This window comes from Hyla sarda, chromosome 1 (assembly GCF_029499605.1).
Source record: "Hyla sarda isolate aHylSar1 chromosome 1, aHylSar1.hap1, whole genome shotgun sequence".
In the NCBI taxonomy this organism is placed as follows: domain Eukaryota; kingdom Metazoa; phylum Chordata; class Amphibia; order Anura; family Hylidae; genus Hyla; species Hyla sarda.
Window position 1 is genome coordinate 301081806 of NC_079189.1, and position 144179 is coordinate 301225984.

A 144179-nucleotide genomic window follows, 5' to 3' on the forward strand; every position below is an offset into this window, starting at 1 on the left:
GCCCTTTAAGTCTCAGGGAGCTGGCGCGCGCGCGCCCTAGAGAGCGGAGCCGCGCGCGCCAGCACATGACAGCAGGGGACGGGAACGGGTAAGTGACCTGGGGTGCGATTCGCGAGCGGGCGCGTCCCGCTGTGCGAATCGCATCCCCAACGGCCATGACAGAGCAGCGCTCCCGGTCAGCGGGACTGACCGGGGAGCTGCAGGGAGAAAGACGCCGTGAGCGCTCCGGGGAGGAGCGGGGACCCGGAGCGCTAGGCGTAACACAAGTGTTCACGGAATCTAACATGGAGCGGGCGAGTAGTGCTTCCTATATAGAACCGTCCGCAATCACATCATACCATAGATTATAAAACTAGTTTTAAAACATATGAATTCCTTCAGATTGATTCTTACATCCCCAACTGTAACACTTTTTCTTGTTTTAATTGGGGGCACCGCTTACAGTTCCCACAACGGTGATTACCGCATATTGTGGTACTTTTTAGCCAGAAAATCCCTCTTAAAAAAACAGCTGTAGAAAAATAAAAAATAAAACCCTAATAAAGAAACCGGTTTTGCTTTGCTTTAAAATATTGCCCTATGGCTGAGGCTATGAAACAAAGCATCCACAAAAACTGGTATTTAATTCAGAGGGACCCTGTCCTGTCTAAGTGCTTTGATAAAAAAAAACTATGATTACCTTTACAAGAGTAGCCAATATAGGAGACCTCCTTACCTGCAGTAAATACTCACCACAAGGAAATGCAGACTGGCTAAAAAGTATCACAATATGTGGTAATCACCGTTGTGGGAACTGTAAGCGGTGCCCCCAATTAAAACAAGGAAAAAAGTGTTACAGTTGGCGATGTAAGAATCAATCTGAAGGAATTCATATGTTGTAAAACCAGTTTTTTAATCTATGGTATGACGTGATTGCGGACGGTTCTATATAGAAAGTACTACTCGCCCGCTCCATGTTAAATTAACCTGCGCTGATGCTACCGAGGGGTGTGGTCTGACGAAGCGGGCTAGTCCCGTTAAACAGTTGTCACACCTGTGAATGTTCCTGGCGTCCTAGCCGACTGCTCTGCACCGTTGTGTTCACCGTCTTCCCCGAATGTTGGACCTCTAGGCTTTGTAGAAGCTGTTGAAATCTATGCTCAATGCTCAAGGGCAGTGGACCCACTAAACCAGTGTAGCAAGTGCAGTAAACCACACAACCAGTGTAGCCACATAATAGTATCATAGTGGATCTATATAGTAGTTTTAAAGAGTAATACTGTTCAGAGGCAGATTAAGTAGATCATACCCCCTGGGTCTTGCCATGTCATGTATATTCAACACTTCCCTTCTGTCCACAGGGGTAAATGTCCACATACCTGGTAGTCTAGGGCAGAGAATTGGTTAATGTTTGCATCCCTGGCGGTCTAGTCCAGTGAGATGGACCTCTTGAGGTCTTTATTAGTAATTTGGTTATTATTTGCTTGCTATTAATTTGAGTATCCAGTGGTGTAAGCCAGAAAGTGGTCTAGGCCAGATATCCAAACCCTTGGTTGTCTAAGGCAGTGAAAGGATTAATCATTTACACCTAGAGAAGGGACAGTACCTTTTATACTTGAGGTTTTGTGGGTTACCCACAGTGGATTACTCTCCAGGCTACAGAAAAATGGGCACCCAGTATACCCACACAGTTCTCATTAGGATTTTCATGAATGTACATTTTCCTTGAGCTGTGAAGAGTCTATATAATGTGTCGGGAGCTGTACAGCCGATCAGCACAAACAGCTCCAATTGTTTCTTTGTCCACCATCCAAATACAGGTGAAACCTTTATTGCATACCCTGTTTCTGCCCAGAATATTTGCAGGTGCATAGCAGAAGGAAATTTTGTGTCACATCGCTCATTATGTGTCCTTGACACCATTTGCTGTGGTGTCCTAAATGGGAAATCTGGACTGCTACAGACTGGAACTGTATTATCTTTAGCAACAAATCCTGGTTCTGCTTGGGGTGGTCGGGTTCAGGTAGGGAGGACTCTGTGTGAGTGCTTCAGTCCTCCCTTCACTGTGGAGCAACACACTGCCCCAACTGCTGGTGTGATGATCTGGTAAGCCATCGCATATGTCATTCAGTCACCACTAACAGTGATACGAGGGACACTAACAGCTCTTTGCGTGACATCCTGTGGCCATGTGCTTCATACTGGCATTTTTCGGCAGCATGATGCTTGCCCACACCCAGCTTGGATCTCCCATGAATGTCTTTGCCAGTTTGCAACATTTCCATGGTCTGCCCAGTCACCGGATTTTTTTTCTGTTTGAGCATTTATCTAGAGGCACAGCTACTACATTTGAAGGCAAATTTGCCGCCGTATGCCATACGGAACCTGTATGCCACAATGCCCAAACGTATCTTATCTTGTATTAAGGCTACATTTATTATCCTATACAGCGTTTCCAAATAAACGTATCTATTTTGCTATAATATTGCAATCACTTACATATATTATCATTACATTCAAATATATAAAAATGAACTCCTTCTTGGTGTGTTACTGTATGTTTGTTCTTTTTGTCAATGAGTGTAATATTGCTGCATTAGTTTGCCCACATATCTCAATATATCTAAAGTTGTTTTTTAAATTCTAGGTCCTACATTCAACCAGTTCCCTCTTTGTTTTATATAAACACACATACAATAGGCAAACATACAATTTGTGCAAATTACACAAATTTTTTTTTTAATCTGAAATTTTTATTAAACATTTTGCAGTATACAAACAAACAACAGACAATACCATAAACCCCAACCCCCCACCCACACAAAACACCCTCCCCCACCTCCAAGTCCCGTGTCTTTCCCCATATAGGAAACGGAGTAAAACTACAAAATGGAACAATAGTGTGATATCTATCTGTAGGTTGCATAGACATAATACAAAATAGCAGAAAATGGAATCGAATAGAGCAAATTACACAATTTATTCAAAGAAATCTAAAAAGTATAGATACAAAGGACCATGTGTTATTAGTACAGAAGAACAAAAACTGTATGCAGGTTATTGTGAACAAACTAAAATATTGAGGGTTAGCAAGATATTAGACCCTGCCTATTAATGAATAACTAAAAAAAAAGCCTCAAATTAGAAACAAAAATAAATAAAAAGGAGATCACTGGGGCACGATAGTCACAATAGACAATGTAGATATGTACCTGGATAACATTTATAGATTCTACTAAGTGTTCGGCGATATGTTCGATATATTTTCAGTAAGTGCAAGTTTATTGATTATTTATTTATTTACAGTTGACGGAATAATTTTTTCCCCCCAAATATTCTTATATTTTTCTGTATCAAACTTGAAATGGACTGGGTTATTATGGCCATACAAAATATTTAATAAAGGACTTAAAAAAAGCATACTTAGCTGCCCTTATTCCCTGCAGCTGCAATTCTGATGGCGCTGGGCCCCCCACTGCTCCCTGCTTCCTCCGATATGTTGTTCCTGCAGGAAATGCCCACTCAATCATAGGCTAAGACAGGTCATAGCTGTGGCTAGTGACTGGCGGGGCAGGCATTTACTATAAGAAGGACATAACAGAGGAAGCAGTGAGCAGTAGAAACCCAGCGCTGTTGGAATAGTAGTGGAATCGGGACAGGTGAATATGCTTTCTTTTTTATTTTGTAAGCTTCTGGAGTTCATTATAAAACACTTTATATGGATGGAAGACCCCTTTGAGGAATAGGAGCCTTTCATAAAATAAATCATGTTACTGACATGTCAGAAGATCGGTGGGAGTCTGTGTGATGTCATTTACAAAACAGTGAGCCTTCAGAAAGTCCAATGAGCCTGATAAGTAATGTCTTCCTAATAATTTGCATACTAATAATTTGCATAGTTACATAAAAAAGCCATTGCAAGAACTAAAACTATACTTATCAATTGATCTATTTAATAAAGGTGATGGGATCCAATATGGAGTAAGTAACACAATAAAAAATGTTTTTATCCCATACTTCCTAACATTTTAGAACCTCGGAGAGGTACAGAAAGGATACAGCTTGTAAATATATAAGTGCATCAAATTTTGCATAAAAAGTTTTAGTTTTTTTTTTAAATGTATTTACATGTACATAATAAATGAAAAAGTAATAAAAGTGTAAAACATTCATAAGCCAGGGCACTCCTGTAGCAAGAAAAGGAGTTTCAGAAATGGACCATAAGATTTCAGGTTATGAGGAGCCAATTTTTAGCCTTAACATATGGTATTGCAAAATGCATGTTAAAGTACTTTTTTGAGATGGAGGACGATTGTCCTTTGAACTGTTAAATGGGATGAAATCTGCACAGTCTCCTGTTGGTCCACATTTTTTTTGTAAAAATTTCCTTAAAAGCCAAAACCCTTAAAGCTGCAGTAACATTCCACATAGGCATTTCATTTAAATTCAGTTGTCTTCTACGTTTATTATACTAACTGTCAGTGTGGGTTGCCCTCTAGTGGATGTTTTTGATATTGCATCTTTGTTCTTTTTATCAACCTCTTCCTTTGTCATAATCACGCACCATCCTTTTGATATGGAACAGTTTGTTCCTAAGTTGTTTAGTTTCAGTCTTCTTTGTTTGGTAATCAGGAGTCTGAAAAAAAGCAAAAGGAAATAAAATACCAGCCTATAGAACACGTTGGAAGCAAATGCACAAAAACGAAAAATATTAGGGGTGTCGCCGCAAGGTAATATTGCAAGGCAATATAATCATCAGAACATATTAGTAAGGTAAGGAATAGATCCATGCCCTAACAAGATATAACGTCACTCCCACATGATACCGGAGTATATTAGGTAGGGGAAACTAGCCTCAAATATGACACACAGAATAACAGATGCCATGGCCCCAATGATGAAATATAGAGAACCATATAGTACTGATAAATGCACCAATCCAAAGATGGACCATTGTCTTAGGTACCAGATTGACATAGGCAGTGAGGGCTTTTTGTTGGACAAGGACTATTTTAAACACACAATTTTGGAGCACACGTATTGAATAACAGAACAATTACACTGATATCAAATATATATTGTTTTTATGTTTAACTAGTAATTTTTTATTTTTCCACTATGTAGCAGTGTAAAGACTTATTTTTCTGTAGTTGTAGTTTTCATTGATCCCATTTTGGGGTAGGACATTGTGATTTATTTTGCCTTTTGGTAGGCGGAGTGAACAAAAACCAGCTCCTTGCAGCAACTACACAGCACCAGTAGCTTAAAGGGGTACTCCGCCCCTAGACATCTTATCCCCAATCCAAAGGATAGGGGATAAGATGTCAGATCGCCGGGGTCCTGCTGCTGGGGACCCCGGGGATCGCAGCTGCAGCACCCAGCTATCATTACTGCGCAGAGCGAGATCGCTCTGCACGTAATGACGGGCAATACGGGGGCCGGAGCATCGTTACGTCACGGCTCCGCACCTCGTGATGTCACGGCACGCCCCCGTCAATACAAGTCTATGGGAGGGGTCGTGGCGGTCATCACACCCCCTGCCATAGACTTGCATTAAGGGGACGGGCCGTGTCGTCATGAGGGGCGGAGCCATGACATCACGCTGCTCCGGCCCCTGTATCGCCCGTCATTACGCACAGAGCGAACACGCTATCCGCGCAGTAATGATGGCGGGGTGCCGCAGTGGCGATCCCCGGGGTCCCCAGCAGCGGGACCGCGGCGATCTAACATCTTATCCCCTATCCTTTGGATAGGGGATAAGATGCCAGGGGCGGAGTACCCCTTTAAATGTGTGGTGGACATCACCAAGGGGTAAGCATAAAGGGTGAGCAATTTAAAGGCCTGAATACATACTGTTCTATGCCTGTTACATACAAGGGAACATGGCATTACCTTCCTGACCCTAGGAAATCATGTATACATATCATATCAGTTTAGAGTAAATATTCCAATAGAGTTTATATAACAATACAGCAAGAGGTTTCCATTACAGCAAAAATAAAAGAGAGAATGGAGGGGAAAAAAGTTAATTTGCAATTACCAAATGCCCATCTGTATGTTTTTATTTTTTTTTAATTTTTTTTTTACATCTCAGCTCTGACTGTATATATGTATTTCTATCCATTTTTTTGTCTGCATCTGTTTACTAGTGTTGAGCGTGAATATTCACAATTTGATTATTTATCGAGAATTTCGCATATTTGCAAATATGGCGAATATAGCGCTATATATTCGCAATAACGAATATTTGTCATTTTTTTCCCCCACAGGACACATCACAGTGATCTCATCCCTCCTTCCTTCCAGCTTGGGGTCTAAAGAAGGCTCCTATACTATTTACTGTATTAGACTTGAGAGCGAATATTCGCAAATATGAGAAAATGAGAATATATGAATATGCGAATATCTTCATATTCGTGAATATTGTCACTATAATTAGATTGGTGGATAGATAGATAATATAGATAGATAGGTAAATAGTTATCCGCATTCGCATATGTACATGCGAATTCACGCAAAGCGAAAATAACTGCAAATATATCGAATATGTGAATTACACAAATATAGGACGAATATTCATCCATATATTCGCGAAATATCGCAAATTCGAATATGGCATATGCCGCTCATCACTACTGTTTACTAAAGATCACCACAATTTCTATTTTTTCTGTGCCTCCTACAGCTGGGGCTGCACACAGACTGTTGTCGCATAACAGCAATAATTTTGGTTGAGCAACACAACTATAACAGTAACTATTTCTAAACTTTCATGAGATTTGTGTGTGACTTTTTTTCTCCCCATTGTTGTGTGATAATCTCATAGAAAGCTGCAACTTGAGGTATTTCTGTGGCTATCCCGTGGCAGAGCCTAAAGCTTGATACAAAATTGTATTCATGGGCCATGTAATATAATTAACTTGTGTATTACACAGCCAAACTAGAGAGGGACTCTCTGCAATATTCTACAAGAGAACATAGTTGCTTGCAAAGGGTTAACCTGCTACAAGAGAACATAGCTGCTTAGACAGGATTAATCTGCTAGGGAAGGGTATAGCTGCTTTTTTGACCCTCACTTTGGTCAGCATTTTTTTTTTCAAAACCAGGAGTGGGTTAAACACACAGCCAAAAAGTACAAATCTTTCCATTATAGTTTTTCTTGGTCAGTTCCACTTCAGGTTTTAGTAACAATACTGACTATAATGAATCTCAAACAAAGCTAAAAAAAATTCCTTAAAATTAGGTGTGAACTTCAATCTGCAAGATGAGGACTCATCTGCTTGTAAATTGTTAAAAAGTTTAATTCTGTTACTGCTACTTTTAGCCTCTTTCTGCTTCTCCATTTGCTCCATAACACACAGGACACACATCTTATGTTGCTGCTAATATAATAACATCCAGCATAAAGAATGAAAGCAGCACAGATGTCTCCTCACATGACAAAACAAATTCCCAGGAGATACCAGGGAAGTAGCATACAAAAATAAACCGACCCCAGCATGAGGAACCCAAACTAAATACCCCCCTATATTAAAACTTTAATTTCATCAGATCCTTTAAAATCAAAAACTATAAATGCACAATGCTTTTTTTAGGTGACACTGTTCTTCAGCACTTCTTTTCCTGATATGTGTGTTCAGTGATCTATTACTGAATTCTATGCAAGGATTAAAATAGATATACTCTACCATTCCGCATATGTGTGTTCTGTGATCTGTTATAGCTTTCATGCCAGGATTAAAATGAAGATACACTATTCTCCTTGATATATCTTTATTTTGAACATAAATTATGGATTTAGAGAGGCTTTATCACCTCTGGACATCAATGACATTGTTATGCCGAGCGCTCCGGGTCCCTTCCCCTCCCCGGAGCGCTCGCGGCGTTCTTCTGCGTGCAACACCCCGGTAAGACCCGCTGACCGGGAGCGCTGCTCTGCTATCAACGGCGGGGATGCGATCCGCGTGGTGGGATGCGCCCGCCCGCAGGTCGCATCCCAATCCTCTCACCTGCCCCGTCCTCCTGCTGTCCTATCCCAGCACGCGCACGCCGGCTCTCTGAAATTTAAAGGGCCAGTGCACCACTAATTGGTGCCTGGCCCAATCAGTGCTATCACTTCCTACACTATATTATCCCACTTCCCCTTCCTGTCCTCGCCGGATCTTGTTGCCTAGTGCCAGAGAAAGCGTTTCTTGTGTCCCTTTGACTATGTATTCAGACCCTTTGCCGTTGCCCCTGACTACGAACCTTGCCGCCTGCCTTGACCTTCTGCTACGTCTGACCGCGCCTTGCCTTGTCCTTGTGTACCGCACCTGTCTCAGCTGTCAGTGAGGTTGAGTCGCTATTGGGTGGAACGACCAGGGGGTTACCTGCCGCAGCAAGTCCATCCCGCTTTGCGGCGGGCTCTGGTGAATACCAGTAACCTCTTAGATTCCGTTCACCTGGTACGGCCCACGCCATCGCCTCACTGACACAGGGGATCCACTCCTGTGTCCTTCCTGCATACCAGTCCGGATCCTGACAGACATCATATACCTCTTGTCCTTGATAAAGCCCGGGAGGCCCGGGAGGTTAAGTGGGACTTTTAATTAGCAGTCAATACAGCAACATAAGATTAAGGAATGCAGTGATCAGTTTAGGCATAATGATAGCCCTGACATTAGGTGCTGGCTAGCACCCAAAAAATTCCCACAAAGGACCAATGGTGATTCAATACCATACTGCTGAGTGGCTATGTCTTTAATCCAACACAGTCACCTAAAGAAGTATTGTACACTTATAGTTTTTGATTTTAAAGGATCTAATAAAATTTAAATTTTAATATAGGGGGGTATTTAGTTTGGGCTACTCCTGCGGGGGTCACCCCATAACAGACTCTTCCAGCTTAGAACCAGAATGTCTCACAGAGCTGTCAAGGTAGCAACCCTTTGCTGCGTGAAATCCCTTTCTTAAAGGGCCAGAGCTTTATTACAAAATTAGAGAGAAAATGTGTTAATATTCCTAATAACATATATTCGAGAAAGCTTTTATATTTTAGTCTTCTGTTCATGTATTAGGATTCACAGGAGGTGATAGATCCTCTCAAAGTCTATCATTGATGTTCAAAATTAAGCTATACCAAGGAGAATAGAGTATCTTCATTTTAATCCTGGCATGAAATCTGTAACAGATCACAGAACACACAAGTAAGGAATGGAAGAGTACATGGTGGGCCATTTATATGGATACACCTTAATAAAATGGGAATGGTTGGTGATATTAACTTCCTGTTTGTGGCACATTAGTACATGTGAGGGGGAAACTTTTCAAGATGGGTGGTGACCATGGCAGCCATTTTGAAGTAGGCCATTTTGAATCCAACTTTAGTTTTTTCAATAGGAAGAGGGTCATGTGACACATCAAACTTATTGGGAATTTCACAAGAAAAACAATGATTTGCTTGGTTTTAACGTAACTTTATTCCTTCATTAGTTATTTACAAGTTTCTGACCACTTATAATATGTGTTCAATGTGCTGCCCATTGTGTTGGATTGTCAATGCAACCCTCTTCTCCCACTCTTCCCACACTGATAGCAAGAAATGCTAGCACAGGCTTCCAGTATCCGTAGTTTCAGTTGCTGCACATCTCGTATCTTCACAGCATAGACAATTGCCTTCAGATGACCCCAAAGATAAAAGTCTAAGGGGGTCAGATCGGGAGACCTTGGGGGCCACTCAATTGGCCCACAACAACCAATCCACTTTCCAGGAAACTGTTCATCTAGGAATGCTTGGACCTCGCACGTTCCCTGAGTTTTTCCAGCAATATGGTGAACCACCACATTATGGGTATCGAGGTGCGAGCATTCCTAGAAACTTGTAAATAACTCATGAAAGAATAAAGTTACATTAAAACCAAGCACATCATTGTTTTTCTTGTGAAATTCCCAATAAGTTTGATGTGTCACATGACCCTCTTCCTATTGAAAAAACAAAAGTTAGATTTAAAATGGCCGACTTCAAAATGACCGCCATGGTCACCACCCATCTTGAAAAGTTTCACCCCTCACATATACTAATGTGCCACAAACAGGAAGTTAATATCACCAACCATTCCCATTTTATTAAGGTATATCCATAGAAATGGCCCACCCTGTATATCTATTTCAAGCCTTGCATAGAAGTCAGTAATAGATCACTGAACACACATATCAGGAATGAAACTGCTGAAAGAAAAGTGAAATATAAAGTAAGATACACCAGGACAGTACGGTGACATGTACAGATGTAGGTACACTTACTCCTTTAATATCCTTCAGTCTGTTGTATTCTTCTGCCACTCCCTGCAATCATAAAATGAGGCAAGAGATAAGTTTTTTTGGCTGTTGCTGAGAAGAGGGGGTTAGGGTTAAATATAGATACTGTCCAGTACCTGGTACTGGGTGGTGCCATCGGTCAGTCCATCCAGTTGCTTGTTCAGTTGCTGGAGCTGGGTGTTGATATCATCCATTTCTGCACACATTTTCTTGTATCGTTTCAGGTCAGAATCAAACTCTCGCTTATAATCCTGGCGTTGGGAGTCTGAAGTGATTGGTGGGTACAAGCTTAAGAATGAAAATAAATTACATTCAGTTTCTAATACTCATTCATTGACTTCTTAGACATTAACTTATCAATATCAGTACAGTGTAAAATCTAGAGGCTCTGCAACCTACACAAATCTGTTAGAGCCCAACGCCCTTCTTACAGCTGATATCTACCCTTGTTTTTTTTTTATCTCAGTCAGATTGAGATGTAGGACATTGTGAGGCCTAGTCAACAGTGTAAGCTCTTTATCATTTCCCGTAACAATTCTAGCAGTGGGCAGGATGCAATGTGTTTCAAAGTAACACAAAAAATTCATATGATTTCCCAGAAGAACATTGCCCAGAACATCACACTGCCCCCGCCAGCTTATCCTTTTCCCATACTGCATTGTGGTACCATCTCTTCCCTAAAAAAACAATGCACACACAGACCTGGCTGATCACTTGATGTAAAAGAGTGCAATATTTATCACATCAGGCCACGTTTTCTCTTATGTCCATTACAGGCAATTTTGGCAGTGGGCAGGATTTTGCATGGGTAATCTAAACAGGCGAGTTTTATATACAATAGGCCGTAATGCCCTGTATATTCTGGCACCTTTCTATCATAGCCAGTATGAACATATTCAGCAATTCATGCTGTTATGTGGTTCTGGTCGTAACTACTCACATACATCATGCCTTGGCACCTGTTGTGGGTTCTCCCTACTTGGACCACTTGCTAGGTGCTAACCAGTGCATACCGTTAACACCTCACAAGGCTTGCTGTTACCTAGTTATCAAAACTTCACAATTTGAACTATGTTAAATGTTGCACAGTGGCACTTGTGAACTTCCTGAATACACCTTTATATCCATATGTGCAATTTCCAAATCACAGGCTGCAGAGAGAACATCTTGGTGTACCTTGTTTTCTTTGCTTCTTTCATGGAATCCTTATGTACATACCTGTCCCAATCCTCCAGATCTTCTTCATCTCCAGATTCAACTGCCGTAGTGTAATCTGTTTCATACTGAGATTCATCCAGCTCTGGGTTTTTTCTCCATCGTCGCCCCCTGCGTAGTGGAGGCCGTCGCCTGCTCTGCTCCGGGGTCTCTCTAACTGATTCAGGTGGGCTGTTACATAGAATCATAATAATTTATTGGTATGATAACTAAATATAGAAAACTTTTCAGCACTTCGACTTCAGCACTACCATGTACCATTTTTTATTCCCATCAGGAAAGTAGATGAATGACATGCTCTTTGTGTGTAAATGTCATTTATTTGCTGGGTAATCAACAGTCTCTGATGTTTTTCTGTATTTAAATAGACAGATTTAAGTCCATGCTTAAAGTGTTCCTGTCGTTAAACAAAACTTTTGACATGTCAGAGACATGTAAAAATTTGGATCGGTCAGGGTCAGGGTCAGGGTTTAGACACATATTGATAACTAGAACTCCCCAGGAGAAACGCATGGCTTTGTGCTTCACTCTTCAAATCAAAGTGATCTCTGCCTACTTGCAGGAGACGTGCTCCATAGACTTACAGTAATGGAGCACATCTCATGCAACTGAATGAAGATTACTGCTGGTCCAAGAGCAAAGTGCACAGCCAAGCCCAAATTCCCACTCGTTCTAAAGATCTGTGGGGTCTGATCACTTAGACCCAACCAATGAAAACTTTTGACATTTATCTGTGACATGTCAAAAACTTTGATAATTGACAGGGACACTTTATGACAGTAGTGGAGTGGCTTGATGTTAACAAAAAATTACCCACCCTGTATTTGTTAAGTCTCAATATCACCAGTGAATTGGTACAGTCATGGAGTATTTTTAAAGCGCCAATGATCAGTTAATCTGTAGCTGGCACCCCACTGTCACAGTTGGAACCAAGGAAACCATATAAAGTTCCTGTACCAATGTATTTGGTGGTATGTCCTTCGGAGTAACCTTCCATGATAACACAATAGGGTTTCAGTCATGTCATTGCAGTGACATCACTGATGTATTTTTGTGAGGTAAACTCCCATGACATCATAAGTGACTTCCAGCCAGATATACTACAGTACTAGATCACAAGTGGGTTTCCACTAGGTAGGCTGCTGTGACACAACAAATGGATTTCAGTTTGTTAGCTGCTGTGGCGTCTCAACTGTTTCAAGTCAGCCATTAAGATATTTTAGTCAAGACAGTCATTGTGATATCCCAAAGGGTTTTAGTCATTGAGTGACATCACTGCTAGTTTTAGTGATACAAATGCTATGGCTTCATAAGGGTGTATTTAGCTAAGCAAAAATAAATTAAGAAGCCCACATACTATTCTTGGTATCCTCTGCCATCTGTCCATGGTGTCTGACCCTATGTCATTAGTTATATATCACATCTTCAATAAATAACTATTTTAATGCTCTCAGTTAAAAATGAATTACCATCTTCATGCAACCTCTCAGGCTTATAACATATGTATATTGGCTCCATGGTGGAAAATTTGACACAATGAAATTATTTATTTTCCTACAAACCCCCTTACATATAAGTCATGGTGTTAGGGAGGGGAGTATGGAGTAAGTGCCGGTTCTGTTATAGATCTAACACCTGCTGGCAATAATTTGGACAAAGACTATGGAATTTAGGCAGTTAGAGGGTGGGAGCAGTCTCCTTGCAATAGGGTGCACAGTTTTTAACATCAGAGCCAGAGACCTAGTAAAGCATAAGATTGCCAACGTAGTACTCCTATTACATCCCGCCAAAAGTATTGCAGTATATTGCACAAGCAATCCCTAGTGAGACTTAAAAAACTATAAAAAAAATGTTTTCCCATTAATCATAGGAAAAAAATAAACCATAAAAGAAAACATATTTGCCACTGAGAAATCCATAAAAAAAAAGTCTGGCCAATCATGGCTGTTGGAACACAATGGTGAAAAATGTATAATGCTCATAGAACAAAAATGGTTGTGTGTTGGGCACCATGGAGGAGACCAAAACCTGTGTAGATGAAGAGTGGTGCAGTTGCCCATAGCAACCAATCAAATAGCTTCTTTCATTTTTCAGAGATCTTTTTAAAAATAAAAGAAGGAATTTCATTGGCTGCTATGGGAAATTGCACCACTCTTCATCTACACAGGTTTGATAAATCTCCTCCTATGACTTTATACATGAAACTTTTTACCTTCCATTTAGCGACTGAGACAGTGACAGTCTGGGTAAGATAGAGGTTTCTAAAGTCTGTGAATAGTTGGAATACATATAAGCATATTTCTTTATATACTCGTATGGCTAAAATATATGGCAAGTAAAAATTTGCAATAAAATTGTGTGATCCCTAAGTTTCCACTTGTTTTTTTCTGGCAGTTTTTGGAGATCTGCCACTGCAGTTTTTGAGCCAAAGTCAGAAATGTATTCAAAAAAAATAGGACATATAAAGGAAGGACTTACACTTCTCCTCCCTTGTGGATCCACTTCTGACTTTGGCTCAAAAACTGCTGTGGCAGATATCCAAAAACTAACAGAAAAAAAACCAAGTGGAAACTTAGCCTAATAAATGCTGCATTTATGACTATGTATACCTTTTCAAAACTGTTGAGGTAGATGTAAAAGAATCTTAAACATAATAAACTTGGTGCTCACAATTAGTGTTGCTCGCGAATATTCGCAATTCGAATATTATTTGCGAATATCGCATATTCGCGAATTCGCGAATTTCGCGAATATAGCGCTATATATTCGTAATTACGAATATTCTTTTTTTTTTTTTTTTTTTTTCTTCACAGTACACATCACAGTGATCATCCCTCTCTGCTTCCAGCTTGTGTGGTGTAAAGAAGGCTGTAATACTACTGTGTGAGACTGACGTGCGAAATTTCGCATATACGAAAATTCGCATATGCGAAAATTAGCATATACTAATTTTCGCATATGCGAATTTACGCGCGTGTTAATTTTGAGTATGCCAATATTCACATATGTTAATTTTCGCATACGCGAATATTCGCATATGCGAAAACAAAGACGAGAATATAACGAATATGCGAATATTCGCGAATATATGACGAATATTCGTCCATATATTCGCGAATATTCGCGAATTCGAATATGGCCTATGCCGCTCAACACTACTCACAATGTGCAAGTTATATTTGCTCTGTTTTTGTGGTGGAATTCTGGCATGGTTTGCTTAGTGTGTTTACTGTTAGGCTATGTTCACACTTTCAGAATTTCCACACGTCTCTGTGCGGACATTCCACAGACTGCAGGCGCCGGCATAACATGCCGGCTCTAGGACCGCACAGGAATGTGCCATCTCATTGACGGCAATGCCTTTTTTTTTGCGGATTCTACTGAAAGAATGGACAGGTTTATTCTTTCTGCAGACACGGAAATTTTGCTGTGTGCACAGCGCAGTAGAATGCCATTGAATACGCATGGAAAATTCGGACGTGTGAACATGGCCTTAAGGTATGTTCACCCGGCGGAGTGTCAATGCAGAATTCTGCTGGAACATTCAATTGGATTCTGCTGCACTTTTCACATGGTGAAATTTCTTTCTGCGGACATTGGAATCAGGATTTCCACAACAAAAACATCTGCTGCGGAAATCCCGATTCCGATGTCCGCAAAAATAATAAAATGATCTATTCTTTATGTGGGTTTCGCTGGGAAATGCATTGCCATCTACAAGATGGCGCATTTCAGACATATCAGGTCCATGTGCAATATGAAACTGATTGGCTACATTTAAAGACCATTTTGAAAGCTACGGTATGTACAGTACCACAATCCATGCCTTCCATGTTTTATACACACCTGCTGGTAAGGGGACTATTCACTCTTTGTTCATATTCTTCTCTGGTTGGTTTGTACATGCTGTTATTACTTAGTGCCTTCACAGGACTTTGTGATTTTTCTGAGTAAATAATGGTAGCAGTTTCATCAGGAGGACCACCTGGAACACTTTTTACCTGTAAAATGGTATAATCCAAAAAAAAGATATCAATACTTAAGGCATACCAAAATTTAAGGCGATCATGTCAGGTAGTTTTGCTGTTATAACTGAGAACAGGAGATTATAGAGGGAGTAGAGCTGAGCTCGGCAATATAAAGGTTTATATGGTTTAGAGTAGGATTTTGAAATACAAAGTAAAACCTGACAGGACTCCTTGGTGAGACATTGAGAGTCCAGTTTCCTCCCCCCACACAGTGACTGACAGCTTTCCCTATATCTGTGCGTGTGTATAGATATCAGCACTAAAGCAGTGCTGAAAATTTTGAAAAATAATCCAAATGACACATAAAATGTGTATACAACAGAAAGTTCTTTGTTTCTTCTTAACCCCTAGAGCACAGGCAACATACATGTACGTTGCTGTGTCTTAATACTTAGCGCACAGCAACGTTCATGTACGATGCAGCGGGTTTACTGGCTATAAAGCAAGCACTGGGGACTCGCTGGTAATGGCAGAAATCAGAGATCATGCTGATGTCTGCCGCAATCCCTTTAGATACTATGATCACGGCATCTAAAGGCTTTGGGACAGGTATATCGATATCGATCTTTCTGCTCAGCCAAACACTAACTGAGGTGGATCACTGAAACAGACACTTCATGTCTGTCAGGAGGAAATACAGAAAGTGGTGAGTAATGGGTATGGCACACTTGGAGGGGGATAGGAGTCACCTGTTGCTACTCTGAACACTGGGTGGTTGTAGTCACTAAGGTTACTGCTCCGACTATAGTCTTGTCTCTCTAAGGTTTATTACATTATAAATGTAATTTTTTGTGTTTCAATATATTGCATTTATACACCGAGACAAATAAAGTGTAAGGGATTAAAGGGGTACTCCGGTGGAAAATTTTTTTTTTAAATCAAATGGTGCCATAAAGTTTAACAGATTTGTAAATTACTTCTTTAAAATCTTAATCCTTCAAGTACTTATTAGCTGCTGAATACTACAGAGGAGATTCTTCTCTTTTTGGAACACAGTGCTCTCTGCTGACATCACAAGCACAGTGCTCTCTGCTGACATCTCTGTCCATTTTAGGAACTGTCCAGAGCAGCATATGTTTGCTATGGGGATTTTCTCCTACTCTGGACAGTTCCTAAAATGGACAGAGATTTAAGCAGAGAGCACTGTGCTCATGATGTCAGCAGAGAGCTCTTTGTTCCAAAAAGAAAATAATTTCTTCTGTAGTATTCAGCAGTTAATAAATACTGGAAGGATTAAGATTTTTAATAGAAGTAATTTACAAATCTGTTTAACTTTCTGGCACCTGTTGATTTAAAAAAAAAAATGTTTTCCACCGGAGTACCCCTTTAACATTTACTATCCAGAAGTCTATTATTACTGTAATAGTTTTGGTAATTTGTCACATCTCCAAATTCTTCAGCTAGTTAAAGGTTACTCCAGTGAAAAACATTATTTTTTAAATCGTCTGGTACCAGAAAGTTAAAGAGATTTATAAATTACTTCTATTAAAAAATCTTAATCCTTCCAGTACATATCAGCTGCTGTATGCTCCAGAGAAAGTTCTTTTCTTTTTTAATTTCTTTTCTGTTTGACCACAGTGCTCTCTGCTAATACCTCTGTCCATATCAGGAACTGTGCAGAGCAGGAGAGGTTTGCTATAGGGATTTGCACCTACTCAGGACAGTTCCTGACATGGACAGAGGTGTAAGCAGAGAGCACTGTGGTCAGACAGAAAATAAATGCAAAAAGAAAAGAACTTCCTGTGGAGTATACAGCAGCTGATAAGTACTGGAAGGATTACGGATTTTTAAATAGAAGTGATTTACAAATCTGTTTAACTTTCTGGCACCAGTTGATTTAAAAAAAAAAAAAAGTTTTCCACCGGAGTACCACTTTAAGGCTATATTCTGTCATGGCTCCAATCCAATCCCAGGGATAGGTGGATGAGCCAAAAAGGCACATGTTAAATTTAGTCTAGCCCTGGCCAGAGAAGAGAGAACACCTGTCCTGCAGCTCTCTTACCTTCAAAGGTAGTCTGCCTACGGGTATGTTCACACTGCGTAGTTGTAGCTAAATCTCTGCTCGCAGAATTCAGTGAGCGGAGATTCAGCCTGGCAGCCGGCGGCGGCGGTAGGACTGCGCGGCACTGCGCCGTCACCATTGACGGCTATGCAGTGCTAGCGGAAACATGTTCTTTCTTTGCGTGGAACATTTTCAGCGGCGGAATTGTGCGCCGCTTAAATTATGCAGTGTGAACAGGTCTCGCGGAAAACCCATTCACACAGATGTTAACGTTCACTGTGCGTAATTTTACTCGTGGAATTCCGCTCACGGAATTCTGCTGGGATTCCGCAGTGTGAACATACCCTACATCTTCAACTTTCCAAGCAAAGGGCATTAAAGCTTAGCCTGCTTAGTGTGTCCCATTACAGAGGCAGTACAACAGATAGCATTCAGGAGAAACGCATATTCTAAAGGTCCTGATTGCAAATTAAGACTATGTGCAACTATTCCTCCAGACCTGGCCTAGGCGGCAACAGACTCACATTTTAGGATTATGGATGCACTTAGGAAAGCTGTGTCTCAGATAACCCAAGGAAACATTAGTGAGGCAAGGAATCCTTGCACAGATCACCACAGTACACACCTGTGAAGGCCTCTGATAGCTTGCTAAGATAAATTGGACATTTAGTAAGTAACAGCCTCAAGCCAAACCTTAAAGGGGTTATCCAGGAAAAAACTTTTGGCTCCAGAAAGTTAAACAGATTTGTAAATTACTTCTATTAAAAAATCTTAATTCTTTCAATACTTATGAGCTTCTGAAGTTGAGTTGTTCTTTTCTGTCTAAGTGCTCTCTGATGACACGTGTCTCGGGAACCACCCAGTTTAGCAGCAAATCCCCATAGCAAACCTCTCATGGTAGACTTAGCCTCTAAGTCTGACACGCACCACAAGTGAGAAAAAAGTCTTAATCTCTGTAGAACTACTAGTCTCAGAACAACCAATTCTTAAAGGAAAACTGATGGTGGATCAATCTCACTAACCTGAATATATAGATGGTTAGAGTCACCGCCCCTTGGGTCCCATTTGTACCGCCCTACTCATCAATATTCATCTCCTTCATCTGCTTGATGAACGGGGCAGCATGAACAGGATACAATGCAGTTAAGAGTTAATTTGCATATTACAAGATTGTTCTCTATCTGGGGAATGGCTGAACGGATTGGGGTAATGAATACATAATTTTACTCAGGATCACCCACACAAACCACCTGTACATTTAGGTTAGGTTAGTGGAGTTTATCCACCTGTCAGTTTCCCTTTAAACCTAAAAATTACTTCTGGACTGGACTATTTTTACCAATTTCTCCTAAACTTCAAAGTGTATCTCAGGTACTGTGTTGGAACTATATAAGTAGTAAAGTACAAGTTTTTTTCTTTAAACCCTGGCTTTATATCCCGGGCCCCCTTTTATATAAATTGAGGGCTTCATTATTCCATTCTACATGCTATACTGTTTACATTCCATGTCATTTGACAAGTGAAATGTTACAGTATCTGTTTGCTTTATAGCAAGTAGAAGGTTATTTACCCCCCCCCCCCCACCCTGATACAAGGTGTGAGTTTTGTGTGCTATTGCTGGCTTCTATTAGAGAAGGCGTTAATGAGTCACTAGACAGAAACTGGTACTATCAATGAGTAAATATGCATTTAGAAAAGAACTGGCAGTAATGTACTGCTCATAGCACCTGCCATTGTGCTTCACACCTGTAGAAAGTAACCTAATTTAGCTACTGCATAATCGTGGTAAAATAGCGCAATTAGTGCATTGATTTATGAAAATAATAGTGGCAAAGACCTGATAAAAACAGGGTAAAACTGCATCATGTGAATGCAGTGTTACTGGTTCAGCAGCAAACTCATAAAGCACGCAGTCTAACACTAAAGAAAATACTGTGGATTTTTTTGATCAGAACCTCACATTCCCCTGTATCTCTTCCCTAGGACAAAACAAGATTATGAGTCTTGGATGGGACAGGAGGTGGATTACATAACACAGGAGATAACTATGCAGCAGTCACTGATCACTCGTGGGCCAATAGTGAAGACAATTAAAGGAAATCTGTTGTGGCAATGGGTGTGATGAGGGCAGATGTTGTTACCCTAGGGGCAGATGGAATTAATCCCTTGTATTCATGATGCCAGGGAGTGGTTTATACTCGATACCACCCGAAGGTATACTGCTAGATCCTGGGCTAGACACAGGGGCAATAATGACTCCAACACCAAGTTACGGATAGCGGTAACTTTACTGAGGGTAGACAGATGGTAAAGTCTATGTAGTTCAGCTAGGGCCCACGGAGGTGCCCAGTGATTTAGAGACCTTAAGGGCTTACTGGGACTTGTAGTAGGACTGGAAAATTTGATGCAGGCCATGCTGACTTGACAGTTACTAACAGGGACTGACTTGACTTGACTGACGATTGACAAAGCTATGACTGTAGCTTACTTACAATTGACTGTGACTTCAGACTTGACTTAAGGCCTCCAATGACTCTGGACACACACACTAGGACTCGACTTGACTGGGCCTCAGCTTAGCAGAACGAGCAGAGCTCAGAAAGATTGAGCTAGCTCCTCCCAGGGCTTATATGGGGGAGACTAGCAGGGAGCCCATAGGTCCCCCTGGGATCACCTGGTCACTGGTACCTCCCGGGTAACAATCACACGTTACATTTCTTAAAGCAACAACAAATAATATATTATAATACATAGCAAAACATATATACAGGGGGGAAACAAGCACAAGGGGCCCAGGGGACACTGAAGGGAGGCTGCCGGACAGGGCAGCAAGGGTACGGGGTAACACCTCACGTACTGGGCCACCACACTGTCATCAGTATCACCTGCACTAACCTGTTACACAGTCTTGTAGTGTGGGTGATAGTGATCAAAATGATACTTACGGCGTCCCGAACTGTCGCTCCTTTCTGCCGTAATCCATATTTTTCGTTGCATACTAATTTGTTGCTTGGGACATCGGTGGAACTACGAACCCTGCTCCAGGCACTGTGACGTCATCTTCGCCAGAAGCTGAACTCAGCCAAACGACGCTTCCGGGTGTACCCAGGAAGCGGCTCATGTGCAGTACAGGCTGAGTGGGCAGGGAGGGGGATTATGAATATGGATGAGCCACGTCACCATGCCCGAAGCAGGGTTACTAGCTCTGCCCATGCCCCAAGCAACTAATTTGCATATACTTAAAGAGATGGATTATGGCAGAACAGAGAGATATCCGTAAGTATAATTTTGATCAGTATCATCCACACTACAAGCCTGTATGACAAGTTAGTGCCGGTGATACTGATGACATATTTCCTTTAAGGCAATAAATGTCAAGTGTTGACCACAAGTAGGGAGTTGCCTATATTTAGGTTAGTTACACTGAAGGAAAAAGACATTTGTGCTCCTGTTGAGTTTGTTCGTTTGCCCTATAACAAAAAAAATAAAAAAATGCAGTCTATAATTTTAAAGGTGGAATTATTTTTACAGTGAAAGACAGAATAACAACAACAACAAGGAAATCCAGAAAATGCATTTCAAATAATACAAATTGATTTGTACTTTATTTAGTGAAATAAGTATTTGATCCCCTATCAATCAGTAAGATTTCTGGCTCCCTGGTGTCTTTTATACAGGTAACAAGCTGAGATCAGGAGCATAAGATTTCTGGCTCCCTGGTGTCTTTTATATAGGTAACAAGCTGAGATCAGGAGCATTCTCTTAAAGGGAGTGCTCCTTATCTCTGCTGTTACCTGTATAAAAGACAGCTGTGCACAAAAGCAATCAATCACATTCCAAACTCTCCACCATGACCAAGACCAAAGAGCTGCCCAAGGATGTCAGGGACGAGACTGTAGACCTACACAAGGCTGGAATGGGCTACAAGACGAAGTTTACAACAGTTGGTGCGATTATTCGCAAATGGAAGAAACACAGAATAACTCTACGCTATGAAGAAGTGAAATCCTGCAACATATGCTCCTAACCCTTTAGGGACTTCCCGCACCAGGACATACATTTACGTCCTGTGTATGACCGCGAGCATCGGAACGGTGCTTGCGTCATACACGGCAGCCGGGGACCCGCCCGTAATGGCCGACATCCGCGATCGTGCGGATGTCCGCCATTAACCTCTCAGATGCCGCGATCAATACAGATCACGGCATCTGCGGCAGTGCGGCACTTTGAATGGATGATCGGATCGCCCGCAGCGCTGCCGCGGCGATCCGATCATCCAGCATGGCGGCCGGAGGTCCCCTCACCTAGCTCCGGCCGTCTCCCGGGGTCTTCTGCTCTGGTCTGCGATCGAGCAGACCAGAGCAGAAGATGACTGATAATACTGAGCAGTGCTGTGTCCTATGCATAGCACTGCACAGTATTAGCAATCAAATGATTGCTATGAATAGTCCCCTATGGGGACATAAAAAGTGTAAAAAAAAAGTTGAAAAATGTAAAAATAAAAAGTTAAAAAAAGTGAAAAATCCCCTCCCCCAATAAAAATAAAAATTTTCAATTTTCCCATTTTACCCCCAAAAAGCATAAAACATTTTTTTTAATAAACATATTTGGTATCACCACGTGTGTAAATGTCCAAACTATCAAAATATAATGTTAATGATCCCATACGGTGAATGGCGTAAACGTAAACAATAAAAAAAGTTATAAAAAATATCTAAAAGTTTTATATAAGCAAAGTACAGATGACAGCGCAAAAAATGAGCCCTCATACCGCCGCTTATACGGAAAAATGAAAAAGTTATAGGTGGTCAAATTCGGGCGATTTTAGATTACTGATTTTGTACAAAAAGTTTTAGATTTTTTTTAAGCGGTACAAAAATATAAAAGTATCTAGCCATGGGTATCATTTTAATTATATTGACCCACAGAATAAAGAACACATATCATTTTTATCGTAAATTGTACAGTGTGAAAACGAACCCCTCCAAAATGTGCAAAATTTTGGTTTTCATTTAAATTTCCTCCCTAAAAATGTTTTTTGGGGGGTTCGCCGTACATTTTATGGTAAAATAAGAGGTTTCATTACAAAGTACAATTGGTCACGCAAAAAACAAGCCCTTATATGGGTCTGTACATGGAAATATAAAAGAATTATGGATTTTAGAAGGTGAGAAGGAAAAAACAAAAACGCTAAAATAAAATTGGCCTGGTCCTTAAGGGGTTAAAAGAGTGCTCCAAATCTCAGCTTGTTACCTGTATAACAAACACCTCAGAGCCAGAAATCTGAGTATAATGCTAATCAATTCATAACTTATTTGAAATGCGTTTGTTATAATTCTGTCTCTTATTGTTTAAATTAACCTATCAATAAAATTATAGACTCATCGTTTCTTTGTCAGGAGGCAAATGTACAAAATCAGCAGATCTAATAGTTTTTTCCTTCCTTTTGGAAATATAGTAATCTCAGTTTTAATGTCCCTGGTTCTATCATATTCTGCCTGTAGGTTGTCCCGTATTTTCAAAATGACAGATTTGCTTTAACCCCTAACGACACAGGACGTATATTTACATCCTGTGTCTGCTCCCATTATGTGAAGCTCCTGAGCGCGCTTCATACCTGACAGGTCCCGGTTGCTATCAGCAACCAGAACTTGCGGCTAATACCGAACATCGGCGATCTGGCTGATGTCCAGTATTAACCCTTTAGAAGCCGTGATCAAAGTTGATCGCAGCATCTAAAACGGGGGAAAAGTGGAGAGGACAGCGGGAGTCTTTTTACCTTTCTCCTGACTGGCGCTTGGCGCATGATTGCTCCAAGCCTGAGATCCAGGCTTGAGCAATTGACCGCCAAAAACACTGAGCAATGCAATGCTGTGGCATAGCATTGATCAGTGTATGCAATCAATGTACTACATATTATAGTCCCCTATGAAGGCTATAATATTGCAAAACAAAAGTATAAAAAAAGAGTTAATAAATGTGATTTAACCCCTTCCCTAATAAAAGTTTTAATCACCCCCTTTTCCCATTTCAAACTATGTAAATAAAATCAAACACAATAATATGTGGTATCGCCGCGTGTGTAAATGTCCAAACTATAAAAATATATAATTAAATAAACCGCATGGTACACGGTGTGCCCATAAAAAATTCCAAAAAAAAAGTCCAAAATAGCGTATTTTTGACCACTTTTTATACCATAAAAAAATGAATAAAAAGTGATCAAGAAGACCAATCAAAACAAAAATGGTACTGATAAAAACTTCAGATCACGGCGCATAAAATGAGCCTCATACCGCCCTGTATGTGGAAAAATAAAAAAGTTATAGGGGCCAGAATAGGACATTTTTAAATGTATTAATTTTCATGCATGTAGTTAGGATTTTTTCCAGAAGTAAGACAAAATCATACCTATATAAGTAGGGTATCATTTTAATCGTATGGACCTATAGAATAAAGAGAAGGTGCCCTTTTTACCGAAAAATGTACTTCGTAGAAACAGAAGCCCCCAAAATTAAAACAATTTCCTTTTTTTTTCAAATTTTGTCCCACAAATATTTTTTTTCCGGTTTTGCCATAGATTGGATGGTAAAATGATTGATGTCATTACAAAGTAAAATTGGTGGCGCAAAAAACAAGCCCTCATATGGGTCTGTAGGTGCAAAATTGTTATGCTTTTAAGAAGGTGATGAGGAAAAAACGAAAGTGCAAAAACGGAAAAACCCTGCGTCCTTAAGGGGTTAATACATGGCCAATATTGTTCCTATATTCAGCTTTGTCTACATTGTGGCTGGGCTACCTTAAAAAGTACCTGCCACCAAATAAACCTTTCTATACTAACTCAGGCTATGTTCCCTAACTACTCCTAACACTCCTCCTACAAAAAGCTCTGTATCATACCTTTATTTTTTCTCCCAGTAGGAGAAAGTGGGTGTTTCTCAGCAGGCATGACATCACTGAAGCCTGCTAGGGTACCACTTCCGCCCTCACATGGTAGCAGTGCTGTGATGAATAGAAGACCTCAGGCTCTTTGCAGCTTTCAGTGAGGCTCTATGCATGTTTCAGCGAGGCTCTGTGCAGCTGTCAGCAAGGCTCTTTGGCTCCTTACAGCTTTCATTGAGGCTCTGTGCAGCTGTCAATCAAGCTCGGTGCAGAGAACCACTTTTTGAGTTTGGTCTCCTGCCAGGCCAGGAGGAGACCAAACTCACTGTATTAATTGCAGCAGGGACCAGAACAGAGCCATCTAGTGGCCATTTTTTCTATTTTTTCTATTACATTTTACACATATTTATGTTGATAATGTTAAAAGCAAGTGAATGGTAAAGTGTCCGCTAATTACACAAGGAACACTATATTAAAAGTTTTATTTGGTGACAGGTACTCATTAAGTAATCCATATATAAATAATAAATATTCACCTATTACAATGAACCAGGAGAAGGCTGACCTCTCTCAAAATGAAAAAAAAAAAATATAATGCATTTTTTTTTTTAGAAAGACAGACATGTCCCCCCCATAATAACCAAGTCTACTGCCCATTCTAACCATCTGAAATCCTAATGCATTAGGGAATATGTTACTACTGCTGTGTCTACTAGGACCAAATACGATACAGCATTTTTACATGTTTGATTTCTCTATTTTTGTATGTGTGATTCCATTTTGCAATATACCTAACTGCTAGAAGCTCTAAAGACTTTCTTGAAATGGGAAATTCTTCCAAACATTATTATGACAGAAGCCCATAGCAAACTTTGGAGTTTGGGCACACTCTACAGTGACACTATCAGCACAAAGAGATGAGTATCAAGACTAGTCCTATGTAAAGCACTATTCTCTTGACAAATATACTGAACTTGTGTACCCGATGTATTTAATTATATGCTATTCAGATTCATACATCCCCCATAAAAAAACAAAAAAAAACAAACAAAAGAGTAACATAAACATAAAAACATATAACACACAGTATACATTATATTTTGGGATGTCTCTATATTCAAAAGCATAGTTTACGCTTTTCAAGACATTTAAAAATAAGTTATGCCAGATATTAGCATATAAAGCATAGAACAACATAAAACAAGCAAACCCAATCCAAACAATGGGAATTAACTGCAATAAAAAGTTAAGAAATCGACAATCATTAATGTTCCACCAATTAAATTCTCCATTAATGGATAAGTTTAAAACATAGCTTTTGCTAATACAAATATTAATTATAGGTGTAGATTAAAATGATCCAAGATCCATGACCGATCGGCGCCGCGCGCTATTAGCGGCGGGTCCCGGCTTCACTATGACGCCGGGCCCGCCGTGATATGATGCGGGGTTACCGTGTAACCCCGCGTTATATCACGGGAGCAGGACCAAGGACGTACCGGTACGTCCTTGGTCCTTAAGGGGTTAATCTTAGGGATTGCGAAGCCCTAGTGTCTACTCATGCTGCGGCCAGCTCCAGGCTGTATCATTCAGCCACTATTTGGTCTCCTCATGCTGACAACATCTCCACGCTGTGTCATTCAGCCAATATATGGTCTCCTCATGCTGCCAACACCTCCAGGCTGTGTCATTCATCCAATATATGGTTTACTGATGCTTCAGCCACCTCCAGGCTGTGCCATTCATCCAATATATGGTTTACAGATGCTTCAGCCACCTCCTGGCTGTGCCATACATCCAATATATGGTTTACAGATGCTTCAGCCACCTCCAGGCTGTGACATTCATCTAATATATGCTTTACTGATGCTTTTGCCAGCTCTAGTCTGTGTCATTCAGCAACTACATGCTTTAGTGATGCTGCTGGGCCTAGGACATTACCTATATATATATATGTTTATGGTAGCACTAGGTACCATACATCTTCAATGGAAATTTCAAAATTCATCTTTTATTCTTAGAGATTGTGAGGCCCTATTGTCTCCTCATCTGTCGCCAACTCCAGGCTGTGCCATTCAGCCACTATATGGTCTCCTCATGCTGCCACAAACTCCAAGCTGTGCCTTTCAGGCAGTATATGCTCTCCTCATGCTGCTCCTCAAGGGTCTGCCATTCAGCAACTACATGGTCTCTCCTAATGCTTCAGCCACCTCCAGGCTGTGCAATTCAACCACTATATGGTCTCCTCATGCTTCAGCTACCTCCAGGCTGTGCCATTCAGCCACTACATGGTCTCCTCATGCTTCAGCCACCTCGAGGCTGTGCCATTCAGGCTCTACAGGGTCTCCTCATTATTCAGCCACCTCCAGGCTGTGTCATTCAGCCAAAATATGGTTTACTGATGCTGCTGGGCCTAAAAAAAATAATGGTTGCACTAGCTACCATAAATCTTCAATTTCAATTTCAAAATTCATCCTTTAATCTTAGGGATTAAGCCCTAGTGTCTACTCATGTCATTCAGCCACTATAATGTCTCCTCATGCTGCCAACACCTCCACACTGTGTCATTCAACCACTATATGGTCTCCTCATGCTTCAGCCACATCCAAGCTGTTTCATTCAGCCACTATATGGTCTCCTCATGCTGCCAACACCTCCAGGCTGTGTCATTCAGCCACTCACTATATGGTCTCCTCATACTGATGCAACTTCCAGGCTCTGTCATTGTGCCACTCTGTGGCAGGGATTCTAATAGCGATGCCTGTAATCTGCATGTCATACTGGATAACAGTATTATTTCACTACCCCAGTACACTCCATATGCGTGTTAGAACAAAGCAATGTGTTCTACATCTCTATTGAGGCTCTCTGTAGGCCAGAAATAGCCGTTTTTAACCCCTTAAGGACTGAGCCCTTTTTCACCTTAAGGACTCGGCCATTTTTTGCAAATCTGACCACTGTCACTTTAAACATTAATAACTCTGGAATGCTTTTAGTTATCATTCTGATTCTGAGATTGTTTTTTCGTGACATATTCTACTTTAACGTAGTGGTAAAATTTTTTGATAACTTGCATCCTTTCTTGGTGAAAAATCCCAAAATTTGATGAAAAATTTAAAAATTTTGCATTTTTCTAACTTTGAAGCTCTCTGCTTGTAAGGAAAATGGATATTTCAAATAATTTTTTTTTAATTCACATATACAATATGTCTATTAATAAAATTGATGAGTTTTTACTTTTGGAAGACACCAGAGGGCTTCAAAGTTCCGCAGCAATTTTCCAATTTTTCTCAAAATTTTGAAACTCGCTTTTTTTCAGGGACCAGTTCAGGTTTGAAGTGGATTTGAAGGGTCTTCATATTAGAAATACCCCATAAATGACCCCATTATAAAAACTGCACCCCCGAAAGTATTCAAAATGACATTCAGTAAGCGTTTTAACCCTTTACGGGTTTCCCAGGAATAGCAGCAAAGTGAAGGAGAAAATTCACAATCTTCATTTTTTACACTCGCATGTTCTTGTAGACCCAATTTTTGAATTTTTGCAAGGGGTAAAAAGGAGAAAATTTTTACTTGTATTTGAAACCCAATTTCTCTCGAGTAAGCACATACCTCATATGTCTATGTAAAGTGTTCGGCGGGCACAGTAGAGGGCTCAGAAGGGAAGGAGCGTCAAATGGTTTTTGGGGGGCATGTCACCTTTAGGAAGCCCCTATGGTGCCAGAACAGCAAAAAACCCCACATGGCATACCATTTTGGAAACTAGACCCCTCGGGGAACGTAACAAGGGGTAATGTGAACCTTAATACCCCACAGGTGATTCACGACTTTTGCATATGTAAAAAAAAAAAAAAAATTTTTACCTAAAATGCTTGGTTTCCCTAAAGTTTTACATTTTTAAAAAGGGTAATAGCAGAAAATACCCCCAAAAATTTGAAGCCTAATTTCTCTCGATTCAGAAAACACCCCATATGGGGGTGAAAAGTGCTCTGCTGGCGCACTACAGGTCTCAGAAGAGAAGGAGTCACATTTGGCTTTTTGAAAGCAAATTTTGCTCTGGGGGCATGCCGCATTTAGGAAGCCCCTATGGTGCCAGGACCACAAAAAAAACCCACATGACATACCATTTTGGAAACTAGAGCCCTCGGGGAATGTAACAAGGGGTTAAGTGAACCTTAATACCCCACAGGCGTTTCACGACTATTGCATATGTAAAAAAAATAAAACATTTTTTACCTAAAATGCTTCTTTTCCCAAAAACTTTACATTTTTAAAAAGGGTAAAAGCAGAAAACACCCCCCAAAATTTGAAGCCCAATTTCTCCCGAGTACGGCGATACCCCATATGTGACCCTTAACTGTTGCCTTGAAATACAACAGGGCTCCAAAGTGAGAGCGCCATGCGCATTTGAGGCCTAAATTAGGGATTGCATAGGGGTGGACATAGGGGTATTCTACGCCAGTGATTCCCAAACAGGGTGCCTCCAGCTGTTGCAAAACTCCCAGCATGCCTGGACAGTCAACGGCTGTCCGACAATACTGGGAGTTGTTGTTTTGCAACAGCTGGAGGCTCCGTTTTGGAAACCGTGGCGTACCAGACGTTTTTCATTTTTATTGGGGAGGGGAGGGGGGCTGTGTAGGGGTATGTGTATATGTAGTGTTTTTTTACTTTTTATTTTATTTTTTGTGTTAGTGTAGTGTAGTGTTTTTAGGGTACAGTCGCACGGGCAGGGGTTCACAGTAGTTTCTCGCTGGCAGTTTGAGCTGTTGCAGAAAATTTGCTGCAGCTCAAACTTGCAGCCAGATACTTACTGTAATACTCCGCCCATGTGAGTGTACCCTGTACATTCACATTGGGGGGGGACATCCAGCTGTTGCAAAACTACAACTCCCAGCATGCGCTGACAGACTGTACATGCTGAGAGTTTTAGTTTTGCAACAGCTGTAGGCACACTGGTTATGTATCACGGAGTTTGTGACCTTACTCAGTGTTTCAAAACCAGTGTGCCTCCAGCTGTTGCAAAACTACAACTCCCAGCATGTACGGTGCATGGTGTAAGGTGACTGCTGAGAGTTGTAGTTTGCAACAGCTGGAGGCACACCGGTCGTGAAACACTGAGTTAGGTAAAAAAAAAAACTCTAAGTTTCACAACCAGTGTGCCTTCAGCTGTTGCAAAACTACAACTCTCAGCAGTCACCAACAGCCAACGGGCATGCTGGGAGTTGTAGTTATGCAACCAGCAGATGCACCACTACAACTCCCAGCATGCACTTTAGCTGTTTGTGCAAGCTGGGAGTTGTAGTTATACAACAGCTGAAGGTACACTACGGCCCCGAACAGCCAGTAATTCCGGGTCACCGGGTCACTGGAGACCCGATTGACCCGGAATCGCCGCAGATCACTGGACTGAATTGTCCAGTGATCTGTGGCGATCGCCGACATGGGGGGGCATAATGACCCCCCTGGGCGATATGCCGGGATGCCTGCTGAACGATTTCAGCAGGCATCCGGCTCCGGTCCCCAACCGGCTAGCGGTGGGGACCGGAATTCCCACGGGCGTATGGATACGCCCTGCGTCCTTAAGGACTCGGATTGCAGGGCGTATCCATACGCCCTGCGTCCTTAAGAGGTTAATATAGATTTGCCGCAAATAAAGTCGACCCGAAATTTTTTTTCTAAATATTCGGTGAATCGGCCGAATGGAATTTTTCTAAAGTTCGCTCTTCTCTATAAGAAACAAAAAATAGCTGTCAATGTCCCATGGTTGAGGGCTGCATGCAAGATCTCACCTTGTAAAGTTTCAATGATCATAAGAATAGTGTGGAACCAACTCTGGGAGGATCTTATCAATTATCTCAAGGCAGCTGGGTCCATAGTCAACAAGAAAACAATTGGTAACACACTTTGCTGTAAAAGAACTGAAATCCTGCAGCGAGTGCTCTTAACCCTTTTAGACAGTGCTTCTAATCTCAGCTTGTCACTAGTATAATAGACACCTGAGAGCCAGAAAACATTGATTGATAGGGGATCAGATACATCTTTTATGAGTAAAATGCAAATCAATGCATACCTTGTTTAAAACAAGTTCTTTGCTCAGTTTTTTTTTACTGTTCAATTAACCCCTTAAGGACCGGGGGTTTTTCCTTTTTTTTCATTTTCGTTTTTTGCTCCTTGCCTTTAAAAAATCATAACTCTTTCAATTTTGCACCTAAAAATCCATATGATGGCTTATTTTTTGCGCCACCAATTCTACTTTGTAATGACGTCAGTCATTTTGCCCAAAAATCTACGTTGAAATGGAAAAAAAAATCATTGCGCGACAAAATTGAAAAAAACGCAGTTTTGTAATTTTTGGGGGCTTCCGTTTCTACGTAGTACATTTTTCGGTAAAAATGACACCTTGTCTTTATTCTGTAGGTCCATACGATTAAAATGATACCCTACTTATATAGGTTTGATTTTGTCGAACTTCTGGAAAAAATCATAACTGCATGCAGGAAAATTAATACGTTTAAAATTGTCATCTTCTGACCCCTATAACTTTTTTATTTTTCCGTGTATGGGGCGGTATGAGGGCTCATTTTTTTCGCCATGATCTGAAGTTTTTAACGGTACCATTTTTGCATTAATAGGACTTATTGATCGCTTTTTATTCATTTTTAAATGATATAAAAAGTGACCAAAAATGCACTATTTTGGACTTTGGAATTTTTTTAATTAATGATATATTTTTATAATTCGGACATTTCCGCACGCGGTGATACCACATATGTTATTTTTATTTTTATTTACACTGTGTTTTTTTTTTATTGGAAAAGGGGGGTGATTCAAACTTTTAATAGGGGAGGAGTTAAATGATCTTTATTCACTTTTTTTTTCACTTTTTTTTTGCAGTGTTATAGGTCCCATAGGCCACTTTCGGTTCCACTTTTAGCCGCTCTGAGCGCGCGGCTAAAGGGTTAATAGCGCGCGGCGCTGCGATCGGTGCTGCACGCTATTAGAGGCGAGTCCCGGCTTCACTATGACGCTGGGCCCGCCGCGATATGACGCGGGATTACTGTGTAACCCCGCGTTATATCAGGAGAGCAGGACCAAGGGCGTACCTGTACGCCCTTGGTCCTTAAGGGGTTAAACCTACAAATAAAATTATAGACTGATAATTTCTTTGTCAGTGGCAATCATGCAAAATCAACAAGAAATGAAACATGTTCTCTTCTTCTTTGTGGTAACATAGTAATCTCAGATTCCCTCTAAGTTTTTCACCACACACACTTGACACCATCTGAACCAAACAAGTTTATCTTGGTTTCATCGGACTACAGGATATGGTTCCAGTAATCCATGTCCTTAGTCTGCTTGTCTTCAGAAAACTGTTTGTGACTTTTTTGTGCATCATCTTTAGAAAGGGCTCCCTTCGGGGACGACAGCCATGCAAACCAGTTCAATGCATTTTGTGGTTTGAGAATTGACAAGCTGTTCCCCCACCCCTTCAACCTCTGCAGCAATGCTGGCAGCACTCATGCTTCTATTTCCAAATTACAACCTCTGGATATGACGCTGATAACCTGCAATCAACATCTTTGGTCGACTATGGCGATGCTTGTTCTGAGTGGAACCTGTCTTGCAAAACCATTGTATGGTCTTGCTCATCATGCTGCAGCTCAGTTTCAAGGTCTTGGCAAAGACATCATTATGTAGAGCAACAATTCTTTTCTGAAGATTCTCAGAGAATTCTTTGCCATGAAGTCCATGTTGACGTTCTAGTGATCAGTATTAGAGAGTGTGAGCGATAACACAAAATTCAAAACACCTGCTCCCTGTTCACGAAAAAATGGCTAATTGGGCCCAATTTGGACATTTCCACTAAGGGGTGTACACCCTTTTGTTGCCAGGGTTTAGACAATAATGACTGTGTGTTGAGTTATTTTGAGGGGACACAACATTAAACACTGTACAGACTGTGCACTCACTACATTGTATCAAAGTGTCATTTCTTCAGTGTTGTCACATAAAAAGATAAAATTTAATATTTACAAAAAAGTAAGTGAGGGGGGGGGGGGGGATACTCACTTATGTTAGACATTGTATATTTTCTCCAAATATAAATACTATGATATTGATAGCATAAGTAGCTATTAGACAAGAGGGTATATTATTAGTTGGCTTCTGGATTATTGCCAACAAAAGGTGTGAATATGTACATACGTATTGCGATTACAAGGTGAACTGCACACAGCAACATATAAATACTTACCCACTCCTCAACATTTGGACCCTCTTGATATGCCTCAAAAGGCTTATCCCAGTAAATGTTGGGCTCTCCATAGCGCCAGATCTTGCTTCTTGTCTTCTGGGCAAAAAAGGATATGACACACAGAAGGATGACTACAATAAAACCACAGACTATAGCAATGGCCTGTGAAAGAGAAATGCAATGCTTTGCTTAGTGCTGATAAAAACCAAAACAATATTTTTCTATCTCATTAGAATTTTCTTACCTCCTGTGGATCCACCATGCAGTAATGATACATATACTGATTTACAAAGCCTGCTCCAGATGACACTGGACTGTACATCTGGTTGCACATTGCCAACATTTGACTGTAGTACAGGCTGCCACCCATTTGTGCTCTTGGATTCACTCCAACAATATAGACAATGGAGGCGATAAGGTCCAATATAGCAAAAATAGCACTCAGAACTACTACAGCTAAAAAGAATTTACGGGATCGTGATCCACTGGCTTTAGTTACACTTGCAATGAAGATTCCTAGCATGGATATGAAGGTTAAAATGCTCATGGCCATCATAAAGCCACTTGCAGCTTGAGGATTGGTCATCCCATAGCCATAGCCATAGCCAGTCCCATAGCCATAGCCAGTCCCATAGCCATAACCTGAGTATCCACCCATTCCGCTCATGTAGCCAAGCCCTCCATAATTGTATTCCCATGCCAATGTTGAGGCCACACAGGCAAAGATAGCCAAACACAGAAAAACAACAATGGCTTGTAAAATCCGGACAATGCCAGGAGGAGACTTCCACTTGTAAAAATGTTGTGGTGGCACGTCTTCCATATAGAAAGAGCCTGGATGGCCAGAGTTCACTTGGTAAGCATATGATCCAGGACCATGGCTATTCTGTTGAATGTAAGTTGGTGGGCTGTAGTCTGGGGGGCTGTCGTATCGTTTTTGACTGTACATGTTGAAGTTGGTATCCTGTGGGAAAACAACAGAAAAGTAAAGATTAAAAATGAAAGATGAGTTATTTAGTTCAGAAAAAAAGACAGCTAAGAGGTGACCTAATAAATATGTATAAATATATCAGGATTCGAAAAAAGAGATCTCTCACATTATTTATTTAAACCCAGAACTGTATCTATAGGAGGACATTCACACCACATTTTGGGATGCCACAATGCAGGATGCCGACGTATGAACTGACATTGACTTTAATAGGCCAAATATATTTTAAGGCCGGGTTCACACTTGAGAAGCTCCGGATGGAAATCTTCAGTCCGCAGTCCCCATAGACAACAATGTCTGCGCAGTTTAAATCCATCAGAATATTGAGCAAGTTCAATGTTCTGGCGGAATTCTTTGAGTGGATTTTCCAGACGGAAAGTCTGCCTCGAAAACTCTGTACAATGTGCAGCGGAATTCCATTACCAGCAATGGGACTCTGCTGCATCGGAATTTCCGAGCTGAATTCCAAAATGAAATTCTGCTTGGAAATTCCCAGTGTGAACCCTGCCTAACTGTAACTACATTCATTCCATTTCTCAAACATATCTGTGCTGGAACTGAAAAACTTAATGTTGGCCAGCACTGGTAAAACCCTTCCATTTTTGAGGGTTGTTATGTTGTTTCCTCTCCAGTACACCCGTTGTTGCCTGCCTCAATGCATGTGAAATTGACTCACAATCGCCTATGCCTCATAACTGGACAGAATAATTGGGGAGATTTATAAAAATCTGTGCAGAGGAAAAGTTTAACACATTTCGAGAAAAAAGGAGTTCACAATATACCGCTTTGAATAAAATATAACTTTCATTAAATACAATTAATTAAAAATAGGGACAGCACTCTCAAAACCTGGACTAAATGAGGGCCACAGTGATTCGACCGGGCGACCAAACAGAAAGCTTATATAGTAAAAAAAGGATTGCATCTGGGAGCACCTGTCTAGTCAAGTCCTTAATGTGTCTAAGGAGGAAGGGATAATTATATAACACCCTATTATTAATTAATTGTATTTAATAAAAGTTATATTTTATTCAAATTGGTATATTGTGAACTCCTTTTTTCTCCAATGTGTTATACTCATTTTTGAGTTTTTCCCGCTAATATTTAGAATCTAGTCAGACACCATGTAGCCATGAGGGCCGTATACAATAGTAGGTGTAAATGTGGATTCTCTTTGTCTGTATTGCAGAGGAAAAGTTGCCTAGTTGCCCATAGCAACAATCAGATCCGTCCTTATATTTTTGACAAGGTCTCTGCAAAATGAAAGAAGCGATCTGATTGGTTACTATGGGCAACTAGGCAACTTTTCCTCTGCACAGGTTTTGATAAATCTCCTCCAATATCCCGGAAGTCTGAGTGACTTGTTGTTAGAGTGTGTTCACATGTCCAGGTTTTTAAAGGGATACTCTGGTGGAAAACTTTTTTTTTTTAAATCAACTGGTGCCAGAAAGTTAAACAGATTTGTAAATTACTTCTATTAATAGGCTACTGTAGGAATGTAGTTGCTATTGACAGGTTTTGATAAATAAATTGATAAACACGCCCATATGGTTTCATGCTTGAAGGTAGGAAACCATATGGCAGATGCACTGCAGACTTTCTGCAGCAGAAAATGTGCCATAGGCAGCAGGGGTTCCAGCTGGAAGGGGGACGTATAACCACTTTCTAGATATTTGCCCTTTCAGTTGGATCTTACATTTGCCTTTGGCACATTTTCTGCAGCTTACTGCAACTTCTGTTCCTACCCTTGGTGTTCCCTTAAAGGGGTATTCCAGGCCAAAACTTTTTTTTACATATCAACTGGCTCCGGAAAGTTAAACAGCTTTGTAAATTTCTTCTATTAAAAAATCTTAATCCTTCCAATAGTTATCAGCTTCTGAAGTTGAGTTGTTGTTTTCTGTCTAACTGCTCTCTGATGACTCACGTCCCGGGAGATGTGCAGTTCCTATGGGGATATTCTCCCATCATGCACAGCTCCCGGGACGTGACATCATCATTGAGCAGTTAGACAGAAAACTTCCAAAGCTAATAACTATTGGAAGGATTAAGATTTTTTAATAGAAGTAATTTACAAATCTGTTTAACTTTCCGGAGCCAGTTGATATATATAAAAAAAAGTTTTACCTGTAATACCCCTTTAAGGCTAAGTTTCCACTTGGTTTTTGTTTCTGGTAGTTTTTGGAATACTGCCACTGCAGTTTTTGAGCCAAAGTCAGAAGTGGATCCATAATGGAGGAGAAGTGTAAGTCCTTCCTTTATATGTCTTATTCCTTTTGAATACATTTCTGGCTTTGGCTCAAAAACTGCAGTGGCAGATATCCAAAAACTGCCAGAAAAAAAACCAAGTGGAAACTTAGCCTAATTTTCATAATTTCATAATTTTCCTCTGTAATATTCCCCTTCTTATCTTAGTCTTGTGTCATACTCCATGTTTATTTTTCTATCACGCCTCCTTCTATTTGCTCTTTTTCATATCTGTCTCCCTTTTGCTTCACTATTATCACTTTTGATTTTGTCTCACCATTTTTAATGTCTGCCCATACTTTGAGAGAGTTACCACCATATGTTTCTAAATATCTTCTTGAAACTATAGGTGTTATTTTACTAAGTTTGATCTGATCTAGTTGTTTAGTTATATGGGTATACATGTGTAGATATCAACATATTCAGGAACACAAGTTCCCACCTATGAAATAATACAATTCATTGGACTGGTGGAATCATTATTAATGCTGGCCTACACCACTAGATCCTTGGGTTTGAAATCAACCAGGGTAGCTTCTTCATAGGGTTAAAGGGGTAGTCCTGTACCCCAGCCTTCTGAACATCCGATTCATAAGGCTTGGAGCAGCGGCTGCAGTCACGACGGTCACGGCCATGCCCCCACGTGACGCCCACCACCTCCATTGGTGACCATCTTTGTTTCTAGTTTAGATATCTTTTTGTTGCCATCCTCAGGATAGGCCATCAATGTCTGGCCATCCTGCCCAAGACAATCCCACTGATCAGCTTTTTGGACAAACCATGTGTCTGACACATACACAAGGAGAAGGGCTGGAAGCCAGTCTCTTACTGCAGCGCATCTCCCACAGATGTGATTAGGAACTGAGCTGCAGTAACCTGGCACTACCACAACACAATGAACGGCGCACAACTTCCGGCCCTGTTCACTGTATGTGTCGGAGCCATGGCTTGCCCAAACAGCTTACTGGTGGGGGTGCCTGGTGCACCTCACTGATCAGACTTTGGTGGCCTATTTTGAGGATAGGCCACCAATATATAATGCTGTGAAAATCCCTATAAATTAAGTTTTTATGACATTTTTAGACTGTAAGAATTAAAAATGGTTATCTGAAATAATAATAATAAAAAATATTGTTTTTATTTTCCAGATAGAGTGGCATACAGTAGTAGGCTTTGAGTAATATCCCATTTCAGCAACATTCAAGTAAAGCAGAGTAAGAGCCCATAAACATGAATGAAATAAAACAGGCCACTTTTCTCATATCAGTCAACTCCTGTAATGGGATTGACTTGTAACCTTAAAACGTTTGAGCATCGGTGTGTAAATTAAAAACACTTTGGTGCCTATTTCCTCATGCTTTATATTTTTGTTTATGGAATTAGGGCCTTTATGAACGTGCAAATATGGCGAATATGTGGCAATCATTACAATACTTACTGAATATACTTCTGTTCTAGTCTTTAGCATATTTACGTATAGCCCTTTCCAGATGCAAATAAGGGATGTAATGAGTTAATTCAATTTGTAGTTGTCCACATTTTTAGATACATGTGCAGAAAATGGTTTAGTATATTGACATAAATGGAATTTCTTATAATAGCCCCTTAAGGACTGAGGGCGTACCTGCTCACGAGCGGAGAATGGGTTAAACCGCGTGGGTCCCGGTTGCTACGGGCAGCCAGGACCCATGGATAATGCCAGGCACCACCGATCGGGCCGATGCCCGGAATTAACCCTTTAGATCACGGCGTCTAAACTGAAAATTAAACTATCCCAGCAGCTCAGCGGAGCTGATCGGGACTATCACGACAGAATCGCGATGTCCCGATCAGCTTACTGGACAACGGGAGGGTCCTCAACTGCTTCCTTGTCGTCCGATCGGCCATATAATCTACTGCTCCATGCCTGCAGGCTACAGCAGCAGAGCGCCGGTAACACTGATCAATGCTATGCTATGACATAGCATTGAACAGTGTTAGCAATCAAAGGATTGCATGGTATAGCCCCCTAAAAAGTAAAAAGTGTAAAAAAAATAACAGAATAAATGTGAATAAGCCCTCCCTTTAATAAAAAAATTTTATTGCCCCCATTTTCCTTTTCCTATTTTATAAATAAAATAATGTAATAAAAAAATCATATGTGGTACCGCTGCGTGCGTAAATGTCCGAACTATTAAAATATAAGGTCCGCTGCGTGCGTAAATGTCTGAACTATTAAAATATAAGGTTAGCAAAATTAGCAAAATGGTGTTTTTTCTTTTCATTTCACTCCACAAATATTTTTATTTTATTTTATGATATAAAATAAGTAATGTCATTACAAAGCCCTTATATGGCTCTCTAGGTGCAAAATTTTATGCGTTATGATTTTTAGAAGATGAAGAGGAAAAAACGAAAGCGCAAAAACAAAGAATCTTTTGAGTCCTTAACCCCTTAAGGACCAAGGGCGTACAGGTACGCCCTTGGACCTGCTCTCCTGATATAACGCGGGGTTACACAGTAACCCCGCGTCATATCACGGCGGGCCCGGCGTCATAGTGAAGCCGGGACCCGCCTCTAATACCGCGCGCTATTAACCCTTTAGCCGCGCGCTCAGAGCTGAGCCGCGCGTCTAAAAGTGAAACCGAAAGTGGCCGGCTAGCTCAGTCGGGCTGTTCAGGATAGCCGCGGCTAATCGCGGCATCCCGAACAGCTTACAGGACAGCGGGAGGGCCCCTACCTGCCTCCTCGCTGTCCGATCGCCGAATGACTGCTCAGTGCCTGAGATCCAGGCATGAGCAGTCATGCGGCAGAATCGTTGATCACTGGTTTCTTATGAGAAACCAGTGATCAATAATGAAGATCAGTGTGAGCAGTGTTATAGGTCCCTATGGGACCTATAACACTGCAAAAAAAAAGTGAAAAAAAAAAGTGAATAAAGATCATTTAACTCCTCCCCTATTAAAAGTTTGAATCACCCCCCTTTTCCAATAAAAAAAAAAACACAGTGTAAATAAAAAGAAAAATGAACATATATGATATCACCGCATGCGGAAATGTCCGAATTATAAAAATAAATCATTAATTAAACCGCTCGGTCAATGGCGTGCGCGCAAAAAAATTCCAAAGTCCAAAATAGTGCATTTTTGGTCACTTTTTATTTCATTTAAAAATGAATAAAAAGCGATCAATAAGTCCTATCAATGCAAAAATTGTACCGTTAAAAACTTCAGATCACGGCGCAAAAAATGAGCCCTCATACCGCCCCATACACGGAAAAATAAAAAAGTTATAGGGGTCAGAAGATGACAATTTTAAACGTATTAATTTTCCTGCATGTAGTTATGATTTTTTCCAGAAGTCCGAAAAAATCAAATCTATATAAGTAGGGTATCATTTTAATCGTATGGACCTACAGAATAAAGATAAGGTGTAATTTTTACCGAAAAATGTACTACGTAGAAACGGCAGCCCCCAAAAGTTACAAAACTGCGTTTTTTTTTCAATTTTGTCGCACAATGATTTTTTTTTCCGTTTCACCGTAGATTTTTGGGCAAAATGACTGACGTCATTACAAATTAGAATTGGTGGCGCAAAAAATAAGCCATCATATGGATTTTTAGGTGCAAAATTGAAAGAGTTATGATTTTTTAAAGGCAAGGAGCAAAAAACGAAAATGCAAAAACGGAAAAACCCCCGGTCCTTAAGGGGTTAAGGTGAAAATCCTTAAGGTGAATGTTTTGAGTCCTTAAGGACTAGACTAGACATTGTTCTTAGAGGGTTAGAAATCTTTTTAAATGTCAACATTTGACATAAAGTACTTTTAAGCTGGGCAAGCTGCCATCTTTATCTGGTATAAGTTAGATGCCAAAATGTTTTAATCAGTGAAAGAATATGATCTAATAGGGTGTGTTTATTCCACGGTTGTGCTTTCTGTGGCACAGATACTTATCAAAATGTTATGCCAACGTATCTGTGTGTGGAGAGACAAGGGCCCCATTGATTTAATTAGCCTGAATATAGTCATCCAAGTGTATCTTAGTATTGCCTCTGACTTAAAACCATGGATTGATGCCTTTTTAAATTTGTGTCAAAACTCAGGTCTACAAATTACCCAAATGAAGCCACTAGCTGACTCCGTCACTGCCATTGAAATCAATGGTGCCTGTGTCTAGCTATATGTTGGCATGCCATTTTGTCCATTTTGTAATTTTGCCTAAATGTATGTGCCTAGGAAGGCATAAAAGTGGTGTAAACCATCAGCATGTGACAAATGAGTATGTTGACCTAATTTTCCTTACCTAAAGTGAGTTTTTACTAACAGATGTAAACTAGTAATGGCATAGGGGTATTATTACATTCCTTCTATGTACTATAGCCATCAACTAGTTCCACTGGTAAAAGTACATTCACTTACTTTGAAAAATCCAAGTGTATGATCCTCAACTTGTGCTTAACCCTTTAAGCACTCAGCCCATTATCACCTTAAGGACGCAGCTAATTTTCGTTTTTGCATTTTTATTCTATCCTCCTTCCCTTCTAAAAATCATAACGCTTTAAATTTTTCACCTACAGACCCATATAAGGGCTTGTTTTTTGCATCACTAATTGTACTTTGTAATGACATAACTTATTTTATAATATAATCTTTTTTAAGGTGTACGCTATTGACAATATATTTTTATAGTTTGGACATTTACGCATGCGGCAATACCACATATGTTTATATTTATTTTATTTACATATTTTTTTTATAAATGGGAATAGGGGGTGATTTGGACTTTTATTAAGGAAGGGGTTAATTTATAGGGGGCTATAACATGCAGTACATTGAAATCAGCCACTGATCAGCGCTATGTTATATGGCATATGGCATAGCACTGATCAGTGTTCTCGGGGCTCTGCTGCTCCTGCCTGCTGGAAAGGCATGGAGCAGCAGATCGCCGAACAGACAACGGAGAGGCAGGTAGGGATCCTCCCATCATCCTCTCAGCTGATCGGGACATCGTGATTATGTTGCGATTGTCCCGATCAGCCCGACTTTGCTGTCGGGACACTTTTAGTTTCATTTTAGAGGCCGCAATCAACTTTGATCGCCGCGTCTAAAGGGTTAATGCTGGGCACAGCCAGATCGCCAGTGCCAGGCATTAGCCTTGGTCCTGGCTGCCCTTAGCAGCCGAGACCCACTGAGTTTAACCCGTTCTCCACTGGGGAGAACGATTTAAACAAGGTAACTGGGACCAGGGCATACAGGTACGCCCTGCGTCCTTAGGGACTCGAGGTGCAGGGTGTAGCGATATGCCCTGCGTCCTGAACAGGTTAACTTCAATGTACAAAAGCTGGCAAAGATTACAGAATTCAACCAGTTTTTTTTTTACTTCATAGCAAATACACAAATCACAGATATGACACAAAAACAATGTTTCTTTAACAGATGAAAATCCTGGCTTCATAAAACAGGCCTCAAACATATAAATGGAATTTATGGCATATGGTTTTCCAGATCACATACAGGGAAAAATTATGGATTTGAGAAAAAAAATCAGTTACATTGTTGCTCCTTGGACATAAATTGTCAACCCAAATGAGATCTGATACCCATGATTACATACTTTTCTATTATTGTTGTGCTTAAAAAAAATTGCAAACTTTTTAACCAAATTAGTATGTTTAAAATCCTCCTATTTTGACGACCTATAACTTTTTCATTTTTCCATATAAGCAGTGGTATGAGGCCTAATTTTTTGCACCTTGATCTTTACTTTTTATTGATACCACATTTGTGTATGTAAAACTTTTATTAATTTTTTATACATTTTTAAAGCAGCAATTTTGCACTCTTTTTTTTTTACGTAAAAATGTTGCACTCTTTTTGTTCACGTAAAAAGTTTTTTTTTTAAACTATGCTACAGGGGCTGTAAAGTTAGAGTAGTTCATAATATATTGCCTGTACCTGTGTGTGATGCCCCAAAGTTTATTTTTAACAGCATACAAAATTACTGTTGTCTCTGGTTTTTCCAGGTTGCAGTGCAGCCTGAGACATGACATCACTAGTCAAGTGATGACAGGGAGCCTGTCTACTTCAATGGGTGGAGCGACCACTGTGTGGTAGAGAGATCATTTTGCAGTGAATTGTAGTTTTGCAACAGCTATAGACACCCTGGTCAGAAAACACTGGTCTATTGCATTGAAGGGATAACAGGTGTGTTTCAATGGGTGGGGTGGCTGATGTGTGTAAGGGAGAAAAGTGAACTTACACTTACGAACAAGGAACTATGGGACTTTTGGTTGACAAAGGAAATCCCAACAGGAAATAGCCAGTTCTCAAAAAGATAGCCTCTGAGTTATAAGAATCTCACAACATAGCCATTTAGCACCAAGACAAGCGCAGATCCTTCCTAAGCATGTCCATTACTGTCTGGCAGGTAATTGCTAAAATCACCTCATGGTGGATAACCCCTTTAAACGGAGACTTCCTATTCTGTACAGACCTTTCAGCAGTTTCCCCCTTATTATCACAGACACAGAATCATTGCCATCTGCAATGTGCGTGTGTGTGGGGGGATGTAAAAATCATGGTTGCAAGGGACAAGAGGAAATTTTTTGTGGTTCTGTCTACAGTATGAGGCTACGGCCAACAGTGCAAACTTGGGTGAGAGCTGGGTACTGACGCAGGTGACATTGATGAGTGATGTTGGTGATATACAAAGGTAGTTGCATGTATGACTTTCAAGTGTTGAAGTTTCTAATATGTTTTTATGTTACTGCTGATAAATTGTTACGCCTAGCGCTCCGGGTCCCCGCTCCTCCCCGGAGCGCTCACGGCGTCTTTCTCCCTGCAGCACCCCGGTCAGTCCCGCTGACCGGGAGCGCTGCACTGTCATGGCCGTCGGGGATGCGATTCGCACAGCGGGACGCGCCCGCTCGCGAATCGCATCCCAGGTCACTTACCCGTCCCGGTCCCCTGCTGTCATGTGCTGGCGCGCGCGGCTCCGCTCTCTAGGGCGCGCGCGCGCCAGCTCTCTGAGACTTAAAGGGCCAGTGCACCAATGATTGGTGCCTGGCCCAATTAGCTTAATTGGCTTCCACCTGCTCCCTGGCTATATCTGCTCACTGCCCCTGCACTCCCTTGCCGGATCTTGTTGCCTTGTGCCAGTGAAAGCGTTTAGTGTGTCCAAAGCCTGTGTACCTGAACTTCTGCTATCCATCCTGACTACGAACCTTGCCGCCTGCCCCCGACCTTCTGCTACGTCTGACCTTGCCTCTGCCTAGTCCTTCTGTCCCACGCCTTCTCAGCAGTCAGCGAGGTTGAGCCGTTGCTAGTGGATACGACCTGGTTGCTACTGCCGCAGCAAGACCATCCCGCTTTGCGGCGGGCTCTGGTGAAAACCAGTAGTCTCTTAGAACCGGTCCACTAGCACGGTCCACGCCAATCCCTCGCTGACACAGAGGATCCACTACCTGTGAGCCGAATCGTGACAGTAGATCCGGCCATGGATCCCGCTGAGGTGCCGCTGCCAAGTCTCGCTGACCTTCCCACGGTGGTCGCTCAGCAATCGCAGCAGATTGCCCAACAAGGACAGCAGCTGTCGCAGTTGACCGCCATGTTACAGCAACTTCTGCCTCTGCTACAGCAGCAACCATCTCCTCCGCCAGCTCCTGCACCTCCTCCGCAGCGAGTGGCCGCTCCTAGCCTCCGCTTGTCCCTGCCGGACAAATTTGATGGGGACTCTAAACTCTGCCGTGGATTTTTATCTCAGTGTTCCCTGCATATGGAGATGTTGTCGGACTTGTTTCCTACAGAACGGTCTAAGGTGGCGTTCATAGTAAGCCTTCTTTCAGGAAAGGCCTTGTCTTGGGCCACACCGCTCTGGGACCGCAATGATCCTGCCACAGCCACAGTCCAGTCCTTCTTCGCTGAAGTCCGGAGTGTCTTCGAGGAGCCAGCCCGAGCTTCTTCTGCCGAGACTGCCCTGTTGAACCTGGTCTAGGGTAATTCTTCAGTGGGCGAGTACGCCATCCAATTTCGTACTCTTGCTTCCGAGTTATCATGGAATAACGAGGCTCTCTGCGCGACCTTTAAAAAAGGCCTATCCAGTCGCATCAAGGATGTGCTGGCCGCACGAGAGATTCCTGCCAACCTCCAAGAACTCATCCATTTGGCTACCCGCATTGACATGCGTTTTTCTGAGTGACACCAAGAGCTCCGCCAGGAAAAAGACTTAGATCTCTGGGCACCTCTCCCACAGTATCCGTTGCAATCTACGCCTGGGCCTCCCGCCGAGGAGGCCATGCAAGTGGATCGGTCTCGCCTGACCCAGGAAGAGAGGAATCGCCGTAGGGAAGAAAATCTCTGTCTTTACTGTGCCAGTACCGAGCATTTCTTGGTGGATTGCCCTATCCGTCCTCCACGTCTGGGTAACGCACGCACGCACCCAGCTCCCGTGGGTGTGGCATCTCTTGGTTCTAGGTCTGCTTCTCCACGTCTCACGGTGCCCGTGCGGATTTCTCCTTCAGCCAACTCCTCCCTCTCAGCCATGGCCTGCTTGGACTCTGGTGCCTCTGGGAATTTTATTTTGGAGTCTTTTGTGAATAAATTCCGCATCCCGGTGACCCGTCTCGTCAAGCCGCTCTACATTTCCGCGGTCAATGGAGTCAGACTGGATTGCACCATGCATTACCGCACTGAACCCCTCCTGATGTGTATTGGACCCCACCACGAAAGGATTGAGCTCTTCGTTCTCCCCAACTGTACCTCTGAGGTCCTCCTCGGTCTGCCATGGCTCCGGCTTCATTCTCCCACCCTTGATTGGACCACCGGGGAGATCAAGAACTGGGACTCTGCCTGCCATAGGAAGTGCCTCTCCCCCCCTCCCAGTCCCGTCAGGCAAGCCTCTGTGCCTCCTCATGGCTCCCGTCCTTGTGTCTCCCTGCCCCGTGCCAAGCTTCACCCTCTGCCCTCCCTCCCCATTCCAACTCCTGCTGTACTGCCTGCCGTTGAGGAAACCCTCCATTTTTTCCCGGTGTCCTCATCCCAGGGGAGGCAGTTACCGGCCAAAAAAAAGGGGAGACCTAAGGGGGGGGGGGGGGGTACTGTTACGCCTAGCGCTCCGGGTCCCCGCTCCTCCCCGGAGCGCTCACGGCGTCTTTCTCCCTGCAGCGCCCCGGTCAGTCCCGCCTACCGGGAGCGCTGCACTGTCATGGCCGTCGGGGATGCGATTCGCACAGCGGGACGCGCCCGCTCGCGAATCGCATCCCAGGTCACTTACCCGTCCCGGTCCCCTGCTGTCATGTGCTGGCGCGCGCGGCTCCGCTCTCTAGGGCGCGCGCGCGCCAGCTCTCTGAGACTTAAAGGGCCAGTGCACCAATGATTGGTGCCTGGCCCAATTAGCTTAATTGGCTTCCACCTGCTCCCTGGCTATATCTGCTCACTGCCCCTGCACTCCCTTGCCGGATCTTGTTGCCTTGTGCCAGTGAAAGCGTTTAGTGTGTCCAAAGCCTGTGTACCTGAACTTCTGCTATCCATCCTGACTACGAACCTTGCCGCCTGCCCCCGACCTTCTGCTACGTCTGACCTTGCCTCTGCCTAGTCCTTCTGTCCCACGCCTTCTCAGCAGTCAGCGAGGTTGAGCCGTTGCTAGTGGATACGACCTGGTTGCTACTGCCGCAGCAAGACCATCCCGCTTTGCGGCGGGCTCTGGTGAAAACCAGTAGTCTCTTAGAACCGGTCCACTAGCACGGTCCACGCCAATCCCTCGCTGACACAGAGGATCCACTACCTGTGAGCCGAATCGTGACATAAATGCACCATAGTAGTAGTAACAATATGGTGCATGCATTTAATATAGTGCAACACTCAAATAGGAAAATGGCAGCTTGATTTTTCTGTTAAGCTTTCACATCACATTTCTCAACCCTTTGCATGTCTGCACGTTATGAGATATTGGCCCAGATAGCTGAAGCTTACAGCTCAGCCTCCCCCTCCCTTAAAAATTACTTCTGGAAAGGTCATAGAACATGACAAGGAAACGTTCCCATTTGGGTGAATTGGTTCTGGGCCAGGCTATTGTTCCTATGTCCATGGGACTTGCTGTACAATCTGTGAAAACAGCTCAGGCAAGATGGCTGCCCCCATAAAAATGCAATAATTAAATTAAAATCAAATTAAAAAAAATTGAGAAATTACAAACAATTACCATGTTTCAGTATGTGTGTCTCTGTGCAGAGACAAACTACAGGAAGAAAGTGGTAGGACAAGCAGGGCTCTTTACACTTAAACTCTGACATGCCCCCGGCTCACACAGCAGGCTGACACAAAGCTTCCTGTGTTTGCTTCCCGTGTTCTGTCTCTGCACAGAGACACACAGGCAATAGCTGCAGGGACAAGACAGCAATTTTTCATCCAAAAAATATTCACATCTTTTAACTAATGTATAATGAAATAAACATATAGTGTTATTATCTGCATTATATAAAACAATTTTTGCAAGTGACAAGTATGATTTAAAGTTTTCTATTCTAGCACGTTGATGTCTTCCTTTAAGGTTTTCTTTTTTAACTTTTCAATTTAGTCAAATGTCAAGTTTTACACACAGCTGACTGGGAACAACTAACATCTTTGCCACACTCTGCGTCTGATTTCCATGTTAAAGAAGTATTATAATCCTTTCCATTGTTTTAACAAATCTTTTTCCTTTATCTGACCAAGTCCAACAGCTATGTAAGGTCTGTAAGCAATCCTGGACAAATTTGCATCTTTAGGTTGAGTTCACATGCTGTAGCTACCAAAAGGTGCTCCCTGATGTGGTTAAAATTGTACCCACCTTGCAACAAAGCCATACCATCTCACACGACAGTGAGGTTTCAGCCACATCATGATCGCACTCAATCTTAAGACAGGCAGGCATGTTTAAAAACTGCCTGCTGAATGACGGTATACATCCCCACTTTCCTAGTCATAGCTATGAAAAGATGAAAGCTGATGGATTTTGAAATTAACTTCATGAAGTCTCTAATCCTTTTCTTCCCATGTTTGACTTAATGTTTGTTACATCAGCATGAAGAAATGCTTGTGTGAACCTTTTACTGCTTGTGGTCAAAGTTTATATAGATTTTTGTTCAGTTTTCATACTTTGAGAATTGAATTTTTTTTGCCCTTCTTCTCTCCCCTCCCCCATTTACTAATGTCCTCCCTCTCCATCAAACCATGCATCCCTTTCTCTTATTACTCAGTTTCACCTCATCTAAGAGTCACGTTCACTTACAATTTCTATGAGCAGCTGTCTATGTCTGTTCTTACCTGTTCCGAATGTTTGTACTGTTTAGTCCTTGTGGCATTAATACATGGATTCACATTCTTTGTTTCCACATGCGTTACCTAGCTTCTCACATCATAACACGTCCATGATCCTGTTTTCGTATCTCACAAGGTGTCTGGTTTCTATTGGCTTCCTGTATCCCCTTGCTCACTTTAGTTTTCACCTTTCTGAGCTCTGGTAATGGCGTTCTTGGATTAATCATTAGAATCCAGCTCTGCCCACATACACCCTGTGAATTCCTCCCCTCAGGGCTGGTCAGCACTTGGAAAACTTTATCTTTCCTAGAGAACAATTGCATGGGCAGGTCTGGCACTCACATACCTTTAACCTGTTACATTCCTGCTGCAGATCCGGCAGTGATAGAGTATGGTGTCTGATCCAAAGGCTCCTTTGCTAGCTGGATATAGATACAGTCATAATATAAATGTAAATAATAGCTGTATGATAACTTCAATCATAATTGCAGAATACTGTAGTAACATCCAAGCACATACGCAGTATCTTACTGTACCCATGAATACATAACTTGTATGATCCAGTCCTCCTATCTCCACCTCCTATGCTGACCTCCTATCTCAACCTCCTATCCCGTCCTCCTATCTCGACCTCCTATTCTGGCCTCCTATCCCGAACTCCTATTCCGGCCTCCTATCTCGACCTCCTATCCCGTCCTCCTATCTCAACCTCCTATCCCGACCTCCTATCCCGTCCTTCTATCCCGTCCTCCTATATCGACCTCCTATCCCGTCTTCCTATCCCGTCCTCCTATCTCGACCTCCTATCCCATCCTCCTATCTCGACCTCCTATCCCATCTTCCTATCTCAACCCCCTATCCCATCCTCCTATCTCCACCTCCTATGCCGACCTCCTATCCTGACCTCCTATCCCATCCTCCTATCTCAACCTCCTATCCCAGCCTCCTATCCCAACCTCCTATCTACACCTCCTAACCCGTCCTCATATCCCATCCTCATATCCCGACCTCCTATCCCGACCATTCTGTCCTCCTATCTTGACCTCCTATCTCGACCTCCTATCCCGACCCGTAATATGTGTACCAGGTATTGAAATATTTCCAGCCGTGCAGAAGTTATGTGAGAACATACATTTCCCATTGATTTGCATGGGACTTTAAACAAAAACCCTGACCCTCACAAATGTGGGTAGTTAAGGGTTAAATTAACTATCCTATATTTTAAGTGGACATATAAGTAACATGGAACCAAGTATTATCGAAATATCTCCAGCCATTTGGAAGTTATGCAGTAACAAATATTTCCCATAGACTTGTATGGGACTTTAAACATAAACCCCGCCCCTGGCAAATGGGGGTGAGTAAGGGTTAAATCACCTATCCTATGTTTGTTGCTGACATATAAGTAACATGTGTGCCAAGTTTCATTTTAATATCTTTAGCCGTTTGGAAGTTTTTGTGGAACATACACACATATATATACACATACATACACACGCACACACACACACACACACACACACACACGTTGAGTTTTATATATATATAGATATATATACACAAATATATATATATATATATATATATATATCCACCAGCCCTCCAATATATACGATGAAGACTCGTTTTTCTACTTTATTCTGATTCAATCCTAACACTCTGAAACATTTGCCCACCCATAAGGGCAACTCATCTTTTTTTCCGAATGGACAATATTTTCTGTCTCCACTTCATGTTTTACATGGGAAATGTGCCTTGAACTGTGCCTACTCTCAATTTAGGGTAAGCACAATATTGTACCTTAGGCTGCTTTAACACTATAAAAATACTTCCGTTATGAACGCCCGTTAGGAAATCGGCAGTTATACGGCCGGTACAAAAATACTAACGGGCATTAGAAAGTCTCATTATAGTCTGTGGGATTTTTCTAATAGCTGTTTTAACCCGATATTGCCCGTTATTAATAATGTCCGTTATTTTGTGATGGGCGATAGAAATGGGAGAATTAGTGCATGAACTATTTATCCCGTTCATTCGCCTGCCACAAAATATTGGCCGTTATTAATAACGAGTGATAACGGGGTAAAAACGGCTATAAGAAAAATCCCATAGACTATAATGAGATTTTCTAACGCCCGTTAGTGATTTTGTACCGGCCGTATAACTGCCGATTTCCTAACGGGCGTTCATAACGGAAGTATTTTTATAGTGTGAAAGCAGCCTTATATTTCTATGTTCTTTCTCTTCTCTTTTAGAATCTTCTGTGCGTCCAGGTCGAGCCACAAATGCATTTGTTTGAATAGATGCATTTACAACATTGACTAAAGGTGTAAAACATGAAGCTCCTAGTGGAGAAGATATTGTCAAATCAGAACCACATTTTACACGTGAGTTGCACATATGGATGGGCAACTTATGTTAGGTATACAGTATGATGGCTTATTTTTCCACTTTTTTTCTGATTGAATCCCAATACCCAACAAAAGTTGCCTACCCATAAGTGCAACTCACATATAAAATTTGGTTCCGATATTACAATATCTTCTCCACTAGGAGCTTCATGTTTTACAGTTTTTGTGAAGATGGCTCAGTGTTGGTGAAGAGGGACTATGTACAGGAAATGTTTTTAGGATATGTTATTTGATAAGGATTTCATGAGGTTATAAGTGTAGATTCTGTATCTAAAACCTGTCACAATCCAGCAGGGATCCTCTGTGCAGCCTGCTCTCTCCAGTTTCAGAGCTAGTAGCATCATCCCTTACTGTGGCAACTAGAGATGAGCGAACTTACAGTAAATTCGATTTGTCACGAACTTCTCGGCTCGGCAGTTGATGACTTATCCTGCATAAATGAGTTCAGCTTTCAGGTGCTCCCGTGGGCTGGAAAAAGTGGATACAGTCCTAGGAGACTCTTTCCTAGGACTGTATCCACCTTTTCCAGTCCCCCGGAGCACATGAAAGCTGAACTAATTTATGCAGGAAAAGTCATCAACTGCCGAGCCGAGAAGTTCGTGATGAATCAAATTTACTGTAAGTTCGCTCATCTCTAGTGGCAACAGCTCTGCAACAGAGCAGTGCAGACTTGATTGACAGCCCCTCCTGTCCTATCATCTGCAGGAGCATGGGCCAGTGTGATTTTTGGGTAAATGTGATTTTGTACTTATTGCTCTTCCCGGTTCTGTCTGACTAAGCTTGCTTGTGTGTTCATCTCTTTGTTCTCAGTTTGCTGGTTATTTGGACTTTGGATTTTCTCTAGTTAACCCTGTGTCTGCTGCTGATTTTGTCCCTGATGTGTCTGACGGTTATTGATCTGGTTTGTTTGACCATTCTGACACCCTGCACTTATTCAGAGTAAGGACTGCCGTCCAGTTGAGGATCCATCGCTTAGTGTGAATATTTAAATAGGCAGGGAAAGTGGCTGTGGGGAAACTCAGGGCTGCACATATCCCTGCCTGACATGTCAAAACCACTTTAAATTTGCTGAGATCTAGGGCAATTGGATTGGAATATGTTATAATAATTGCCCTGTGGATTCTAAAATTGGCAGCATTGAAAAGCCATGGATTAACTGAATGATAATGTCATCCCCTTTTTGTGAAACTTCTCGTTAGTGTCTGTTGGCACTATTGTTGTTTAAAAGCCAAACAGACTTAGACTTCCCCATCCTTAGTGACCCAAAAAGGTATGATAACTGCCTTGGTACCCCCACAGTAATCTGTATGGGGCACCAAGGCGGTCATCATTACTAGACAAAAAAAGCAAGGTCCAGGCGTTAAAGGGCATTGCTGCCGCAGGCAAGATGCATATACAAATGGAAAAGCGTTCCTGGGAGGGAGCTAGAATCCTTCAGCACTCCAAAGACTGCTTCTTAAAACACAACTTTATTAATGTCTACTTAAAAAGGACATTAATAAAGTCATTTGGGGAGATTAATCAAAACCTGTCCAGAGGAAAAGTTGCTCAGTTGCCGATAGCAACCAATCAGATCGCTGCTTTCATTTTTAACAAGGCCTCTGCAAAATGAAAGAAGCGATCTGATTGGTTGCTATGGGCAACTGGGCAACTTTTCCTGTGCATAGGTTTTGTTTTAAGAAGCAGTCTCTGGAGTGCTGAAGGATCCTGCCTCCATTTAAGAAGAGCTTTTCCATTTGGTTATCATTACTGTTTGGGGTCCTAAGGATGGTGAGTCTGTGTAGAGGTAGGGAAACCGTAGGGAAGGTGCCAGAGAAGTAAGCTTAAAGGGGTATTCCAGGCAAAACCTTTTTTTTGTATATATCAACTGGCTCCGGAAAGTTAAAGAGATTTGTAAATTACTTCTATTAAAAAATCTTAATCCTTCCAATAGTTATTAGCTTCTGAAGTTTTCTGTCTAACTGCTCAATGATGATGTCACGTCCCGGGAGCTGTGCATGATGGGAGAATATCCAGGGCCATGTGAAGGAATTTGAGGGCCCCAAGCAAAATGGACAAAAGGCCCCCCCTCTTGATGTTCACGCACGTCACGCTCTAGGGCCGGTAGTAATGCCGGCCCTTGAATGCTGGGAGTGCGAAGTGAGCGAACGTCGATACGAGGCCCCCACATTAGGTGCAGCACAGTTCCCCCACGTTAGGTGCGGCACAGTTCCCCCCATGTTAGGTGAGGCACAGTTCCCCCCACGTTAGGTGCGGCACAGTTCCCCCCACCTTAGGTGTGGCATAGTTCCCCCCACGTTAGGTGTGGCACAGTTCCCCCCCACGTTAGGTGCAGCACAGTTCCCCCCACGTTAGGTGCAGCAGAGTTCCCCCCACATTAGGTGCAGCAGAGTTCCCCCCACATTAGGTGCAGCAGAGTTCTCCCCACATTAGGCTAGCAGTGTTCCCCCACATTAGGTGCAGTATAGTTCCCCACATTAGGTGCAGTATAGTTCTCCACATTAGTATAGTCCTCCACATTAGGTGCAGTATAGTTCTCCACATTAGGTGCGGTATAGTTCTCCACATTAGGTTGGCAGTATAGTTTACCCCACATTAGGTGCAGTATAGTTCTCCACATTAGGTTGGCAGTATAGTTTACCCCACTTTAGGTGCAGTATAGTCCCCCCACATTAGGTGTAGTATGTTCCCCCACAGACATACAGCCTCCAGCCATACAGTGTATGGCTGGAGGCTGTATGCCTGTTTACTGCCCTACTTCAGTGTTCTGACCACTGCTCCTTTTGTCCGGCCACCATAGCAGTAGGTCCTGGGACTGGAGGAGCGGTGGTCGGAGCACTGAAGCTGATGCGCCGCTGGTCACTTATCATGCTGGCCAGCGCATGTCCTGTTCGCTGCTCCACTCCTCCGCGTTGCTTTCCAATGGGCGCACGCATGTGACGGGGCAATTGCCCCATTTCCCCCCCCCCCCCGAATCTGCCACTGCATGCATTATATACACACACAACACACTGTACACATTACATACTGTACATGCATGCTTCATACACACACCATACTGTATACATTACATACTGTACATGCATGCTTCATACACACACAGATACTGTACACATTACATACTGTACATGCATGCTTCACACACACACACAACACACTGTACACATTACATACTGTACATGCATGCTTCATACACACACAACACACTGTACACATTACATACTGTACATGCATCATACACACACATACTGTACACATTACATACTGTACATGCATCATACACACACACACTGTACACATTACATACTGTACATGCATCATACACACACACTGTACACATAACATACTGTACATGCATCACACACACACACTGTACACATTACATACTGTACATGCATCACACACATACACACACTGTACACATTACATACTGTACCTGCATCATACACACAACATACTGTACACATTACATACTGTACATGCATCATACACACACACTACACATTACATACTGTACATGCATCATATACACACACACACTGTACACATTACATACTGTACATGCATCATATACACACACACTGTACACATTACATACTGTACATGCATCATATACACACACACTGTACACATTACATACTGTACATACATCACACACACACACACACACACTGTACACATTACATACTGTACATGCATCATACACACACACTGTACACATTAAATACTGTACATGCTTCATACATACACATACTGTACACATTACATACTGTACATGCATGCTTCTTACACACACAGATACTGTACACATTATATACTGTACATGCATGCTTCATACACACACACACTGTACACATTACATACTGTACATGCTTCATACACACATACTGTACACATTACATACTGTACATGCATCATACACACACACACACACTGTACACATTACATACTGTACATGCTTCATACACACACACTGTTCATATTACATACTGTACATGCTTCATACACACATACTGTACACAGTACATACTGTACATGCATGCTTCATACACACACAGATACTGTACACATTACATACTGTAAATGCATGCTTCATACACACACACACACACTGTACACATTACATACTGTACATGCTTCATACACACATACTGTACACATTACATACTGTACATGCATGCTTCATACACACAGATACTGTACACATTACATACAGTACATGCATCATACACACACACCACATACTGTACACATTACATACTGTACATGTTTCATACACACACATACTGTACCCATTACATACTGTACATGCATGCTTCATACACACACATACACACTGTACACATTACATACTGTACATGCTTCATACTTACACAAATTGAGTAGATCAGTGTTTCCCAACAAGAATGCCTACAGAGGTTGCAAAACTACAACTCCCAGCATGCCCAGACAGCCTTTGGCTGTCTGGGCATGCTGGGAGTTGTAGTTTTGAAACAACTGGAGGCACCCTGGTTGGGAAACACTGGTATAGATACACACATGCACTTTACATATAGTCATCCACAGTAGTAACACACACACACAGGCACAGTACATAGACATACACACATGTACACACACATATATCCACACACACATGCTTATACACACACACACACACACACATATATATATATATATATATATATATATGCAGGGACACCTACTGTAGTCATGCCCCATGTTGTACAGCCTCTGTGGTGCTCTCCTTTCCTCACAGCTCTCTCCTCCCCCCTCCCCCTCCTCCTGCTCAGACAGCTGAAGGCTGAGAGAACAGTGTCACTTTAAGCATTAATAACTCTGGGATGCTTTTACCTTTCATTCTGATTCTGAGATTGTTTTTTCATGACATATTCTACTTTATGTTAGTTGTAAAATTTTTTGATACTTATATAATTTCTTGGTGAAAAATTCCAGAATTTTATGAAAAAATTAAACAATTTGCGTTTTTTTTTTAAATTTGAAGCTCTCTGCTTATAAGGAAAATGAATATTCCAAATAAATTATATATTGATTCACATATACAATATGTCTACTCTATATTTGCATCATTAAGTTGACATGTTCTTACTTTTGGAAGACACCAGATGGCTTCAAAGTTCAGCAGCAATTTTCCAAAATTTTCACAAAATTTTCAAAATCAGAATTTTTCAGGGACTAGTTCAGTTTTGTAGTGGATTTGAGGGGCTTTCATATTAGAAATACCCCACAAATGACCCCATTATAAAACTGCACCCCTCAAAGTATTAAAAATGACATTCAGTAAGTTTATTAACCCTTTAGGTGTTTCACAGGAATAGCAGCAAAGGGAAGGAGAAAATTCAAAATCTTCATTTTTTACACTCGCATGTTCTTGTAGACTCTGTTTATGAATTTTTACAAGGGGTAAAAGGAGAGAAATCTTCCTAAAATGTGTAACCCAATTTCTCTCGAGTGAGGAAATACCTCATATGTGTATGTCAAGTGTTCGGCAGGCACAGTAGAGGGCTCAGAAGGGAAGGAGCGACAATGGGATTTTGAAGAGTGAATTTTTCTGAAATGGTTTTTGGGGGCATGTCACATTTAGGAAGCCACTATAGAGCCAGAACAACAGAAAACCCCCACATGGCAATTTTCCTTAAACTGCTGTGTGGGCATGCTGGGAGTTGTAGTTTTGCGAGATCTAGAGGGTTACAGTTTAGAGACCACTGCACAGTGATCTTCAAACTGTGGCCCTCCAGCTGTTGCAAAACTACATATCCCAGCATGGCCACACAGCAAACAGCTGTCTGGGCATGCTGGGAGTAGCAGTTTTGCAACATCTGCAGGGCTACAGTTTAGAGACCACTCAAACTGTAGCCCTCCAGATGTTGCTAGGCAACTCACCGACTTCCATAGGATCCAGGGAGCCGCTCCGCCGTCCTCTTCTGCCGCCGATCACCGCCGCCGATCGCCGCCCGCTGCCACTGGGTAAGTGGATCTTCGGAGCCGATCCTCGTCGGTTCCCCCGTTCTGCCCCGCCTATTGTGGGTGGGCAGAACGGGGAAACCGAATGTTAACCCCCCGCCCCTGATCTGCTATTGGTCGTTGCTTCTGGATGACCAATAGCAGGGATAGGAGGGGTGGCACCCCTGCCACCTCACTCCTATCCCTTCAGGGGGATCATGGGTGTCTTAGACAACCCCGATCCCCCTTATTTTCTGGGTCACAGGGTCACTGGAGACCCATATGACCCGGATTTGCCACAAATCGCCAGTGAATTCCCCGACATGGGGGGGGGGGAGGGGTCTCAACAGTCACCCCAGTCCAGGTCCAGGTATGCCCTTGGTCCCTAAGTGATTAAACAAAAACCCAGACGCTTGCAAAAGGGGGTGGGTTATTACCTATCCTATGTTTGTTGTTGACATATAAGTAACATGTGTGCAAAGTTTCATGTTAATATCTTTAGCCGTTTGGAAGTGATACTGGAACATACACACACACATGCATACATACACACATATATATATAGATGTGTTATGGTCATGTGAACAAAGTTGTAATTGGTCCAAGTCAGGGGTCAAGTCCTGGAAAAAAAGTGTGGGAACTCACCCAAGATTTCTAATACACCCCCCCCCCCCCCCAGTTTACGCAAAAAAGCAAACGAAAATGTCCAAGCTAAAACTTGTTGTAACGCCGAGCGCTCCGGGTCCCGCTGCCTCCCCGGAGCGCTCACGGCGTTCCTCTGTATGCAGCACTCCGGTCAGCACCGCTGACCGCGAGCGCCGCTCCCCTGTCGCCTGCTTCTTCCCGGCACATGCGGCCCTGCTCCCTAGGGCGAGCTTGTGCCGGCTTACTGAAATTTAAAGGGTCAGTGCACCACTAATTGGGGCCTGGCCCAATAAGTTTAAAAAATATAAAAACCCACTTCCTCTTCCTGTCCTTGCCAGATCTTGTTGCCTTGTGCCCTGTGAAAGTGTTTCTGTGTGTATCCCTAACCTGTGTATCCAGACCCCTTGCCGTTGCCCCTTACTACGAACCTTACAGCCTGCCTTGACCTTCTGCCACGTCTGACCTCGCCTTGCCTTGTCCTTGTGTACCGTGCCTGTCTTAGCTGTCAGTGAGGTTGAGCCGCTATCGGGTGGAACGACCTGGGGGTTACCTGCCGCAGCAAGTCCATCCCGCTTTGCAGCGGGCTCTGGTGAAAACCAGTAACCTCTTAGATTCCGTTCCCCTGGTACGACCCACGCCATCGCCTCACTGACACAGAGGATCCACTCCCGTGTCCTCCCCGCATACCAGTCCGGACCCTGACACTTGTCATCCTGCACAGTTCCAGGATTCTTACAGGCCACAGGCATACAGCTGCCTACGGAGTATAAGATAACACACTGTAACAAACCTTTTCCTCATGTAATCTCCTTGCTACTGGGGTGACCCACTGTAACAAACCTCCTCCTCATGTAATCTCCTTACTACTGGGGTGACATACTGTAACAAACCTCCTCCTCATGTAATCACCTTACTACTGGGGTGACACACTGTAACAAACCTCCTTATGTAATCTCCTTACTACTGGGGTGACACACTGTAACAAACCTCCTCCTAATGTGATCTACTTACTACTGGGGTGACACATTGTAACAAACCGCCTCCTCATGTAATATCCTTGCTACTAGGGTGACACACTGTAACAAACCCCCTCCTTATGTAATCTCCTTGCTACTGGGGTGACACACTGTAACAAACCTCCTCCTCACTTAATTACTTTAGTATAGGGGTGACACACTGTAACAAACCTCCTCCTCATGTAATCTAATTACTACTGGGTGACACACTGTAACAAACCTCCTCCTCATATAATCTCCTTACTACTGTGGTGACACACTGTAACAAACCTCCTCCTCATGTAATCTCCTTATTACTGTGGTGACACACTGTAACAAACCTCCTCCTCATGTAATCTCATTACTACTGGGTGACACACTGTAACAAACCGCCTCCTCATGTAATCTCCTTACTACTGTGCTGACATACTGTAACAAACCTCCTCCTCATGTAATGTCCTTACTACTGGGGTGACACACTGTAACAACCCCCCCCCTCATGTAATCTCCTTGCTACTGGGGTGACCCACTGTAACAAACCTCCTCCTCGTGTAATCTCTTTACTACTGGGGTGACACACTGTAACAAACCTCCTCCTCATGTAATCACCTTACTACTGGGGTGACACACTGTAAGAAATCTCCTCTTCATGTAATCTCATTACTAATGGGGTGACACACTGTAACAAACCCCCTGCTCATGTTATCTCCTTACTACTAGGGTGACACACTGTAGCAATCCTCCTCCACATGTAATTGCCTTACTACTGGGGTGACACACCATAACAAACCCCCTCCTCATGTAATCTCCTTACTACTGGGGTGACACACCATAACAAACCCCCTCCTCATGTAATTACCTTACTACTGGGGTGACACACTATAACAATGCTCCTTCTCATGTAATATCCTTGCTACTAGGGTGACACATTGTAACAAACCACCACCCTTATGTAATCTCCTTGCTACTGGGGTGACACACTGTAACAAACCTCCTCCTCACTTAATTACCTTAGTATAGGGGTGACACACTGTAACAAACCTCCTCCTCATGTAATCTCATTACTACTGGGTGACACACTGTAACAAACCTCCTCCTCATGTAATCTCCTTACTACTGTGGTCACACACTGTAACAAACCTCCTCCTCATGTAATCTCCTTACTACTTGGGTGACACACTGTAACAAACCCCCTCCTCATTTAATCACCTTACTACTGGGGTAACACACTGTAACAAACCTCCTCCTCATGTTATCACCTTACTACTGGGGTGACACACTGTAAGAAACCTCCTCTTCATGTAATCTCATTACTAATGGGGTGACACACTGTAACAAACCCCCTGCTCAGTTTATCTCCTTACTACTGGGGTGAAACACTGTAACAAACCTCCTAAACATGTAATCGCCTTACTACTGGGGTGACACACTGTAACAAACCTCCTCCTCATGTAATCTCCTTACTACTGTGGTCACACACCGTAACAAACCCCCTCCTCATGTAATTACCTTACTACTGGGGTGACACACTGTAACAAATCTCCTCCTCATGTAATCTCCTTACTACTGGGGTGACACACTGTAACAATGCTCCTTCTCATGTAATATCCTTGCTACTAGGGTGACACATTGTAACAAACCACCACCCTTATGTAATCTCCTTGCTACTGGGGTGACACACTGTAACAAACCTCCTCCTCACTTAATTACCTTAGTATAGGGGTGACACACTGTAACAAACCTCCTCCTCATGTAATCTCATTACTACTGGGTGACACACTGTAACAAACCTCCTCCTCATGTAATCTCCTTACTACTGTGGTGACACACTGTAACAAACCTCCTCCTCATGTTATCACCTTACTACTGGGGTGACACACTGTAAGTAACCTCCTCTTCATGTAATCTCATTACTAATGGGGTGACACACTGTAACAAACCCCCTGCTCAGTTTATCTCCTTACTACTGGGGTGAAACACTGTAACAAACCTCCTAAACATGTAATCACCTTACTACTGGGGTGACACACTGTAACAAACCTCCTCCTCATGTAATCTCCTTACTACTGGGGTGAAACACTGTAACAAACCTCCTAAACATGTAATCGCCTTACTACTGGGGTGACACACTGTAACAAACCTCCTCCTCATGTAATCTCCTTACTACTGGGGACACACACCGTAACAAACCCCCTCCTCATGTAAATACCTTACTACTGGGGTGACACACTGTATCAAATCTCCTCCTCATGTAATCTCCTTACTACTGGGGTGACACACTGTAACAATGCTCCTTCTCATGTAATATCCTTGCTACTAGGGTGACACATTGTAACAAACCACCACCCTTATGTAATCTCCTTGCTACTGGGGTGACACACTGTAACAAACCTCCTCCTCACTTAATTACCTTAGTATAGGGGTGACACACTGTAACAAACCTCCTCCTCATGTAATCTCATTACTACTGGGTGACACACTGTAACAAACCTCCTCCTCATGTAATCTCCTTACTACTGTTGTGACACACTGTAACAAACCTCCTCCTCATGTAATCTCCTTACTACTGGGGTGACACACTGTAACAAACCTCCTCCTCATGTAATCTCATTACTACTGGGTGACACACTGTAAAACCTCCTCATGTAATCTCCTTACTACTGTGCTGACATACTGTAACAAACCTCCTCCTCATGTAATCTCCTTACTACTGTTGTGACATACTGTAACAAACCTCCTCCTCATGTAATCTCCTTACTACTGTGGTGACACACTGTAACAAACCTCCTCCTCATGTAATCTCCTTACTACTTGGGTGACACACTGTAACAAACCCCCTCCTCATTTAATCACCTTACTACTGGGGTAACACACTGTAACAAACCTCCTCCTCATGTTATCTCCTTACTACTGGGGTGACACACTGTAAGAAACCTCCTAAACATGGAATCGCCTTACTACTGGAGTGACACACCGTAACAAACCCCCTCCTCATGTAATTCCCTTACTACTGGGGTGACACACTGTAACAAATCTCCTCCTCATGTAATCTCCTTACTAATGGGGTGACACACTGTAACAATGCTCCTCGTGTAATCTCCTTACTACTGTGGTGACACACTGTAACAAATCTCCATCCATGTAATTACCTTCCTAAGGTGACACACTGTAACAAACCCCCTCCTTATGTAATCTCCTTGCTACTGGGGTGACACACTGTAACAAACCTCCTCCTCACTTAATTACCTTAGTATAGGGGTGACACACTGTAACAAACCTCCTCCTCATGTAATCTCATTACTACTGGGTGACACACTGTAACAAACCTCCTCCTCATGTAATCTCCTTACTACTGTGGTGACACACTGTAACAAACCTCCTCCTCATGTTATCACCTTACTACTGGGGTGACACACTGTAAGTAACCTCCTCTTCATGTAATCTCATTACTAATGGGGTGACACACTGTAACAAACCCCCTGCTCAGTTTATCTCCTTACTACTGGGGTGAAACACTGTAACAAACCTCCTAAACATGTAATCACCTTACTACTGGGGTGACACACTGTAACAAACCTCCTCCTCATGTAATCTCCTTACTACTGGGGTGAAACACTGTAACAAACCTCCTAAACATGTAATCGCCTTACTACTGGGGTGACACACTGTAACAAACCTCCTCCTCATGTAATCTCCTTACTACTGGGGACACACACCGTAACAAACCCCCTCCTCATGTAAATACCTTACTACTGGGGTGACACACTGTATCAAATCTCCTCCTCATGTAATCTCCTTACTACTGGGGTGACACACTGTAACAATGCTCCTTCTCATGTAATATCCTTGCTACTAGGGTGACACATTGTAACAAACCACCACCCTTATGTAATCTCCTTGCTACTGGGGTGACACACTGTAACAAACCTCCTCCTCACTTAATTACCTTAGTATAGGGGTGACACACTGTAACAAACCTCCTCCTCATGTAATCTCATTACTACTGGGTGACACACTGTAACAAACCTCCTCCTCATGTAATCTCCTTACTACTGTTGTGACACACTGTAACAAACCTCCTCCTCATGTAATCTCCTTACTACTGGGGTGACACACTGTAACAAACCTCCTCCTCATGTAATCTCATTACTACTGGGTGACACACTGTAAAACCTCCTCATGTAATCTCCTTACTACTGTGCTGACATACTGTAACAAACCTCCTCCTCATGTAATCTCCTTACTACTGTTGTGACATACTGTAACAAACCTCCTCCTCATGTAATCTCCTTACTACTGTGGTGACACACTGTAACAAACCTCCTCCTCATGTAATCTCCTTACTACTTGGGTGACACACTGTAACAAACCCCCTCCTCATTTAATCACCTTACTACTGGGGTAACACACTGTAACAAACCTCCTCCTCATGTTATCTCCTTACTACTGGGGTGACACACTGTAAGAAACCTCCTAAACATGGAATCGCCTTACTACTGGAGTGACACACCGTAACAAACCCCCTCCTCATGTAATTCCCTTACTACTGGGGTGACACACTGTAACAAATCTCCTCCTCATGTAATCTCCTTACTAATGGGGTGACACACTGTAACAATGCTCCTCGTGTAATCTCCTTACTACTGTGGTGACACACTGTAACAAATCTCCATCCATGTAATTACCTTCCTAAGGTGACACACTGTAACAAACCCCCTCCTTATGTAATCTCCTTGCTACTGGGGTGACACACTGTAACAAACCTCCTCCTCTCTTAATTACCTTAGTATAGGGGTGACACACTGTAACAAACCTCCTCCTCATGTAATCTCATTACTACTGGGTGACACACTGTAACAAACCTCCTTCTCATGTAATCTCCTTACTACTGGAGTGACACACTGTAACAAACCTCCTCCTCATGTAATCTCATTACTACTGGGTGACACACTGTAACAAACCTCGTCCTCATGTAATCTCCTTACTACTGTGCTGACATACTGTAACAAACCTCCTCCTCATGTAATCTCCTTACTACTGGGGTGACACACTGTAACAAACCCCCTCCTCATGTAATCTCCTTGCTACTGGGGTGACCCACTGTAACAAACCTCCTCCTCGTGTAATCTCCTTACTACTGGGGTGACACACTGTAACAAACCTCCTCCTCATGTAATCACCTTACTACTGGGGTGACACACTGTAACAAACCTCCTCATGTAATCTCCTTACTACTGGGGTGACACACTCTAGCAAACCTCCTCCTCATGTAATCACCTTACTACTGGGGTGACACTGTAAGAAACCTCCTCTTCATGTAATCTCATTACTAATGGGGTGACACACTGTAACAAACCCCCTGCTCATGTTATCTCTTTACTACTGGGGTGACACACTGTAACAAACCTCCTCCACATGTAATCGCCTTACTACTGGGGTGACACACTGTAACAAACCTCCTTCTCATGTAATCTCCTTACTACTGGGGTGACACACCGTAACAAATCCCCTCCTCCTGTAATTACCTTACTACTGGGGTGACACACTGTAACAATGCTCCTTCTCATGTAATATCCTTGCTACTAGGGTGACACATTGTAACAAACCACCACCCTAATGTAATCTCCTTGCTACTGGGGTGACACACTGTAACAAACCTCCTCCTCATGTAATCTCCTTACTACTGTTGTGACACACTGTAACAAACCTCCTCCTCATGTAATCTCCTTACTACTGGGGTGACACACTATAACAAACCTCCTCCTCATGTAATCTCATTACTACTGGGTGACACACTGTAACAAACCTCCTCATGTAATCTCCTTACTACTGTGCTGACATACTGTAACAAACCTCCTCCTCATGTAATCACCTTACTACTGGGGTGAAACACTGTAACAAACCCCCTCCTCATGTAATCACCTTACTACTGGGGTGACACACTGTAACAAACCTCCTCCTCATGTAATCACCTTACTACTGGGGTGACACACTGTAAGAAACCTCTTCATGTAATGTCATTACTAATGGGGTGCCACACTGTAACAAACCCCCTGCTCATGTTATCTCCTTACTACTGGGGTGACACACTGTAACAAACCTCCTCCTCATGTAATCTTCTTACTACTGGGGTGACACACCGTAACAAACCCCCTCCTCCTGTAATTACCTTACTACTGGGGTGACACACTGTAACAATGCTCCTTCTCATGTAATATCCTTGCTACTAGGGTGACACATTGTAACAAACCACCACCCTTATGTAATCTCCTTGCTACTGGGGTGACACACTGTAACAAACCTCCTCCTCATGTAATCTCCTTACTACTGGGGTGACACACTGTAACAAACCTCCTCCTCATGTAATCTCATTACTACTGGGGTGAAACACTGTAACAAATCCCCTCCTCATGTAATCACCTTACTACTGGGGTGACACACTGTAACAAACCTCCTCCTCATGTAATCACCTTACTACTGGGGTGACACACTGTAAGAAGCCTCTTCATGTAATCTCATTACTAATGGGGTGCCACACTGTAACAAACCCCCTGCTCATGTTATCTCCTTACTACTGCGGTGACACACTGTAACAAACCTCCTCCTCATGTAATCACCTTACTACTGGGGTGACACACTGTAAGAAACCTCTTCATGTAATGTCATTACTAATGGGGTGCCAAACTGTAACAAACCCCCTGCTCATGTTATCTCCTTACTACTGGGGTGACACACTGTAACAAACCTCCTCCTCATGTAATCTTCTTACTACTGGGGTGACACACCGTAACAAACCCCCTCCTCCTGTAATTACCTTACTACTGGGGTGACACACTGTAACAATGCTCCTTCTCATGTAATATCCTTGCTACTAGGGTGACACATTGTAACAAACCACCACCCTTATGTAATCTTCTTGCTACTGGGGTGACACACTGTAACAAACCTCCTCCTCATGTAATCTCCTTACTACTGGGGTGACACACTGTAACAAACCTCCTCCTCATGTAATCTCATTACTACTGGGGTGAAACACTGTAACAAATCCCCTCCTCATGTAATCACCTTACTACTGGGGTGACACACTGTAACAAACCTCCTCCTCATGTAATCACCTTACTACTGGGGTGACACACTGTAAGAAGCCTCTTCATGTAATCTCATTACTAATGGGGTGCCACACTGTAACAAACCCCCTGCTCATGTTATCTCCTTACTACTGGGGTGACACACTGTAACAAACCTCCTCCTCATGTAATCACCTTACTACTGGGGTGACACACTGTAAGAAACCTCTTCATGTAATGTCATTACTAATGGGGTGCCACACTGTAACAAACCCCCTGCTCATGTTATCTCCTTACTACTGGGGTGACACACTGTAACAAACCTCCTCCTCATGTAATCTTCTTACTACTGGGGTGACACACCGTAACAAACCCCCTCCTCCTGTAATTACCTTACTACTGGGGTGACACACTGTAACAATGCTCCTTCTCATGTAATATCCTTGCTACTAGGGTGACACATTGTAACAAACCACCACCCTTATGTAATCTCCTTGCTACTGGGGTGACACACTGTAACAAACCTCCTCCTCATGTAATCTCCTTACTACTGGGGTGACACACTGTAACAAACCTCCTCCTCATGTAATCTCATTACTACTGGGGTGAAACACTGTAACAAATCCCCTCCTCATGTAATCACCTTACTACTGGGGTGACACACTGTAACAAACCTCCTCCTCATGTAATATCCTTGCTACTAGGGTGACACATTGTAACAAACCACCACCCTTATGTAATCTCCTTGCTACTGGGGTGACACACTGTAACAAACCTCCTCCTCATGTAATCTCCTTACTACTGGGGTGACACACTGTAACAAACCTCCTCCTCATGTAATCTCATTACTACTGGGGTGAAACACTGTAACAAATCCCCTCCTCATGTAATCACCTTACTACTGGGGTGACACACTGTAACAAACCTCCTCCTCGTGTAATCACCTTACTACTGGGGTGACACACTGTAAGAAGCCTCTTCATGTAATCTCATTACTAATGGGGTGCCACACTGTAACAAACCCCCTGCTCATGTTCTCTCCTTACTACTGGGGTGACACACTGTAACAAACCTCCTCCTCATGTAATCACCTTACTACTGGGGTGACACACTGTAAGAAACCTCTTCATGTAATGTCATTACTAATGGGGTGCCACACTGTAACAAACCCCCTGCTCATGTTATCTCCTTACAACTGGGGTGACACACTGTAACAAACCTCCTCCTCATATAATCTTCTTACTACTGGGGTGACACACCGTAACAAACCCCCTCCTCCTGTAATTACCTTACTACTGGGGTGACACACTGTAACAATGCTCCTTCTCATGTAATATCCTTGCTACTAGGGTGACACATTGTAACAAACCACCACCCTTATGTAATCTCCTTGCTACTGGGGTGACACACTGTAACAAACCTCCTCCTCATGTAATCTCCTTACTACTGGGGTGACACACTGTAACAAACCTCCTCCTCATGTAATCTCATTACTACTGGGGTGAAACACTGTAACAAATCCCCTCCTCATGTAATCACCTTACTACTGGGGTGACACACTGTAACAAACCTCCTCCTCATGTAATCACCTTACTACTGGGGTGACACATTGTAAGAAGCCTCTTCATGTAATCTCATTACTAATGGGGTGCCACACTGTAACAAACCCCCTGCTCATGTTATCTCCTTACTACTGGGGTGACACACTGTAACAAACCTCCTCCTCATGTAATCTCCTTACTACTGGGGTGACACACCGTAACAAACCCCCTCCTCATGTAATTACCTTACTACTGGGGTGACACACTGTAACAAACCTCCTCCTCATGTAATCTCCTTACTACTGGGGTGACACACTATAACGATGCTCCTCGTGTAACCTCCTTACTACTGTGGTGACACACTGTAACAAATCCCCATCCATGTAATTACCTTACTAAGGTGACACACTGTAACAAACCCCCACATTATGTAATCTCCTCACTACTGTGGTGACACACTGTAACAAATCTCCTCCACATGTAATCTCCTTACTACTGTGATGACACACTGTAACAAATCTCCTTCTCATGTAATTACCTTACTGGGGTGACATGTCTCCTCCAGCTCAGCCCCCACCTACTGCAGAGCATCACACAGGTCCTTCAGCCATGATCTCTCTCCTCTCCTCCACAGCTAAGCTCCGCCCCCAACATGTGATGGTGACATCATCACAGCTCCTATATCTCCAGCATCTAGCAGTCCGAGCCGGTGGAGGAGACGGAGGGAGGGTAAGAATAATTCAGAGGTCCGTCCTGCAGGACTAATGTAATAGGTACGGCGTTCCTCCTCTGGAAAAAGCAAAGGAACGCCGTTCCTGTGCATTCCTGCAGGACTCAAGCCCTAGTCCAAGTACACCATTTCTCCTTATTGTTGGTTTAGGCCAGGGCTCGACAAACCCCAAGTACCAGGTCTCCATGGCAACTGAGAATTTTGTCCTGGTGCTTAGGATTTATCAGCATTTCCATGTACCTTCCTGACCTATGATGTACATTTAGGCCATTGCTAGCTATTAGCTGCAGCTCCTGGATGTCGATTCCAGCCGAGGGGCGTATGGTACAGAGCGGAATGATGTCTCAATGCAGCTCTGATGCCAGTCCCCCCTTCCAAAGGATGCACCCATATGTTCTTTTGTGGGAAGGGGTTAAATTGAACTGTCATTTGTAAAAACATTTTTTATATAATGTAGATAATAATATTATATGTATATTTGTAATATACATTAAAAAGTGTGTATATTTAAAAAGTGTGTATATTTTTGGTGAAAAAATGCTCTCTACTTCTTACCACTAGGGGCTCCTTCACTGTTCTGAACACTGTTTTGCCCCTGCAGCAATTGCCTGTGTGTCTCGCAGCTGTGCAGAGACAAAATACGGGAAGTGTGGGTGGGACAAGCAGGGCTCTGTACATGATTCTGGCTTGTCAACCAGCCTGCTGTGTGAGCCGGGGGCGTGTCACAGAGTCTCAGTGCACAAGGAAGCCGGTTGTCAACTCCGAGGAGTGAGGTAAGAATAAGGCATTGCACACACTTGCTGAGTCTTCCAAAGTCAGAAACTTTTTGAACAAGAAAAGAGTCTTTATGAAAGGAAGTCTTTACACAAACAAAATGTTTAGTATTGCATTCAAATTAAAAGCCAGCCATCCAATAAACACTCCCCCCCCCCCAAAAAAAAAAACAGTCCTTGGTTTAAAAAAGTAAAGCCTCCCCAATCCCTGCTTTTGACAGCTAATATAGGATGCAGAGGAATGCTCGCATTGTCACTCAAGAATCTAGAGATGGAGTTGGGGAGGCTTTACTGATGAAAACCCAGGACCATTCACTGGTAGAGAAATGTCCATTGATTGGCATCTAATTTGCATGTGAAGTGCAAATGAATAATAGTTATTTTCTTTATTATTTTCTCTATTATCCAAGCATGAAGAGCAACAGATATATATTTATACTTGCCTCTATGCCAACAACTTGTCGGTGTTAGCAGTAACATGGGGTAGAAATGCTAAGAGTCACTTACATTTTTCACGTTAGAACATTGTTAAACAGCTGGATTTTTTGATGCTGTTTTCAGACTTTATAATATGTCTTCTGTATTAGTGACATCATAACTGGGCACTTCTTAGTTAGCCACACTTAGATATTATAATGAGCTAATTTGTTTAAATGTGCACTCTCATTAAAACTAATTTTTGCTATTGCACTCCTTATGGTAAATAAAAAAATCTTTCTAATGTACATTGTTTAAAAAAATTACGTTTTCTATATTTTATTTGTATTTAAAAAAGCTGTCACTAGTTATCTCCCTACTTGTCTAAAGCACATTTCCCCTTATCTCTTGCACAGACTTTGGACTCCTGCTGGCCTGACAGAAGTCCAAAATCAGGAAATGCAGCCTGTAGTGCTGAGGGGGATGTGCAGTCTTAGCCAATGAGCTCATCTCACACACTGAACTGCTCTGGGCTGTGTGTAGTAGAGTGAGGGAGGAAGTTCTCCCCTGAATGACTTCAGATGATGTCACGCCGATGGCGAACACCCCCTTCCCAGTCTGTGAATCTGACTGAGCAGAAAATACAGAGCAAGATCAAGGTAGAAAACTGAAAAATAATAATGTAAAAATAATAAAAATAAAGACAGGGGGTGGTTTATCATGATAAATCATGGGGGCAGTGATCTGGCAGGATTATAAAATGTAACAAGATCATGAGAGGTACGCTTTAAGTAGAACTGGCTTAACCTATATATGTAAGTCCTGGTCAGTGACAGAATCTAAAACAAAAACATATATATATATATATATATATATATATATATATATATATATATACCATAAATAAATAGAGTTTATTAAGTAATTTTTTTTATTGTGCACATTAGTAGCATTGTTCACTACTACTATGAAATTAAATAAACATTATAAATGAACTTCTATAAAACCCAATGCAATAAATATACAATACTATATGAAATTTAACCGGATTAAAAGAGGAATTGTTGTCACAAAATCAACAAAGGGTCGATTCTAGCTTTTCTGCTGCTTGTGGACAAAATTGAAATGAAACTTTCCACCCCCTCTGTCTATTGAAAATCATAAATATATCGTGACATCCTAAGCTGCTAGCCAATTTTCCCTTTAAGTAGATGCAGTTTTCCCGTTTTTCTGTAAATGTAGGATCCTGAGGGAAAACAGATAAGAACAATTATGGGGTATCACAGAATTTTATGGGGGACATTTATTAAAACCTGTGTAGAGGAAGATGGGTGCAGTTGCCCATGGCAACCAGTCAGATGGCTTAAAAGAGGAATTGTTGTTACAAAATCAACAAAGGGGGAACTCTAGCTTTTCTGCTGCTTGTGGACAAAATTGAAGTGTAACTTCCTTCCCCCCCTATTAGAAATCATAATTGCATCATGACATCCTAAGCTGCTAGCCAATAGAAGACAGAGGCAATACTGAAGCAGCTATGCCACTGCTGCGTAATATTATGGTGGCTGTCGAGCCAGGGTGAGGAGGAGGAGACAGCTTAGTTACTTACTGTACACTGTCTTCTCTTCTCACAGAAGTGCTGGCAGCATCTGGGGACTGTGACTAAGACACTATTGATCCGATCCCCACCTGCAGTCCACCCTCCACGCAGGTGGTAGTGTACATTGACTGGGACTAAAAGCGCAATGCAATTCAGGAGCTGCTTCTGATGCACTGTGCAAGCCCAGCACCACCCCCTCATGGACTCTGCAATTTGCCACCTGAGGCAAGATGCTCATTTTACCTCATGGTAGATGCAGACTTGTACTGTACTATTAACATCCTAAGGATAAATTCACATAAATTGGCTTTACTGTGAAGAGAAAAGTAATTGTGGTTGTACAACAGATAAAGCTGCTAGATGTGGGGTCTGCAAATATCTCATTGAGCTTTCTGGCTATGTGCGATAAGAAGAAATCTCAGTTTAAATATGATAAAGTTTCATTTGTGAGTTTATTAAAGCTTCAGTTAGTAGAGATTTATGTGATAGTAAAGTCTTTTAGATTTGTAAATCATTAAGCAGATAGGGAAGGTCAATATTTTACAAGCACATGGTTTCAAATAATGCTGTCTAACAGGCCTGTTGAAAAAAATAATTGGATATTTACATTACATCAATATAGAGACATTTATATATACACATCATAACTTAATAACATCATTATTTTCTGAGTCCAACTAAGGGTGCATTCACACTACGTTTGCTGCCTACAGCTGGGAAATTTCAAATCCGGGAGCTCCCGTATCCCAGCTGGAACTGCACAGCTTCTTATTCATTTTAATGAGCCTTTAATGGCCCTCTCATTTTTGCCCGGTATCCGGTTTTGTGAACCGAGTTAACACCGTGGTATACTACGGTTTTAGGTCCGGTCACAAAACCACATGCGAGGTAAAAATGAGCCGACCGGAGTCACTATATGATTCCGGTCGGCTCATTCAAATTTGAATGAGATGGGGGCCAGATCTGTCTGGGATACGAGAGCACCCAGTTTTCCCTTCTCCCAGCTGGATCTGTTCCCCGTATGTAACAAACGTAATGTGAATGCAGCCTAATACTTCTGAATTCCGTTGTTATAGCTTAAAGCAAATTTAAGGCTCCGCTTCCCCTTAAACAGCTAGATTCCTGGTGTCTAGAAGTACACAGAACCTTCTTTTTGATCGTATGCCTGGATCTGCTTCTTGATGTGGCTTAGTTTTCCCTTTAAGTAGATGCAGCGTTCCCGTTTTTCTATAAATGCAGGATCCTGAGGGAAACAGATAAATACAATTATGACACATCACAAAACATTATGGCAGATATTTATCAAAGCCTGTGTAGAGAAAGAGTGGTGCAGGTGCCCATATCAACCAATCAGATTGCTTCTGTAGTCAGATGACTAAACAAATGCCTAGGAATGTTGGGGTGCACCAGAGTTCATTCTTCAATTCTCACATCATCCATTCTAGCATCAATAATGAAACTCGAGATGCCTACAAAGTGATATTGCCTGTGTTAGAATCTACTATAACTTCTTACTCTACATACATATAGCTGTACATTAGTATCAAAGAGCAGACACTGACAGAAAATGGGATTTTTTGACATGAATTTTATCTTCAAATGTTTAAAATAAATTCCATCTTTGGCAAATACTGAAAGACATACAAAGACATATTTCACCCCAAAGGTTGTATGTCTTCCAGTACATGCAAAAGATGGAATTTACTTTAAAGATTTGAAGATAATGGCCCAGATTTATCAAACTGTGTGAGAGAAAAAGTGGAGAGATTTTCCCACAAGAACCAATCACAGCTCAGCTAACAAACTGTGGTAAAGTGAAAGCAGAGCTGTGATTGGTTGCTGTGGAATAATCACCTCTTTCAGGGACGTGCACACATAGGCTTCAAAGGGAGCTCTAGCCCCTGCCCTTTTTTGCCGCTGCCCCTTTAATGCCATTTTTATTTTTTTTTTACACCTACAGCACTGCTCAAGTCCGGGCAGGTTGTCAGCAAAACTCCTGATTCACATAACTCACCAACCCCGAGCCCCCCTCCTTCTCCTCCCCCTCCCCCTCTGGTCTGCTCACTCTCTATTTCCAGTCTGGCCTGCGCAACATGCCCCCTGAACCTATCCTGAGGCTCCCAGCAGTCCTCTTACTCTCAGGATCCGTACATTAGAGCGCAGGGGCTGCCTGGGTAAATGACGTGCGCACGTCTGCTAGGTCACGTGACCCCAGCAGCGTCATTACAGCATAGGAGTCCGCGCTCCTGTTTCCCTCTGCATTCCTGAAGTGTCTCCGGTGATCTGTCTGCCCTCTGCCCCGGTAATAGTTTTAATTTAGTGGTTTTCTTATGTGTGACCTTCAGTATTCAAAGGAACAAAGCACTACAACAATTGTAGTTCCTTGTCCCTTTGCATATTGGGGATTGTAGTGCTTTGTCACTATACATGCTGGGGATTGTAGTGCTTTGTCACTATACATGCTGGGGATTGTAGTGCTTTGTCACTATACATGCTGGGGATTATAGTGCTTTGTCACTATACATGCTGGGGATTGTAGTGCTTTGTCACTATACATGCAGGGGATTGTAGTGCTTTGTCACTATACATGCTGGGGATTGTAGTGCTTTGTCACTATACATGCTGGGGATTGTAGTGCTTTGTCACTATACATGCTGGGGATTGTAGTGCTTTGTCACTATACATGCTGGTGATTGCAGTGCTTTGTCACTATACATGCTGGGGATTGTAGTGCTTTGTCACTATTCATGCAGGGGATTGTAGTGCTTTGTCACTATACATGCTGGGGATTGTAGTGCTTTGTCACTATACATGCTGGGGATTGTAGTGCTTTGTCACTATACATGCTGGGGATTGTAGTGCTTTGTCACTATACATGCTGGGGATTGTAGTGCTTTGTCACTATACATGCTGGGGATTGTAGTGCTTTGTCACTATACATGCTGGGGATTGTAGTGCTTTGTCACTATACATGCTGGGGATTATAGTGCTTTGTCACTATACATGCTGGGGATTGTAGTGCTTTGTCACTATACATGCTGGGGATTGCAGTGCTTTGTCACTATACATGCTGGGGATTGTAGTGCTTTGTCACTATACATGCTGGGGATTGTAGTGCTTTGTCACTATACATGCTGGGGATTGCAGTGCTTTGTCACTATACATGCTGGGGATTGTAGTGCTTTGTCACTATTCATGCAGGGGATTGTAGTGCTTTGTCACTATACATGCTGGGGATTGTAGTGCTTTGTCACTATACATGCTGGGGATTGTAGTGCTTTATCACTATACATGCTGGGGATTGTAGTGCTTTGTCACTATACATGCTGGGGATTGTAGTGCTTTGTCACTATACATGCTGGGGATTGTAGTGCTTTGTCACTATACATGTTGACGTTTGTAGTACAGACTCTAATATGCAAAAGGTTAAAGCAGTACAACCCCTAGCATGGAAAGGGACAATGCACTACCACCCCTAGTATATTAAGTGACAGTGCATTACAAGCTCACAACCTCCAGCACACAAGACAAGGAGGCACTGCACAGTCTGTAGTGCCATCTTGCCTTGTGTCCTGGAGGTTTTGATCTTGAAATGCATTGTCACTTTACATAATGGGAGTTGTAGTTAATTGTTGCCCTGACAAAATAGTGAATAAAATATTTCAAAAAAAGTGTTAATAAATGTGAATAAGCCCCTTACCTAATAAGACTTACCTAATAAAATGTAATAATGTAAACAAAAATGAACATATGTGGTATCGCCACGTGCAGAAATGTCCAAGCTATTAAAATATAATATTAAATCGCACAGTAAATAGCATAAAAGTAAAAAAAATCTAAAGTCCAGAATTGCAGATTTTTGATAACTTCCTGTATGAGAAAAAACTGTATAAGCAGTGAATAAAAATTCCAATAAAAACTACGGATCACGGCGTAAAAATGAGCCCTCATATGGATAATTAGAGGACATCTATAGTGCAAAATAACTTATCCCCTATCCAAAACTTTTTAACCAAATTAGTACGTTTATAATCCTTTTATTTTGATGACCTATAACTTTTTTATTTTTCCATATAAGCGGCGGTATGGGGGCTCATTTTTTGCGCCATGATCTGTACTTTTTTTGATCCCACATTTGCATATAAAAAACTTTTAATACATTTTTTATAATTTTTTTTTTAATAAAATGTATTAAAAAAGTAGGAATTTTTGACTTTTTTTTCCGTTCACGCCGTTAACCGTACGGGATCATTAACATTTTATTTTAATAGTTTGGACATTTACGCACACGGTGATACCAAATATGTCTATAAAAAAAAAAATTACGCTTTTTGGGGGTAAAATAGGAAAAAACGGACGTTTTACTTTTTTATTGGGGGAGGGGATTTTTCACTTTTTTTTAACTTTTACTTTTACATTTTTTTACATTTTTTTTTACACTTGAATAGTCCCCATAGGGGACTATTCATAGCAATACCATGATTGCTAATACTGATCTGTTCTATGTATAGCACATAGAACAGATCAGTGTTTTCGGTCATCTTCTGCTCTGGTCTGCTCGATCACAGACCAGAGCAGGAGACGCCGGGAGCCGCACGGAGGAAGGAGAGGGGACCTCCGTGCGGCGTTCTGAATGATCGGATCCCCGCAGCAGCGCTGCGGGCGATCCGATCATTCATTCAAATCGCGCACTGCCGCAGATACCGGGATCTGTATTGATCCCGGCACCTGAGGGGTTAATGGCGGACGCCCGCGAGATCGCGGGCGTCGGCCATTGCCGGCAGGTCCCTGGCTGCGATCAGCAGCTGGGATCAGCCGCGCATGACACGGGCATCGCTCCGATGCCCGCGGTTATGCTTAGGACGTAAATGTACGTCCTGGTGCGTTAAGTACCACCGCACCAGGACGTACATTTACGTCCTGCGTCCTTAAGGGGTTAAAATTATCATCTTCTGACCCCTATAACTTTTTTATATTTCTGTGTATTTATTTATTGATCTGTAGTTTTTATCAGTAATTTTTGTTTTGATGGGACTTTTTGATTGCCTTTTATACATATTTTTAGGGTATACAAAATGACCAAAAATACCCAATTTTGGACTTTGGAATTTTTTTTAATGGACCGCACAGTTTAATTAATTAACATTATAATTTTATAGTTTGGACATTTACGCACGCAGTTATACCATGTATGTTTAGGTTTATTTTTGTTTACATTTTTTTTAAATGGGAAAAGGGCGGTGATTCAAACTTTTATTAGGGTTAAGTCACATTTATTAACTTAATTTTGTTTAGTATTTTTACACCATTTTTTTTAGTCCCCATAGGGAATTATTATATGCAATATTCTGATTGTATACACTGTTCAATGCTATGCCATAGCATAGCATTGATCAGTGTTATCTGTACTCTGCTGCTTCAGCCACCTGAGCAGGCATGGAACAGCAGATCGCTGATCGGACGGAGTGCTGCAGGTAGGGACATTCATATACAGGGAGAGAGTCTGCTGTCCTAGTGCAGCTGCAGCAGACATTTGGAGGTATCATTCATGACAGTGTAAGCTGTCAAATGTGAAGTAATAGTATTATAGTTTTTAGTCTTTATTTGTAATTCAATTTATATAGTCCATTTTTATTATCGCATACATATAATTTTTGAACATCTAGAGGATGCTAAAAGACTTTAAAGTGAGATATGGAGCTGAACTCGCTTCAAAGCCGGTAAGTAATGGCTGTTATCAGCAGCCAGAACGCAGTTGATGCCAGACCTCGGCGATCACAGCAATGTCCGTAACAAACACTTTAGATGCTGTGATCAAAGTTGATTGCGACATCTAAAAGTGCAAATTACTGGTGCCAGTGGGTTTTAGGGGGGCTGATCGGGACCTATGTGGGGTGATGCAGGGTCCTATTTAGCTGACATGACAACGGAGGCCCCTACCTCAGGAATTGTGTTTTGTTAAAGGGGAACTCTGATACAGAACATATTATTCCCTATCCACAGGGTCCATCCGCAGGGACCCCCCGGGACCCCCCCTCCCCCACTCTCTCGTGCCGTGCACCCTGGCTCTTCTCATGTATGGAGCGACCTCAGCACCATGCATGGATTACTGTCGACCACTGCGCGAAGAGGTGGCTGACACGTCCCTCCGTGTATCTCTATGGGAGAGCCAGAGATACATGAACAGCGTTCATGTTTCTCCGGCTTTCCCATAGAGATACACGGAGGGACATGTCAGCCACCTCTTCGCGCAGTGGTCGACAGTAATCCATGCATGGTGCTGAGGTCACTCCATACATGAGAAAAGCCAGGGTGCACGACAGGAGATAGCAGGGGGTCTCAGCGGTCAGACCCTCTGCAATCAGACAATTATCTCCTATCCTGTGAGTAGGAGAGGATAAGATGTTCTGTTCCAGAGTTCCCCTTTAACATATGTAAGGCTTTTACTAAAAAAAAAAAAATTTATACTTAAGTGCCTTTTTTTTATTTGAGCCCCTGCCCTCCAAAATGTCTGTGCACATCCCTGACTTCTTTTATTCTCTTGCACAGTTTGGTAAATCTGGGCCAAAATGAATAATCACAATACCAAAATGAGGAGTGCAATATAAAACTTAACTTTTAATAGTTAAAAGGTAAAAATAAAGAAAAAGGTGATGGGCCCAAATAACAAAAATAAAGAGGTAAACTTATATACAGTGTTTAGTATATTTCAGTGAGGTATGTTATACCCAAGTGTCAGTGACTAGGGAACGAGCACTGATGTGGGATGTGAGGGGCCGGTCTCAATATGCACCCTACACTAGCTCCTATTGTGCCCTTCTTGGCTAGTGTTGCCTCGCCCTTGTAAGGGCGGCCCCACACTGGAACCTGTCCCTATTGTCAACTAGTACACCCTAAACTCCCTACGTGTTTCAGCTGCCTATGACAGCAGTATCTTCAGGGGGTTACACAGGGTATTATACAATAAAGAATGAATGCCTTATATCAAGCAATATCCTCAAATAGATATTTACTGTATAGGGCCGTATAAAATGGAAATGTTAGATTTCTAATATCAACTATTTTTTTTTTTGTATTTTTACCTTTTAACTATTAAAAGTTAAGTTTTACATTGCACTCCTCATTTTGGTATTGTGATTATGTAAGGCAGAGGATCTAATACAGTTTTCTTTGAAGTGGGATCAGCATTCTCTGTACAATTTTGCTGTTTGTCTTACAAGATAAAATTAAATTGCCCTTTTTGTGTGTTTTTTTTTTTATTGCTGCTGGATAACATAGAGGTGGGATTTAGATAATACACAAACCTAAATATCATTCATAAGAGTGTTGAGAGCTTGCTTAGATGATTTTATACATAGCTGTACATTGTAACAGTATTTGAAGAACATTATTTGTATAGTAAAACAAGGAGCCTTATGAACATTAAGGTTAGGTTTCCACACAGGTTTTTTTCTGGCATTTTTTGGAATATCTACAACTGCAGTTTTTGAGACAAAGCCAGAAGTGTATTCAAAAGGAATGAGAAATATAAAGAAAGTACTTACATAGGGCCGGCTTTGCCTATAGGCAAAACAGGCAGCCGCCTAGAGCGGCCTCTCATGGGGGGTGCAGCTCTGGCTGCCGCAAAACAAACTTGATCAGCCAGACAGTCCTGATAGCACCAACAAACCCCAAAAGCCCCCACCGCCCCCCAGCCGGGCACGCGCGTGGGAATGCGGCATGCAGAGCAACCCCTCCTTCATCATGCGGCGCCCGACTGACAATTTACCCATCCCCCACTAACCCGGCCCCGATCACTGCTCCTCTAGCAGAAAGTAGGGATCGACCGATTATCGGTTTGGCCGATATTATCGGCCGATAATCACGATTTTGGGCATTATTGGTATCGGCAATTACCTTACCGATAATGCCCTGCCCCGCCCTGCCCCCACCGCACTGCGAACGCCCTCCCCCCCCCCCCCGACCCGCCGCACCGCGTCTCACCCCCCACCGCACCACCCTGGCCCCATTGCCTCCCCCATCCCCGGTTTTATAATTACCTGTTCCCAGGGCCCGGTGTCCGCGCTACTTCTAACTCCTGCTGCGTCCTGCGTTACGCTGTGCGCAATGACGAGTGACGTGACGCGACGTGACGTCACCGTCAATGCGCACAGTGACAGCTCAGGAGGATGCCACCGGAGCCAGATGTAGAGTGGACCCCGGGCCCCGAGAACAGGTCATTATAAAACCGGGGATGGGGGAGGCAATGGGGCCGGGGCGGTGGTGGGGGAAGCGGTGCGGTGGTGGGGGGAGCGGTGCGGAGGTGGGGGGAGCGGTGTCGGTGATAGGATTCAGGACCCCCAGACAGGCAAGGGGAGAGAAGCGGGTGGCGGCGGCAGTCTCTGGCACCGCAAAAGCCACTACAGTTCATTGATTTAAAGCGCACGCTTTAAATCAATGATCTGCAGCGGTGTCACGGGGGGTAAATAGCCGATAACTTATACCGGAATATTGGTATAAGTTATCGGCTATCGGCCTTAACCTCCACCGATTATCGGTTACGGCCCTAAAAAACGATATCGGTCGATCCCTAACAGAAAGTCCTCCTCCTCATCCTTGAGGAGCGCTGCTTGTGCTACACTGGCAGAGATCACCAGCACCCCCCTCCTCCCTCCCTCGCTTTGCCCAATTGGAGGAGCGCTGCTTGTGCTCCACTGACCAACACAATCTCCCCCCCGGTGCTCATACTGCGGTGTCTACTCCTCGCTGGGAGAGGTGAAGATGTGGAGGCTGAAGAGGAGTCGACACACTTTAGTTGTGACACCTGCCCTCAGATGGGCTGTGCATCCCCAGCACCTCACCAGCAGAAGGCCCTGACGGTAGGTATGAAGGCCAAGGATGGGGCGTGTATATATTTTAAATGGATGTACATACAGTATGATGTGTGTATGAAGTATGTATGTATGATGTGTGTGTACATATGATGTGTGCCTGTATGAATGATGTATGTATGTATGTATGACGTGCGTATGTTTGATGTGCATATGTATGTGCACATGTATGTATGATGTGTGTAATAAATGTAATAAAATAAATGGCGCACAAAAGTTATATGGACTACTGGCGAAGATAAAAATTGTAATATCAAAATGTATTAAATAAAACCTTACAATACTAGAATCAAATAAAGGACAATCATAAGTCTTCCTTTTGTGAGCCACAGGGCTATTGTGACGCACCTAGGGTTAGAATCATACAACCTAAACAAAAATGTATAAAATATATGTTTTATATAAAATTGGTAAATAAAACATGGTATTAAGACTGCTTAAAAAAAATATATAAATATATATATATTTATTATAATACTAGTAGAGGTGCGGGATCATTAACAGTCGCGATGTAAAAATATGATGGAGCACTGCACCTCTCACCTCTCTGGCGTATTGCTTCGGCCACTAACATGTGGTAACAGTAGTAAGTTGGGCTTAGAGCAAATTGGTAGCGATGTGTGGAGGTAGCAGCTTGCCGCTCACCCCTGTTCAGTGGACTAGTTGGCTCTTATAGATCTTAGGATACAGCAGCAGGTAGCAAAGATGGCAGCAGACAGAAGCAAGAAATAACCGTAACATCCTCATGTGAATCTGGCGTGGATTTTTGATTGACAGTTTGCTGATAGGTAAGAGTTTTGGTATAAAAAATGGATACCAAATTTTTATACCAGAACTCTTACCTATCAGTGGCCAAAGCAATAAGCAGTCTCTTTGCCTCAAAGGAGTACTGCTTTCAGCAGCGGCGCCGTGTTCCTCCGAGGCAGACAGACATGATCGCTCAGGTCCTATGGCTCCTACCTCATGACATCACAACTGCCTCACTGCCACTCCATCACCAGTGTGTCACCCCAAGCTAATTACATAAGGAGGGGGCTTGTTACAGTGTGTCACCCCAGTAGTAAGATGGGGTGTGTCAAAAGGTAGGGCAATGGGCAGAGTCAAGGGGGCGGCAAAATTAGCTTTTGCCTAGGGTGGCAAAAATCCTTGCACCAGCCCTGGACTTACATTTCTCCTTCTGGATCCACTTCTGACTTTGGCTCAAAAACTGCAGTTGCAGTTTTCAAAAAAAAAAAAAAAAAAAAGGCTAGGTTCACACTACAGAATTTCCGCCTGCAATTCCGCTTTGAAATTGCAGGCAGAAATTCCGCTTACTAAAATGTATAGTATAGGGAATGGGTTTCCGTTCACAAATTCACACTTCGGAATTTGTGAAGCGGAATTTGTGAATGGAAAATCTGATCGAAAATCTCCGCCTGAAGAATGGCGTTGCTCATTCTTCAGGCAGAAATACTCGCGGAACACATTGCAGTCTATTGGAGACTGCAGATTCCGCGCGGTCCTAGCACCAACTGATTCAGTCGGTCTTGGCCGCACTCGGAATCTCCGTGTGGAAATTTCCTGCCCAGAGTTTCTGCAGTGTGAACCTAGCCTAAAAGGGTTTTCTGACATTGATGCATGTATGTCAAGAGCACCCGCTTGTATTTTATAAAACAGAGCACCGCTCTTGGGGTTTTCCCCCACCATTATATTTCAGACATGTCTGGTGAAAAAAATGAAAATGTTTTCATGTAGTGGTTATTTTCACTTTAAAGGTAAGGTCACACGTGTTGTATTTTTCTGTGTATTTGCTGCGGCCTATTATCCTACCCATTAAAATCAATGGGTAGGAAATTACGCAGCAGCAAATACACAGCAAAATACACAAAAAAATATGGCACGTGTGACCCTACCCTAAGTGGTACATAAGAGTAATGTTTACAGTCTCTAAAAGTGGTATGCAGCTTATTGGTTTCTCTTAGTGGGCACAGTCTCTTGGTCATCAAAGGAGAAGCACAGTTTCAGAACATTTTATACGATCGCTTGTTGAGGCCTATTGCCCAAACATCACTACTCCTTTCCAGAATCACTTTGACCAACCTCATATACATAAACATAACTATACACTTACATTTTTTTTCCTGTCATATTTTTCAGCGATGGTTTTGATCCTATCCGATGCCTGTAAGTACAAAATATAGTATTAATCTTTGCATTTGTAATTTCACTTTGTCATTTCATCAGTAATCCTATGTTAAACTGGTGATGAGTGGTAGAACGCTATTTTCTGCTTGAGCAGTATTAGGTTAAAGGGGTTTTCCTATATCTATTTATTTGCTATAAGAGCAAATGGATGTCAGTGGTGAGGCTGTCTTCTTAAATGCAGCTGATTACATGGACATTGATTCGAGTGGTAACCGTGTATTGTTAATTCCCAGATATCACTGGTTCTCACTGATGTTATTGAGCCCCTAACAGTTTTTTCTAGGTTACACAACTATTTCACATTCTCTCTACTTTAGGTAACGGAAGAGAGCCCGGCTGTTAGCCAGTAGTACACACACAGAGGTCCTTCCACATGCCAATCACAAAACAGCACATACTGCTCTCTAATAGGTTCTGACATAATGCTGGTGAAAGTGTACTGGACTGAACTGACTGGCACTGTTCTGGGGGATGATTTTTAGTACACTACTGATGCACGTGAAAATAGAAGTAGCTACTGATGCTATCTTTGCAAAATGTGAATGGAAATGAAAGAATCAGCAGAACAGCAAAGAAGGGGTTACACAAATCTTAGAACTTCTGCTGCTGAGATAAGAGGAAAACCTTAATTAACCTTTCAGGGACAGTGTAGATCCTCTGAAGGATGGAGACAGACTAAGGTTTCAAATATACAGCCAAGATTTGCTCTTCTCTTGTACAATGCAGTAGCTAACCCCTATTCCGGTATTTCATACTGGTCTGTCTTTTACAAATATGTTACAGATTACATAGGCTATCAAATAGAGGGAAGCAGTCACCATTTAAAGAAATCATCTTAGTTTTAACAGGGTATCTCTTGTGCGACAACTTCTTAGAAATTACACTGCATCCCATGCTCCATACCCAGTAATGTTTTGCCCTATATTTGGTTTATATGCGTAAGGGATGGGATATCAAGAGAATTTTGGCTCTTGCATATGGTAATGGTTCTGTATATGGCATATCCATGAAAACATTATTTTTTTCATATCCACTGGCTTCAGAAAGTTAAACAGATTTGTATATTACTTTTATTAAAAAACCTAATACTTCCAGTACATATCAGATACTGTATACTACAGAGGAAGTTGAGCTGTTCTTTTCAGTCTGATCACAATGCTCTCTACTGACACCTCTTTCTGTGTCAGGAACTGTCCAGAGCAGTAGAGTTTTGCTATAAGGATTTGCTCCTACTCTGGACAGTTCCTGACCCCTGACAGAAGTGTCAGCAGAGAGCACTGTGGTGAGACAGAAGAACTATACAACTTCCTCTGTAGTATACAGCAACTGATAAGTACTGGAAGGATTAATATTTTTATATCCACTTGGGGACGGAGCCCATTATGACCCTAAGAAATGGAGCATTTTTTTTCAAATCTGACCTCTATCACTTTATGCATTAACGCCTTAAGGACTCAGCGTTTTTCAGTTTTTGCATTTTTGTTTTTTCCTTCTTACCTTTTAAAAATCATAACCCTTTCAACTTTCCACCTAAAAATCCATATTATGGCTTATTTTTTTGTGCCACCAATTCTACTTTGCAGTGACATTAGTCATTTTACCCAAAAATCCAAGGCAAAATGGAAAAAAAAATAATTGTGTGACGAAATTGAAGAAAAAAACGCCATTTTGTAAATTTTGGGGGCTTCCGTTTCTACACAGTGCGTTTTTTGGTAAAAATTACACCTTATCTTTATTCTGTAGGTCCATACGGTTAAAATGATACCCTACTTATATAGGTTTGATTTTGTCGTACTTCTGGAAAAAATCATAACTACACGCAGGAAAATTTCAATGTTTAAAAATGTCCTCCCTGACCTCTATAACTTTTTTTTTTTTTCACATATCAGGTTTTTATCGGTACCATTTTTGTTTTGATCTGACTTTTTGATTGCTTTTTATTAATTTTTTAATGGTATAAAAAGTGACCAAAAATACGCTATTTTGGACTTTGGAAATTTTTTTTGCACGTACGCCATTGACCGTGCGATTTAATTAATGATATATTTTATAGTTCGGACATTTATGCACGCAGCGATACCACATATGTTTACACAGTTTTTTTTTATGGGAAAAGGGGGGTGATTCAAACTTTTATTAGGGGAGGGGTTAAATCACATTTATTAACACTTTTTTTTGAGGGGGCTACAACACTTCACACACTGATCTTTTCCACGGATCCTTGACATGTATTAAAGGAGAACTCCAGAATATAAAAATTGTCCCCCATACTGCCGGCAGTAAAAAACAGACGCCATAGCTGTGCATTCTGCCACTACAGATGCCAGCATCTCGCAGACCGCCACTGTGGGTCACGTGAGTCAATACCCAGGAGCAGGGCTCTGCTCTGGGTCATTAGCACATCGCTACTCCCTGCACTATTACTTGTCTTTGAGGGGTGCCTAAACGGATGGGTTGTGGTTACGGTGTGTTTTATTTTGTTTACTTTATATGGTGCACTTTATTGTAATTGCTGCACCTTTTTGGCCTCGGCTTTCATTTTACACTCTGTGTCACTAAGTTGTAGCGGATATTTGTGACACTGGCTGTTTATGCTCTGTAGCCCCTGACGAACCCAGTGATTTGGGGGAAACGCGTTGGGCGGGCGGGCTGACTATTTCTTAATACAGGGATTGACAAAGGGGTAGACCGGGGCAGGGGTCGTCCTTTCTAGGACGAGTGCCCCGACAGTTCCCTGAGCGAGCAGGGGTAGTGGCACGACATCTCCCTGATAGGGTATACTAGGGCCACAGCCCTACCCACCCTGGTCTCATATTGCTTATCCCCTATCACTCCCTGACCATCACCTTGTCCTTGTGACTGACTCAGATTGCTGTCCACAATCTATGGCCTCTGGGTCCGGTGTGACTACTTTTTCTGTTGTATTGTTGTCAGTGGGGTCCTGTCTTTTAATTAGCACAATAAATGTTAAGTTTTAAGTTGTTATACCCCTTCTGTGAAGCATATTTTGAAACTGGGTATTTACTACAGAATCCTGTGATTTGCAGGTCAGGTAAGGTTGTCTATGTGTATGTCTGGGTGTCTGTGTGTGTGTGTGTGCATGTGTGGTTGTCTGTATGTGTGTGTGTGTGCGCATGTGTGGTTGTCTGTCTGTGTGTGTGTGTGTGTGCGCATGTGTGGTTGTCTGTGTGTGTGTGCATGTGTGGTTGTCTGTGTGTGTGTGCGTATGTGTGGTTGTCTGTCTGTGTGTGTGTGTGTGTGTGTGCGCATGTGTGGTTGTCTGTCTGTGTGTGTGTGCATGTGTGGTTGCCTGTGTGTGTGTGAATCGGTCGGGGGAGGGTGGGAATGGGGGAACGACAATGCTACCGAATTTGGGGAACCTGCTACTACCTAATGTGGGGAAACTGCTTCTTCGTAATGTGGGGCTATACTGCACCTAATGTGGGGAGCTATACTGCACCTAATGTGGGGAGCTATACTGCCAACCTAATGTGGAGAACTATACTGCACCTAATGTGGGGAGCTATACTGCACCTAATATGGGGAGCTATACTGCCAACCTAATGTGGGGGAGCTATACTGCACCTAATGTGGGGAGCTATACTGCACCTAATGTTGGGAACTATAGTGCACCTAATGTGGAGAACTATACCTCACCTAATGTGGGGAGCTATACTGCACCTAATGTGGGGAGCTATACTGCACCTAATGTGGGGGAACTATACTGCACCTAATGTGGGGGAACTATACTGCACCTAATGTGGGGAACTATACTGCACCTAATGTGGGGAACTATACTGCACCTAATGTGGGGAACTATACTGCACTTGATGTGGGGAACTATACTGCCAACCTAATGTGGGGGAGCTATACTGTACCTAATGTGGGAGCTATACTGCACCTAATGTGGGGAGCTATACTGCACCTAATGTTGAGAACTATACTGCACCTAATTTGGGGAACTATACTGCACCTAATGTGGGGGAACATTATACTGCACCTAATGTGGGGGAGCTATACTGCACCTAATGTGGGGGAACTATACTGCACCTAATGTGGGGAGCTATACTGCACCTGATGTGGGGAACTATACTGCCAACCTAATGTGGGGGAGCTATACTGCATCTAATGTGGGGAGCTATACTGCACCTAATGTGGGGAACTATACTGCATCTAATGTGGGGAACTATACTGCACCTAATGTGGGGGAACATTATACTGCACCTAATGTGGGGGAGCTATACTGCACCTAATGTGGGGAGCTATACTGCACCTAATGAGGGGAACTATACTGCACCTAATGTGGGGCAACTATACTGCACCTAACGTGGGGCAACTATACTGCACCTAATGTGGGGAACTATACTGCACCTAATATGGGGAACTATACTGCACCTAATGTGGGGAACTATACTGCACCTAATGTGGAGAACTATACTGCACCTAAGGTGGGGGAACATACTGCACCTATTGTGGGGGAACTGTACTGCACCTAATGTGGAGGAACTATACTGCACCTAATGTGGAGGACTATACTGCACCTAATGTGGAGAACTATACTTCACCTAATGTGGGGAACTATATGGCACCTAATGTGGGGGAACTATACTGCACCTAATGTGGGGAACTATATGGCACCTAATGTGGGGGAACTATACTGCACCTAATGTGGGGAACTATACTGCACCTAATGTGGGGAACTATACTGCACCTACTGTGGGGAGCTATACTGCACCTAATGTGGGGGAACTATATTGCATCTGATTAAGGGGGACATGGGACTGATTAAGGGGGCAGGGGAATGATTAAATGTTTAAAAAAAATATTTGTTACAAAGATTTTTTTCCTCTTTGTGTATGTTTATGGGGTAATAGGGGGGGCGCCACAAGGTTAGCTCGCACAGGGCGCCTGAACACCTAAGGCCGGCCCTTTCTGCGGAGACCGGAGTCGGTTACCGGAGGCCCCGAGGGAGCGAAGGAAGGTATGTACATCTTTATTTTTTTTTTTTACTGCAGGCAGTATGGGGGGCAATTTTTATATTTTGGAGTTCTCCCTTAACATGCCATTGATCAGTGTTATCGGCGCTTGACTGCTCCTGCCTGGATCTCAGGCACGGAGCAGTCATTCGCTGATCGGACACAGAGGAGGCAGGTAAGGATCCTCCCGGTGTCTTGTAAGCTGTTAAACGCGGCGGTCCCGGGTCAACTTTGATCGCCGCGTCTGAAGGGTTAATACAGGGCATCACCGCGATCGGTGTTGTCCTGTATTAGCCGCAGGTCCCGGCCATGTTGGCCGCCGCGACCGACCTGATATGACACGGGGTCAAATCGGGGTCGAAAAATTTGAAAATTTAGCAATTTTTCTAACTTTGAAGCTCTCTGCATGAAAGCAAAAGGGACATGTCAAATAAATTACATATTGATTCACATATACAATATGTCTACTTTATATTTGCATCATAAAGTTGATATGTTTTTACTTTTTGAAGACAGCAGAGGGCTTCAAAGTATAGCAGCAATTTTCTAATTTTTCTATTTGCACTGTTTATTGAACCCTTGGTCAATATGATTAGAAAAACTGAATGTTTCCAAGGGTTTGGGATTCAAAAGAAAAAAAAAATATGTACGTGGACAATGTAATTCTCTTCATTAAAGGGTACCTCTCATCAAATAAACTTTTGATATATTTTAGATTAATGAATGTTGAATAACTTTCCAATAGCATGTTAATGAAATCAGTCCTGTCAGCAAGCATTTCTGACTCATGCTGGAGTCCTAAACACTCAGAGCTGCCAGCCTGCTTTGTTCACAGCCAAACAGGCTGTGAACAAAGCAGGCTGGCAGCTCTCAGTGTTCTCCTTTGTGAACAAAGCAGACTGGCAGCTCGTAGTGTTTAGGACTCCAGCAGGAGTCTGAAATGCTTGCTGCCAGGACTGGTAAGGAGACCCCTAGTGGTCATTTCTTCAAAGTGGAAAATTAAATAGAAAGAAGCATATTTTTTAATAACATGCAATTGTAAAGTTATTCTGCATACATTAATCTATAATATATCAAAAGTTTTTTTGATGAGAGGTACCCTTTAAAAACCCAAAAGAGAAATTACCATTGGTAACACAACTGGTAGAAGAATTCGGTGTATTTTCAGGAATTAAAATAAACTGGAAAAAATCAGGACACCTTTCATTAGACGAGGAAATTTAGATACCTATTGGTCCCATAATTTTTTTTAAACCTGATGAATATGTAGAGTATTTATGGATTAGGATTTCAATGAACATTGGGGAATATGAGAAGCTAAATTTGGACCCCCTACTGAAAAAAATAGGAAGAAAAGTTAATTCTTGGACTAAATTAGGACTAAATAGGGCCGACAGGATAGGCTTAATTAAAATGGTAATACTTCCAATGACCCTACATTATTTGAGAGCAGCATCGGTATGGGTAAAAAATGACTTCTTTAAAGGTACGGAAAATAAATTAAATTCACTTATTTGGGGGCGGAAAAGGGTAAGAATTAAGTTGTATAATTTGATATCACCAATTGAAGGAGGGGGATTAGGTATTCCTTACTTCCTACATTATTTTGTGGATGCACAGTTGACTTTAATTATACAAGAGCAAAAGGTGTTTAAAGAATTCTTTATTAAGAAAGGATTAAACTGTAAATCAATTTGGGAATTGTTAGAAAGTGGTAGGCAGGTAAGAAGTAAAACACAGGATAAGTTACTAGTAATGACACTTATAAGTCAGATATGAGGGAAAATGAGGGAAATTATAGGGATCACAGGAAGTATTTGGTGCACACCAGTTTGGGATAATGATAAGTTTCCAGAAATATATAATAAATATGTTAACTGGGAGCAAAAGGGAATTAATGTGGTGGTACATATATGTCAAGATGGGGAAATAAAAAATTGGCTTTATTTATGTGAGAAATTTAAGTTAAACAGTGGAAACTAATTTGCCTATTTACAGTTGAGGGATGCAATTAGAAAGGAAAAAGAGAAGGAAAGGTTAAAAGTAGGAACACATCAACTTATTGAATTTATTAGAGTGGCACATGGGCAGGAGAAAAGGTTATTAGATACACTTTATAAGATGATGGGTGGGAATATACGGGGGAAGGTACTGAATAGATTAGGAGGGGCAAGGGATGTAGGTGGAATAACAAAAGAAGAATGGAAGTTGTCATTAATGAACATTAGAAAGGCTACAATTAATATGAATTATAGAATATCCTTTTTAATGTTAGCCTACTGTGTACAATACTCGCCCAATTGTATATTTAAGGTTAATGCTAGGAAGGGCTCATCATGCCCTAAATGTATTTCGGAAGAAGCCAATTGGTTACACATGGTATGGAACTGTTCTCGGATTCAAGTATACTAGATAGACATTTCTAAGATAATCGAAAAGAAATTTCATGCAGATTTGGATTTTGAACCTAAAACAACTTTATGGGAATTAAATCTAAAGAGAGCTAAACATAAAGGTATGGTTATAAAGGTTTTGGGTTTAGCTAAAATAATCATCCTGAGAAAATGGATGTCCCCGGAATCCCCAAGAAAAGAGGAGTGAGTAAAATAGGAAGTAATTGGGCATACTGGTCTGAAGGTATGTGATACAAGAATATGGATGCACTACTGTGGTAGATGTAAACAATACATTGGCTATCCCTCAACACTGATGTTAAAATTGAGACATTCGCCAGTGTATCCTTATATGAAGGACACACCAGAGCCCGCACACCAACGCCAAGGTTTCTCATTTTGGTGCGAGACCTAACGCTAGTCCTACCTGTGCGTAAACTCCAACATTAATGCGCCTTGAATATCTACCAGGCAGCATTAAGGAAGCACCTGTGAGGCCAGGCACCCATAATAGCCAACTCAGGTGGGGCTTGCAGCTTGCCTCCCTCCTCCCATTGCATGTGTGCGTAGTAACACTGGAGGGTATCTGGAAGGAAGTTGTGAGCCAGCCGAATGCTGCCGTAATTGCCCACTGGCCCCTGTTCTGTTTATCAAGCACAGGTAGGACTAGCGTTAGGTCTCGCACCAAAATGAGAAACCTTGGCGTTGGTGTGCGGGCTCTGGTGTGTCCTTCATATAAGGATACACTGGCGAATGTCTCAATTTTAACATCAGTGTTGAGGGATAGCCAATGTATTGTTTACATCTACCACAGTAGTGCATCCATATTCTTGTATTATATTCTAATTGTTACATATCCACACCGTTTATCTGGTGTAGGATTCTATTGTGGCACTTGTAGTCCGCTGCAGGCATCCTCCATTGTATGCATTTTTATGCTGGGGATCGCCCCTAGCAACGGACCACAAGGGCAGGATCTGCTCCCCCAGTATAAATGCACAACCGCATTTGGGGTTGAGCACTTCCAGCCATTTGAAACCACGTTTTTGTTGTTTGTTTAAATTTTAAATTTGGAGGTGTGTAAACTCCAACATTAATGCGCCTTGAATATCTACCAGGCAGCATTAAGGAAGCACCTGTGAGGCCAGGCACCCATAATAGCCAACTCAGGTGGGGCTTGCAGCTTGCCTCCCTCCTCCCATTGCATGTGTGCGTAGTAACACTGGAGGGTATCTGGAAGGAAGTTGTGAGCCAGCCGAATGCTGCCGTAATTGCCCACTGGCCCCTGTTCTGTTTATCAAGCACAGGTAGGACTAGCGTTAGGTCTCGCACCAAAATGAGAAACCTTGGCGTTGGTGTGCGGGCTCTGGTGTGTCCTTCATATAAGGATACACTGGCGAATGTCTCAATTTTAACATCAGTGTTGAGGGATAGCCAATGTATTGTTTACATCTACCACAGTAGTGCATCCATATTCTTGTATTGTATTCTAATTGTTACATATCCACACCGTTTATCTGGTGTAGGATTCTATTGTGGCACTTGTAGTCCGCTGCAGGCATCCTCCATTGTATGCATTTTTATGCTGGGGATCGCCCCTAGCAACGGACCACAAGGGCAGGATCTGCTCCCCCAGTATAAATGCACAACCGCATTTGGGGTTGAGCACTTCCAGCCATTTGAAACCACGTTTTTGTTGTTTGTTTAAATCTGAAGGTATGTGCCAGGTTGACGTGGGTATGGGAGGGAGAAGGGTGGGAGGGGAGGAGGAAGGGGATGGGTTGTTTGGATTTTTGGTATAATTGGATGTTTTTGTATTGGAAAATAAGAAAAAACTTTTGAAAAAAAAATAAAGGACATCTGCAGCAAAAGACAACTTATCCCCTATCCACAGGTAAGGGGATAAGTGTTTGATCACGGGGGGGTCCGACCACTGGGACACCCCACGATTTCCTGCACAGGGCCACGGCCGACACGCCTCCTCCATGTGTCTCTATGGGAGAGGCAGCGTTCATGCCTCCCCGCCTCTCCCATAGAACTGTATGGGGAGGGGGCATACTGTCGACCTCAGAGAGGTTGACGCTACGTGCATTAGCCGCTCACATAAAGCAGCCGTGCAGGAGACACTTATTCCTTATCCTGCAGATATCTTTTAATATACAACACTCTACTCTTTATTGTAAAGTTTACAATGATAAGTTGATGTATTCACAGACTTACCTTCTGATTCTGAGATCCTTTAGCTAGTTTTCCCATCATGTTATCAAGTTCTTTAAACTTCAGTAAGGCACTTCTAACTTCTGAGTACAGCTCCTTATACTCTGCATATTGGTCATTGAATACGGCTTTATACTTCTCTCGATCCTCTGCACTATTGATCTCTGGATACTTGCTGCAGAGTAGAGAACATCATACACAATTATAATGGCTCAAATAGTAAAAAAATAATTTTCCCAATTTCTGTTTAAACAAAAACAGGGTATTAAAGGGGTACTCTGCCACTAGACATCTTATCTCCTATCCATGGGACCCCCGTGGCTGGATTCGGCAGCAGTGGTCGTGAAGCCACGCCCCATTGTGATGTCACACCACGCCCCCTACATGCGTGTCTACTGAAGAGGGTGAGATGCCCGCCACGCCCCCTACAATAGACATACAATGAGGTGTGGTGACATCACGACCACTGCTGCTGGAAGCCAGTGTTCGTTCAGAATGCAGTGTGCTGCGCAGAGAGTGCAGATGGGGGGGGGGGGGTGTGGGGGCGGACGAACCCCCTTGATCAGGCATCTTATCCCCTACCCTTTGGGGCAATTTACTTTCAGGATCAGTGTCAGTGTTTTGGGGGAAGTTTAAAAGGAAACCCATGCAAGCATAAAGAGAACATGCAAACTCTATGCAGAATCCAAAGGATCTCCTGCATGGCACCCCGGCAGTCCACAGGAATGGGGTATTGACCGATACGCCCCGTCCATGTATCTATCTGGCTCTCCCATAGAAATACATGTAGGGGACGTGTCGGCCGCCACTTTGTGCGGGGGTCAACACACCCTGTTCCTGTGGACTGCCAGAGGGGCCGGCAGGAGATTGCAGGGGTTTTGAACAGGGTGGAAGTGTACCTTTACCTGAGTACTCCTTTAATTAAAAACAAAAAAATTATGTACAGTTGCATTTCATTACTTGACAGAATTCAGTGGTAGCGAAAATGTTTATCTGAATCATTGTTTAGCTTAACCTAATACTTCAGAGGACCTGCACCTATCATTAGAGCGGGGCCCCATCTCAACTCTGTCCTGCAGATGCCAATAGTGGTTGGGATTATGAAAACAGCTGAACAGGTAATTCTATGATGTTTCCATAAATTCCAAAATTCCCAGCGGCGGACCCCCCCCCACCCCCCATGATCAGACATCTTATCCCCTATGCTTTGGATAGGGGATTAAATGTTTTTGCCCGGAACACCCCTTTAAGTACTTTAACTGGGTCATGTGATCATCAGCCTGGCCCACAAAAAATCATAGTGTTTAATGTGTCAGAGAAAGTTGTCTGTCCTGGGTTAGCTGAACTACAGGATGACATCGTCACCTATCAGATCTCTTCTGGATGCCCACATACCTCTCCACTCCCAGCTTTATCTGCATCCTGCTGCATCTTTATGGGATCAAGATATATATAGTAGTTATACACTTCCCCTGAAGCTGTGTTCCCACATTGCACTTTTTCTGCATTTTTTGTTTTTGCTGTGATTTTTCAGAAATCAAGGGAAATTGGTGAAGTTTTACTGCAATATCTCTTTAAAGGGGTACTCCAGTACTTACCAACTTATCCTCTGTCGCAGAATATTGGATAAGTGTTTGAATGCGGGAAATCCCACTGCTATATTCTGCCCGATGCCCTGGTTTTCCCCATGCACTGAGCAGACACCACTCTGTGCACGGAGTTGTGTTGACCACTGCACAAAGCGGTGGTTGACATGCCCTCACAATGCATCTCTGTAGTAGAGCCTGGGATACACAGCTCTGTGCATGGAGTGGTGGCTAATCAGTGCATGGGGAAAGCCGGAGTGCCGGGCAGGAGATCGCAGGGGGTCCCATCGGTTGGACCCCCCTGTGATCAGACACTTATGACCTACCCTGTGGATAGAAGATACATTGTTAAAGTACTGGAGTACCCTTTTAAGGGTGAAGGAAAAATAAAAGTGCTATGGAGTCAGAAGAGAACAATTTTATCATACTACTTTTTTTTTTTTTTTACTACAAGTACGGTAATAAAATAAAACATTTTACAAACTAGATTTTTCAAAACCTGTGTTGAGGAAAAGTTGACTAGTTGCCCATAGCAACCAATCAAAGGGCCTTTGAAAAATAAAAAAGTGATCTGATTGGTTGCTATGGGCAACTGGTCAACTTTTCCTCAACACAGATTTTGATAAATCTCCGCCAATGTGTCATTTTTACAGAAAAGTGCACAGTGTAGAAACAAACCTTTTTTTTTTGGTCATTTTGTGGTCAATGAGTGATGCAATTGCAAAATAAAATTGATGGCACAAAAACAAGCCCTCATTTGGGACTGTAGGTGGAAAATTATGGCTATTAGAAGGTGAGGAGAAAAAAAGAAAACATTTCTGCATCCTTAAGGGGATAAACAAATAGCAATAAAAATTGGAAATTCTCAGCAAAAACCCATCCAGACCATAGTAAAAATGCAACAAAATGTGGTAAAAAGCAACATGTCATCATAAAACACTTCAACTATGATTATAGGTCAAATTACTGTCACTGTGTGGCACTATTTCTGTAAAAAAAATGCCCTTTGAATATAAAAATGCATCAAAACTGCACAATGTGAACTGACCCCAACCCACTTATGATTCTCAACAGTTTAGACTGCTGTTGTCTAGCCAGGTAATTAGATCATCAAGTAATCTCATTAGAGAAACTGCAGTGATGAGACTCTGGTCCCTCTCTCTGTAAAGCTATGTAATTCATGGAAAATGTAGGTAGCAATAGGAAATGTCAGGGGTCAATATCAATGCATGCTACATCAGCAAATACAGATAGGCACAAGGCACAATAAACTCTTCATTATTATCTAATAATAATGTTCTTTCTGAATTATGTAAGCAAAAATAAATATTTCACATACTTAGGGCAGATGCACAAGAGCATACTATGCCTCCTTAAATCCTCCACCCTCTATAGACCTTTAATTTGTCCCCCATGGCAGTCAATGCTGCCCTATTGTACCACAGTATGCCTCTGACTGGATTCAGAATCTTTCACAATTTGTGGTATGTCTAGGCTGACCATACATCTCATATTGAACAGGAGAGTCTCCGTTTTTTTCCCCCCGAGACTGCCCCGTCTTTTAGATAAAAATGCCAATTTTGTCCCACTTTAAAAAAAATGTAATGTATCCCTTTCTGCGTTTTTGTGTCACAGTAGCTGCTGGTTACTGGTTCTTTAAGTGGCCACAGGCCAAGTTACCTGATCTTAAAGTCACTTTAAATCAGTGAGCAGTGGCTCCTAGTACTTTTGTGTTGCGCCCCGAGGAGCCGAGCAGGAGTACATTAGGGGACATTAGTAGAGCATGAGCCTGGACCCTGGTGTGGACCCTAGAGCAAGAACATGGACAGTAACTAAACTACTGCATGCATGCGCTTCTCGGCCTTTTGGCTAAGATCAAGTGTAGTATCTGTTCTTATTAGGTAGTCCACTGGTAGGATGGATGCTGCATGGAGGAGCAAGGGTACTGGGGCGTTCCGGGGCTGGTGCCACAGAACCAGCTTAACGGCTGCTCTGATGTGCTCTGTTTCCTCCAGGTCTGGCCATGAGGTTGGGGGGTGTAAAAGCCAAGGTACATTTGTGCCACAGGGAGTGGTGACCCTGAGGTGCCCAAACTCACTGGATGGACTCCCCACTGAGTGGAAGCACTGCACCATTAACCTTCACCTTTGGCACTTACCCTTGGTATCCCGGCCTTCTGGCTAGTACCAGGGAAATTTTTATAGATCCGGACAGATGACCGAGCAGTATATCTGCACTCATCCACTTATTTTATTTTTTTTTTTTGTTTGTCACTGTGCCACTTTTACGTGTTTGTTTTGTACACAAGATTTGTCAGGATGCGGTAGCCCTTCTGGGAGTCCCTCCTGGCGGTCTAGGGGAGGTGTGTGTGGCCATCTGGTTTCTCACCTCCCTGCAACCCCTGGGCATCTTGGCTTCGGTCGATATGCAATCAGTATACAGCTCCTTGGCTGATACCTTGGTTAAAGGGGTAGTCCAGTGGTGAAAAACTTATCCCCTATCCTAAGGATAGGGGATAAGTTTGAGATCGCGGGGGGTCCGACCGCTGGGGCCCCCTGCGATCTTTCTGTATGGGGCCCCGGCTCTCCGCCGAGATAGCGGGTGTCGACCCCCGCACGAGGCGGCGGCCGACACGCCCCCTCAATACATCTCTATGGCAGAGCTGGAGATTGCCGAAGGCAGCGCTTCGGCTCTGCCATAGAGTTGTATTGAGGGGGCGTGTCGGCCGCCGCCTCGTGCGGAGGTCGACACGCCCCCTTCCAGCGGGCTGTCGGGGCTCCGTACAGGAGATCGCAGGGGGCCCCAGCGGTCGGACCCCCCGCGATCTGCAACTTATCCCCTATCCTTAGGATAGGGGATAAGTTGCTCACCACTGAATCACCACTGGACTACTCCTTTAATGCCTAGGTTGAAGTCAGGTGCATTTGTGGCCCCTTAGTAGCTTTGGCAAAAAGGGGCATCGAATCTGGATCCTTGCAGGTACCTTTTGGCCTGGAGGTGAAGGGTAGGTTTGTTAGGGGGCCTCTCTCCTTAGCGATAGACCACATCCTTTGTGCACGTTTTTTTTAGTGTGACATGTTTGCACTTTTTCTTGCACTGTGGGTGATAGAGAGCACTTGCCTCAGCTCTTAAAACTGCATGCGCCAGCTTCAGTGCTCCACTGTTCCTCTGGTTGAGGGACCTACTGCTATGCCATAAGTCCTGACTGAGGAAGAAAGAGCAGTGGAGCACTGAAACAGCAGGGCAATATGGCTGGGCTACTTGGGGTGGTATGTCTGTGGGGACTGTATATGAAACATTCCTATGCCAATGTCCTGTTTTTGTTGAATGGAACTATGGTCAGCCAAGGCATATCACACATTGTGTTCTTCTGTACTGCTCCATACAGAGCCGTGTGCATAAGGCCGTAGAGTAGCAAGTGCATTGCAACTGATATATGGGCATGAATAACTTATTTATACACCCCTTGATTTCCCTGCAGTATTGTATCCAGCAATTGTTCCTTTTTCCTATTATCTAATGTCCATGTGGGGTCAGTATATTGGGGCACACAAAAATTCACACAATTATATTTATGTACTTACACAACATAATCTGGTACAATGTAAGGTTTTGGTCGGTACCCAGTGGGTATAGATCTACTTAAAGCTCCATTGTCACTGCCTTTCTCTGAGAAATGGATAGTCTTCGTGACTTTCCCTTTCACATCTCCCAGTTGTTGAACTTCGTCTTGAAAAACAATCCTTTTCGTTTTGGTTGATCTCTGTACAAATTCAAAAACAGAAAAAAACAACACATACATTACAACAAACAAATAAAAATCATGGCAAAGTATTTAATTGGTTATTGTATATATACTAAATGCTTTTGTGTTTGCAGAAAATTCTACTTATATGTATACATGTAAATAAATGTAGGTTGTATTTGAATGATATCAGATAAGAAAAAGTTTTAGCTATTTAAACACAGAAAATGTTGATACGTCTGGTATGTTGATATGTATGCTGCCTATGGTTCTAGGTACATGCTTTCGCTCACTAGTATGTTTTAAAGGGGTACTCCGCCCCTAGACATCTTATCCCCTATCCAAAGGATAGGGGATACGATGTCAGATCGCCGCGTTCCCGCTGCTGGGGACCCCCGGGATTGCCGCTGCGGCACTGCGCTGTCATTATTGCACAGAGCGAGTTTGCTCTGTGCGTAATGACGGACGCTACAGGGGACGGAGCAGCGTGATGTCATGTCTCTGCCCCCTCGTGACATCATGGCCCGCCCCCTTAATACAAGTTTATGGCAGGGGCGTGATGACCGCCACGCCCCCTCCCATAGACTCGTATTGAGGGGTCGGGCCGTGACGTCACAAGGGGCGGAGCCGTGACGTAACGATGCTCCAGACCCTGTACTGCCCGTCATTACAGCGGGGTGCCGCAGCGGCAATCCCAGGGGTCCCCAGCAGCAGGATTGCGGCGATCTGACATCTTATCCCCTATCCTTTGGATAGGGGATAAGATGTCTAGGGGCGGAGTACCCTTTTAAGAAATCCGAAAAGAATTTGCTCTGTAGTATACTGCAGCTAATAAGTACTGGAAGGATTAAGATTTTTTTTTTATAGAAGCAATTTACAAATATGTTTAACTTTCTGGCACCAGCATGTGCGACTCTTTTCTAGAAAGAAGGATTTGGTATGTTGAAGTTGGGTATATTTAACACCTAATCCTCTTGTTCTCAATTAAGATAATGAAATGTCCCAGTACAGGATATGGTCCTGTGCTACCCTTAGGCCCTGTCAGTTTGAGACCCTCAGTGACCTGGGGGCTCCCCTGCAGGGTCTCCCCCTGTTGTTTCCAGAATGTTGTGTATAGTGCTTTAATGTATAGACAGGATCCTAATGTATAGATAGAGCAGAGGACCTGTGAGAGGTTGTCTCAAGGACCTGTAAGTCTGTCACATGTTATGTTATGCAGTCACATGATTTGTTGTCACATGTTCTCCCAGAGAGCACCAGCTTGACTTATGACCCGCAGCTTGACCAATGGGCTTTAGTCCAGCCCCCCCCCCCCCACTATATAAGGGGTCGACCATTACAATTCACTCTCTTCCTTTGCTGAGAACCAGCCAGTGCAGATGTCTCAGTGCTAGTGATCAGCTACCTGGAAGGCCGCAAAGCTACAGTCATTCCAGAAAGTCAAAAGTCTATGTCTTCTGTCACTACAATTAGTCAAGTCCTGCATATAGTCAGGCCTCAAGATAATTGTCTCAAGTCTAATACAAGTATTGGTCCCAGCAAGCTGCAAGGTCTTCTGAGTCCTGGCCACCTCTCTGGGAATCTGACCCAGCTGTGAAGATAATACCATCTGTCTTAAACTCAGTAAAGCCTCTGTTAAACCACAACTGGTTGTGGACTCTCCTTTCCTTAACTAGCCATTGGAATAGCTCATGTGGTTCCGGTACCAAAAATCACTCTGGCGTCATGAGCACTAAGGGTTAATAACATCTTGCCCCATTACCTACACCGCTACACCTGTGGTCCTGCCATACACTGGTGGTCCACCACAATAAGCTGTCACCATAGGTTTCTGACAGCAGCCTTTCCTTTCCCCATTAAAGGGGTACTCTGGCCGTGTCTCTCACCTGCCCCGTCCTCCTGTTCAGTCCCGGCACGCGCGGCCCCGCTCTCTAGGGCGCGCACGTGCCGGGTCTCTCAGATTTAAAGGGCCAGTGCACCATTAATTGGTGCCTGGCCCAATTAGTCCCAAGCACTCCCTACACTATATAAACCCACTTCCCCTTCCTGCCCTTGCCGGATCTTGTTGCCTAGTGCCCTGTGAAAGCGTTTGTGTGTGTTCCATTGCATGTGTACCCAGACCCTTGCCGTTGCCCCTGACTACGAACCGTTGCTGCCTACCCAGACCTTCTGCTACGTCCGACCTTGCTCTTGCCTTGTCCTTGTGTACCGCGCCTGTCTCAGCTGTCAGTGAGGTTGAGTCGCTATCGGGTGGAACGACCTGGGGGTTACCTGCCGCTGCAAGTCCATCCCGCTTTGCGGCGGGCTCTGGTGAAAACCAGTAACCCCTTAGATTCTGTTCCCCTAGTATGACCCACGCCATCACCTCACTGACACAGAGGATCCACCACCCGTGTCCTCCCTGCATACCAGCCCGGATCCTGACATACATCTTGTCCCCATCCAAAGGATAGGGGATAGGATATTTGATCGCGGGGGTCCTGCCGCTGGGGACCCCCGCAATCTGTCATTCAGCACCCACCTTTGCGAGCTTTCCGCAGCGCTACAGGCTCTGTGTGTGCAGCGTGACGACCATGCTACTCCGGCCCACTGCACACTCGGAGCCTCCAGCGCTGCGGAGAGCTTGCAAAGGGTGCTGAATGACAGATTGCAAGGGTCCCCAGCGGTGGGACCCCCGCGATCAGACATCTTATCCCCTATCCTTTGGATAGGGGATAAGCTGTATTAGGGCCGGAGTACCCCTTTAAGAACTGAACCAAGTATGCATGTGTATAGCAAGCACAGGAGGAAGCAAAGCGAATGTCCAGCCAACAGCTACTTAAAATGCATTGTATACTTTAGACCAAAAGTACCTTTTCTCTGAAAAGGAATGCCATAGGAATGACTTGCTTGTCAACGTAATTACTGTAAGAGAAGATGGACTGCTTTGTACTGTGTGAAACTATCAAGTGCACACTACTTCTGGATATTGTTTAACTTAAAGGGTGTAGATCACCTAGATTTTTTTTTACTGATTAGAACTAGGTACTGAAATGTGTTCTTTTTTTCTAAACTATTTCCATTTTTTGATTCTGATCTATTTTTTTTTTCATTTTCCGTGCATTGTTATGGTAAAGCCATCTTGCCTGAACTGCGTTTAACTCCTTAAGGACTCAGAGCCCATTTTGGCTTTAGGGACCCTGACAATTTTCGTTTCTGCACTTGTGTTTTTTCCCTCCTCTCCTTCTAAAAATCATATCGCTTTCAATTTTGCACCTACAGACCCATATAGGGGGATTGTTTTTTGTGTCACCAATTGTACTTTGGAATGACATAACTTATTTCATAAGAAATTTTGTAAGCTTTTAGGGCTTCCGTCTCTACGGAGTGCACTTTTCGTATAAATGACACCTTATCTTTATTTTGTAGGTCCATACGGGTACAAGGATACCCAATTTATATAGGTTTTATTTTATTTTACTACTTAGAAAGAAATTATAATTACATGCACCAAAATTAGTATGTTTAAAAATGTCATATTCTGACCCCTATAACTTTTTATTTTTCCTCATACAGGGCGATATGAGGGCTAATTTTTTGTGCCATGATCTGTAGTTTTTATCGGTGCCATTTTTGTTTTGATGGGACTTTTTGATCGCTTTTTATAAATTTTTTAATGGTATATAAAGTAATTAAAAATGCACAGTTTTGGACTCTGGTATTTTTTTCGAGTATGTCATCGACCGTACCGTTTAGCTAACCTTGTATTTTAATATTTGGGACATTTATGCACATGGCGGTATCACATATGATTATTTTTATTTTTTATAACATTATTTTATTTAAAAAAATGGGAAAAGGGGGGATTTTAAAGTTTATTAGATGGAAGTTAATTAATTTCTATTAACTTTCTTTAACACTTTATAGTTATTTTTGTCTCAGTAGAGGGCTATAACATGCAATCTTTTGATTGAATATACTGTTCAATACTGTTCAAGTATTATTGGTGCTCTGCTGCTCCAGCTTGCATGGCTGACAGGGAGCATCAGACCACCGATTGGATGGCGAGGAGGCAAGTAAGGGCCCTCCCACTGTACACTCAGGACATCGCGGTTTAACCATGATGGTCCCGATCTGCTACGCTGAGCTGCCAGGATCGTTTTACTTTAGTTTTAGATGCTGCGATCAACTTTAATTGCGGCATCTAAAGGGTTAATGCTGGCATCGTCATCATCCTGGCTGCTGATACTGCTTCAAACCCCAGTAATGGGAGCAGGGCGTTCAGGTATGCCCTGGGCCCTTAAGTACCAGGACGCATACGCCCTGCATTCTGAACAGGTTAACAGTATTTAGAGATATGCTTTACTGCAAGCCCCATTGACTTAGAAATAATTGACTATAAAGGGACCTTAGTGACTTCTATAACATAGTTTTCAGGGCATGCTGCATGACCTGTGTAGAGGTCCTTGTACAAGAATTGAGAATTGCCTAATCTTATCTATGCACAAATGCCAACTTTCAATGTTATCCTGCCTAAGATGATAAGGAGGAAGCTGCTAAAAAGTCATCTCTATAGAACAGGAATTGTTAGCTTATTATTACAGTTAGTGGGAAGCACAAAAATACATCATTTTCTGATAATTTTATAATGTGACATTTTTAAACAAAAATTAGTTTTTTTAGGGTTCATCAAGGATTATATCACCGAAAAAGGACTATAATTGTAAAGGGAGTTCAACTCCATACAATAAGGGGTCATGAGGTATTATATCAACAAAAATCTTCGAAAAGGTACCTCTGATCAATTTTAGAATTGTGGTAGTCCAGTACAGGAGTTGCACTCCTGTATCTTTCTGTCCTGTGTGGCGGGCTCTATGTCATTGTCCCCTGAGTCCACCCTTATTGTATATCGCTCAAATGGTTAATAAGTGCCTTATGTTATGTATGAGAATGTCTTTAAAGTGTTCATATACCTTTAAATGTTGTTACTGAGTTATGTAACTAGGGAAGGTGTCAATGACCAGGTGACTTGTGTGGTGACCTATAGGACCCCTCCAAATCTCTCCCTTATAAACCCAGGGAGGAGCAAGCCATCTCTGAGCATCTTAGAGCATACTGAGGAACAGTCTAGACCTGAAAGTTTCCCGTGTCCTGTGGAGACCCAAGGCCTAGTCACGCTTCCACCAACCAAGTGCCCCTGGTGAATGTCAAAGCCTGGTAAGCTACACAAGGGGTGAAGTTTAGTCAGTCCTAGTCAAGTCAGTAAATTCGGCTTGAGTCTGCAGCATTCTGTCCAAGTCCACTACAAGTCCCAGTGAGCCCACAAGTCTCCTAAGTCACTGGTCATCTCCTTGGGCCTAACTGAGCTGTAAAGACTATTCCATCTGTCTGCCTCAGTAAAGCTGCCATTGTTGGTATCGGAGTCATTATTTGCCCCATGCTTAGCCCAGGATCCAGCGGCCATACCTCGGGTGGTGCAGAGATTAACCACGCCCTGGCGTCATGAATACAAGGGGTTAATGCCATCTGCCAATAGCGTAATAACATCTGCCATTCATCACACCCTCACCAAATACACAAAAACACTTGATAACACAAGAAATGTGCAACCCCCCCCCCCCCCCAAAAAAAAAAAATGTGTATCCAATGTTAACACATACAAATTACAAGCTCTGGAGTGTCCCAACACTAATGCAAATGATGAATGTTGGCAGTCCCGTAGGATACTAGAGGAGGGGGATAGCTGATGCCCACTGGTTGTCATGTACTTAGAGTGGTAGAAGAAAAAGAATGATGTGCCCTCTAGATCTATAGGCACCCGTCTCTTTGTCCCTGCCTTTTGAGGGACCCACCTCCTTAAGAGGGTGACTTCAACCATGGTGACAGAACCTTTCCTAACCTAAGTGAGAGATTAAAAAACAAATCAAGAAAAGAGGGGTGAAAGTAGTGTGATAGACACTCCAGAGCTCAAAATAACTTAAACTTGTAAGCCCAACAACAAACATTGTGCTGTTAAAATATCAGGTCGGTAAACCTCAATTCCCAATTTGCACATTTATTGGGTTATCAAGTGTCTTTAATAAAGGTTAAGTTTTATTATTCTAAAATTGATCAGAGGTACATTTTCATCAAGGATTAGAAAAATACTGCTTCTTTTTTGCAAAAACAGCACCACTCCAGTCTATAGGTTCTCTTTGGTATTGCAGCTCGGCTCAATTGAAGTGACTGGAACTGAGCTGCAGTTGTATACACAACCTGTGGACAAGAAAGGTGCTGTTTTTGCAAGAAAGAAGCAGCATTTTTTATTTCTTGGACAATCCCTTTAACATAAAACTTGACTTATACAACAGGTCATTTTCTGATGACACAATCCCTTTAAATGACATTCTAAATATGGCAGACAAAATGTAAAACATTTTAAGTGATGTGATACATTAAGACACAATAATTTACAATGAAAAGAGACACGGAAATGAGAATCTAAAGAATAGTATGACATACAGTTATTCAACAAAAATAGAACAAGTGAAACTGAAAAAGACATGGTGTTACAACAGAGAAAAATGAGTGAGATTTCGTGGTTTGAAACCCCCTCACCTGAATGTTCCCAGCCTGCCTGCGCTTTTCTTCATGCCGCCACATTTTTAGACATATCAAAGAGGTGGTCAAGTACAAGAACATGTTGAAGAAGAGAAAAGCTATGGCTGCCACCTGACCTCCTTCCACCCTACAGAATGCCACAATCAGTGGGTTTACAGCAAAAATAGAGTAACAGAGGCCACCACGGTTTATATCGTTGACATAGGCAATGCCTGCTGCCATGTATAGAAGACACATGAAAATATTAAGAGCAAACTCTGTGAGAGGCCACCAGTGAGAGTCAAGGAGAATGGTCCGGTAGTATAAAGTCAGCCCCAACCCCAGAAGGATCAGAGTGACAAACCAAACCAAGCTGGCAACAAGTATCACAAATGGAGTCATTGGGCCATAATAACTATAGCCACCTGGTAATGTCCTTTGTAGTTCAGTGCCAAAAAGATTATACCACTGGTAATCCTTCTGTAAATATGCACAAGTACAGGCAAACACCATACCACCAAATATTAACTGTACTCCAGCCATTATTCTTAGCAATCCAGGCCAGGATTTCATGTAGGAATACTTTAAATTGTATGCTTCTACCTTTTCTCCATAAACAGTGTACAATTGGCTCTTCCTTTCCATAGAATCTGGAGTTTTCTTTTGCTTATTTTCATGAACAGCATTGAAGCTGATCGATGCATCTGTAAAATCCCCATTCCTGTCAACAAGACTGGACTCCCTGCTAACATCTTTGAGTGATGAAATTGAGGGGAACTCGTGGACATCTTCTAAATGTGTCAAGGTGAAACATTCTCCTTTTGTCCTGCCTTTTTTAAAGAATCTTTTCCAGGAGTCAGGAATAAAATGTCGAACAGGCTTTAATCCACCTTTTTCCTTCATCTCCAAATCTTGGAGATTAGATGATGCTCCATGTTCTTTACGTGTACCATGATCATAATAATCAAAGGAGAAACTTGGAGCATCCCCCCACTTTGGAGACTCCGATTGCCAAACCACTGGTTTTCGGCTTCTATTCTTCTCAGCAACCAAAGAGAAGGAAGACATTGCAGTTCTTTTCAATATGACTTCATGTAAAATACTGCTGAAAATATATCTGTAGGCATCCGTTCTTTTCCCATGTCCCAAAGGAGAATTTGCTCTAGTTCATGAACCACGTGGTATATGTAACTTTTCTTTACACCAAAAAAAGGCTGTAACAAGAAGTGAAAGAAGTAAACATTATTATCATTATGTTTCTCTCTACCAAGAACCAAAGAACCAAATTTTTCAATAGAACAACAATGATTCAAGACTGGCTGACATTTAGATTTTTGTTTTCTGGAAACAGTACAAAAATATATGAACAAATAAAAAATATTTCATTTGAAATTGTGAACTAGAGTTATTGTATTATGTTGTAAAAAGTCTAGCTATTTTTTTCTGTATGCATTTTTCCGAAAAAGTTTCTTTTGAACCAGTTTCACTTGAATCAGTTGAAATTGCTATGTTGGAATTCTCTTCTCAGTTCTCTGTTATAAGCATTACTGTGCTTAGAGAATGTCGTGGGGGCTGCTATGCTTTACACCATTAGGGCTTGTTCACATATGTCCGGCCTCAGTCATCTCTTCCCTCCGTTGCTTGCTAAAAAGCACCGGAAGAGAACTGATGCTAGAACTGTTCCCATTCATTTGAATGAAATCAAAACCGAAAGACCAGGGAGTCAGGAGTTTGTCTGGCGCAGAGAGGAACCATCAGGCAGCCAAGTAAAATCAATGGATTTATTAGATGCAACGCGTTTCGCTGCGCATGCGCAGCTTCATCAGGCATGACAAGAGAAGGCTGGTAACAGGTATATATACCTCCAGGAATTAACCATTAGAGTACTTTTTGAAAGGGTTGTTACATAAAATTACAAATCCACATAAAAATGTGACAATGTATAAAAAATATATAAATAGATATAAATAGACAGACAAAAATCGTGAAACAATAATAGCACAATGTAATCCTATAAACAAATACATATATATATATATATATATATATATATATAAAATATAATTATCGCATGTGGTGTGAATATACCACCACAAGCGACTCAAGCAATCACACCGCCTAGTCTCCGGTGCGGCATTCAACAACATTAAAATAATATCCAACTTGCGTTGTTGAATGCCGCACCGGAGACTAGGCGGTGTGATTGCTTGAGTCGCTTGTGGTGGTATATTCACACCACATGCAATAATTATATTTTATATATATATATATATATATATATATATATATATATATATATATATATGTATTTGTTTATAGGATTACATTGTGCTATTATTGTTTCACGATTTTTGTCTGTCTATTTATATCTATTTATATATTTTTTATACATTGTCACATTTTTATGTGGATTTGTAATTTTATGTAACAACCCTTTCAAAAAGTACTCTAATGGTTAATTCCTGGAGGTATATATACCTGTTACCAGCCTTCTCTTGTCATGCCTGATGAAGCTGTGCATGCGCAGCGAAACGCGTTGCATCTAATAAATCCATTGATTTTACTTGGCTGCCTGATGGTTCCTCTCTGCGCCAGACAAACTCCTGACTCCCTGGTCTTTCGGTTTTGATTTTACTCTTACCCAGGAGGGCTGCAGTGGACCTTCTTCCTTACTCCTTCTGCACTTTACCTTGTTGTGTGTGGGCGCACAACCAACTTTGGTAAGCGGCTTGGGAATTACCGTCCCCTACCCCCACCAACAAGATCTGCTGATCCCGCACATGAGGCGCCTTCCTACCTCTCTCTAGACATTCATTTGAATGGGAAATTTCACAGTCATCCGGCATCTCAATTTGGATGCCGGATGGCTGGACACGCCGGGGCGGCATCGGACAGGGGAACACATCATGCTGCGTTTCCCTGTTCAGTATCCAGAAACAATGAATGCCGGATGCTACACAACTGATGACAACTGATGCACGTTATCATTAGTTGTGGCATCAGTTGCGTCAAAATTTAGGTGCCAGACATATATGAATCCAGCCTAACAAACCCTCAAGCAACAAAGGGAACTGGTTTTCAGCCTCTGAATATAAACTAAGATTTTAAATACAAAAAGTATAGTCGGAAGCTACTTTATTTACATAAGGCTGCACAAGTTAAAAAGACTCATTGAAGACTATACAAGTCACCTAAAAAAAAGGCAAAATAATGGGGAGCTAAGCCTACATGAGCTAGTCCTTGTGTTTGTTTTAGAGCAGAGGTTTTGTTAATATCTGCAATAAAGGTTCTGTAAGGAGCTTCTGCAGCATTTTTTTTTATCGGAAATTATTAAATAAACCATTATGTCATTGTGATCTGTCAAGTGTTGTTGGTTTCTGGCATTTTTAAGGATCTGGCACTTCTGCTATATTAGTTGTTCTGCTCCAATAACAAAGTAGAACAATGGAAACAAATATAGTGGTGTGAACCCAGCCTTTTCTTGCTTTCATATATTACATTGTATGAAAAATATTGGGGTTTGTACCCTCTTAATGTCAGTGGCAATGACAGACAATAAAGGTTCCCTTTTTAGCTTGCTGTGTTTTTACATCAGGGCAAAAAATAAGGCAGCATGGGTCTCCTGTTCCAAATTTTCAAGAGCTCAGCTGACAGCATGAAACACTCCCGTTACTGGTAGATTACCCCTTAAGGACCAAGCGTTTTTCTGTTTTTGCACTTTCATATTTTCCTCCTTACCTTTTAAAAATCATAACCCTTTCAATTTTGCCCCTAAAAATCCATATGAGGGCTTATTTTTTGCACCACCAATTCTACTTTGTAATGACATGAGTCATTTTACCCAAAAATATATGGCAAAACAGGGGGAAAAAAATAATTGTGCGACAAAATTGAAGAATACATTTTGTAAATTTTGGGGGCTTCCATTTCTACGCCGTACATTTTTTTGGGCAAAAGTGACACTTTATCTTTATTCTGTAGGTCATACGATTAAAATGATACCCTACTTATATAGGTTTGATTTTGTCGTACTTTTGGAAAAAATCATAACTACAAGCACGGAAATTTATATATATAAAATTGTCCTCTTCTGACCACTATAACACTATAACTTTTTGATTTTTCCGCATATTGGATGGTTTTAATCGGTACCATTTTTGGATTGTTTGGACTTTTTGATCGCTTTTTATTCCTTTTTTTTTATGGTATAAAAAGTGACAAAAAATACGCTATTTTGGACTTTTACATTTTTTGGCGCGTACACCATTGACAGTGCTGTTTAATTTATGATATATTTTTATAGTTCGATATTTGGACATTTACGCACACGGTGATACCATATATGTTTATTTTTAATATGTTAATATATTTTTATATGGAATTTGGTAAAAGGGGGGTGATTGAAACTTTCAATAAGGAAGGGGTTAATGTGTGTGTTTTTAAACTTTTTTTTTAACTTTTTTTATTTTACACTTTTAGTCCCCTTAGGGGACTTTTAGGAGGAATCATTTGATTCCTCATACAGATCAATAGGGTTCCATAGAATCCCATTGATCTGTGTGCTCTGCGCTCGATTGATAAAGCCTGGTCCTGCCAGGCTTTATCATTCTGAGCACCGGAGCTGGCACAGGAGGAAAGCTAAGCCCTCAGGCTACCTCCACAGTGGATCGCCCCCCCGTAATCGTGCTGCAGGGGGGCCATCCACCCCACTGGACCACCAGGGATAGGATAAAGACACCTTTAGATGCTGCTGTCAACTTTGACAGCGGCGGTCTAAAGGGTTAATAGCCGTCCACGGCGATCACCGCATGTCGGCTATTAACACAGGCCCTCAGCTACAGGAATCAGCTGGGGGGCGGCCGGTATGATGCGGGCTCGAGTCGGGAGCCCACGTCATACTGCGTTAACGGCACATGGACGAGCATAGATGTCCATGGTTGTTAACGGGTTAACTCCTTACATGCAAGGGTCAAATTGTGACTGCGAAATGTAAGGAATCTGTGTGCATTGTTTAACCTCTTAAGGACACAGTGATTTTTTTCCACTTTCATTTTTTCTCCTTGCTTTCTAATAGCCATAATGCTTTCAATTTTCCCCTACAGACCCATATGAGGGCTTGTTTTTTGCTCCACAAATTGTTCTTTGTAAGGACTTCACTTATTTTACTTGACTTCACTTATTTTACTTTTCCCAGGGACTGTGGTGAAAAAATATATATATTATTTGTGGGGCTAAATTGAAAAACGGGCTTCCATTTCTACACAGTGCACTTTCTGTAAAAATAAAACCTTATTCTGTCGGTCCATGCAGGGACGGCATTAGGGCGGGGCAATCCGGGCAATTGCCCAGGGCCCTCATTCCCCAGGGGGCCCCCTGCGGGCTGCTCAGTGGCGGATCCAAAGGGGATCCGCCACTGAGCAGTCCGCAGAGGGCCTTGTCACATTCAGGACATTCCTGTGTCCCAAAAGATCTTTTCGGGACACAAGGATGTCCCGGGTTACCTTTCTGCTGCCCTGCGTTAACTTAAAAAATGCAGGGGCCACCAGAGGTAGCACACGCAGGGACGTCACTGACGTCCTGTGCATTCGCCCATAGGAACGGAGGAGCGGAGCATCGAGGTGGATGACGTGCGCGCATGTTAAGTTACCAGTGGCACATCATCTTCAGTGCTCCGACCACCGCTCCTTCCGGTCCCGAGACCTACTGCTATGGCCTTTAGGCCATAGCGGTATATTGGGTCCCCTGACCGGAGGAGCGGTGGTCAGAGCACTGAAGTGGGGCAGTACACAGGCATACAGCCTCCAGCCATGCACTGTATATGGCTGAAGGCTGTATGTCTCTGGGGGAGCTATGCTGCACCTAATGTGGGGAACTATGCTGCACTTAATGTGGGGGAACTAAACTGCACCTAATGTGGGGGAACTATACTGCACCTAATGTGGGGGAACTATACTGCACCTAACGTGGAGGAACTATACTGCCAACCTAATGTGGGGCAACTATACTGCCAACCTAATGTGGGGGAAACTACAACCTAATGTGGGGGAACTATACTGTTAACCTAATATGGGGGAACTATACTGCCAACCTAATGTGGGGGAACTATACTGCCAACCTAATGTGGGGGAACTACAACCTAATGTGGGGAAACTATACTGCCAACCTAATGTGGGGGAACTATACTGCCAACTTAATGTGGGGAAACTACAACCTAATGTGGGGTAACTATACTGCCAACCTAATGTGGGGGAATATAAAATTGTATTATTCTGATCCCTATAACTCTTTTTTTCTGTATATGGGGATGTATGAGGGTCATTTTTTGCGATATGATTTGTAGTTTTTATCGGTACCATTTTTGTTTTGATGGAACTTTTCCATTGCTTTTTAGATATTTTTTTATGGTATTTGAAGTGACCAAAAATTAGCAAATCTGCTTAGTGCACTATTATGGCTTTTGGGGCCCCGCTTTTGATTTTGCCCATGGCCACGCTAAGCCTAAAACTGGCCCTGGGTCCATATGATTACAACAATACTCAATTAATATAGGTTTTTATTTTATTTTACTACTTTTAAAAACTACTAAAAAATTAGTATGCTAAAAATTGTCCTCTTCTGATCCCTACAACTCTTTATTTTCCCATTTTTGCACCGTGGTCTGTTGTTTTTATCTGTACCATTTTTGTTTCAATGGAACTTTCTGATCGCTTTTTATTCATTTCTGGTCAATTCTGGACTTAGTATTTTTTTATGTTTACTGTACAGTTTTATTAATGTTATATTTTAATAGTTAGGACATTTCCGCACATGACAATACCTAATATGTTTATCTTTATTTTTGTTTACATTATTTTATTGGAAAAAATGCAAAAGGATAATTACTTTTAGTAGAGAAGGGGCTTACTAACATTTATAAAAAATTTTGGACATTTAATTGAATATTTTTTAGTTCCCATAGGAGATTATTACATGCAATCTTTCAGTTGCATACACTGAACAATGCTGTGCAGTAGCATAGCATTGATCAGTTTTATTGCTGCTTCATTACCACAGGCTACCTGTGGTGAAGGAACACCGAATGGACGGGATGTAGACAGGTAGGGACCCTTCCCCTGTCCTCTAAGCTGATTGAGGCCCAACTATTTTGCCCTTGTGCTCCTGATTTGCTCTCTGAGATAACCGGTAATGTTTTTTTTTTTTTACCATGATAGACACCGTGATCAACTTTGATTGCTTTATCTGAAGGGGTAATTGGCCTGATCTATGATGTCCGTCATTAGCCATGGGCCCTGCAGCCGGGACCCACTAAGTGAGAAATGCTTTTAGCCCTGAGTGCGCTTCATACAATGTGAAAGGTCTTAGTACATGTACGTCCTGTGTCTTCTAGGGGTGAACCCACTGACCTCCCAAGGACATGAATGATTTTCCCCTAATAATGTACCTGTAGGGTACATTATTAGGGGAAGATGGGTAAGTGACAGAAATAAAGGCTATGATAACAATATGATGAGTAAATAATTAGCTTCATATCAAACACATAGACCCGCATTTACTGTTTTTCCCCACCTTTCTCCTTCTCTTCATATCGAAGTTCTTTAGAACATTCCCTAATATTCATGTGTTCATACATGTCAAGAAACTTTATTGATTTTCATTTATTTAACTTCTCTGTTAAAAGGGAAAAATCACAGCCTAAAAAGACACCAAAGCAGGGTGAACAACTGTAGAAATAACTAGGATTGTGGAAATTCAAAAAACCACACTTCAGCTAAAAGTGACGACTTTCACTCAAGAAAAGTTATAATACATAAAATACAATATAACTAAACTCTGTAATTCACATTCCTTAAGAACTCTCTAAAACAACTTAATATTAAAAGTATGAAAAAAACACATGGAAAGGAGCAATTAAAAGACATAAAACTATACAAAAGAAATCATACACAACATAAACCTTCTCTGTACTTAGTATTTGCTTAATAAAGCTTCTCTATGTCTCTATGTACTGAGGGTGAATTGTGTTACTACAAAACAGTTAGATTTCAAGGTAGCAAGAAAAGTGACATTTTTTTTAAACTACAGAAAAATCTACTGAATCTTTCCCATACATATATAACCGTACTGCAATGTTCTTCTAATCTCCTCACAAAACAGACAACGCACAACTAAGTCTTTGAACAGACTGTACGACCTCATTACCTCATTTTCGAAGTCGTCTCTTAAGAATAGACATAAATATCCCAGTCTTACCTGACTCATTACATTTCCTAGGCCCATTTGTTGTGTCAGAATTGGGGATCATCACCATAAAGCACACATTTCCACTTCCTGGTTAAGTTCCCCACTCATATTTTGAGAGACAAGAGTCATAGTCTCCTGTACTGTTATCTGCACGCACTATGTAATATTCAGTTATCCATTAACTATAGCCCAGGGAGCAGCAAAAGAGGGCGTGCTGGAAGATGACGTTGTTTAATAGTTATAGTCTCTGCTGAGATTATGAAAATAATTAGTAAAAAGCAGAATACAAATATCAGTTATTAAATAAAGTCCATAGAAATAATCTTAAAGTGTACATGTTAATATAAAAAAAACTTTTGATATGGCATAGAGACATATTAAAAGTTATTCTCAGTTGGGGTCTGAGTGTGCAGACCCTGACTGATCAGTAGGATGAGCCAGAAGAATTGTGTACCTAGCATGTTCTCTCCCAGATGTGTATCACGTTACCAAAACGGACTCATAGTGCTCACAGTGACACAGAGCGGTGAAAGAGAGACTTTGGGGGCAGAACTGCTTTCCTGCTGATCATTCCACTGATCGGTAAGTGGTTTGAACATAAAAGCCCTGACTGATAAAAAAATATTATTTATAGTACATAAAAAGTTGAGTTATTATGTGATGTTTCATTGCAGGTTTGTAAGGGGTAGTATGCTCTCACTGGGAAAAAAGGCATAGATATTGGTGCAAATAAGACATTTTAAAGCATTACCTTTTAAAGGGGTACTCCAGTGGAAAACATTTTTTTTTTAAATCAACTGGTGCCAGAAAGTTAAACAGATTTGTAAATTACTTCTATTAAAAAATCTTAATCCTTCCAGTACTTATCAGCTGCTGTATGCTCCAGAGGAAGTTCTTCCCTTTTTGAATTTCTTTTCTCTCTGACCAAAGTGCTCTTTGCTGACACCTCTGTCCATTTCAGGAACATTCTAGAGCATTCTAGGGGTCATTATGCCCCCCATGACGGCGATGGCCGCAGATCGCTGGACAATTCAGTTCAGCGATCTGCGGCGGATTCTGGGTCAATCGGGTCTCCAGTGACCTGGAATTACTGGCTGATCGGGGCCGTCTCTGAACAGCCACAGCCAGCAGGGGTGAGGTGGCACTGGTGCCACCTCACGATCGCCCTGATTCGTCGGCTGGTTTCCGGCCGACCAATCAGGGCACCTGCTGCGGGTGTCACTCTTGCAACCCGCTCCGCCCCTCTTCCGGAGGACGTGAGCGGGAAGAAGACCCCGGGAGCTGGGGACCCCAATCCCCGGCATCCCTGTTGGGATCGGGGCCCCAGGAACGACGGCGGCGGCGGCGAGGGACTGACCTGCGCGGCGGCGGCGTGGATCTGCAGTTGGAGGTGAGTGACAGCCTCCTGCTGTTGCTTAGCAACAGCTCCCAGCATGCAAAAAGGGCATGCTGGGAGCTTTAGTTATGCAACAGCAGGAGGCAGACCACCACAACTCCCAGCATTCCCTTATGGGCATGCTGGGACTTATAGTTTTGCAACAGCTGGAGGCACATTTTTTTCTATGGAAAAGTGTACCTTCAGCTGTTGTATAACTACAACTCCTAGCTTGCATAATCAGCTAAAGTGCATGCTGGGAGTTGTAGTGGTGCATCTGCTGGTTGCATAACTACAACTCCCAGCATGCCCGTTGGCTGTCGGTGACTGCTGAGAGTTGTAGTTTTGCAACAGCTGAAGGCAAACTGAGTTAAGTAGCAAACCAGTGTGTCTCCAGCTGATGCATAACTACAATCCCCAGCATCCCAAGCCAAAGTAGTATGCCTCCGGCTGTTGCATAACTACAAGACTCAGCATGCCCTTCCGCTGTCCGTACATGCTGGGGGTTGTAGCTTTTGCAACAGCTGAAGGCACACTGGTTGCAAAACACTGAGTTTGTTACCAAACTCAGTGTTTCACAACCAGTGTGCCTCCAGCTGTTGCAAAACTACAACTCCCAGCATGCACTGATAGACCGTATATGCTGGGAGTTGTAGTTTTGCAACAGCTGGATGTTTCTCTCCCCCCCCCCCCAATGTGAACGTACAGGGTACACTCACATGGGCGGAGGTTTACAGTAATTATCCGGCTGCAAGTTTGAGCTGCGGCAAATTTTCTGCCGCAGCTCAAACTGCCAGCGAGAAACTACTGTGAACCCCCGCCCGTGTGACTGTACCCTAAAAACACTACACTAACAAAAAATAAAATAAAAAGTAAAAAAAACACTACATATACACATACCCCTACACAGCCCCCCTCCCCAATAAAAATGAAAAACGTCTGGTACGCCACTGTTTCCAAAACGGAGCCTCCAGCTGTTGCAAAACAACTACTCCCAGTATTGCCAGATAGCCACTGACTGTCCAGGCATGCTGGGAGTTTTACAACAGCTGGAGGCACCCTGTTTGGGAATCACTGGCGTAGAACACCCCTATATCCACCCCTATGCAAGTCCCTAATTTAGGCCTCAAATGCGCATGGCGCTCTCACTTTGGAGCCCTGTTGTATTTCAAGGCAACAGTTTAGGGCCACATATGGAGTATCGCCGTACTCGGGAGAAATTGTGTTACAAATTTTGGGGGGTATTTTCTGCTATTACCCTTTTTAAAAATGTAAAATTTTGGGGAAAACAAGCATTTTAGGTAAAAAAATATATATTTTTTTACATATGCAAAAGTCGTGAAACACCTGTAGGGTAATAAGGTTCACATTACCCCTTGTTACGTTCCCTGAGGGGGTCTAGTTTCCAAAATAGTATGCCATGTTTTTTTTTTTGCTGTTCTGGCACCATAGGGGCTTCCTAAATGCGGCATGCCCCCAGAGCAAAATTTGCTTTCAAAAAGCCAAATGTGACTCCTTCTCTTCTGAGACCTGTAGTGCGCCAGCAGAGCACTTTTCACCCCCATATGGGGTGTTCTCTGAATCGGGAGAAATTGGGCTTCAAATTTTGGGGGATATTTTCTGCTATTACCCTTTTTAAAAATGTAAAAATGTAGGGAAACCAAGCATTTTAGGTGAAATTTTTTTTTTTTTTACATATGCAAAAGTCGTGAATCACCTGTGGGGTATTAAGGTTCACATTACCCCTTGTTACGTTCCCCGAGGGGTCTAGTTTCCAAAATGGTATGCCATGTGTTTTTTTTTGCTGTCCTGGCACCATAGGGGCTTCCTAAAGGTGACATGCCCCCTAAAACCATTTGTCGCTCCTTCCCTTCTGAGCCCTCTACTGCGCCCGCTGAACAATTAACATAGACATATGAGGTATGTCCTTACTCAAGATAAACTGGGTTTCAAATGCAAGTAAAAATTTTCTCCTTTTTACCCCTTGCAAAAATTCAAAAATTGGGTCTACAAGAACATGCGAGTGTAAAAAATGAAGATTTTGAATTTTCTTCTTCATTTTGCTGCTATTCCTGTGAAACCCCTAAAGGGTTAATACACTTACTGAATGTCATTTTGAATATTTTGGGGGGGGGGGGGGGTGTAGTTTTTATAATGGGGTCTTTTATGGGGTATTTCTAATATGAAGACCCTTCAAATCCACTTCAAAACTGAACTGGTCTCTGAAAAATAGTGAGTTTGAAAATTTTGTGAAAAATTTCAAAATTGCTGCTGAACTTTGAAGCCCTCTGATGTCTTCCAAAAGTAAAAACTCATAAATTTTATGATGCAAACATAAAGTAGACATATTGTATATGTGAGGCCAAAATTTTTTTATTTTGAATATCCATTTTCCTTACAAGCAGAGAGCTTCAAAGTTAGAAAAATGCTAAATTTTCATTTTTTTCATCAAATTTGGGGATTTTTCACCAAGAAAGGATGCAAGTTACCAAAAAATGTTACCACTAAGTTAAAGTAGAATATGTCACGAAAAAACTATCTCGGAATCAGAATGATAACTAAAAGCATTCCAGAGTTATTAATGTTTAAAGTGACAGTGGTCAGATTTGCAAAAAATGCTCTGGTCCTTAAGATGTAAAATGGCCTGGTCCTTAAAGGGGTCCTCCGCCCCTAGACATCTTATCCCCTATCCAAAGGATAGGGGATAAGATGTCAGATCCCCGTGGTCCCGGGGCGTGATGTCACGAGTTCGCTCTGCGCGTAATGATGGGCAGTACAGGGGCCGGAGCATCGTTACGTCACGGCTCCACCCCTCGTGACGTCACGGCCCTGCCCTTTCAATACAAGTCTATGGGAGGGGGCGTGGTGGTCATCACGCCCCCTCCCATAGACTTGCATTAAGGGGACGGGCCGTGATGTCACGAGGGGCGGCGCTATGACGTCACGCTGCTCTGTCCCCCGTATCGCCCGTCATTACGCACAGAGCGAACTCAGAGCGATCCCAGGGGTCCCCAGCAGCGGGACCGCGGCGATCTGACATCTTATCCCCTATCCTTTGGATAGGGGATAAGATGTCTAGGGGCGGAGTACCCCTTTAAGGGGTTAAAATTGTCATCTTCTGACTGACCTCTATACCTTTTTTTTCCCCGTGTACGGAGTGGTATGAGGGCTCATTTTTTGCGCTGAGGTCTGAAGGTACTATTTTTGTATTGATTGGACTTTTTTGATTGCTTTTTATTTATTTTTTCATGATATAAGAAGTGACCAAAAATACGCTAGTTTGGACTTTTGAATTTTTTTGCGTGTACGCCATTGACCTTGCGGTTTAATTATTGATATATTTTTATAGTTCACACATTCCGCACGCGTCAATACCACATATGTTTATTTTTATTTACACAGTTTTTTTTTTTATGGGAAAAGGGGGTGATTCTTACTTTGATTAGGGAAGGGGTTAAATGATCTTTATTAACTTTTTTTTCACATTTACATTTACACATTTCACATTTACACATTCACTCTAGTGGCTATAACACTGCACACCCTGATCTTCTACACAGATCCCTGCAATGCATTAATATGGCAATGATCAGTCTTATCGGCAGTCGATTGTTCAAGCCTGGATTTCCGGCTTGGAGCAATCAATAGCCGATTGGAAGTGCCGGAAGCAGGTAACGGACCCTCTGCTCGCATTCTAGCTGATCGGGACATTGCGATTTTACCACGATGGTCCCGTTCAGCTCGACTGAGCTGCCGGGAGTGTATTTTTGTTAATTTAGATGTGACAATCAACTTTGAACGCCGCGTCTAAAGGGTTAATAGCGCGCGGCACAATGATCGGATGCCACACGCTATTAGCCCAGGGTCACGGCTTTCATTTTCCGCTGGGACCGGCGTGACCCCGCGTTATAGACCAGGACCGGTCTATAACAACCGAAGCATGCTTCACCTAGCTATATCTAGCAATCACTGGGGATCTCAGCACTGAGCCTCTGACTTGTCTGCACTTATGCATAAGATGGTAAACAGCTGTTGCACATATCTATGTCACTGTCGGTCTAAGTGTGATAATTCCTTATTACAGCTTTTCCCACTAGATACAGGATGGGCCTTCCTGTCACTGCAGGATTATGTTTGGCATCTAAACCTTATAGCAGCGAATAACTGGCCCTGGTTTTTCCACTGTCTGAATCCTAACTTCAGTGGAGTGTTGTAGGAGGAGATTTTAATTTTAATATTAGTTACATTGACCTATGTAGCAGGTTATCATTCCTGCTGGGGGCTTTCCTACTATTATTATTTGTCGCTGCAACTGCCATTGCTATTGGTTACTGTAGCATGTTGCTAATACATTGTGGTAATAATGCTGTTGCTATTGGTTACCTTACCATGGTGTTAATTCTATAAATTTCCTACCGTGGCCATACGTTGCTTACTATATTATTCTATTATCCCTTCTTGAGCTAATTACATCATAAATTACTCTTGGTAAATGACGTTTGGTCTATGTGTTATCTTGACCAAACAGAAACGCGTTGGGTTAGTAGCAGAGAGGTTTCGAAATATTCATTCCATCTATAAGGTAAAATTAATCTTTAAACTCTGATTGATTGGGAGGCAGTATATATAGTATAATTTCTTCTGCCTTTCTTTATATTTGGTGATAGTATCAGAATTGGACACACTGACACACTATTAATATCTGGTGTAGTTTTATTATAACCCAATAAAGGTAAAGTTTTATGGCACTTTTTTTTTTAGAAAAAAAAAAAAACTACCATTCAGAACAGAATACTGTATTGCTGCAGCATCATCTTTGTCCAAGTGAGGGTGGGACTAGCACTCCTCTGTTCTTTCTCCTGTCTAATTGCACTCCTCTGTGCTCTCTCCTGTCTGATAGTACTCCTCTGTGCTCCCTCCTGTCTGATAGGACTCCTCTGTGCTCTCTCCTGTCTGATAGGACTCCTCTGTGCTCTCTCCTGTCTAATAGCACTCCTCTGTGCTCCCTACTGTTTAATAGCACTCCTCTGTGCTCTCACTGTCTGATAGCACTCTTCTGTGCTCCCTCCTGTCTGATAGTACTCCTTTGTGCTCTCTCCTGTCTGATAATACTCCTCTGGGCTCTCTCCTGTCTGATAAGACTCTTCTGTGCTCGCTCCTGTCTGATAGCACTCCCCTGTGCTCTCTCCTGTCTGATAACACTCCCCTGTGCTCTCTCCTGTCTAATAGTATTCCTCTGTGCTATCTCCCATCTGATAGTACTCCTCGGTGCTCACTCCTGTCTGATAGTACTCCTCTGTGCTCTATCCTGTCTGATTGGACTCCTCTGTGCTCTCTCCTGCCTGATAGGACTCCCCTGTGCTCTCTCCTGTCTGATAGCACTCCCCTGTGCTCTCTCCTGTCTGGTAGTATTCCTCTGTGCTCTCTCCTGTCTGATAGTACTCCTTGGTGTTGTCTTTTGTCTGATAGGACTCCTCTGTACTCTCTCCTGTCTGATAGGACTCTTCTGTGCTCTCTCCAGTCTGATAGGACTCCTCTGTGCTCTATCTTGTCTGATAGGACTCCTCTGTACTTGCTCCTGTCTGATAGAACTCCTCTGTGCTCACTCCTGTCTTATAGGACTCGTCTGTGCTGCTTCCTCTCTGATAGCACTCCCCTGTGCTCTCTCCTGTCTGATAGCACTCCTCTGTGCTCTCTGCTGTCTGATAGTACTCCTCTGTGCTCGTTCCTGTCGGATAGGACTCCTCTGTGCTCGCTCCTGTCTGATAGTACTCCTCTGTGCTCACTTTTGTCTAATAGCACTCCTCTGTGCTCTCTCCTGTCTAATAGCACTCCTCTGTGCTCTCGCTGTCTGATAGCAGTCTTCTGTGCTCTCGCCTGTCTGATAGTACTCCTTTGTGCTCTCTCCTGTCTGATAATACTCCTCTGGGCTCTCTCCTGTCTGATAAGACTCCTCTGTGCTTGCTCCTTTCTGATAGCACTCCCCTGTGCTCTCTCCTGTCTGATAACACTCCCCTGTGCTCTCTCCTGTCTGATAGTATTCCTCTGTGCTCGCTCCCATCTGATAGTACTCCTCGGTGCTCACTCCTGTCTGATAGGACTCCTCTGGGCTCTCTCCTGTCTGATAGGACTCCTCTGTGCTCTCTCCTGCCTGATAGGACTCCCCTGTGCTCTCTCCTGTCTGATAGGACTCCTCTGTGCTCTCTCCTGTCTGATAGCACTCCCCTGTGCTCTCTCCTGTCTGATAGGACTCCTTTGTGCTCTCTCCTGTCTGATAGCACTCCCCTGTGCTCTCTCCTGTCTCATAGTACTCCTCTGTACTCTCTCCTGTCTGATAGTACTTCTCTGTGCTGTCTCAAAGTCTGATAGCACTCTTCTGTGCTCTCTCCTGTCTGATAGTACTCCTTTGTGCTCTCTCCTGTCTGATAATACTCCTCTGGGCTCTCTCCTGTCTGATAAGACTCCTCTGTGCTCCCTCCTGTCTGAAAGCACTCCCCTGTGTTCTCTCCTGTCTGATAACACTCCCCTGTGCTCTCTCCTGTCTAATAGTATTCCTCTGTGCTCTCTCCCATCTGATAGTACTCCTCGGTGCTTACTCCTGTCTGATAGTACTCCTCTGTGCTCTATCCTGTCTGATTGGACTCCTCTGTGCTCTCTCCTGCCTGATAGCACTCCCCTGTGCTCTCTCCTGTCTGATAGCACTCCCCTGTGCTCTCTCCTGTCTGGTAGTATTCCTCTGTGCTCTCTCCTGTCTGATAGTACTCCTTGGTGTTGTCTTTTGTCTGATAGGACTCCTCTGTACTCTCTCCTGTCTGATAGGACTCTTCTGTGCTCACTCCTGTCTAATAGCACTCCTCTGTGCTCTCTCCTGTCTAATAGCACTCCTTTGTGCTCTCGCTGTCTGATAGCAGTCTTCTGTGCTCTCTCCTGTCTAATAGTACTTCTTTGTGCTCTCTCCTGTCTGATAATACTCCTCTGGGCTCTCTCCTATCTGATAAGACTCCTCTGTGCTTGCTCCTTTCTGATAGCACTCCCCTGTGCTCTCTCCTGTCTGATAACACTCCCCTGTGCTCTCTCCTGTCTGATAGTATTCCTCTGTGCTCGCTCCCATCTGATAGTACTCCTCGGTGCTCACTCCTGTTTGATAGGACTCCTCTGTGCTCTCTCCTGTCTGATGGGACTCCTCTGTGCTCTCTCCTGTCTGATAGCACTCCCCTGTGCTCTCTCCTGTCTGATAGTATTCCTCTGTGCTCTCTCCTGTCTCATAGTACTCCTCTGTGCTCTCTCCTGTCTGATAGTACTTCTCTGTGCTGTCTCCTGTCTGATAGGACTCCTCTGTGCTCTCTCCTGTCTGATTTTACTCCTCTGTGCTCACTCCGGTCTCATAGCACTCCTCTGTGTTCTCTCCAGTCTAATAGCACTCCTCTGTGCTCTCTCCTGTCTGATAGCACTCCTCTGTGCTCTCTCCTGTCTGATAGCACTCCTCTGTGCTCTCTCCTGTCTGATAGCACTCCTCTGTGCTCTCTCCTGTCTGATAGGACTCCTTTGTGCTCTCTTCTGTCTGATAGGACTCCTCTGTGTTCTCTCCTGTCCTATCAAACAGGAGAGAGCACAGAGGAGTGCTAGCCCTCCCTCACTTACTGGACTTTGTACATGCCTGTGTTTCAGCTTATAAACCACGATTTCTATAAAAAGGAAATACTATTTTCTTATGAATGTACACAAAAAAAGAAAAAACTGGAGTGCAAAATACCTTAAAATCACTAAATCTTTAGTACAAAATTTAAATTTAAATTTTAAAATACACTGTATCTGGACGAGATGTATTCAAGAAACAATACCTGGACCACTGCTGAGGCACAAAAAGATCATATATTGCATAACAATTAGCACTATAGCCAAACAACTTTGAATTATAGTATCAACATATTCATAATATATACTGGACCGCTATGCCAAGAGAAATATAAGATAAATAAACAACCTGCGTGCTAGCTATCAAAGTGCAAAATGCATACTAATAAGCCATGACAAGTCTTGCTGCACAAAGTCAGCCGTCAATGTGCAAAATAACGCGTTGTGTAAACTTAATGGCAAAGTGACCAGTGCAATACATAAAGTTATCTAAAGCCATGTGCTATGTGCTTACCCATCTTATTTGTCAGCGTGCCTCGGCTCCCCATGTAGGCACATAGCTGAAGGCAACACTGCTGCAGAAAAAAAAGAGTTATCTAAACACCGTATCTCCAACTATTCCAAAACTACCCAGCATTACAGGACTGCCTAAGGATGCCAGACATGAATAACATAGGAGCATATAGAAAATGTATGCATAAAAAAACATAGTACTTTTAGCACTAATCCTTTTCACTAATTTAAGAAGATGTAAGTTATACACTCACCATATTGTCTTTGAGTACAGACAATCTCCAATAATCATTGTGTGTATTTGTGCAGCAAAGTGAGGGAGGGGGAGGAGTTATCACAGTGCAGGCAAGAGAAGGACACGCCCCCTCCCTTTGACAAGATGGAAAGACATTGAGCAGCTGTAATATGCTATTTTCTTTTTGTGAAATATGGGTGATAGAATTCCAGAATTCAAAAAACAAACAAACAGTGAGGTACATTTACTATTGCAAAATCACCATGTTTCTGGACAGGCATACATGCCCTTCCCCACACTATGTGCTATAGACACATTGTAGATACGTTGCAGAAATGTTGTAGACACATTTAGACATGTTGTAGACACGTTGCGGAAATGTAGACATGTTTAGACACGTTGTAGACACTCTTAGAGAGGCTAAGGCTTAATTGCAAAATGGTCTAACTCTAGACTAGACAATCTTGAGAAGCACCAATTCAACAAACAGTCTGAACCTGCCGGCTCTAGGACCACTCGGAAATGTGCTGTCTCCATAGATGACAATGCATTTTGAGCATATTTTGAAAATTCCTCCATGTGAAAGAGGTTGCCCCAATTTATTTATTTTTTTATTTATTTTTAATTATTATTAATTAATTTAATTATTTATAACTTTTTTTATGCTAAGTGAACTTTAGATTTTTTATATAGCTTTTAATTGATGCCTATGCATTGTTTAAAAGTTTAACTGAAATACTTTTACAAACATCCAGGTTTCTCTCATATTGTTGCATCAACTTACATAGGAAAACAATTGAATTTCTCTCTCTGGAAATCTAACACATCTATTGGGATTAAGTTGGAGAATCGGTGAATCACATCTTCTGTTTGGAGGAGATTTTAAATAATTAATACTGCAGTTCTGCTATGGTAATTCAACATTTAATATGCAGCTTGTTCTAGGTAGTATCCTACTTGAGTAACATTGATGGTATATAAGAATTATTTTAGTTTTGTTATAATCTCTATCCCTTACCATAATACTCTCATGTATAATTTGAAGTTTGTTTGATGGTTAATACATGTAATTAGAGATGAGCGAACTTACAGTAAATTCGATTCGTTGCGAACTTCTCGGCTCGGCAGTTGATGGCTTTTCCTGCATAAATTAGTTCAGCTTTCAGGTGCTCCCGTGGGCTGGAAAAGGTGGATACAGTCCTAGGAGACTCTTTCCTGGGACTTTATCCACCTTTTCCAGCCCACCGGAGCACCTGAAGGCTGAACTAATTTACGCAGGATAAGTCATCAACTGCCGAGCCGAGAAGTTCGTGATGAATCGAATTTACTGTAAGTTCGCTCATCTCTACATGTAAGGTCTTCATTGCAATAAATAACCATGACAATGGAAAATATATTTTAAACCTCAAAAGTTATATCATTTGTGACCAGCAGAGGGAGACATATGATCATTATATACTTATTCAGATAGCCTAGAGATGAGTAAACGTTTTAAAAAGTTTGGTTCTGCCGTATCTCAGAACTCTGGCAAAAAGTTCTGGTTGTGACTTGAACTAGTTCTGTCTGAAACTGTTCTAACACTGTCTAAGAGCCATGAAAGCCCTGTATAACACCAAGTTATCCTAGGAGTGTATCTATGTACTTTCAGGGTACGTTCACACGTACAGGATCCTGTGCAGATTTGATGCGCAGGATTTGTAGCTGCAGATTAGAAGCTGTGCTCAGTCATTTAGTTTATCTTAAATCTGCAGCAGAAAATCCTGCACATCAAATACTGTGCATCAAATCTGTGCAGGATCCTGTATGTGTGAACCTACCCTCAAGCTGTTTTTAGGACAATTATTTCAAAGTTACAGCATTATGTATGGCTTTGGGTAAACTGATGGTACCTGGTGGTAATTAACAGGTGGAATAAAAACACACCGCACATGTGGATTTTGCGTGGGTGACAAGGAGGTGTAAGGAATACCTGATCACTTCGTGATACCAGGGCACCGTTAACCTATACATGGTCCGAGGTTGGAGACCAGCTTCTCCTGGGCTTCTCTGCTCTTAAAGGTATAACACACATAAATAAAATATTTTGTAGTGTAGGATAAAGTGGTTAAACATATTAAATAGAACGGACAGTCTCTTAATGGGCCCGACATCTGTGCTGCAGGTCTTCCCAAGGAGGTCCGCAGTCCACAGGACAACTGGTGCTGGGATACCACAATTGTCCAAAATCATACCCTTTTGGAGATGTTTATATGCACACAGAAGTACCGAAAGAAATAATGGCTTTTTCCAAGTAGTCCAAAAATGATCCCTTTTTGGCAGTAGCAACAGGCTTCATGCCTAGAAAGTGGAGAAGCAGTGTTTTTTTTTTTTTTACAAGCTATGAAAAATGATTCCCATTTTAACACCCTAAAAAGTGCACAAAAGTGACACAAAACCGTCTATGCACTGATTTTTCACAATTAATGTAAAACAAAAAAAATTGTCACACAACTTCTAATTCAGTGGTTCTTAACCTTGTTGGAGGTACTGAACCCCACCAGTTTCAAATGCGCATTCACCGAACCCCTCTTAATTGGAAAAATAAAATATTATTTTTTCAAATTCAAAACATAGGTATATATTTAAGTATATATTTATTCATTGGAGGTATATATTTAAGTATATATTCATACATAGGAGGTATATATTTAAGTATATATTTATACATAGGTGCACAAAATGAACAAAACCATGAAAACAGGATTTTCACACAAAAATAAAAACATAATGAATATTTACTGCAAATCAGTGTGACTTCTGCTGTTGTCTTTCAGAGACCAGTTCAGAAATGCGCAACTTTAACTTGGCAAGTGCCAATATAAAGTCCGCACCATTAGGCTGGCAGTATGTTCCCCCCACATCAGGTGCAATATAGTCCCCCACATTAGGTGCAATATAGTCCCCCCACATTAGGTGCAATATAGTCCCCCCACATTAGGCCGGCAGTATAGTCCCCCACATTAGGCCAGCAGTATAGTTCCCCACATTAGGCCGGCAGTATGTTCCCCCACATTAGGTGCAGTATGTTCCCCCACATTAGGTGCAGTATAGTCCCCCACATTAGGTGCAGTATAGTCCCCCACATTAGGCCGGCAGTATGTTCCCCCACATTAGGCCGGCAGTATAGTCCCCCACATTAAGCTGGCAGTATAGTCTCACACATTAGGTGCAGTATAGTCCCCCACATTAGGCCGGCAGTATAGTCCCCCACATTAAGCTGGCAGTATAGTCCCACACATTAGGTGCAGTATAGTCCCCCACATTAGGTTGGCAGTATAGTTCCCCCACATTAGGCTGGCAGTATAGTCCCCCCACATTATGCTGGCAGTATAGTCCCCCCACATTAGGCTGGCAGTATAGTCCCCCACATTAAGCTGGCAGTATGTTCCCCACATTAGGCTGGCAGTATAGTCCCCCACATTAGGTTGGCAGTATAGTCCCCCACATTAGGTTGGCAATATAGTTCCCCCACATTAGGCTGGCAGTATAGTCCCCCCACATTAGGCTGGCAGTATAGTCCCCCCACATTAGGCTGGCAGTATAGTCCCCCACATTAAGCTGGCAGTATGTTCCCCCACATTAGGTTGGCAGTATTCTCCCCCACATTAGGTTGGCAGTATAGTTCCCCCACATTAGGCTGGCAGTATAGTCCCCCCACATTAGGCTGGCAGCATAGTCCCCCACATTAAGCTGGCAGTATGTTCCCCCACATTAGGTTGGCAGCATAGTTCCCCACGTTAGGTTGGCAGTATAGTTCCCCCCACATTAGGGTTGGCAGAATAGTTCCCCCCACATTTGGCTGGCAGTATAGTTCCCCCACATTAGGGTTGGCAGTATAGTTCCCCCCACATTAGGTTGGCAGTATGTTCCCCCACATTAGGCTGGCAGTATAGTCCCCCACATTAAGCTGGCAGTATGTTCCCCCACATTAGGCTGGCAGTATAGTCCCCCATGTTAGGTTGGCAGTATAGTTCCCCCCCCCACATTAGGATTGGCAGAATAGTTCCCCCCACATTAGGCTGGCAGTATAGTTCCCCCACATTAGGGTTGGCAGTATAGTTCCCCCCACATTAGTTTGGCAGTATGTTTCCCCACATTAGGCCACAGTATAGTCCCCCACATTAGGCCAGCAGTATGTTCCCCCACATTAGACTGGCAGTATAGTTCCCCCCACATTAGGTGCAGTATAGTTCCCCCACAGACATACAGCCTCCAGCCATACAGTATGGCTGGAGGCTGTATGCCTGTGTACTGCCCCACTTCAGTGTTTTAAAAGTAAAGGCGGGGCCGCAGGGACTTTACAGAGGCATCCCTGTGTTCCGAAAGCATCTTTCGGAACACAGATGTGCCGAGGCAAAAATACCCGGCGGGCCTCCCCCGCCGAACCCCCAAGACTGACTCATCGAACCCCTGGGGTTAAGAACCCCAGGTTAAGAACCACTGTTCTAATTAAAGCAGATGTTGCACTGACAGAACAGATGCAGAACTTTCTCTGCTGCTTTAATACAATTATTATATACATGTGTTGTCCATTACTTAAGTTCCCTCACAGAGATCTTCACCTAACACCTGCTATCTCAAAAATGGCTGCTGAAGCTATGTGCATAGGCTTTTATAGAGGCTTTGACATCACCCCTATACTGCCTCTTGATTGGCTGGGAGTTCTGTTTGATTGCCATTAGATCTACAGTTATGCCCTGACCTGAGTGACTTGTTTCTGTTGTGGCCTTCAAGAGGAAAATCATCATTACTCTCCTAATCGTTTAAGAGGATAACAGTTAGTCATTCAGACAACTTCTTTAACTGGGAGCCAACTGAAGTGATTTCCTTCACTACAGGGACTTTAGACATCTCAGGAACTAGCTTGTAAAACCAACTGACTTTGCAAGGGTTCTTTTACTGCTCCTTCTTATCATCAAAAGTACTCTATTGTACTACCAGCTGGGTTTTGTATCTGGGATGTACCCTTGGAAAAACAATTTCTTTATACGATTGATCGCTTTGGGAAAACATGGCACATCCAACCACACGCTGTGAAATTTCATATTAGCACTGGTGCGAGTGTAGCATAGGAGTTCTGGATTCAGTATCTCACTTCAGCTACCATGACACTTATATTGCTGTGCATGGAACTATAGGTGTCAGCTGGCCCAGGGATAACATCTGACCCCCTACTGGTACGCTGCAGTTTCTTCCACTGCAGAACTTCAAATGAGATTTGAGTGTGTCCTTGTGCTGTCCTTACTGCCCACAGTTTATTACAGATGAGCCAGGCACTCTTTCTCAACTGATGGTGATGGTACATGCTATTCGGCAATTACAGTATCCCAGATTTTTGTAAATATTTTATTATACCTTTTCATGTTACAACACTGACACTCTTCTACAATGTGAAGTAGTTAGTGCACAGCCTGTATAACAGTGTTTTAATGTGAATATTCACTGTATATTTACTGAAGGTCAGAACTATACGATGATGTTTCTGAAAAATTGTGGTCCGGTGGCCTTCAGCTTGTTTGTTTTAGCTACCATTGGGCCATGCCGTTACCAAATGTAGTATGTCAGTCCTCTGAGATTGTTGTTGTTGGCTTTACTGAAAAAGGAGAAGATGTAAAGTTAGTGAATGTATTTGGGACCACATTGGTATCTGGAAGAAAGTACTCTTCATCTGACTTTTTTTATGTTGGTTATGCCATCATAAATACATTTTTTGACATTTTGACATGACAACCATGGTGTTGAGCAGTAATCAATGTGCGTTTTACTTGTGTGACTGAAAATGGATCATAATGGCCCTCATTTACTAAGAAAATCGGGTTGTAAGTCTATGTTGCTTTCTTACCCGACTGCTTTTTTCCCCTGGTATTTATTATTATGTCGCATCCTGTTTGTCGCACTGGGTTTTGTTGGTTTTGGTTTCCAACTCCTCTGAGCTGTCGGGAAAAAATCCACAACAATACAACAAATTCGGGTTGGAAACCTTAATAAATACGTGGGAAAGCTCAGAAATGTCGGGTAATGCCCCTTTTTCGGGTTTGGGAGAATCCACATCGGGTCCGTCGGGAAAAAATGTCGCATAGTGTCGCAGACTGGCGCACGATGTCTGCGACATGGCGCAGACAAAGATGCGACAAAAAAACCCGACAAAAGAGGTCGGGTTTAGAATAGTAAATGAGGGCCAATGTTGTAAAGCATAGTTGCTTGTGATGATGTCAAGTCTCCTTTTGTCAAGCTATTGAACTCTATACAAAGTTTTGCAATTTTAGTAACACCCACTGACGTGACACTCCTTTCCCTGCTCACCTTGTGTCCAAGCGGTTTCCAATTCCGGTTAGGTTGGAGCAGGAGGAGGGTCACTGCATGTGAGTGCTCACACCATATATTTGTTCGTTTTTAGTATTTTTTCATGAACCTGAAGAAGACGCCAGTCCTGGCATTGAAACACGTTGTACTGAATAAACCGTGTCTAAGATATTCATATCCCCCATCTCTGATGTTCATTTGTGCCTGAATAGAATCCACTTGCAGTGGTGAAGTCGTCGTGAAGTTTCTGTTACACCTATATGGTGGAGGGATCAGCTGCATTTGGACACTTACAAGCCTAAACCAGTGTTGTGCCTGTATATTGCACAACTTAATGGGTAAGCGCTTCAAGTATTTCTCTACTTACCTACCAAAGGATTATTACACTATGGAGCACTCCTTGCTTTGTTTTTTATATGTGATGTGTTAGTAAAAAAGTGTTGTGAGGCTCTTTATTGTCTAAGGAATTTGTAAAACTCTTGTTGTGATTCTTTATCTTCCTTGGTGGCAATCCTAGGAGCTTTGTTTTGACTGTACTACTTTGCCAGTCTTGAAAACAAGAAAAAGACATGGTTTCAAATGGCAGGAAATGCTCAACCCCAAATGCAGTTGTGCATTTATGCTGTGGGAGCAGATCCTGCCCTTGTGGTCCATTGCTAAGGGCAATCGCCAGCATAAAAATGCATACAATGGGGAATGCCTGCAGCAGACTACAAGTACCACAATGGCATCCTACACCAGATGAAAGGTGTGGATGTGTAACATATAGAATAATACATACATTTAGGTGCTCTACTGTGGTAGATGTAGACAGTAACATATGACTAACCCTCAAAATGATGTTAAAATTGAGACATTCGCCAGTGTATCCTTGTATGAAGGACATACCTGAGCCCGTCCACCAACGCCAAGGTTTCTCAAGTGACACGGGACCTAAGACTAAAACCTACCTGTACCGTATGGGCAATACCAGGGGACAATGGGCAATTAAAGGGGCATTAGGTCCAACTCACAGCCTGCTCCCAGTTCACTCCAGTGTGACTAAGCACACATACAGTTGGAGGAAGGCTATGAGCCCCCCAAGTAGGCTAATATGTTGCCGGCATAACAGGTGCACCAACATGCTACCTATAATAGTGATTTAGGCGCATTCATATGAGGATATACTGGCTAATGTCTACATTTTAACATCATTTTGAGGGTTAGTCATACAGTCAGGTCCATAAATATTGGGACATCCACACAATTCCAAAATTTTTGGCTCTATAGACCACCACAATGGATCTGAAATTAAACGAACAAGATGTGCTTTAACTGCAGACTGTCAGCTTTAATTTGAGGGTATTTACATTCAAATCAGGTGAACAGTGTAGGAATTACAACAGTTTGCATATGTGCGTCCCACTTGTTAAGGGACCAAAAGTAATGGGACAGAATAATAATCATAAATCGAACTTTCACTTTTTAATACTTGGTTGCAAATCCTTTGCAGTCAATTACAGCCTTAAAGGGGTTATCCAGGTAAAAACTTTTTTTTTATATATCAACTGGCTCCAGAAAGTTAAACAGATTTGTAAATTACTTCTATTAAAAAATATTAATCCTTTCAGTACTTATGAGCTTCTGAAGTTAAGGTTGCTCTTTTCTGTCTAAGTGCTCTCTGATGACACCTCTTTCGGGAAATGCCCAGTTTAGAAGCAAATCCCCATAGCAAAACCTCTTCTAAACTGGGCGTTTCCCGAGACACATGTCATCAGAGAGCACTTAGACAGAAAAGAGCAACCTTAACTTCGGAAGCTCATAAGTACTGAAAGGATTAAGATGTTTTAATAGAAGTAATTTACAAATCTGTTTAACTTTCTGGAGCCAGTTGATATATATATAAAAAAAAGGTTTTTCCTGGAATACCCCTTTAAGTCTGGAACACGTAGACATCAGCAGACATTGCTGGGTGAGTCTCTTTTGAGCTCCAGACTTCCACACAGAGAGAAGCAGCATTTTTCATCAAGCCTTTGCCAGGGGTGTGGCAGGCTCCCTGGGAGAGCTTTCCTGCATGGATTCTCGGGCCTCCATTCCCCGTTCTTCAAGGCTGGCGGGGAGTGGAGAGAAAACTGCTACAGCCATTGTTCCGGCCGGAGGAAGAAAATCTGGCAGAGTCTGCAGAAATGCAGGCTCTGCACCCCTGGTAACGGGTGCCAGCCAGAGAACTGGTGAAAGAAAAGCAAGGAGGAGAATTGTGGAGTTGTGGGCAGAGAGAGGGCCCAAGGAGTCCAGTGCCACCTACTGCTCCCGCATGGTCGCGCAGTTTGCTGAGTATGATCGCTGCGTCAAGGAGCTGAAGTTGGCCAGAGAAGATCTGCCAGGGGCTCAGAATCTGGTGAACACTGCACCCAAAAAGAACAGGCCAGAGCTAAGAAGAAAGATCTCAGCACTGAAGGCTGAGATTGTGCAGCTGGAGGAGAGGAGAGCAGAGATCTTGGAGGGGAGCGGTCTCTTTAAGGAGAAGCTTCAGAACAACAACCGGTTTGCCGCCATGAAATCCCCAGGTAAGGTGAAGGTGGATGATGGGGAGAGTAGTGGCGGTGAAGAAAGTGTGGATGGTGATGAAGGTATAAAGAAGGAGGAGGAGAAGGTGGGAGAAAGAGCACAAGTGGTGGAGGTGGAAGCTTTGCCTGTAGCTACTCCCTATAACACCCAGGACAGCTACATAGAGCCAGCCCAGGTGGCGCTTCCATTGAGTGAAAGTGAGGAGGATGAACTGGAGAGTGAGGCTGGGGGATTACTGGGGGCGATTGTTATGCAGGAGTCCCCAGCCCACCTCCAGAATTTTACCTTTGGAGATGACCAATGCAAAGATGTGGCAGTGAAGCGTAAGAACCAGAAGACCCAGGAGACAGTGAAGTACATGTTTGTCCCTTTCCAGCAGTCAGGGCCAGCTGCAAAGCTGGTTCAGGCTGCTGGGCCCCCCCCAAACTGCCAGACTCCATTTCTGTAGTGGAACGGAACCAGCATGGAGGGTACAGCATGGCGTCAGAAAAGGCTGCGGACGCAATAGCTGTAAAGCTCACCCATCCTGCCGGTAGGGATAGGCAGGATGGGCTCATGGTGGGCAGCTCTGGTACTGCAGGACCGCGCCAGGGTGGCGGGGGCGTGTCAAAGTGCCAGAGGCGAGTTTTGCTGCCGTGTGCTCGGGGGGCGGTTCCCCGAGTACTGTGGGCATTACCGGCACTGCAGGGCACTCCCCTGTGAGGGGGGGGGAGTGTCCGGGTGCCGGTGGCGGAAAGCGGTGTGTCTGTGTGCTCGGGGGGCTGTCCCCCGAGTACTGTGTGTTCTGCGGGTGCTGTGGGGCACTCCTCTGTGAGGGGAGGGGGGGCGTGTCCGGGCACCGATATCACCAGCAGAGCCTGTGTGGTTTGGAAAACCAAGCAATGGTGCTGTGGGAGGAGCCAAGGTGCGCTTGGCGGGGCAGCCCCAGACTCAGGAGGTGTCATCGCCCATGGAGGAGGAGTCGTCAGTGTCGACCCCGGCAGCAGCAGCGTCGACCCCAGCACAAAAAATCATAATAAGACCAGCAGTACTACAGGTCCCAGCCAGCCCAGAATCCATTAGGCAGGAAAAGAGTGGAGGATGTGAGTGTAGTAGAGCTGTGGACGTGAGGAGTATATGTGGGAGTGTAAGTGGAGTGAATGATGGTGGGAGTAGTAGTGGTAAGAATGGGAAGTCTGGTATGGATGGGAGTAGTGGTGTGAGTGGCTGTACTGATGGTTCTGGGTCTGGTCCGGCTGCCCCCCCGGTAGTGACTGCTCCTAGGAGCTATGCTAATGTCGCTGCAGGGGGTTCAGGGGGGTCCCCGTCTCCGTCCGGCTCTGGACGCCACTTGCAACAGCGCCTCCTGGAGGCTCTGCCTAGGGGCGACAGGTCGATCCAGGTAGAGGGGAGGGGTGAGGTCCACCTATCTTTCTGGATAGAGAGGCACGGTTTGGGGGCTTTCCGAGAGCAGAATGGGGAGGTGGTCTGGTCCCTCCCGACACCCGGGCAGGACAATAACCGTAGGAATGTGGTCCGTCTGATTTGGAGGGGCGAGGAAGCGTGTCCACCTCACGCTAAAGTGGTTGAGCTTCTCCTTCAAATGGAATTCAGGGCGAGTGACATCTTTGCCCTGATTCACCCCTACGGTTCGTCTGAGTTTGACGTCAGTTTCGTTCGGCCAGAGGGTCTTGAACTCTTCTGGTCAAACTACGAAGTGGCGAAGAACGAGCCCGGCGATTTCCCGTCAGAACTCTGTCAAGAAAGTGACCGTTTTGACCCGTAACGAGTCGCTTTCTTGTTATGACATCATGACCTGGCTCGGACAGTATGGGGATGTGACGGACATGCCCAAGAAAAACTTTGATGAGCACGGGATCTGGTCTGGGGCCTGGACATTTTCCGTCAAACTCAAGCGTTCAGGGAGTACGGTTGCCCACATTCCGTCAGCCGCCTTCCTTTGACGTGACAGGATCCAGGTCTTCTATGAGGGGCAACCTAAGGTCTGTCACAGGTGTGGCAGCCCCACCCACTTTAGCGCAGCCTGTAATGTGCAGGTCTGCGCTTTGTGTGGGGGGGGGGGTCATCTGGCCGCATCCTGTCGGCAGATCCGGTGCCACCTGTGTGGTGTCCTCGGACACCCTTTCAGCCGTTGTCCTAGCACCTTGGCCCGTGCAGAGGCCACTCCAGCTGAGGAGAGCTGTGAAGTTGCCTCGGCTGGAGAGTGTATGGGCAGGGATGGGGGCGCAATAGGGCTAGTGAGGAGGAAAAAGGGCCCTGCCAAACTAAGGCGGGAGGAAAATCGTAGAAGGAGTAGGGAGCTGGAGAGTGCCCAGGTGGCGGGGGTAGCTTCAGTCCCTGCTCCTGAAGCTGGCCCTGTAACTGCTGAAGCCTTGGAGGAGAATGTGCTGGATGAGGAGATCAGGAGAATTCACAGAGAGGAAGGCAATATGGCCGACCCTTCCGATTCCTCCCACTATGAAAGTGTGGATGAGGAGAGTGGGGTGAGGCCTAAAAAGAAAGTTAAGGGCAAAAGGAAAGAGAGAAAGAAGAGGTCAGAGCTCTCTGAAGCTCCTGGTACTACGGGCCAGGTCCAAAGCGGAAGCCTGGCTGCCCCCCCTCTGATTGACCTGTCAAACCGGTACCTCGTCCTCGATACCATCTCCTCCCCCTCCTTGGAGGGGGAAGGTGAGGGTGGGGTGCCTCAGGAGAAAGAGCCTCTGGGGGGGACTGGGCCCTGTCCTGTTGAAGCACCTTCCTCGGAGGGCAGGGCTAGACTGGGGCCGGACGGAGACGGGGACCTTATGGACCAATCGGAGGCGAAAAGAAGATGTAAGAGTGGTTCTGCCCTCTCGTCGTCTTCGGGGATGAGGGGGCTAAATAGAAGGGGAAAAAGAAATAAAGGGTGAGGCCATCTAATTCAATCACCGTCTATGGCGGCACTCACTCCATTGACGCTGGCATCTATTAATTGTGCCAGCATAAAGTCTGATACGGCTATATTTGCAGCCTTTGATTTTCTTAGCCGCGTTGAAGCCGACATTTTCTTTTTACAAGCGACCAGGTTGTCAGATCTAGCCTCTCTGGTAAAAGCCAGAAGAGAGTGGAGGAGCGGTCCTTCCCACTGGTCTCTTGCGGCTGAGCCGTATAGTGGGGTGGCGGTCCTTTTTACCGCTCCTGTTGAATGCCGACGGGTTATTGAATTAGAAATGGGGAGGTGCCTGATCTTAGATTAAGGGACAAGAGCTCCGGCTCATTAACATCTACGCCCCGCAAACAAAGCAGACTTCAATAATGTCACGAGGTCCCAAGATAGGAGAGGCTCCAATGGTCCGCTGACTTGCAATAGTGTGGCACTGATTAGCATAGCTAGAGAAGCTCGCCTAGAGGACGCCCACATCCGGAGCCCCTCGGGCCACGCGGGTTTCACCTATCATCAATGTAGTCGCAGGTCTAGGATAGATAGGTTTTATTTAAAGGAGGAAGCCGTCTCTTCGCTTCCGCAGTGTCCGTGGTTGAGTTCTCTGATCACTGTATGATTTAGTTTTCCCTGAATGTTTCAGAGACCCCTCGGGTGGGTAAAGGTTATTGTAAGCTGAATTCGTCCCTCCTGGAGGAAGCGGAGGTAAGACAGTCCTTTGAGGATTTTCTTCAGAGTCAGGTACCTTTACTGGACCTATGTAGTAGTAATTCAGAGTGGTGGGAGATATTCAAGAAGCAGGTTGCGGGGTTCTTCTGCCAGCTCTCGAGCCTCAGGTCCCTGAACAGGTACCGCTTGTATCAGGGTCTGAGGAGGAAACTCGAGCTTCTCGTTTCGACTGGAGGTAGCCGAGAGGATATCTCCAGAGTGAAATCCTTGCTGATGAGGTGTCAGTACGATAGGCACGCATCTTTGGTTTTTGAGAGGGATTTCGGGAAGTACCGCTCGCCCGACCCTTACAGAAACTGTAAGATGTCAGTGAGTAGTAAAATCATTTCAGGACTGATTGATAGTACAGGATCCCTGAATCGGTCCAGATCAGGGATCTTGGAGGTCGTCAGATCCTTCTACTCACACCTCTTGGGGAGGAAGGATCTAGATCGAGACAAGATGTCGGTTTTCCTGGCTGAAACCATTCCTGAGCCAGGGGTAGACCCCTCTCTTGGCGTTTTGGCAGAAGAGATCAGGGAACAGGAAGTGAGACTGGCGATCGAGGGGCTTGCCCCTAAGAAGTCGACAGGTCCGGATGGCTTAACATCTGAGTGGTACAGGACCTTTAAGGAGTCTTTAGCTCCACTCTTGACTGAGGTATTCAATGAGTGTCTCTCCTTGGGCACTCTCCCGAAGTCAATGAGGTCAGCCCTGATTCTTCTTTCAAAGGGTAAAGATCCCAGCCGTATTGAGAATTGGAGGCCCATAGCTCTTCTCAATACGGACAGGAAGCTTCTGGCCAAGATACTGTTTAATCGGCTGGTGAAGTTTGTACCCCGGCTCCTTTCGGAGGCCCAGCACTGCACTGTTCCGGGCCGAAGCACCTTAAGTGCTGTCCTTAGTGTCAGGGAGGCAGTGGAGCGGAGTAGTGCAGGTCTCTGGAAGGGGTACTTGCTGTCCTTGGATAAGGCCAAAGCATTTGATCGGGTGAACCACGAGTACCTCTGGTCCGTCCTCCTGAGATATGGCTTACCGAGTACTTTTGTTAATTGGCTTAAAATCTTGTATGCAGGGGCAGAGAGTTTCCCGCTGGTGAACGGGTGGTCTGGCCGCTCTTTTGAGGTGGGGTCCGAAGTCCATCAGGGTTGTCCTTTGAGCCCGCTCTGATATGTGTTCGCGATCGATCCCTTCCTTAGGAGGGTGAGTCGCGGACCATTGGCGGGAATCAGGATGAGTCTGGCAGAGCCGGCTGTCACCCAGAGAGTGGTGGCGTACGCTGACGATGTCACTATTTTCATCTCCTCGAGAGAGGAGGTCGATATGGTGATGTTGGAGGTGGACCGCTACTCGGAGGCATCCGGGTCTAAGATCAACCGGGATAAGTGTGAGAGTCTCTGGCTGGGAGGGGGGGATCCCACGTTTGATCTCCCGGACACCCTTCCAGCGCCCCAAGAATCAGCAAAAGTCTTAAGCATCATATTCGGCCAGGTTGATTATCGGGTGATTATCCCACCAAAAACTGGGATGGTAAGCTCCAGGATGCCACTCAGAAGGTGGACCAGTGGAAAGGTTGGTCCATGACCCTCAGGGAAAGGGTACACCTGATCAAATCGTACCTGCTCCCCTTGTTTATCTATCTGGGCAGCGTATGTATCTTGCCAGAGGCTTACTATACTAGGATCTACAGCCTGTTTTTCCAACTGTTATGGGGGAACAGGATGAACCTAGTCAAGAGGGAGGTTACGTACCGCACGAGGAGACTAGGGGGTTTATCTATGGTAAACCCAGTGGTGTTCTTTATGAACACCTTCTTGAAAGCTAACATCGCTAACCTCTGGAAAGAGAGGGCTCCTCCGTGGGTACTCTCCTGCAAGGAATAGTTTCAGCCTTTCTTCCAGGAGTGGGAGAGAGTAGGGCGAGTGAAGGACCTTCGTACGCCCCATGGATATCTTCCGGCTTACGCTACCCCGAAGGCTACCTCTGAAGGCAATACGTCGGTGGGGTCTGGGAGTGTGGGAGATCAGGACCCAGTCAAGGCAGTTCCTTGACAACCGGGTTCTGTTGACCCACTTCCAGAAGCCTCTGGCGCTCAGGGACTGCCCAGGTCGGGATCTGAGAGTGGGGTTGCATCTTTTGAACATGAAAAGGATCCCTCAGAAGTTTTGGGACTTGGCCTGGCACTGCTTTCAGGGGAAGCTATATGTGAGGGGCAATTTGAAGTGTAGGAACTCTGATGATCGGGGATGTCCCCGAGAAGAGTGTGTGGACACGCTGGAAAGCATGGACCACTTCCTGCTTCATTGTCCCTTTAATATAGGGGTCTACAACCGGGTGGGCGCTTCCATCGGCTGGAGTCAACTTGCCGGCCTTACCTACCCGGAATGGGCTTATGGGGCATTTAGGAACCTAGGTGGCCGAGACCGGGGCACTTTATTCTTAGTTAGCTTAGTGGTTAGGTACTACACGTGGAACGCACGGTGTTTAGTGTCGACCCAGCAGAAAATCCTCTCCGAGGTGGAGGTCTGTAGGAATATCACCGGTGACCTCGGGAAGATAAGGTCTTTGGAGTATGGCAGTCTTGGTACCAGTAGGGCTTCTCTCCTGTGGAGAGGTTTTTCTTTTGATGTGCCCTAGGTACTAGACCTTTTAGGTAGAGTACCTTTATTATGGTTAGGGGCAGTGTTATAGGGATAGTGCTAGGGTGAGAGCAGGGTCAGTTTTAATGGAGGGATAGAATTAGGGAAAATTGTAGGGGGGAGTTGGGATAGAGTTTAAAATTATTTTCATGTATCAACTCTGCCATCCTTCATCCTGGTGGTGGGCTAATGCATGTGCACGCTAGCTTTTTGTTTTGTTTTAAGCTGATATGGTAAGAAGGGCTTACAGGCGACCAAACTTGGGCCTAAGGTGGTTTTGGTTCAGTGTGTATATGTTAGTATGTATAAGTTTGTGTGTAAGTTGGTTGGGAAGAGTGCTAGGTGGGGAGGGTGTATTTGTGGGTGGTGGGGTTTTGCTTTTCTTTTGGGGACCTGACATGGGTCAGTTAGGGACAGGACTTTGTGTATGAACGGTATGGACTCTGACCCATGTGCAGGAGGGGTGGTGTGGAAGAGGGTACAGTTTTAGTGTAGGGATTTTGGTAGGGTTTTCTATTGTTTTTGTAGGTTTTCTGTAGTGTATATACCGTATTTATCGGCGTATGACACGCACTTTTTAGGCTAAAATTTTTTGCCTAAAGTCTATGTGCGTGTTATACGCCGATACACCCCCAGGAAAGGCAGGGGGAGAGAGGCCGTCGATGCCCGCTTCTCTCCCCCTGCCTTCCCTGGGGTCTAGAGCGCTGCTGCCGGCCCTTCTGTCCCCCTGGCTATCGGCGCCGCTCCCCGTTCTGTCCCGCTGGCTATTGGCGCCGCTGCCCGTTCTGTCCCCCTGACTATCGGTGCCGGCGCCCCATTGCCGGCGCCGATAGCCAGGGGGAGAGAAGCGGCTCCGACAGCCAGGGGGAGAGAAGGGGCAGCGGCACCCATTGCTGGCGCGGCTGCCCCGTTGCCTCCCCCCATCCCCGGTGGCATAATTACCTGGGTCGGATCCGCGCTGCTGCAGGCCTCCAGCGTGCGTCCCCTGCGTCGTTGCTATGCACGGCGCGGCGCACTGACGTCATGCGCCGTGCAGCGCATAGCAACGACGCCGGGGACGCACGCCGGAGGCCTGCAGCAGCGCGGACCTGACCCCGGCAACAGGTAATTATGCCACCGGGGATGGGGGGAGGCAACGGGGCAGCGGCGCCGGCAATCGGTGCCGCTGTCCCTTCTCTCCCCCTGGCTATCGGCGCCGGCAATGGGGCGCCGGCACCGATAGTCAGGGGGACAGAATGGGCAGCGGCACCGATAGCTAGGGGGAGAGAAGGGCCGGCAGCAGGGCTCTAGACCCCAGGAAAGGCAGGGGGAGAGAAGCGGGCAGCGACGGCCTCTCTCCCCCTGCCTTTCCTGGGGGTGTATCGGGGTATACACGCGCACACACGCGCACACAAGCACCCTCATTTTACCATGGATATTTGGGTAAAAAACTTTTTTTACCCAAATATCCTTGGTAAAATGAGGGTGCGTGTTATAGGCCGGTGCGTGGTATACCCCGATAAATACGGTATTTATTTTTAGTTAAATACTATATTATTATGTTCATGTGATTTTGTATGTATATTGTTTTTTATATCATAGCATTGCAGTAGTTATGGCAGTCGGACCAATTGTTATGTTGTTACGTGGTTTATTTGTTTTATTGCAGTTTATTTGGTATAGTGAATGTGTATTTTTTGTAGCCAGGTAGTGCTAAATGTTATGTTTGTTTATATTTTGATAAGCCAAGGTGTGCTTTTTTTTTTTTTTTTTTTGTAGCGGTGTGCTTGTTATATTTTCTGCTTTGTTTTCTTGTTGTGTTTCCCGAGTATGGATGGTTTTGAGTTGTAGCCAGGTTGTGCTAAATTTTATTTTCATATTTTGATAAGCCAAGTTGTGCTATTTTTATGTTCATTTTTGGTATGTGTGTGAGTGTGTTGTTTGGGTCAGTTAGGTGGGTTGGCATATTTTAGGTTTTTGTAAAGCTGGACTGGCTGGTTAGGCAGGGTTTTGTTTTTGTTTTTTGGTACCAGTGTATTTCTTATTTATGTTATAGCTGGTTAAGCTTGTTTTGTGTTTTTGTATAAGTTTTGTACTTTTATAATAAAAAAGAGTGTCAGCAGAGAGCACGGTGGTCAGACAGAAAAGAACTATATAACTTCCTCTGTAGCATACAGCAGCTGGTAAGTACTGGAAGGCTTAAGATTTTTAAATAGAAGTAATTTACAAATCTGTATAACTTTCTGGCACCAGTTGATTTAAAAAAAAAATGTTTTCCACCAGAGTACCCCTTTAATCCTGTTGGCCAATTGTAATGTTGTGGTAGGAATGCAGGTTACTACAAAAGGACCCATTTTAGGATGCTGAATTGCAGGGTGAGAGAACATTTTATTTTATGCTTTTTCATTTTGTGGCTCCGCTTGTAGCATGTGCTCCACCTTGGTCTACTCCTCATCCCTGATATCTCACTGTGGCTGGGAAAAACATGCAAACAAATGAATATATGAAAACACTTGCAGAATGGTTATACCAGTATCATGGTGTCATGTCATCTCGCCTAGCATTGCCACACTTAGAACAGCCCCAAAAAAAAAAACTATGGATCAATGGCTATGCAAGTAACTATAAAAAATGCTAGATGACCACTTAACAGTGCCATGCCATAAAATCCCTATTGAATATACAGTATTTTACAGCTGACCTTCTGCTACAATGGCCTTGATCAGAGAAAACTCTGATGCCGGCTGTTTAACCCTTTAAATGCTATAGTGTCCATGGCATCTAGGTGGTCTTTTAAGAGAGGTAAATGAATAATAACATAACTCCTTATTGTGGCTAGCTAGTATATGTCTTTATTTCTTGCAAACCTGTCTTTGTTTTTTTTTTTGCTCTGATTGTTGGGAACAATGTAATGGGCTGTCTGGGTAATTATTAAAAGAAAGTACTTTAGTTATGCATGCAGTGAAATGAATACATTACATTAGAGAAAATTGGTTTAATGAACAGGTTATTAGAATAGAATTCATATGTGGTGCATGAGACATTCCGCTACCTCCAATGGCTTGGCTTTTTTCTATAGTGAAGTGATGCACATGAATACAGCCTATCATGTCTAGCAGGAGGAGCTGAGCAGATTGATATATAGTTTTGGGGGGAATTTACCGGATAACTTGTCATTTATTCATGTAAATCTCTGCTCATTCTGGACAAAGTTGTCAAGTGGGTGAAATATCTGCCACAGTTGTTGTTCTGTGGGTTAGATAAATCAGCACTCATTCTCCATGTGCAATAATGAACAGTGGGCACCCAAGAACTTTCTCTGGACCACTTTTCACAGGTACTGATCACTGCATACCAGTAGAACCCATCTGCATACCACCACAACCTGCCATTTTGCAGATGCTCTGGTTCAGTTGTCTAGCTATCACAATTTTGTCCTATTTATTTGTTTCCATCAACTTATATATATATCCCAGGTTAAAAAATGATCGAGCATCTGTGGGATGTGCTGGGGATACAAGTTTACTCCATGGAGACTCCACCTGACAACTCACAGAACTTAAATGGATGCTGTCATTAAAATGATTTTTTTTGCACATGATACAGCAGATAAGATAAATAAGATTTTTAATTTACTCCCTCACTCCTTTTTATGTCACTTTCATGGCCTTATAAATCTGGACACTAGGGGTCTCCCTTCTGGTCCAGACTGCATTCAGTCTGCTCAAAAGCAAAGACTTTGGTCTCTTGCTGGACTGGCAGGAGACCAAACTCAGGAAGTGCTGTCTGGCCATAGGCAGTGAAGGCAGTGAATAGCACTCACTGTCTGTCTATGTATGAAACAGGGAGACCAAAGTCTGTGCTTTTGAGCAGACGGAATGCAGTCTGGACCAAAAGGGACACCCCTAGTGGCCAGATTAATAAAGCCATGAAAGTTAAATAAAAATACATTTTGTTACAGGGAGTAAATTACAAATCTTATTTATTTTACCTGCTTTATCATATACAAAAAAATAATTTTAATGACAGTGCCAATTTAAAGAATCTTCCGCTTACATGCTGGTGTCAGTTATTAGAGGAAACCATGAGAGGTCATGTGTCTATGGGCCACGGCCGTTTTGGCAGCATAAGTGAAACAAGAACCTGAACAATATTTTCTGCATTACATTTTTTTACAGCTCACAATAATTTCAGAATACTGACTGGTTTACGTCTACTTCCTACATTGTACTGTGTGTCCATACTTATTGCAATTGTTTTGGAAGATTCCATACAGAGTCAATGTTCCCTAGCAGATGTAATTAACTGTGTTATTATGTTTTTTTCCACATTATTGTTTATTTTGACTGTATTTAGCAGAAATCTCTATACATTCTTAGCAATAATAATAATAATAATAATAATAATAATAATAAAAAGTGAATTGATAAATTTACACAAATGACACAGAGCCATAAATGTCTCCAATATAATTTATTTCTTTGTCTAGATCTGTGGCATTCTGATATTTTCTAAAAAAAATAAAAATTAAAAATAAATAACTGGCTAAAGATTCTAAGTATCCATTTTCCTCAATTAACATGAATAAAGAAAATAGAAATTAGAGATTACTAGCAAGAGCTGGGTACCTAAAGTTATAAGCCCTCTCTAAAATGCAGGGGGTAATGTTACTCTCTTTAACGCTGAATATAATTTAGTCTCAAGAGGTGGGTAATCTTGCACAGTGAAGATCTCTTTGGAGTGAAGTTAGAAATATATTAGATTGTAGTAGACAGTCAGTGCCCCCTATTGAAATTTTTTTAATATACTGTACATGCTTACCCAGTTTGCTTGCTTTATTTTTATCAATTAAAAGAATGGAATAGTTATAATAGTAGCATTTCCAATCGGTGTAATGTTGTTTTTATGGATGAAATATATAGTTTCATACAATGCTGAAGTAAATCAGCAAAAATCCTTTCATTTGTACACATTTATTGTCATGTTTTAATTGTTTATGTAGTCAAGTGTATCTAGGTCTAATCGAAGGCATCATGCTGAATGTTCCAATTCCCAATTGTCAGGCTAAATGCATTAAGAAGAAAAATAAATTAATTCTAGCTACAGTTGCCTCTACTATACTATGTTTTTTTCCATTTGTGATATGTTTTATTGTGTCTCTTTAGTTTCCAACAGATTTCTATCTCTGTTCTTTTATCACGTTAATATCTTTCATCATTTCGAATAACGCCATTTGAATGAACTTTATAATGCACTCACCTGAACCTTTGGCTATTTTATCATCTGTTGTCTCTCACATCTACTGTATATGGGTATATCTGCTAAAGGATATGTACAATTTTGCAATTTATTTTTCCCCCCATTGTGGTAATACACCTAACGTCAATGCAACTGAAGCAACTTTTCAAATTGTCTTTATGAAAAATATTCTATCATTCTGTGTCTATGGGGTTGACATTAGATCTGTACAAAAGCTGTAGACACATGACAAGATATTTCTCACCAAGATGATTTACAAAATTGCTTTATTTCCATTTAAGATGCATTAGAGCAAGAAATAAAGATTGCATAGGTGGATACACCCTTAGGCTATGTGCACACACTGTATTTTGAGACTCATTTTGAGCCTTAAGTGGGCACTGTAATAAAAAAAAAATGTTTAAAATGTTGTGATATGTCGCCCCATAATGTAAGTCTATCCTGGTTTCATGGGGCCTGGCTCTTCTCTGCCTGCTCATTCTCATTATTCTCATAAAATTCTTTTAATTGACAGGTATACTTTAAGAAAATGGCTAATTTCACAGGCAAAGTTTCAACCATGTTTTGCTTTAGGCCTTATTTCTTAGAAGGTTTTTTAACCATTTTTTAAATCTTTTTTTCGTTTACAGACAAAAAATGCTCAAAAAACAGCATGGCCCAAAAGGGCTTCCTTGCACTTAATTTTATAGACATTTTAATTATAGCCATTAAAGGGAATGTGTCATTAGAAAATCACCTATTGTTTAAGGCAAGTTTTCATTTTTAACATATTTTTAAACAATGTTTTTTTTGTTTTTTTTTTATATAATTTTCCATTTTGCGATCTATATTTTTTAATAATCTGGAAATTTTGCAGTTTCATTTCTGCCCACTTAGTCTAAATTTAAGCAGACACTTCCTGTACTGTACAAAATATTTCCCAGTAATGCCCTTCTTCTCAAGAGCAGAGTGAAAGATGACACCAGTAAAGAGTTAACACTGGATCCACCATCAATCAGCCTCTGGCCTCCCTGTAGAATGACTTCTGAAAATGTCTCCAATTCATGTGAATGGGACAGGTCCTGTCTATTGTTTCCTATGTCCATGGGTCCTGTTATAAAGCATATCACTAAATGCTGTTAAAAACAGCTCAGGCAAGATGGCTGCCTCTATAAAAATGTACAAAATTTAATAAACAAAATTACAATCAGAAAAAGGAACAGATTAGAAAAAAGAACAATATCTGTTTCAATATCTTTCTATTAAAAAAAACAGGCGACACATTCCCTTTAAGTTAAACTATATGTGAACTGACAGGTGTTTTCCCATTGAATTCAATGCAGTTCAACTTGAAAAAAAAACAGCCATATTTAGAGGCATAAAACATACTTTTTTTTTTCTTTTTATATTTTAGGTTTCAAAATTATGCCCAAAAACTGTGTGAGAACGTAGCTGGTTTTCATACAATGTAAAAAAAAAAATGCCTGTAAAATAGAGATAAAAAGCAGCTTTAACCTAATTCTGTGTTAAAGGGTATGTAAAAGCGACCATTAGTGCCCACATTGGTTTTTTTTTAAACCAGAATTACAACTTTGGAATTATGCCCATTTTTAAAGCCATATGTGCACTGATGACCACTTTTCCTTAGACTTTACATAACACAATATTTAATTATGTAATGTAGTTAATTATATCCCATTTTTTACAGCCTTTTTTTTACAGGTTGTAAATATAGCCTCAAATTTAATACTTTTTTTTCTTTTCTATTCCAAAAATCTATCAGCACATTACATATTTTAACGAGAAGGATGACCCAAAACTAAAGATGTTGCTTTTAATCAAGTTCACAATGATGAGAAAAAAATGCAATAAAAAGTGAGGTCTATGGAATTAGATTCATCATAACTTGTGTTAATTTACTTAGGAGATCACAGTGCTCTACTGGTTGGATTCTAGATAAAGGAAGTTTAGAAAAGTTTAGATAATGTTGACTAAGGATTAGTAGATGTTTTGTTTTATTATTATTATTGGTGAACTCAATCCAAAACTACATTTTTACTTTTGAATGTAGTCATCACCTATATTGAAATGGCCTAAGATGGAACAAAACCATTGCAAAAATCAACAGTGTCCTAAGGAAGACTAAAAACCTCCGAAGGGGACATCATAAAGCCCTACACTGCCCTATGGGTGTAATAGTAGGATGTACATGGGCTTAGTGTCTGGCCAAGATTAGATCTGGTTCCAAATACTACAAACCATATTGTCTTACATTAAAACTAATATTACCATGTTCAGTATGTTTCATAAAGTGTAAATTTAAGGGAATTCTTAATTTTCTAATATATTTCCATGAGCAGAGACTTGCTCTCTTCATCTAGAAGCCACTTGGGAATTAGTACAAGGGAGCCATGTAGAACTCAAATTCCATATAGCGACCTGTAGTTTCTGAATTGAATGAGCAGATGGGCTGTACAAATGCCCATAATGAGATTGCTACATTCCCCATGCAGAATGTGGGTTAAAGGTTTTTTTCCAGGATTAAAAAATGTTTCATATGTTGTTGGGGGGCTACTAAAAATAAAAGGTAAACAATCCTTTCCTATCTCAGTCGCCCGCAGCTTCTGATTCAGTGACTTCCAGTCCCCTGGTGCTTAACTCTTCTAGCTGTCTCCAAGACAACACACTGAAGCAGGACCTGCCTACTCAACCAATCACTGGCCCAGACAAGACAATGCTGCCGCCAGTGATTAGCTGAGTGGGCAGGTCCTGCTCCAATGCACTGCCTCAGAAGCAGCTACAAGCAGAGAACCAGAAGTCACTGAACTGTAAAACAATACGAATTGTTGCTGCAGATTTTTATATTGGAACTTTTTACTGGGCTTAATACATATATATATATATATATATATATATATATATATATATATATATATATAATGTTGCTTGTTATATTAATGTTGCATGTTTTTTAAAGAACCAGATACCAATCTCATACACCATCCACCTAAGCTCTTCTACAAAACTGCTTGCCACCCACTGGGGCAGTAACACTGGAATATTGCATAATATGCCACTACAGCAACGAATAATTAAAAAAATACAGTGTTTTTCTTTTCTATACCTCTATATATATAAATATATATGGATATATTTATATATACATATTTATATATGTAAACACACACACGTATTGAAGACCAACCACTTACAAACCTCTTTGTGTCAGATGAATGTTTGAAATCCCTCTGACAATTACCAGGTTACATGCAGTCCCACCCCATTCATATGTGGCTCTTTAAAATATATATTTATTTTATCTACCTTTATTTTTATATATATGTACATAATGTTTCTCCTTTGGCGGGGTTGTTAAAAAAATATGGCTGACTGCTCATTGCTTTTTAAAAACAGGAAGCTGCTAGGCATGGAGCAGAGATGGGGATCTGAACCCATGACAGTCAGCCTTAAAAGCTCTTTTAAAGAAAATAAATAGAATTTGGGAAGGGTTTAACAGACTGATTTAGAAACTTATCTAGACTGGACTATACCCCATCACTGTACAGGGTCAGCCTGTGACAGAGAGAGGGATAATCGCGCCACTGCGCGTACTCTCGTGTGCGTGTTTACACAAACATTTTTATATATAGTTTTTAGTTTTTGATAGAACTTTCACTCCAGCATTTTCAAAAAACCCTCAGGGGTTAACAAATATCCAAGGCTTTTAAGAAAAAAAGCTGACATAATCAAACCACATAGTGGCTATGGATAAAAGGTGAGTTTGTTTAGTCTTCACTCCACTACTCCCACCGAAACTCCATCCCCCTTTTCCTTCCTCAGCCGCTGTCTGAAGAGGTGTGCGGGGCAGTGGAAGGTGAGGTTCGTCTTCGTGGGGGGGTCCATGAATTGTCCGAGCTGTTAGAAGGGGGAAATGGTCTGTGGGAACGCATGAGGAAGAGTTCTCCCTGCTCTCGGAGCAGAGCCTGAGCAATCAGC

At 42.8% G+C, this 144179-nt stretch overlaps 3 protein-coding genes and 1 pseudogene across 12 annotated transcripts in view; 1 reads left to right on the forward strand and 3 right to left on the reverse strand.

Moving 5' to 3' along the window:
- Nucleotides 1-2825: 2825 nt before the first annotated feature.
- Nucleotides 2826-66398, reverse strand: LOC130305905 (occludin-like). Of its 5 annotated transcripts, none has more exons than XM_056552048.1 (9): nucleotides 66325-66398; nucleotides 47510-47585; nucleotides 32901-33620; nucleotides 32657-32818; nucleotides 15337-15491; nucleotides 11494-11661; nucleotides 10392-10563; nucleotides 10261-10302; nucleotides 2826-4615 (listed from the first exon to the last, which is right to left on the reverse strand). In XM_056552048.1, the coding sequence occupies exons 3-9, from the start codon at nucleotides 33603-33605 to the stop codon at nucleotides 4514-4516; spliced, it is 1506 nt and encodes a 501-aa protein (XP_056408023.1). In that variant the 5' UTR covers nucleotides 33606-33620; nucleotides 47510-47585; nucleotides 66325-66398; the 3' UTR covers nucleotides 2826-4513. The 5 variants fall into 5 exon arrangements, with proteins under 5 accessions (XP_056408023.1, XP_056408026.1, XP_056408024.1 ...); XM_056552051.1 differs by lacking the exon at nucleotides 66325-66398 and adding an exon at nucleotides 49852-49916; XM_056552049.1 differs by lacking the exon at nucleotides 66325-66398 and adding an exon at nucleotides 47683-47698.
- A 2221-nt stretch (nucleotides 66399-68619) lies between these two features.
- Nucleotides 68620-110219, reverse strand: OCEL1 (occludin/ELL domain containing 1). Its single transcript, XM_056552053.1, has 6 exons — nucleotides 110083-110219; nucleotides 101851-103046; nucleotides 95114-95292; nucleotides 89947-90118; nucleotides 80284-80334; nucleotides 68620-70546 (listed from the first exon to the last, which is right to left on the reverse strand). Exons 2-6 carry the CDS (start codon nucleotides 102898-102900, stop codon nucleotides 70433-70435), a joined length of 1566 nt encoding a protein of 521 aa, XP_056408028.1. The 5' UTR covers nucleotides 102901-103046; nucleotides 110083-110219; the 3' UTR covers nucleotides 68620-70432.
- LOC130344126 (U2 spliceosomal RNA) lies at nucleotides 93379-93510 on the forward strand (annotated as a pseudogene).
- Nucleotides 110220-139409: 29190 nt separating the features above from the next.
- LOC130269518 (small conductance calcium-activated potassium channel protein 2-like) overlaps nucleotides 139410-144179 on the reverse strand; it is a 198512-nt gene continuing 193742 nt past the window's right edge. For all 6 annotated transcript variants that reach the window (XM_056518116.1, XM_056518118.1, XM_056518117.1 and 3 more), the window contains one exon: nucleotides 139410-144179. This exon is cut by the window's right edge and continues 125 nt beyond it. In XM_056518116.1, coding sequence (XP_056374091.1) covers nucleotides 144020-144179 — 160 coding nt within the window. In that variant the 3' untranslated portion in view covers nucleotides 139410-144019.

Excerpts from the sequence above, each read along its gene's own strand:
- OCEL1 (XM_056552053.1), bottom strand. The coding sequence starts at position 102,900 with ATGTCTTCCTTCTCTTTGGTTGCTGAGAAGAATAGAAGCCGAAAACCA. Across the intron at positions 90,119-95,113 it reads ATTGTACCAGATTATGTTGT|CAAGTATCCAGAGATCAATA; the intron begins GTAAGTACATAA and ends TCTACTCTGCAG. Across the intron at positions 80,335-89,946 it reads AAGGATCTCAGAATCAGAAG|GCATCGGATAGGATCAAAAC; the intron begins GTAAGTCTGTGA and ends TTGTACTTACAG.
- LOC130305905 (XM_056552048.1), bottom strand. The coding sequence starts at position 33,605 with ATGTACAGTCAAAAACGATACGACAGCCCCCCAGACTACAGCCCACCA. Across the intron at positions 32,819-32,900 it reads GCATGGTGGATCCACAGGAG|GCCATTGCTATAGTCTGTGG; the intron begins GTAAGAAAATTC and ends TCTCTTTCACAG. Across the intron at positions 10,564-11,493 it reads GATCTGGAGGATTGGGACAG|CTTGTACCCACCAATCACTT; the intron begins GTATGTACATAA and ends TTCATTCTTAAG.